General features: G+C 44.4%; 4 protein-coding genes across 8 annotated transcripts in view; 3 read left to right on the top strand and 1 right to left on the bottom strand.

The window, feature by feature from the left end:
• SNX8 (sorting nexin 8) overlaps window positions 1-5,184 on the bottom strand; it is a 26,968-nt gene extending 21,784 nt beyond the window's left edge. The window contains exon 1 of one of the 2 annotated variants that reach the window (XM_077274774.1): window positions 4,980-5,184. The gene's annotated coding sequence lies outside the window, so the exon portion shown is untranslated. The remainder of the gene's footprint in view (window positions 1-4,979) is intronic. The other variant, XM_077274775.1, reaches the window with a different exon arrangement.
• Window positions 5,185-12,407: 7,223 nt separating this feature from the next.
• Window positions 12,408-33,048, top strand: EIF3B (eukaryotic translation initiation factor 3 subunit B). The gene is made up of 19 exons (XM_077274772.1): window positions 12,408-12,899; window positions 19,869-20,061; window positions 20,469-20,588; window positions 20,667-20,724; window positions 20,913-21,041; window positions 21,778-21,935; window positions 22,339-22,470; window positions 23,380-23,446; window positions 25,212-25,258; window positions 25,394-25,604; window positions 25,682-25,754; window positions 28,162-28,284; window positions 28,382-28,460; window positions 28,844-28,982; window positions 29,320-29,445; window positions 29,540-29,617; window positions 30,532-30,640; window positions 31,176-31,287; window positions 32,565-33,048. Exons 1-18 carry the CDS (start codon window positions 12,776-12,778, stop codon window positions 31,271-31,273), a joined length of 2,064 nt encoding a protein of 687 aa, XP_077130887.1. The 5' UTR covers window positions 12,408-12,775; the 3' UTR covers window positions 31,274-31,287; window positions 32,565-33,048.
• A 6,196-nt stretch (window positions 33,049-39,244) lies between these two features.
• LOC143785693 (kinesin-like protein KIF19) lies at window positions 39,245-78,281 on the top strand. Of its 4 annotated transcripts, none has more exons than XM_077274766.1 (20): window positions 39,245-39,642; window positions 39,996-40,076; window positions 42,533-42,640; window positions 42,791-42,878; window positions 45,502-45,638; window positions 47,031-47,156; window positions 52,217-52,411; window positions 54,250-54,402; window positions 55,956-56,078; window positions 56,842-57,004; window positions 57,233-57,401; window positions 58,697-58,871; window positions 61,660-61,930; window positions 64,195-64,316; window positions 64,755-64,912; window positions 66,515-66,617; window positions 67,582-67,983; window positions 71,803-72,022; window positions 72,675-72,782; window positions 78,092-78,281. In XM_077274766.1, exons 1-20 carry the CDS (start codon window positions 39,601-39,603, stop codon window positions 78,199-78,201), a joined length of 3,054 nt encoding a protein of 1,017 aa, XP_077130881.1. In that variant the 5' UTR covers window positions 39,245-39,600; the 3' UTR covers window positions 78,202-78,281. The 4 variants fall into 4 exon arrangements, with proteins under 4 accessions (XP_077130881.1, XP_077130884.1, XP_077130883.1 ...); XM_077274768.1 differs by having other exon boundaries at window positions 39,247-39,412; XM_077274767.1 differs by having other exon boundaries at window positions 39,268-39,308.
• A 2,670-nt stretch (window positions 78,282-80,951) lies between these two features.
• On the top strand, window positions 80,952-88,554 carry CHST12 (carbohydrate sulfotransferase 12). Its single transcript, XM_077274764.1, has 2 exons — window positions 80,952-81,094; window positions 86,902-88,554. Exon 2 carries the CDS (start codon window positions 86,986-86,988, stop codon window positions 88,252-88,254), a length of 1,269 nt encoding a protein of 422 aa, XP_077130879.1. The 5' UTR covers window positions 80,952-81,094; window positions 86,902-86,985; the 3' UTR covers window positions 88,255-88,554.
• Window positions 88,555-144,179: the final 55,625 nt, after the last annotated feature.

Genomic DNA, 144,179 nt, shown 5'->3' with positions numbered 1-144,179 from the left:
TCGCTGATGGCAGATCGATCCATTGTTGGCGGATACAAACTGATCGGCTAATAATGGCTTCCTAGTCTCCCTGGTCTGAGCCATGAGCCCCCCGAATAGATCACAGTAGAGGGGGCGAGGGATGATGGTTCGGAAGCCAAATCTAATTTGATCAGCAGATCACAGCAGATTCAGCGGAACAGTACGAGCTTCTGGATTCTCCATCAGTCCAGAAAATAACGCCCCCCCCCACAGCCTCAATCACAGCGGGTGATGGGAGAGACGAGAGCTTCCTTCACCTGTCTTACTCCTCTCTGCCAGACCCCCCACCATGGGCGGAGGACCCCCGAGAACGCGGCTCTATATTTATACAGACTTTACGGCCGCACTCTAACAAGGCTTCTATTCATATAGGCGGGTCAGGGAGGGAGCGAGGAGCCGAGCGCATAAATCTCCACGGCAGACCAAGAAATCTAAAAGTACCGAAGGAACAAGCGAGACTCAATAGATCAATACTGGGGTGAGAAGAGGGATTATTTTCCCCAATCACGCTTTGGGTGTAATTAAAGGGGTTGTATAGTTTCGGAAAACTCCTGTACGCTGAAAAAAAGAAAAAAAAAAAAAAAAACAGACAAATTGCCATTACTCACCCTCCACCGCTGCTCCAAATGTCTGATTGTCTGCGGCGCTGATGTAACATAGATTCCAGTAATAACTGAGATCACCCGCTCTGTGCCAAAAACTTGGGCAGAGATGCTGAACTCACCGATTGGCTGCTGCACTGTCGACGGGACGTCAGCTATACAGACAATAAGGGTAGGTGCAGAAGATCAGTAAACGCTGCGGGTTGGACGCTGCGTACTTGTGCAGCGTCCAACCGGCATCGTCCAGATGTTACAGCAGAGTGGATGCCCACTATGCGTGCACAGACGCCCATGGATCACCAGCGGAGACAGACAGGTGGAGCGTCTTTCCAGACAGCAGCATGTCAATTTATCTTGCGGAGACATGAGGGTCCACAAAATAAATCTCACCCGTACAATGTATTGGACACAGTGATCCCGCACAGTACACGGAACACATGCGGAATCACCTGTATTCAAAAACCGGCAGCGGACATGTGCTGCCGGTTACTGAACGTGTGCACATACCCTAATAGACATCGGAGAAATAGCAGAGACTCAGCAATGGACCTGGGGAGGGGGAGTAAAGAAAAGTTTTTTTGTTTTATTTAGCAAATCGCAGGTAAGGGTTTTCCGAAGAGGTTAAGAAGATGCTGCTCACACTGCTGTCCACCATGTCTGTCTATCTGATCTACTACTGGAGATACCAGGGGTGCTGAGGTAAGAAGAGGCTGCTCACACTGCTGTCCACCATGTCGGTCTATCTGATCTAATATTAGAGATACCAGGATGCTGAGGTAAGAAGAGGCTGCTCACACTGCTGTCCTCCTTGTCTATCTGATCTAATACTGGAGATACCAGGGGTGCTGAGGTAAGAAGAGGTTGCTCACACTGCTGTCCACCATGTCTATCTGATCTAACACTGGAGATACCATGGATGCTGAGGTGAGAAGAGGCTGCTCACACTGCTGTCCACCATGTCTATCTGATCTAATACTGGAGATACCAGGGGTGCTGAGGTGAGAAGAGGCTGCTCACACTGCTGTCCACCATGTCTGTCTATCTGATCTACTACTGGAGATACCAGGGGTGCTGAAGTAAGAAGAGGCTGCTCACACTGCTGTCCACCCTGTCTGTCTATCTGATCTAATATTAGAGATACCAGGATACTGAGGTAAGAAGAGGCTGCTCACACTGCTGTCCACCATGTCTGTCTATCTGATCTAATATTAGAAATACCAGGATACTGAGGTAAGAAGAGGCTGCTCACACTGCTGCCCTCCTTGCCTATCTGATCTAATACTGGAGATACCAGGGGTGCTGAGGTAAGAAGAGGCTGCTCAAACTGCTGTTCACCATGTCTCTCTGATCTCACACTGGAGATACCATGGATGCTGAGGTGAGAAGAGGCTGCTCACACTGCTGTCCACCATGTCTATCTGATCTAATACTGGAGATACCAGGGGTGCTGAGGTGAGAAGAGGCTGCTCACACTGCTGTCCACCATGTCTGTCTATCTGATCTACTACTGGAGATACCAGGGGTGCTGAAGTAAGAAGAGGCTGCTCACACTGCTGTCCACCCTGTCTGTCTATCTGATCTAATATTAGAGATACCAGGATACTGAGGTAAGAAGAGGCTGCTCACACTGCTGTCCACCATGTCTGTCTATCTGATCTAATATTAGAAATACCAGGATACTGAGGTAAGAAGAGGCTGCTCACACTGCTGCCCTCCTTGCCTATCTGATCTAATACTGGAGATACCAGGGGTGCTGAGGTAAGAAGAGGCTGCTCAAACTGCTGTTCACCATGTCTCTCTGATCTCACACTGGAGATACCATGGATGCTGAGGTGAGAAGAGGCTGCTCACACTGCTGTCCACCCAGGGTGGATAAAAATCAATGTTTTTTTAAAAAAATCAAAAAAATCGGATTTTTTTGATTTAAATCGGATTTTTTTGATTTAAATCGGATTTTTTTCAATAAACTGCTTTTTGAGGAAAATATTTTACCATCCAAAGGTTCTTCCATCATGAGATAAAGCTGAGTTGTTTAACTCAGTAGAATAAAGGCTGTATATGTGTAACATTCACAATGCCATGCTCTTCCAGAGGTTTCTGTAGGATGCTGACTATCCAACAAGTTTGGGCATGTCAACTGAATGGAAAAAGAAACTAAACCAAAAGTGAAACCAAGCTAAAAGTGTGGAATTAAAGGGGCAGTATGAACAAAATGTGGAGGCTATTAATAGTTTATACAATTAAGACATGCTGCTTTTAAACACCTACCTAGCCATATAGTAAAACAAAAAAGATTTTTACTTACTTTGGGGTCCCCCCCTCACCCTGGCGTTAGATCGTTGCCCCTAGTTTCGTCCGTGTAACTATGGGCGCACATGCGCACTGCTCTCACTTCTCATTTTAATCGTGATTTATATTAAAAAAAACCTTTTGATTTAAATCAGTGATTTAAATCATGATTAAAATCATGATTTAAATCGATCCGATTTAAATAGAAAAAAATCTTTTGATTTAAATCGTGATTTAAATCATGATTTAAATCAGCGTGATTTAAATCAATCCACCCTGTGTCCACCATGTCTATCTGATCTAATACTGGAGATACCAGGGATGCTGAGGTAAGAAGAGGCTGCTCACACTGCTGTCCACCATTTCTATCTGATCTAATACTAGAGATACCAGGGGTGCTGAGGTAAGAAGAGGCTGCTCACACTGCTGTCCACCATGTCTGTCTATCTGATCCAATATTAGAGATACCAGGATGCTGAGGTAAGAAGAGGCTGCTCACACTGCTGTCCTCCTTGTCTATCTGATCTAATACTGGAGATACCAGGGGTGCTGAGGTAAGAAGAGGTTGCTCACACTGCTGTCCACCATGTCTATCTGATCTAACACTGGAGATACCATGGATGCTGAGGTGAGAAGAGGCTGCTCACACTGCTGTCCACCATGTCTATCTGATCTAATACTGGAGATACCAGGGGTGCTGAGGTGAGAAGAGGCTGCTCACACTGCTGTCCATCCTGTCTGTCTATCTGATCTACTACTGGAGATACCAGGGGTGCTGAGGTAAGAAGAGGCTGCTCACACTGCTGTCCACCATGTCTATCTGATCTAATACTGGAGATACCAGGGGTGCTGAGGTAAGAAGAGGCTGCTCACACTGCTGTCCACCATGTCTGTCTATCTGATCTAATATTAGAGATACCAGGATGCTGAGGTAAGAAGAGGCTGCTCACACTGCTGTCCACCATGTCTGTCTATCTGATCTAATATTAGAGATACCAGGATGCTGAGGTAAGAAGAGGCTGCTCACACTGCTGTCCACCATGTCTATCTGATCTAATACTGGAGATACCAGGGGTGCTGAGGTAAGAAGAGGCTGCTCACACTGCTGTCCACCATGTCTGTCTATCTGATTTAATACTAGAGATACCAGGATGCTGAGGTAAGAAGAGGCTGCTCACACTGCTGTCCTCCTTGTCTATCTGAGCTAATACTGGAGATGCCAGGGGTGCTGAGGTAAGAGGCTGCTCACACTGCTGTCCACCCTGTACACCTGATCTAATACTGGAGATACCAGGGGTGCGGAGGTAAGAGGCTGCTCAAACTCCCCCCCCCCCCCCCCCGTCTATCTTAAAGGTACAGGTTCCCTCCAGGTCAGAGCCTCGGAGCTCCCTACTGCACCCGACCTAACAGTCTAGGATGGTTTCTCAGTATAACAAGATAGTGGCCATTTAATGTATTATAATTACAGTGATCTTCTCCCTGAACAAGAAGAATACGATTTGCTACTTAAACAGATTTAGAAGTTTTTAATTCTATTTTTCTATTCCTGGATAGCCCCTTTAATGGCGCCATGGGGAGTGCGGCCCCTTGATCCCACGCCGGCCTCTGTATCCTTTGCTCCAGCAATGACATGCGGAGGTGACTGTAGCAGCCTGTGATTGGCTGCAGCGGTCATGGGCCACGCACAGGAGTGGCAGCACACTGGTGAGTAAAGGGAGATTTGGGGAACCCCGGCCCCATTTAATAAAAACATGCAAATGATTCAGAGTCCGCTGATCCTTAAAGGGACATACACAACTCAGTACCTACCGTGACCCGGAGGGCCGGATGATCGTCACAACATTGCACAGATTAATCACCGCCATTACTGCTCAAGAATATCTCAAGAAAGACCTCAATAACGATCACAACCGACCACTCCTCACAGACAGAACGCCCCCTTCACGATCAGATCGCCCCCTTCACGATCAGATCGCCGCTTACCCCCATTACTAAGCTATAGATCTCCTTCCTGCGATCACGTGACATATTACTAGAGAGAACCCGATCTAATCATCGCATACTTACCACCGGCAATGAAGAGGTTAATGCGCAGAGTGACGTCACGGTGGGCGCCTTCTACCTTCGGGGGGCTTCACCTGCAGTCAGTGTCTCCCCCGCAGCTCGCCCGTCTGTACTGGCATCGCGCTCCGGGCCCCGTCATGTGATGCGCTGTCGCCCCGCCCCCTCTGTACCACGTGACTTCCTTTCCTTAGTAACGGCCCAAACAGGCTCGCAGAACTGGCGGAAGAGGCTTTTTGCCAGGCGTTATCGGCGTCAGTGACGTCATGCCGTACGTTTACACATGCGCAGTGCAGTTGTGGACGTCGTCTTTGAGGGGTGTGTGGTTTTGGATGGATAAATGGAGTATATGTGTCACACTGAGCAAAGTCCTGTATATTTCTACCAATTTGGGTTCACAAAGAGTTTTTCAATGTAAATTTTTCAGGCTGGAAAATCCGCCTCTAAAAACACTTGTAAAAGACGCCTGGTGTTTGTGGTTTAGAAGCCGATTTTTATGATGATTTCGGAACTGATCGGCTTCAAAAACCTCTGATCCATCGTCTCCTGCTCCGTCACTTGGGGGGCACGCAGGGGGTGACACGATGTGCTGCCGGCAGTTTCTGGGGCTTAGTGTAGACACTGACGTATGAGGCGCGGCACGGATAAAGCGTGGAGTCCGTGGTGCGGCCGTTTCTCCAGTGTCCCAGCAGTCAGTGTGCACATGTACAATGGGGGGAGGCGCAGATCACAGCAGCCCCTTCACTGTTCTCATCAACAGGAGACGTGTAGCATCACGACAACCGACAACCTCACGCCGCGCGTTACTGTGAGCAGCCTGCGTGACCTACACGGGCTCCCAGTGCTGCAGCGTCCCCGGACTTCACATCTGGGACGTCACTGGTTGCCAATTACAAAGCAGCTGCCAGCAGCGGATCTTGATTATTTGCCCATTGTGACAGAACGTTCCTCAGACGACCATTAATAACCTCATTGATATCTGCCGAGGCTGGAGGTGCCGGGATTTCTGCACATGGCTCATACCCCATACCAAATAAATCCAGATGTTTTGATTGTTTTGTTTCCATTTTTCATCAGATCCTGAGATTTCTAGAATTTCACAACTTTTCTTTCTTTGTGTTGCCATTTTAATCTATCTGTTTATTATCTATCATCTATTATCTATTTATCTATCTATTATCTTTCTATCTATTATCTATCTATCTATCTATCTATCTATCCTCTATCTATCCAGCTATTATCTATCTATCTATCTATCTATCTATCTATCTATCTATCATCTATTATTTATCTTCTATCTATCATCTATCCATCTATCTATCTATTATCTATCTATCTATCTATCTATCTATCTATCTATTATCTATCTATCTATCTATCTATCTATCTATCATCTATCTATCTATCATCTATCCATCTATCTATCTATCTATCTATCTATCTATCTATCATCTATCTTCTATCTATCCATCTATTATCTATCTATCTATCTATCTATCTATCTATCTATCTATCTATCTATCTATATATCATCTATTATTTATCTTCTATCTATCTATCTATTATCTATCTATCTATTATCTATCTATCATCTATCTATCTATCTATCTATCTATCTATCTATCTATCTATCTATCTATCTATCTATCTATCTATCATTTATCTTCTATCTATCATCTATCTATCATCTATCTATCTATCTATCTATCTATCTATCTATCATCTATCTTCTATCTCTCATCTATCTATCTATCTATCTATCTATCTATCTATCTATCTATCTATCTATCTATCTATCTATTATTTATCTATCTATCTATCTATCTATCTATCCATCTATCTATCTATTATCTATCTATCTATCTATCATCTATCTTCTATCTATCATCTATCTATCCTCTATTTATCCATCTATCTATTATCTATCTATCTATCTATCTATCTATCTATCTATCTATCTATCTATCTATCTATCTATCTATCTATTATCACAGGGAGTGTTATACTGACATCTAGTGGTCAGTAAGATAAAGGCAACATTTCATTTTTATTTTTTTTCAACTTCACAGTCAACAAAAATATTCTGTCTGCTGCAAATTCAGTATAGAAAACTTCACCAGTTTCATGGCAAAAGGTGCAATCTATCCACAGCATACATTTATCTGCTTTGGATTTTATGTTCATAGCCCTGGTTAATTTATGGTGCAGATTTTTTTGCAGCCTGGGGATGAGATTTTATGAAGTCTTGTCCACCATACTGCCACTGTATTAAGCTACATATTGTCCACCTGGATATTCCCAGCATGTAGAAAAATCCAAGTTCTGTAACTTTGTGTTTCAATCTCTTCTTCCTTTCTGTGACTGTAAATCGCTATGTGTGACGGGGCCTTTACACTATGGATCAGCGCTCTCGGCCGGGGGTCCACACCTGGAGGGAGACCTGCTGTGATCGCTCACATATGATCACTGCCCTGAACTTGTACATTGTAGCCAACCCCGATTCATCATTGCTGGTTCTCCAGTTTTCTGGAGTCATTTTCTTTTTATTAGTGACTTTGTGACTTGCTTTTATTTGTTTACAAGTTCTCTTCCTCTTTTAAGTCATTTCTTTTGTTCTTGACAACTTTTCCTTATCCAAATATTTTAGACAGATTCATGAAATGTGACTTCTTCAAATGTTGCTTTTTTTGGCGCACCTCCCTTCCGTCTCTGCCCAGAGTAAAGTTTATGATCATTTTTTTTATTTCGGCGCAGTTAAAGACTAACGTGTGCCATTTTATTAGGCAACTTTATACTCTAAAAAGTTGCTAGAATGGTCAAAGACACACAAAAAAAAAATATTCTACAACAAATTGATGAATCGTGTGGGCTATTTCAAATAATTTGGGGCAAAAACGTCAGGGAATGGCAATAAAAAAAAAAAGAAAAGCGAGTTTAAAAAAAAAAAAAATCGTGAATGATGAATCACGACTTTAGTTATAGGAGCTGGGACAGGCAAAACAGGTTCAGGATATAAACCAAAGATGTTTCCATTCACTGGCAGGGTGCGGAGATATTAGAAATGGTGATGAACTACAAAAACTATATCAGTAATTAGCAGAACTATGACTTAGGTACCGTTGGACCCTTCCTAGGCTCCAGGGCCCTAGTGCAACTCCAGCACCTACTATTGTTATATCCTTGGCTTTTGCCATGTGTGATGTAAGAAACAAGCTGCCACACAGGGCCATTGGTGGAAGAGTCAAAGTATGAAAAATGGCGACACAAACACAATTTATATATATATATATATATATATATATATATATATATATATATAAAGTCCAAAAATATATATATATATATATACATATATACATATATATATATATATAAATATATATATATATATATATATATATATATATATATACAGTATAAGATATCATCTTAATTAGTACTGACGTCGTAAAAAAAAAAGGGTGAAGCTGATTTTTTTCCCCATCATTATACCACAGTCCCTGTTTTTCTGCACATTTTATGGTAAAGTGAATGGTGTCATTCAAAACTACAACTCGTCCTGCAAAAAAAAAACAAATGAAACTCACATATGGCTATGGAGAGGAAATAAAAAAAGTTATGGGTCTGGAAGAGGAGTAAAAAAAACAAAATGTAAAAACTAAACATGGCAATGAAGAGAAAGGAGTAGTGTTGAGCGAACGTGGTTGGACAAGGCGTTATCCGAGCATCAGGGCCGGACTGGCCATCTGATATTTCTGGCAAGTGCCAGGTGGGCCTATACTGGCAGTGGGCTGCTCATTCTCAGGGAAGCACTCCACAAGTCTCTGAAGTGATTTCTTATTTCGATCTCTGTGCTGCCGTTGCACAGAGATCGACTCAATCACTGTGTCTTACCTCCATCCGCTCTACCATTTGATCTCCTTTTCCTCTTACTCACATTTGTTGTGATGAAGGAGGAAGGAAGCATCGGCGACTTCACTGACACCGTCAGCCAGAATCACCAGAATCTATGAAGCCAGCCCAGCAAGAGCCGGCTGGAAATAGCAGTTCTAAGGACTGAGGAGCAGATTGTACTTATTGTCTTTGCTTCGGCCTGATAGAAATATAGAATACCAGTCCCTCCCACATATCAGAGGATGAACAACCCCTTTAAGTCTATTAACCCTGTGATGCAGAGTCCTGCTGACAAAAGGCCCCATATACAGCTCTGGCAAAAATTAAGAGACCACTGCAAAATGTTCAGTTTGTCTGATTTTTCTCTCTATAGGTATATTTTTGAGTAAAATGTAAATTGTTCATTTATTCTATAAACTTCTGACAACATGTCTCCAAAGTTCCAAGCAATACATTTTGTACTTATTTTCTGAAAATGAGAAATGGCCAAAATAACAAAAAAAATCAGTGCTTTCAGACCTCAAATAATGCAAAGAAAACAAGTTCATAATCATTTAGAAACAACAATGCTAATGTTTTAACTCAGGAAGAGTTCAGAAATCAATATTTTGTGGAATAACCATGATTTTTAATCACAGCTTCCATGCATCTTGGCAGCTTTCCACCAGTCTTTCACACTGCTTTTTGGTGATCTTATGCCACTGCTGGTACAATAATGTAAGCAGTTCTTCTTTGTTTGATGGCTTGTGAGTAACCATCATCTTCTTGATTACATTCCAGAGGTTTTCAGTGGGGTTCAGGTCTGGAGATTGGGCAGCCATGACCGGGATTTGATGTGATGGTCCTTCATCCACACCTTGATTGCCCTATCTGTGTGGCATGGCGCATTGTCCTGCTGGAAAGACCAGTCCCCAGAGTTGGGGAACATTGCCTGAGCAGAAGGAGTCAACTGTTTTTCCAGGAGAACCTTGTATGCGGCTTGATTCATACGTCCTTCGCAAAGAACAACCTGCCCAATTCCAGCCTTGCCAAATCATCCCCAGATCATCACCTGGTGGTCTAAGGCTATGTGCACACATTGCGGATTGGTGTGCGGATTTACCGCGGTTTTTGTGTGGATTCCTCCTGCGGTTTTACCCCTGCGGATTCCTATTGAGGAGCAGGAGTAAACCGCAGCGGAATCCGCACAAAGAATTGACAAGCTGCAGAAAAAACTACGCTGCGTTTTTTTCTGCAGCATGTGCACTGCGGATTTTTTTTCCATACGTTTGCATGGTACTTTACAACGCATGGAAAACAGCTGCAGATCCGCAGCAAAATCCGCAACGTGCACACATAGCCTAATGGTTAGATGGAGACCTGGAGAGGCGTACAAGCCACAGTGTCTTGCACCCACTGTGAAATTTGGTAGAGGATCGGTAATGATCTGGGGATGCTTCAGCAAGACTGGATCAATTAGGATAAGTTCCCACTAGGCGTTTTTTTTTTCTACAGCAAAACTTGATCTCTTGGCAGGAAAGAAGCTGCAGAAAAAAGCAGGTTTTTCTTCCGTTTTTTTGCTGCGGTTTTGGCATGCTAGATTTGTCTCTTGTGCGTGCTGATAAAGTTTAGTGTTGAAAAAAGTCTTACTTTATAGAATCAGGTTTTGGCACAAAAAATGCAACAAAACCTGATACTTGCGTTTTGGTGCATTTTTTCACCACCCAGTCATTTCAATGGGTGAAAAACGCTGAAAAAAAACATTGAAAAAAGTGAGATGCTCCATTTGTGCAAAAAAACATGCAAAGGACCAAACACTGATGACAAAAAAAAAACAAAGTGTGTGCATGAGATTTCTGAAATCTCATAGACTTTACTGGTACTGTAAAACGCAGATGAAAAGTTGCATTTAAAAAAGCGTAAAAAAAACGCTGCAAAAATGGCTAATGTGAACTTAGCCTCAGTCAGAGGCCAAAAGTGTGTCCTGCGGCCACTGTATCGCAGTATACATCAGTACATGTTAAACATATTCTTTTTTTTTAACAATGGAACCTATGGATGATGCCTGTCACTGTATCTTACAGGTATCTATTAATATACAGGGTGGGCCATTTATATGGATACACCTGGGTGGGCCATTTATAAAGTTGGATCCAAAATGGCCGACTTCAAAATGGCCGCCATGGTCACCACCTATCTTGAAAAGTTTTCCCCCTCCCATATACTAATGTGCCACAAACAGGAAGTGGATATCACCAACCATTCCCATTTTATTTAGGTGTATCCATATACATGGCCCATCCTGTATATTGTATTTCCTGGTGTATATATTAAACAGGAGCAATAGATGCACAGTGAACATAGTCTTACAAAGGTAATTAACCTATAAGGGCAGGCTCGGGCTGGTCCATAGGGGAACAGGGGAATCCCCCCGCTGGCCCCTGTGTAGATCTGGGCCCCCAACCCCACTGTATGGGCAGAACTTGGCATAATTCACTTGATTCACTCTGTACAGGAAAGAGCAGCATCTCATCATTCATTAACTGCACTGCCCAGTTTATTATTATATAGAGATATAGGTACATTTGTTAACGAGGGTAGTGTAATATTTGTATGCAAGTGAAAAGTGAGACCCCCAAAGTCAATGGTATTGGTGGGCCCTCGGCATTTGCTGCAGAAGTTTCATCACGATCAGTGGGCAAGTGGGCTCCCAAATGCCAGGGCTGAATTTCAGTCTCAGTCCGAGCATGCTCGGGTGCTAGCCGAGTGACTTCGGCGTGCTCGGATACTATGAGACCCCCGTGGCTGCATGTCTCGCGGCTGTTCGACAGCTGAAACATATGCAGGGATTCCCGAACAGACAGACAACCCCTGCATGTGTTGCGCCTGTCGAACAGCCGCGAGACATGCAGCCATGGGGGCTCAAACATGGTTTTCGAGCACGCCGAAGTCACTCAGTTAGCACCCGAGCATGCTCAGATAACACCTCATCCCAGCACAATTGCTCATCACTAGAAAGGAGTAATAACCAGAAGTGACTGCATCTATATACACGCGGTTAGAAAAGAGGCGTAAAAATGCCCCCCGTATTATGCCGCTGTCGCCTTGACAACCCTTTATGCAATGGGACGTCCAATAATCCAGTTTGGCCATTCCGTTTCCAGGTCTGCGCTCCCATAGCAAAATTACGTCCATTTGTCACGTCTCGTTTTCCGCCGCCATTGCCATACGGAGCTATTTGTTTGGTCATTTTGAATGACGCCATCCACTTTACCATATAATTAACAGTATTACATAATTCCTCTCAGGATAATGGGAGAGCTGGGTAACAGGCACTGAAGAGCTAGAAGCCGCCCAGCTTTCCCCAGAAACAGAACATGACACTTTTCGCTTCATTACGAGTTGTTTGACATCAGTTTTATTAACCGAGTGATTTTAATAGCATTTTATTAAACTTTAATCAGTCACGAACAAGACGCGACACCGCGGAACCGCCCGCGCACACTGCACTGAGGCGTCAGCAAGAACGCAACTTAACGGCCGCCATCTTGGGTCAATCCACTTCTTGTTCGTAGGGGGAGGCATTTCTTACAGTGGCGCTTACAATATTTTTAAATTAAGAGATAAGTGACTGGTTAGAACATTATCAGGAGTTTAAATCATATGACTATTTATTACATCCGTGATATCCATCAGTTTTACAGTTTGGGTGATTAAGGTGGGCCATGACTAGGGAGGTGTCCTCCCCTCTGCGCCGCGTTGGTTCGCTCCTTTTCCGCCCGGCGCCGGGTCCTGTGCACATGGCCTGGTAGTACCGCGAAGCCAGGAGCTTCTCTTCCAGGCGACGGCAAAGCACCGAAGGCGGTCACCGGTCACCTCGTCCAGCACCACGGAGACTCCGAGCAGCAGCAGAGCGGAGAGAGCGGGCAATGCACCGGGCGGATAACGCGCTAGACGGGCCCGAGCCAGACATGGAGGACGAGGAGGAGGCCACCGAGGAGGAGATGTCGTTCAGTGACCCGGAGGACTTCGTGGACGACATCACGGAGGAGGGTGAGGACGGCAGTGAGGCTGGGGGCCCCTCTGTGTGCCGGGGGGGCTCCTCTTTGTGCTAGGCCCTCCAACTACTGGGGAACTACAACTCCCAGCATGCACTTGCAGCCTACACACTTAGACCAATAGCAATCTGTCTTCTATTATTTAACCCCTTATGACTTTTATTTATTGCTCCCTCCCCCCAGCTGTAACACTTTTTTTTTTACATTTTTTTTTTGCCAGGCGAGTTGTAGTTGTGAACGGCGCCATTCATTTTACCATATGGAAAATACGGGAAAAATAAAAAAAAATTCTGAGAAATTGTAAAAAAAAAAAAATAATAATAATAATAAAAATGGCATTGTTTGTTTTTGTTTTTTTAGGGTTTTTACGGGGGTCGCTGTGATCTGGAAACATGTGTGTCCAGGTCTGTACGATTGCGGTGGTGTCACACGGCGTGTTTTTTTTGTTTTTTTTTTTCCCCCTCCTCCTCCTGTAAGGCTGTGTGCATACGAGGAGTCCTATAGATCCTGCAGAATGGATGGCATTTATAGAAATCTTGTAGTCACTTTTGTTTTTTTTAATGCAGCGTAAAGTGACCTGCGATGCGAGTTTCAAATCCGCAGCGTGTCCATTTCTCTTGCAAGTGTGCGGATTTTGACACTTATCAATAAAGTTTTTCCAAGGCCAAATACCAGGAAGTAGCAAAAACAAAGCAGCTACTACGTCCGGGGGCAGAATCCCCGCTTTGATGCGGGCTCCGGAGGTGAGCCTGCATCAAAGCCGGGACATGTCAGCTGTTTAAAACAGCTGACATGTGCCCGCAATAGGCGCGGGTGTAATCGCGATCCACCCGCACCTATTAACTAGTTTAATGCCGCTGTCAAACTCTGACAGCGGCATTTAACAAGCGCATGCGGCCGGAAATGTGCGCACTGGTGACCCCTGTCACGTGATCGGGGGTGATCGGTGCGTCGGCATAACAACCAGAGATGTCCTGCAGACTTCTATGGTTGTTGATGCCGGATTGCTGTGAGCACCACCCTGTGGTCGGCGCTCATAGCAAGGCTGTAATTCTACTACATAGGGGCGATCTGAGCAGCGCCTCTATGTAGCAGAGGCTATCGAGTTGTGCAAGCTTCTAGCCTCCCATGGAGACTATTGAAGCACGGCAAAAGTAAAAATGTTTTAAAAAATATAAGCTTAAATGACCCCCCTTTCGCCCCATTCAAAATAAAACAATAATAAAAAAATCAAATATACACATATTTGGTATCGCCGCGTTCAAAATCGCCTGATCTATCAATTAAAAAAAAAAAGGATTAACCTGATCGCTAAATGGTGTTGCGAGAAAAAAAGCATTAGAAACTGCAGAATTACCTTTTTTGGTCGTCGTGACATTGCATTAAAATGCAATAACGGGCGATCAAAAGAACTTATCTGCACCGAAATGCTATCATTAAAAACGTCAGCTCGGCACGCAAAAAAAAAGCCCTCACCCAACCCCTGTGTGGGATTGCACTTTTTTTGCAATTTCACCGCACTTGGATTTTTTTTCTCGTTTTCGACCACACGACATTGTAAAACCAATGTTGTCGTTCAAAAGTACAACTCGTCCTGCCAAAAACAAGCCCTCACATGGCCATATTGACGGTAACATAAAAAAAGTTATGGCTCTGGGAAGGAGGGGAGCGGAAAACGCAAAACTGGAAAAAAGCTCAGGTCATTAAGGGGTTAAAAAAAAACCATGGAAAGATGCAAGTAACCTAATTTACTTAATAGACACAGAAAATCTACAACACCAAGGGTAGGTGCAGACAATCCATAAACTGTGCGGGTTGGACGCTGCGTAATTGTGCCGCATCCAACTCGCAGCAGCCAGTGAAAAACCGCAACGTTCGAACATGGCGTAATAGTGAAGGAAAATATTGTCCCCATATATATTTCTAGATTGAATGAGCCAAGGGAAGGTTTGTTTTCTGAGATGCGTTGGTTCACGGATGGGTAGAAGAGGGTAGATTCTATCTATATACTTTTTTTCTCTCTCCAGTTTTTTTGTCCTCATCTTTGAACCTGTGATCACTTGTCGCATATCATTAGCCGACACCATGTACTGTACATGCACAGCGGATGTCGGGAAGGGTTTAAGCAATACAAAACGTCAGGTCTGCTGTTAACCTATGTGACTGCAGACTCGTGAATTCTCACAGCGCGTGCACTGCAGACTTGTCAGGATTCTCCTCTGTCCGTGCTAGGAGCAAAGGTCACGTGACCGCGGGTATCGATATGTATACGCTCGGCTAGATGGACACAGCCTCGCTCAATGCAAGTGTCTTGTGCAAAGCCGGAACCAGTCTAGTTGGATCATGGCTGGGAGTATGCATGTTGCATGTGTACGTTCATGTGACTGTCATTCCTAGTGCGGACACAGGAGAATCCTGACAGTGTGCAGGGCATGCGGTGCGAGAGTTCACAGATCTGCAGTCACACTGTCAAGCAGATGTGCAAAGATGTATCCTGATGGACCCAATATAAGATTCCCTTTGTCCTTCACTAAACTTCACTGTTGTAGGAGACTCTCCTGTGGATTATGGAGGGAGCGGAGTGCGTCTACCCCTTGTTTTTGGGGCTCTCTGCATACAGACTCCCATTGATAAGAATGTCTGACATGTCAATAGTTTTTCAATACGTGCAGTAGTAGCTGTAGATTAGAACAAACCCACATGTGTAGATCGGGCGGTTCTTCTGTGGGTTTGCCATGTGGTGGATACACCCTAAAGGACAGCCGAGAATACTGATAACCGCCTCTTGCGGAAGTCTAGTAACTACTACAAAGTTAATCATCCACCAGGGCTTGTAACGCGACCCTCTCCCTGCAATGCACTGAGGGATGATGGGCTTTGTAGTACCTCAGGACCTGCAGCTGCCGCCGGAGACCACAGGAGAGGGCTGTCTGTTGATGATAACCTTGGTTTGCCAGCGCGGCACATATGTGCGTGTTCCCGGAGGGTGCAGATTACAGCACAGAGGCGGTATAACATGCCTTCCGTATAAGTACAGCTCGTTCTCTACAGAGATCGTTACATCTGATGCCGTGAGACATTATAATTCCAGAGTTTGTGTATATGTCAGGCTGTACCGGGTCCCGTTCTGCTGGGCTCCACTGTCCTCTGCATGGCTGACATGTAATGTGATATATCCTATGTCTGGCTGTTTGCCGGCAGCGTGACTCAGTATTATCAGCTGATGGCACTGGGGGCTGCGTTCCCTCATGACCAGTTATTGTCTGATATTGCAATTCTGCTATGTTCATGTGAATGGGCTGCCAGGTTGGTAGTGCCACTGTGCTGGAGAAAGGCCACTGTGCTGGAGAAAGGTCAGAGAGGTCACTGCTGCTTACTTTGCAGTGTGACCACTCCGGTATAAGGCCGGCGTCACACATGCGAGTTTTACGGACGTAAGAGCGCAGAAACTACGTCCGTAAAACTCGCATAACATACGGCACAATTATTCTCAATGGGGCTGCTCCTATTAGCCGTATATTACGGTTCAGTATTATACGGCTTTCTACGGCCGTACAAAATCGCAGCATGCTGCGTTTGTCAGCGTATTGCGCAAAAAAAATCACCAATGAAAGTCTATGGGGGCGAGAAAAATACGGATTCCACACGGACCAGCAGTGTGACTTGCGAGAAATACGCAGCGGTGTTAGTGAAAAGTCGGTAATTCAATTGCCGGCTTTGCATTTCTCCTGCCTAAACCCGACAGGATATGAGACATGGTTTACATACAGTAAACCATCTCATATCCCCTTTTTTTTTGCATATTCCACACTACTAATGTTGGTGTGTATGTGCAAAATTTCAGCACTGTAGGTGCTGAAATAAAGGGTTAAATGGCGGAAAAAATTGGCGTGGGCTCCCGCGCAATTTTCTCCGCCAGAATGGTAAAGCCAGTGACTGAGGGCAGATATTAAAGGGAACCTATCACCCCGTTTTTTTCGGTATGAGATAAAAATACTGTTAAATAGGGCCTGAGCTGTGCATTACAATAGTGTAGTTTGTGGACCCCGATTCCCCACCTATGCTGCCGAAATACGTTACCAAAGTAGTCGTTTTCGCCTGTCAATCAGGCTGGTCAGGTCGGATGGGCGTGGTTTCTTCCCCCAGATATTGCGTAGTTTTCCGTTGGTGGCGTAGTGGTGTGCGCATGTCCAAGGTCCCGAATCCTGCACAGGGGTGTGAAAATAGCAGCGATGTCCGTTATTCCATTGGTGATCGGTGGGCGCGGCCATCTTGCTTTGGCCGCGCGTGCGCAGAAGCGGCGCTCTGCTGGCCGCGGCTTCAGGAAAATGGCCGCCGCGATATCCATCTGCGCACGCGCGGCATCCCGCGGCCATTTTCCTGAAGCCGCGGCCAGCAGAGCGCCGCTTCTGCGCACGCGCGGCCAAAGCAAGATGGCCGTGCCCACCGATCACCAATGGAATAACGGACATCGCTGCTATTTTCACACCCCTGTGCAGGATTCGGGACCTTGGACATGCGCACACCACTACGCCACCAACGGAAAACTACGCAATATCTGGGGGAAGAAACCACGCCCATCCGACCTGACCAGCCTGATTGACAGGCGAAAACGACTACTTTGGTAACGTATTTCGGCAGCATAGGTGGGGAATCGGGGTCCACAAAATACACTATTGTAATGCACAGCTCAGGCCCTATTTAACAGTATTTTTATCTCATACCGAAAAGAACGGGGTGATAGGTTCCCTTTAATAGCCAGGAGAGGGTCCATGGTTATTGCCCCCCCCGACCCCCCCATAGCTAAAAACATCTGCCCCCAGCCACCCCAGAAAAGGCACATCTGGAAGATGCGCCAATTCTGGCACTTGGCCACTCTCTTCCCACTCCCTGTAGCGGTGGGATATGGGGTAATGAAGGGTTAATGCCACCTTGCTATTGTAAGGTGACATTAAGCCAGATTAATAATGGAGAGGCGTCAATTATGACACCTATCCATTATTAATCCAATTGTTTGAAAGGGTTAAAAAACACACACACACACATGATTTAAAAGTATTTTAATGAAATAAACACAGCGGTTGTTGTAATAATTTATTGTTCTCTCAATCCATTAGGAAACCCTCGCTTGGCAAAATAATAAACGCACAAGATACATACCTTCTGATGTCCGATCACTTCCCACGATGTAATCCATCTGAAGGGGTTAATTATTTTACAGGCACGAGCCCTGCTAATGCACTCGCTCGTGCCTGTAATTCCCCAGCGAATGAATAAAATGTAGGTCATTGACCTACATTTCCTTCAGTCGCGGTGATGCGCCCCCTGGTGGATGTCCTCATATGACCTGGAGCGTGGGAAAAAGTTCCCAGGCTGCAGTTCATGAGAACATCCAGCAGGGGCACATCACCGCGACTCAATGTAAGTACAGATCACTCTGCTTTCCTTTCAGCACCCGGGGATTACAGGCACGAGCGAGTGGTTTATCGCAGCTCGTGCCTGTAATATTAGTTAACCCCTTCAGATGGATTACCTCATTGGACGTGATCGGACATCAGAAGGTATGTATATTGTGCGTTTATTATTTTGCCAAGCGAGGGCCTGGAAATGGATTGCGAGAGCAATAAATTATTACAACAACCGCTGTGTTTATTTCATTAAAATACTTTTAAATCATATGTGTGCGTTTTTTTAACCCTTTCAAACAATTGGATTAATAATGGATAGGTGTCATAATTGACACCTCTCCATTATTAATCTGGCTTAATGTCACCTTACAATAGCAAGGTGGCATTAACCCTTCATTACCCCATATCCCACCACTACAGGGAGTGGGAAGAGAGTGGCCAAGTGCCAGAATAGGCGCATCTTCCAGATGTGCCTTTTCTGGGGTGGCTGGGGGCAGATGTTTTTAGCCACGGGGGGGCCAATAACCATGGACCCTCTCCTGGCTATTAATATCTGCCCTCAGTCACTGGCTTTACCATTCTGGCGGAGAAAATTGCGCGGGAGCCCACGCCAATTTTTTCTGCCATTTAACCCTTTATTTCAGCAGCTACAGCGCTGAAATTTTGCACATACACACTACTAACATTAGTAGTGTGGAATATGCAAAAAAAAAAGGGGATATGAGATGGTTTACTGTATGTAAACCATGTCTCATATCCTGTCGGGTTTGTGCAGGAGAAATGAGAAGCCGGCAATTGAATTACCGGCTTTTCACAGATATCGCGCTGAATGAAATCTAAATACAGAATATATATATGTGTCTCAATGACATATACATATATATATATATATATATATATATATATATATATATATATATATATATATATATATATATATATATATATATATATATATATATATATATATATATATATATACACACACTCTGTATATATGTTTTCCCCAACATTTGAGCACATAAATCCATTAGATGTCGGTTTTGCAAGCCTGCGCGAAAATCTCGCAGTGCGGATGCCATACGGATTACATACGGAGGATGCCATGCGCAAAATACGCTGACACACCCTGACTACGGATCAATATTTTGGGAACATTTCTCAGTATTACGGCCGTAGTACGGACGTATAATACGTGGCGTATTGTCTTACGCCAAGTGTGACTCCAGCCTAACATTGTGATATTTCCTATTAATAATCCATGAACCTTTCCTGCCCCCGTTTATTTCACTGGCAGTGAGCACTTTCTGTGCCATGCATATGGGGGGGTAAATAAATGTAGTTGTTTTTCTATATAACCAAAGAAGCTGTAAGACCCTCCTCTGCATTATGTCAAGTGAGCAGGAATCGCTCGGACAGGCTGCGTTTTACCACCTCTGCCAGTGACAAGGCCCGTCCCTTTTTCTTCCGTTGCACATAGAGATGAGCGATGGATCCTTTTAGGTGATCACTCTGGCATATGGAAGTAATTTGTTTTTCAATCGTTATTTCCCTAGAATTACTCGATGATATCCTAAAAGATCGCCCTCAGGAAGCAGACGGTATCGACTCCGTGGTCGTAGTGGATAACGTACCGCAGGTTGGACCCGACCGCCTGGAGAAGCTGAAAAATGTCATCAATAAAATTTTCTCCAAGTTTGGGAAAATTACCAACGAGTATTATCCAGACGTGGATGGCACAACTAAAGGGTGCGTATCGGTGTAAAGAAAAAAAAAATAAAATGGCGATGCTGGAGGAATCCACATAAAGGGAGTCTGTTAGAACTAAACTACTGATCAAACCAAGCTCAGACACTCGGTGTACCCTTGAGGTGGCTGAACGGTTAAGTGCATCTTCCCACTCACCTTTTTTCTTGATTGACAGCTTTGGCCTTACAAGAGCGCAATAAGTGTGGAAATCAAGAAGATGGGAAGCTGCACTGAGCTGTTAGTGGTGCAACGAGCGCCTCTGCTTGGTTTGAACAGTCATTTTGTGCTGTCACTCCTTTTAACGGAGATGTTCTTTGCAGTCCGGTGCCTGAAGATAAGTTGTTGTGCTTGGTTTCCAGACATCAATAGCTTCCAGAAGTTCATCTTTTGTTTTTGCTGTACCCTAGGTACATTTTCCTGGAGTACGCACTACCAGCTCACGCTCAGGACGCCGTGAAGAACGCGGACGGATACAAGCTGGACAAACAGCACACTTTTCGAGTGAACATCTTTACAGATTTTGACAAGTGAGTTCGATCAGATGTGATACGACGCTTTCTTTGCAGTAAGAAAATAGAACTGACCACTTGTTTATGCTTTTACAGATATATGATCATTGGTGATGAATGGGAAGTCCCTGAAAAGCAGCCATTTAAAGACTTTGTAAGTGTATATCGTGTTTTCCTGGAGGGACAAGTACATGACTTTCTTTATGGGTGTAACGCTGCCTGTTATTACGAAAGAGTTTGACGTTGGCAGCGTGAATGATATGGGCTGAGTTTTGTGCGTGTGTACGCCATTATAATTGCATGTCTTGCCTAGCTTGTCTTTTTTTTTTTTTTCTCTTCTAGGGTAACCTCCGATCTTGGCTTGAAGATGCAGACTGCAGGGATCAGTTCAGTGTTATATTCGAGTCAGGTGATAGAACGACGATCTTCTGGAACGATGTGAAAGAGCCAGTTCCAGTGGAGGAGAGAGCTGTACGTGGTTCAGTGGCATCATGGGGAGCCGGGGAGCCGTAGGGCCCTGGCGGTGGAGCCGTAGGGCCCTGGCGGTGGAGCCGTAGCGCTCTGGCTCACTCACATCCTTTTAATTCTGCATGTAGCCCCCCGTTTTCTCTGCAGTATATTCAGATGTTGCAGACACTTGTGACTATTTTACTAATTTGGATGGGATTTGGAAAAAATCCATGCATTTGATACAGAAACAAACTCATTCACATAATTTTTAACCCGATTTTATTTGCTACAGATACGTTATTATTGGTCTTATCTACATCCTAATATGTATTAGTAAATCATCTCACCAGACAGACAACTTTTTAAAACCAGGCACGGACGGCTCTTGTTAGATTGAAAGGAGTCTGTCAGCACAAACTGACTGTTCAAACCAAGCACAGGCTTTCTGCACCTTTGGTATAGTCATATAGTTCAGTGTACCTCCCCACCTACTTGTTTCCTTAATTATCTCTGCCATCCTTTTGTTTAACAGCTCTGAGACTGAAAAGAACAGAGATAGATGAAGAACAAGTAGGTGGGAAGGTGTGCTGAACCGTTTGGCCACACCGAGGGTGCACCAAGCGCCTGTGCTTGGTTTGAAGTCATTTTGTGCTGACAGACCCCCTATAAATATGACAAGTGCAAATATTTAGTCTCCTGTTTTGCTATTCTTTTTAGATAAATATTAAGTTTGAGATCTTTTGTTCTTTGTTTTTAGCGATGGACTGAAACATATGTGCGTTGGTCTCCAAGAGGCACTTACCTGGCCACTTTCCATCAGAGAGGAATTGCCCTTTGGGGTGGGGAGAAATTCAAGCAGATCCAGAGGTTTAGCCATCAAGGAGTACAACTCATTGACTTTTCTCCATGTGAAAGGTAGGTATGTTTGGTATTAGTTTAATGAGGGAATCTGTCATTAAACTACGGCAGCATAAATGGGACATTGACTTTACGATTGCAATCAGGTCTGATTTTTCTAAAACATTGCGGTGCGTAAATTAATGTAAGCTGCAATTGCGCAGCCAGTGTCTTATCCTTGCTTCCCGTGGTTTGGGCAGCATCATCTAATGACAGGTTCGCTTTATAAAATGGTTCTTTATTGGGGGACACAGGAAACCAAATATTAGATGTTTGGCCTTCAGTCGATCTGTTTGGAAGGGCCACAACATTGCAGTCTCGTCGTTGTTTGTTTTGCGGCTCCACTAACTATTGAATTGTCCTGTTTATGTTTTTTTATTTTTATTTTTTATAGCTAAAATGTTCCTTTATTTTCTCTTAGGTATCTTGTTACATTTAGCCCTCTTATGGACACTAAGGACGACCCTCAAGCCATTATCATCTGGGACACATTGACTGGACAGAAGAAGAGAGGATTCCACTGTGAGAGCTCAGCGCACTGGCCAATCTTTAAGTATGTGAAGTAATCCTATATATGTTTTTTTTTTTTTTTATCTTACCATTGACTTGTTGCTAGTGTTGAGCATTCCGATGCTGCAAGTATCGGGTATCGGCCGATACTTGCTGTATCGGAATTTCCGATACCGAGATCCGATATTTTTGTGATATCGGGTATCGGTATCGAAACAACATTAATGTAAAAATGTGTAAAAGAAAGAATTAAAATAAAAAATATCGCTATACTCACCTCTCCGACGCAGCCTGGACCTCAGCGAAGGAACCGGCAGCGTTGTTTGTTTAAAATTTGCGCTTTTACTTGGTTACGTGAATTCCCGGCTTGTGATTGGTCAGGGCGGCCATGTTGCCGGGACGCGGACCAATCACAGCAAGCCGTGACGAAATTACGTCACGGCTTGCTGTGATTGGTCCGCGTCCCGGCAACATGGCCGCCATTAACCAATCACAGCAAGCCGTGACGTAATTTCGTCACGGCTTGCTGTGATTGGTCCGCGTCCCGGCAACATGGCCGCCCTGACCAATCACAAGCCGGGAATTCACGTAACCAAGTAAAAGCGCGAATTTTAAACAAACAACGCTGCCGGTTCCCTCGCTGAGGTCCCGGCTGCGTCGGAGAGGTGAGTATAGCGATATTTTTTATTTTAATTCTTTCTTTTACACATTTATATGGTTCCCAGGGCCTGAAGGAGAGTTTCCTCTCCTTCAGACCCTGGGAACCATCAGGAATACCGTCCGATACTTGAGTCCCATTGACTTGTATTGGTATCGGGTATCGGTATCGGATTGGATCCGATACTTTGCCGGTATCGGCCGATACTTTCCGATACCGATACTTTCAAGTATCGGACGGTATCGCTCAACACTACTTGTTGCACGTTCCTGAGCATCTTTCACCTTTCTGCAGGTGGAGTCACGATGGAAAGTTCTTCGCTAGAATGACTCCAGACACGCTCAGTATTTATGAAACTCCTGTAAGTATTCTGTGATTTTTCATTCTTTAATATATTTGTTAGAGCATAGAAGGCGATCTGTAGGGACTGTTAGGAAAATGCTTCTTCACTTAGGGTCAATTCACACTGTGTTGCAATATACTTTGGGAGGATTTCCCCCGAATATGCCTCTGTGTTGGCATGTGTTGCTGTTGACTCGTATGTTAAAGAAAGGGGAAATGTGTACTTCTTTTGCTGGATGCCTCCATACAGACTGCACTATTCCAAACATCTGTATATGTTTATGATGAAGTGCTTTTAACCCTTGTAGGTTAGATGTCTTTTGCAAATAAGAAAGTTGGATATAAAGAAAAACTATACAGTGTTTCTTCAAAAATAAGACTGGATCATATATAATTATTTTTTGCTCTGAAAGATGCGCTAGGGCTTATTGTCAGGGGATGGCTTGTATTTTACGAGCAACAATCCCCAAAAGAAATATATTAACAAAATTTAGTTGAAATACAATTTATTGAAAAATGCTCATTTAAAATCGAAATATATTAATTAGCCAGTAGATGGCGCCACATAACAAATAAATAGGGAAAAGTATGACCATATAAATGACTGTAGTAACAGAGTGGCGTAATCATTAGACATCAAATGAGACCTACAAATTCTAATAATAATTTTACCTAACATGAATATGACAAATAGATGTGGTATCAATTCCTTTTGGAAACTGTAGGTCTTTATTATTTATGTGGGTCCATCTACTTAAAATATAAATATATTAATTAGAATTTTTCCATAAATTGTAATTTAAGCAAAATTTTGTGTTAATCCTATGACTGATTCAGTTGTATATTTTCTTACGTTCTCGTGGTGCAAAACCACATATACCAGTCCCGTAGTGGTGGGTACATACCGTATTTATTATGGATTAAATTAGCTATTTAAGTCTACAATTATTACTCTCTATGTACTTGGACTGACTGCTAATATCGATTTACCCACAAAAGACTCTCACTCACTGGACTCCAAACATTTATGGTAGAGTTTTAAAGTGGCTGGGCTCTCGCGCACACATTAGTGTCACTGTCGGGTCCCCCTGATAGCTGGTGGCTCCCCCTAGTGACCGGATGCAGAAACAACGCGCGTTAGCAGAGTAGAGTGATACTGGTACCCGATCTGTGTATGGGAGCTGTAGTGCAATCAGCTGGAACGGCGAGGGACCTGACAGTGACGCAGATCTCTGTGCGAGAGTCCATCCACCATCGGCACTTGCAAACTCTAAATTGTTTGGGGTCTGGTGAGTGTGATTCTTTAGGGGCTGTCTGTTTTCTCTGAAGGATCCTCCTGTATTCTTTAACTTTTTTTAGCTACTTGGACATATTCTTATTGAATCACAACTAGGGCTTATTTTTGGAGTAGGGCTTACATTTTAAACATACTTCAAAAAGCCTGACGAATAATGCTAGATCTTATTTTCGGGGAAACACGATACTTTAATCAATCCCCTGTTTCTACAGAGATACAGTCTCTATTTCCTTCAATGATTGGCTGCAGCGGTACATCACGTGACCTCTGTAGGAAGTAAGCAGTGACTTGCATGGAGCAGCGGGAGGGGTTTGAATTAATGGAGGATAATAGGAGCTGATCTCCTGTATCCGGCAGCAGCAGTTCTGATACCGTCGGTGCTGCCAATGCTGATCTTTGGGGTGGTGGACCTGCACCAGTATGATAATGATGACCAATTTAATGGGTCTTTTATGCTTTGACATCTTTTTTTCTTTCTTCCTTTTAGTCTATGGGCCTTTTGGATAAGAAGAGTCTGAAGATTACAGGGATAAAGTGAGTGAAAAGCTGCCATTTCGGTCCGCTTTGTCTGCCTTACAAACTTTAAGGGGGTGGGGGTTTACAGAACGTATCGGCCTGAAAAAAAGGCGTTGTGTGCACATGCCCTTACAGTTCCTTTTATCTGTTCAGAGACTTCTCATGGTCCCCGGGCGGTAACATCCTAGCATTCTGGGTTCCTGAAGATAAAGACATCCCAGCCAGAGTGACGCTAATGCAGCTGCCATCCAGACAGGAGATCCGAGTCAGAAACTTGTTCAATGTGGTCGACTGCAAGTTGCATTGGCAGAAGAATGGCGACTATCTGTGTGTGAAGGTGGACCGGACGCCTAAGGGCACGCAGGTAGGCTCCTGTCTGGGCATGCTCTGCTAACGAGTCGCTTTGTGACACTGCTTAGAAGTCTCTTATCTCGCACATAGGGAGTTGTGACCAATTTTGAGATCTTCAGAATGAGAGAGAAGCAAGTTCCAGTCGACGTAGTTGAAATGAAAGGTAAGCCATCCCCTTGGAAATAACTTCTTGTGCTGCCTAATGGTGTCACGCGAGTTTTCATTGCTGGTATTGGCTCAGACCAGAGTCTTTAACCCCTTCATGACCGTGGGATTTTCCGTTTTTCCGTATTCGTTTTTCACTCCCCTCCTTCCCAGAGCCATAACTTTTTTATTTTTCCGTCAATTTGGCCATGTGAGGGCTTATTTTTTGCGGGACGAGTTGTACTTTTGAACGACATCATTGGTTTTACCATGTCGTGTACTAGAAAAAGGGAAAAAAATTCCAAGTGCGGTGAAATTGCAAAAAAAGTGCAATCCCACACTTGTTTTTTGTTTGGCTTTTTTGCTAGGTTCACTAAATGCTAAAACTGACCTGCCATTGTGATTCTCCAGGTCATTACGAGTTCATAGACACCTAACATGACTAGGTTGTTTTTTACCTAAGTGGTGAAAAAAAATTCCAAACTTTGCAAAAAAATAAATAAATAAAATTGCGCCATTTTCCGATACCCGTAGCGTCTCCATTTTTCGTGATCTGGGGTCGGGTGAGGGCTTATTTTTTGCGTGCCGAGCTGGCATTTTTAATGATAGCATTTTGGTGCAGATACGTTCTTTTGATCGCCCGTTATTGCATTTTAATGCAATGTCGTGGCGACCAAAAAAACGTAAATCTGGCGTTTCGATTTTTTTTTTCATTACGCCGTTTAGCGATCAGGTTAATGCTTTTTTTTTATTGATAGATCGGGCGATTCTGAACGCGGCGATACCAAATATGTGTAGGTTGGGTTTTTTTTTTATTGATTTATTTTGATTGGGGCGAAAGGGGGGTGATTTAAACTTTTATATTTTTTTTATTTTTTTCACATTTTTTTTTACTTTTTTTTTTAACTTTTACCATGCTTCTATAGCCTCCATGGTAGGCTAGAAGCAGGCACAGCCCGATCGGCTCTGCTACATAACAGCGATCATCAGATCGCTGTTATGTAGCTAAAATGCAGGTGTGCTGTGAGCGCCGACCACAGGGGGGCGCTCACAGCCACCGGCAATCAGTAACCATAGAGGTCTCCAGGACCTCTATGGTTACCTTCCTGACGCATCGCCGACCCCCGATCATGTGACGGGGGTCGGCGATGCGCTCATATCCGGCCGCACGGCCGGATGCGGTAGTTAAATGCCGCTGTCTGAGTTTGACAGCGGCATTTAACTAGTTAATAGCGGCGGGTGATCGCGATTTCACCCGCCGCTATTGCGCGCACATGTCAGCTGTAAAAAACAGCTGACATGTCGCGACTTTGATGTGCGCTCACCGCCGGAGCGCACATCAAAGCGGGGGTCCCGACATGTGATGTACTATCCCGTCACATGTCGGGAAGGGGTTAAAGGGCTATTCCCATCCTAGACATTTGTCATGTCTTGGCCACTTCAATGATGAAAAGGCTTCTAATATGTTGCTTCCTCCAGCTCCACTCACTTCCTTGGGAAGTTATGTGTTGGGGCACAGAGGTCAATACAGTTCCTCTTTTTGGGCATAATTAGGAAAATTATAAACTTGCATAGCAGGACTTTTTTGCAATGGTAATATATGGGTGATTTATTCCACTATATGCCCATACAGTGGTATATGGTGCAGCCATCCACCGAAGGAATAAGATATACCTCCGACGTAGGCGATGAACAGAGCCCAATTCTGGACATCTGCAAAGTAATACTGAAAAGCTGCAAACACGGCGTCCATGGGGGATTCTCATTTTTATAGCATTTCCCATTGAACTGCATGTAGAAATGGCATGTTCCTCCTTCTTTACATTGATGACGGTGCTAGGCAGGACCCCTTTTGCCAATTTTAGATGCAGGTCCCCTTGGTGCGGCCCTCAGGTATCGCTTGTGTGGATGTGCAATACATGATCGAGATGAACACTCCTTCATACCTGGATGGATTTGTAGCTCTTTATAATGTAGATGTAGTAGTTTTCCAAAGCTGGCGATAGTAGAGCCCCCCCCCTCCATAAACATTGGCCAAATGACTGATCAGTGGCCCGCTGTCTCCCCCATACGCAGCAATGCTTGGCTCAGACTATGTTTTCTATGAGAAAGCTGCAGCCAGACTCCTCCGATAGCGGCTTATGTGTTGGAGAACAAAAGGATCAGCTCTTGGAAATCAGCAATGCCGAATCCTTCTCTCACCGTCATCTGGGGAGAATCGGGAGGTCCCAGTACACGTTAGACGGTTACTCTGTATTTGCAGGTTCGGCCGAGTTTGGTCTGTGTTAAGGCAATAGTCATAGTACAAAATCATTGCAACGTGCGTTTTCCCAATGTGAGGGTAGTGCTGAAAATGAGCATTGTGGCTTTGTTCATCGGTAGCTGTGATCTCGTGCATATAAATGTACACATCTTCTTATCTGCAGATGGAATCATCGCCTTTGCTTGGGAGCCCAATGGGAGCAAGTTTGCTGTGCTTCATGGAGAAGTTCCTCGGATATCGGTCTCATTCTACCATGTCAAGAACAATGGAAAAATTGAATTGATAAGTGAGTTCACATCATTAGTTGCAGTGTTTATTGATAAAATACAACACATTTTTATCTGATTTTTTTTTACTACATGATTTTTTTAAAATCTTTTCAGAGATGTATGACAAGCAGCAAGCTAATACAATCTTCTGGAGTCCACAGGGTCAGTTCTTGGTCCTTGCGGGTTTACGAAGGTGAGAATAATGTGTGTAAGTCTTTGTGTGTGTTTTGTTTTTTGTCCAAGGATTTAAATGTTTCCGTCTCTTGAAAAAACCTGTGCGAATATGACCGCCTTTGTCATGACAAAATTGTATAATCTGCCCAAGCTGATTATAAAAGCACTAGTTTATTCCCTTGATGGCGACCATCTCTGAGTTCATCTTCTTTGCAAGATCCATATTTTTTGTGCAATGTGAGAAAGTGTAATATTTTGGAGAAAGCTAAACTTTTCCTCTGGAGGACAGATCACCTTTCTCCCTCTTTTGACACAAAATGGAGTAGTGTGAATGGCGCCTTATGTGATGAGGTTTTGCACAGTTCCCAACTGCTGTTTTACTCATTGACTTTGTGCTTGTAGCATGAATGGAGCCCTTGCCTTTGTGGACACTTCAGATTGCACCATAATGAACATTGCCGAGCATTATACAGCGTCCGACGTGGAATGGGATCCGACGGGCCGTTACGTCGTCACTTCAGTGTCCTGGTGGAGCCACAAAGTAAGAGGCTTATCGCGTTTTAGTGTCGTTTGTGCAGTGCACGTGCTAGGCTTTGTGCCCTGACAGTGTTAAAAACTATTAAATCCCATAAAGGAGTATTCCATTTATTGGATATGGTACAAATGTCAGACACAAGCAGACACGTCTTTGCCCCTGCAGCATTACAGGGGGTCTTGGAATAGTCAGATCCAGTCATTTTCAGAGCAGCGCTTGCAAGCTCTGTAGAAAAACGCATTGCTAGTCCCTATTCCCGGACGAAAACTTTTTTTCTTGTTTTTCTCAATGTTTTAGATATTTTCATATTATATATTTATTTGTTTTTTATTATTATTCCTAGGTGGACAATGCATACTGGCTGTGGACTTTTCAAGGCCGACTTCTCCAAAAGAACAACAAGGACAGATTTTGCCAGCTGCTGTGGAGGCCAAGACCGCCAACGTTGTTAAGTCAAGATGAAATAAAGGTCCGTGGAGAACGTATTTTTGGGATTTTTTTTTTTTTTTTGTCTTTATATGAGGAACAGCTGTAAAACCGTTTGTTTTGTTTCTTCATTATAGCAAATCAGGAAAGATCTGAAGAAGTACTCCAAAATATTTGAGCAGAAAGATCGTTTAAGCCAATCCAAGGCTTCAAAGGTAAAAATGTACACGATCAGCGGTGTTTGTTATAATGCAAATATTTAGTATTAATAATTATATACATATTTATATATTGGTATTATATAGATATTTATATGTTAGTATTTAGATTAATATTTATATCTTAGTATTATATAAATATAGATTAGTATTTATATATTACATATTAGTGGATTATTCTCATTTGTGTATTTGTCATGACTTTTCCTCTTTTTTTTTTTTTTTTTTTTTTCTGCCTTCCAATAATTGTCTGGCATATGCGTCGTAACTAAAGCAATGTGTATCACTGTATAGGTAAATGTCATGGATTATGAGTTCCATTGTAAACTAATTACTGCTGGACCACCAATAAGTTTTGTCCATCCCGGCGGTCCGGCTCCTACTAACATGAGACCCAGACTACTCTGCTATGCAACCAGGAAGCTTCATTTCCCCTGTAACTTGAGCTAATCTACCAACCCCAGTTACATGGAAAATAAGATGAAGATAATATTTAAAAATTTGAGTAAGACGCTGTGAATAAAGCCTTTTCTGAGTAAAGCCAGTTTCACAGTGTGTGGATGGTCCGCAATTTCTAGACCAGCTGAGGGTCGCCTGACCCAAACTCGCCTACAAGGAAGCTGTGGCTTTGGGTCATCAGCTTCTAACTTTTTCCAACTCTCGCTACACTTATTGACAAAGTGGGGGCAGAGTGTAGTAGAAGGGTCTCGGGATTCCCAGTTCCTGACGCATTTACTAAAAGTTTATCTCAGAAAATGACGTAGACTGTATTGTGTCTTTGCCAGCCAGAAGATGTTGGTTTTCTAGAGCAAATTCACCTGATTTATTGAAAGGGAACACGCTTCTTAATACATATAACATTTTGGATGTCTTAAATGTGGTTGTTTTTTTGTTTTTTTTCATATTTAAAGGAACTGGTTGAGCGCAGAAGAACCATGATGGAAGAATACAAAAAATACAGAGAGATGGCGCAGAAACTGTATTTGGACCAGAAAAATGCTCGCTTGGAGCTTAGAGGTGGTAAGTCACGTAACCTGCGGCATTAAAGGGGGTTGTCCACTTCTGCATAACCTTATTAGTAGCGTGAAGCACTCTGATCATCTTTAGAGTTGAGCAAATTTTTCAAACTTCTGTTCCGATTACGATCGCCGGCGAATATATTTGTTGAACGTCATTGGAATCAATGGGAGTAGAAATGACCAAATATGTTCGGAATTGATCGTCAAGCATGAATCTGCAGGAATAGGGTACCAATATGGCAAATTCAGATTTAACAACCGATTCCGAACATATTCCCTCCACTCTAACTCTAATCATCTTATTTTGAAGGGTCTCTTCTGGTAAGAAGGGGTTGGTTAATAGTTATGACCCCCTTTTAGCCCGGTTACTGAGCCTCCTGTTCAGGAGCCACATGTAGTTCTAGGCCTGTTACATGGGACTTCCCAGATGTTAGTTTTATAGGACCTTAACAGTGACTAGAAACATAACAGATGTATTTCCATTTAGTGTTCACTCCTTAAATTTCAACTTATTTTTTGGCTTATTTTTGTACCAGGAGTCGATACAGATGAGCTCGACAGCAACGTGGACGACTGGGAAGAGGAGACAATTGAATTCTTTGTCACTGAAGAAATTATCCCACTGGAGGAGTAGTCCGCTAGCATTGTGTGAGTTGGATTTTCGTTAAAAATATGGTCAGTCTGATTCTGATTCCTTGCACTTCCACAGATCAGATGAATAAAGACCGCTTCTCTTCTGTAAGGGCTCTGTTCCTTGCTTGCTTTGTACATCGGGCAACGCTCGTAGTCGAATGAATGGGATTGATGGGGCAGCTGTGTTCGATTCTTGGTTCACCAAAGTACATTTTTTCGATTTCTTTAGGGTCCAGTCCTTCTCCTTAAGTAAATATGCATGCGAGACTGCACTCTGACTTGGGATGCATCAGTCTTTGCAATGCTAACCTGTCTCTTTTGTGATGATGGCTTTTAAATACTTGTCAAAACAAGGTCGAAATTTATGATTTTATTTTTTTTTTATTTGTAAATTAATCCGAATTTTCCAAGTTCCATGAAGTCTTAGTAAAAAATATAAACTCCATACCCAGTTTGCTGCATTTTGGAGAAAGACCAACACTGTGTAGACTATTCATCAATATGCTGTAGTGTTGGTATTGTGAGTTATGAACCCCTAAAGTATGTGAAAAATATTACAAAAGCTTGTACTGAATTCCTCTTTACTCAGTATAGTCCGACTGTTAGAAATGAAACTTTGCCTAAAGGCTCCTCCGTACGACCGTTTAAGGGGCATAGTTTATGGCAACAAATCTTCTTCGACCTGGGATCTCGTGGCTCAAGCTAAATGCATCTTCTATGCCTACGATGCCGTTAGTATGGTTCACGAGACCTGTGGTCTGGTGTATTGGGCTTCCGAAATTAAGGCCACAAAGCGATTATATGAATTAGCCATCTTAATGGGAAGGTGGATGTTACGTGTTACCTGTGTTCTTGGTTTGGTGTAGGCTAAGTTCACATTAATACTGCACTCTCTGCAGAGCACTACATCAAAGAATCTGCAAGAAACCGTGTACAACAGAGCCAGCCCCCTGAATGAAGCCCATAATTATAGAGGACACTGTCCGGTACCGGCCCAGGCTCTATTAATCTTTTATGGACTTGGCACACCATAAATACAGTCCTGACGTAGGCCAGACCGTGTCCACAGGTTCGGTCTGCTTCCTGTTGTAATGTAAACTTTCTGGGATTCAGACAGAAGACCAGACGTAATGTGAACTTGGCTCTACATCAATCTAGGATTTCCTACTTTTTAGATAATGTTTGGGATGGCAAAAGTTGACCACCGTTTAGTAATTGCAAAGGTAAATCTTCACTGTGAAATGTGCCGGGGTTCAGTCCGCTGACCGAGGTTTTGTTCTTTCTCTGTACAGCGTTATCCTATCCAGCATCAACACTTCTCCTCTACCAATATCCGAAACTCCAAAAGTTCTGTCTTAATCCTCCTCCTGCGACCGTGAATGGACATTACATCATTCTTGTCTGAAGTTGTGCCTTTAGCCTTCACCGGAGGATCTTTTAAAGAGCGCTACTTTTTAATCTCTTAATTTCCCGTACCACCAATTCCATCCTTATCCAAGCAAAGGGAACTCCTGCTCCGCTGCTTGTACGACAAGAGCCTCTCTGCCTCGCCATGACTTTGCCTCCTCGATGCACGTGGGTTCAGCTCGTGAAGGGCCTTTTCTACTTCCATACTGAATGGACAGTCAGCAGTTCCTACTGGCGGATGATTAGTAAAGATACTCTTGTGCTCGGTCCAGATTTTAGTGTGCTGAACCAGCACTACAGTGGACTGTATCCTCCTCCATTCAGATTGCAACGCTGTGGGATTAAAGATGGAATTTAACCTTAATACAAGTTGTCTTTGGTTTTATTATTTTTAGTTTAGTCTGTACAGTGGTTTTATATTTGACAAATCTGGTATACAGACCGTCACAGTACCCCATTTTCAAATGTGCACATTGTAGATTAAGCAGAAGGCAACAAAACATTAAGGGTACAAATGTATTAAACCTAGGATTCCTCAAAGTACCCACTCTTACTTTACACACACGCAAGCATCATCATCAGGTTGTCACCTTTAATGGCTTCCGATGCACAGGTAGGCCTCGTCAAGAACTCATTTTTGGAATGACCGGCCTTCAGAAAGGGTTTGCCACCATTAAGTGTGTTTTGCAAAGGCAGTGTTGGTACACTGCTCCATACAGTGCTCAGCCCGATTCTACAATGTCCTAAGACAGAATATGGCAAGAACGGCTCAACTGAGTAAATGGAAACCTCAGTTCATCATCACCTTAAGATCAGTCATTTCAGAAATTGCTAGAATCTTGAAGGTATCTTCAAGTGCAGTCATAAAAACCATCAGTCCCTATGATGAAACTGGATCTCATGAGGATGGCTGCAGAAACTGAAGATCAAGAGTGACCCCTGCTGCAGAGGATAAGTTCATCACAGTTACTAACCTCAGAAACAGTAAATTAAGTGATAAAAGGTGTAACATATTCTGGTTTGTTTCACATGTGTTCCCTTGTGCATTTTGCTGCCTTTAGTCTGAATCTACGGTGTTTGGACTGGAGATATATACTGTGTGTGTGTGTATACAGGTGCTTCTCACAAAATTAGAATATCATCAAAAAGTTAATTTATTTACACATTATAGAGGGGATTTGTACAAACAATAGACATTACAGCATAACAATAATCACTGTTCAAAACAGATACCAGTAGGAATGAGGGCCCTGCTCGCAAGCTTACAAACTCTGAGGAAAAAGGGGAGACACGAGAGATGGATGGTAACAATTGCTTTCTTTGTTCGGACCAGCCATAGTGTAAGGCTTGGGTGTTCATGTAAAGCTGCATGAACCGGTTATAAGCCTAAATATGTAACAGTACAGACACAGAGGGCTATTAACTGCATAAAGTGTATGAGAACATGATGCGAGGATTATGATTATGGTTTAAGTTTTGTGAATGGGCCACACAGGGATAGTTAGGTTAATGCGTTGAGGCGGTAGGCCAGTCTGAACAAATGCGTTTTTAGGGCACACTTAAAACTGGGGATTAGTCGTATTAACCTGGGTAGTGCATTCCAAAGAATCGGCGCCGCACGTGTAAAGTCTTGGAGACGGGAGTGGGAGGTTCTGATTATTGAGGATGCTAACCTGAGGTCATTAGCGGAGCGGAGGGCACGGGTAGTGTGGTAGACTGAGACCAGAGAGGAGATGTAGGGTGGTGCTGAGCCATGGAGTGCTTTGTGGATGAGGGTAGTAGTTTTGTACTGGATTCTGGAGTGGATGGGTAGCCAGTGTAATGACTGGCACAAGGTAGAGGCATCGGTGTAACGGTTGGTGAGGAATATGATCCTGGCAGCAGCATTCAGGACAGATTGGAGCAGGGAGAGTTTGGTAAGAGGGAGGCCGATTAGTAGAGAGTTACAATAGTCCAGACGAGAATAAATGAGTGAAACAGAGTTTTTGCAGAGTCGAAAGTAAGAAAAGGGTGAATTCTAGAAATGTTTTTGAGATGCAGATAAGAAGAGCGAGCCAGTGATCAGATGTGGGGGGTGAATGAAAGCTCGGAATCAAGGATGACCCCAAGGCAGCGGGCATGTTGCTTGGGAGTAATGATGGAACCGCACACGGAGATGGCAATGTCAGGCAAAGGTAGGTTAGTAGAGGGAGAGAACACGAGGAGTTCAGTTTTTGACAGGTTCAGTTTCAGATAGAGGGAGGACATGATGTTAGAGACGGCGGTAAGACAATCACTGGTGTTTTCTAAGAAGGCAGGAGTGAGATCAGAAGAGGTGTATAATTGGGTGTCATCGACATAGAGATGGTACTGGAAACCAAATCTACTGATTGTCCAATAGGGGCAGTATACAAAGAGAGGAGGAGGGGGCCTAGGACTGATCCTAGACGAACCCCAACAGGAAGGGGAGAGGAGGAGGAACCAGCAAAACATACAGTGAAGGATTAGTCAGACACCAGGAGAGAACGGTGACCTTAACCCCTTACTGACATCGGACGGGACAGTACGTCCGAGGTCAGCTCCCCTGCTTTGATGCAGGGCTCCGCGGTGAGCCCGCATCAAAGCCGGGACATGTCAGCTGTTTTGAACAGCTGACATGTGCCCGCAATAGCGGCGGGTGAAATCGCGATTCACCCGCCGCTATTAACTAGTTAAATGCCGCTGTCAAACGCAGACAGCGGCATTTAACTACCGCATCCGGCCGGGTGGCCGGAAATGACGGCATCGCCGACCCCCGTCACATGATCGGAGGTCGGCGATGCTTCTGAATGGTAACCACAGAGAGGTCCTTGAGACCTCTATGGTTACTGATCGCCGGTAGCTGTGAGCGCCACCCTGTGGTCGGCGCTCACAGCACACCTGATTTTCTGCTGCATAGCAGTGAACAGCAGATCGCTGCTATGTAGCAGAGGTGATTGTGCTGTGCCTGCTTCTAGCCTCCCATGGAGGCTATTGAAGCATGGCAAAAGTTAAAAAAAAAAAAAAGTTAAAAAAAATATTTGAAAAAAATATAAAAGTTTAAATCACCCCCCTTTCGCCCCAAACAAAATAAATCAATAAAAAAAAAATCAAATCTACACATATTTGGTATCGCCATGTTCAGAATCGCCCGATCTATCAAAAAAAAAAGCATTAACCTGGTCGCTAAACGGCGTAACGAGAAAAAAAAATCGAAACGCCAGAATTACTTTTTTTGGTCGCCGCGACATTGCATTAAAATGCAATAACGGGCGCTCAAAAGAACGTATCTGCACCGAATTGGAATCATTAAAAACGCCAGCTCGGCACGCAAAAAATAAGCCCTCAACCGACCCCAGATCATGAAAAATGGAGACGCTACGAGTATCAGAAAATGGCGCAATTTTTTTTTTTTTGCAAAGTTTGGAATTTTTTTTCACCACTTAGGTAAAAAATAACCTAGTCATGTTAGGTGTCTATGAACTCGTAATGACCTGGAGAATCATAATGGCAGGTCAGTTTTAGCATTTAGTGAACCTAGCAAAAAAGCCAAGCAAAAAACAAGTGTGGGATTGCACTTTTTTTTGCAATTTCACGGCACTTGGAATTTTTTTCCCGTTTTCTAGTACATGACTTGGTAAAACCAATGATGTCGTTCAAAAGTACAACTCGTCCCGCAAAAAATAAGCCCTCACATGGCCAAATTGACGGAAAAATTAAAAAGTTATGGCTCTGGGAAGGAGGGGAGTGAAAAACGAACACGGAAAAATGAAAAATCCCACGGTCATGAAGGGGTTAAGGCAGATGGAGAGCAGAGCATAGTGAGGAGGAGCTGATGATCCACAGTGTTGAATGCTGCGGAGAGATCCAAGAGAATTAGCATGGAGTAGTGACCATTAGATTTAGCTGTTAGTAGGTCATTAGAGACTTTAGTGAGGGCAGTTTCAGTAGAGTATAAGGAGCGGAAACCAGATTGAAGAGGATCAAGAAGAGAGTTATCTGAGAGATAGCGGGTAAGATGGGAGTAGACCAGGAGTTTAGAGATGAAGGAAAGATAAGAGACAGGTCTATAGTTAGCACACTTTTGGTCGAGGGAGGGTTTTTAAAGTAATGGATGTATGATGGCATGCTTAAATGAAGAGGGAAAGATACTGGAAGAGAGAAAAAGGTTGAACTTTTTTGTTAGGTGAGAGGTGACAGCCGGGGAAAGGGACTGGAGGAGATGTGACGGAATGGGGTCACTGGTGCAAGTGGTCGGGTGAGAAGATGCAAGGAGCCTGATTACTTCTTCTTCTGTAACTGGTTCAAAGTCAGAGAATGAACTAGATGCAAAGTGGGAGGGAGGACAGTGCATGGTATGAGGGAATTGGGAGATAATTTCCTGTCGAATGTGGTCAATTTTTTCTTTGAAGTAATAGGCCAGATCGTCAGCGCCGAGATCCGTGGTTGGGGCCTGCACTCTTTGGTTGAGTAGGGAATGAAAAGTGTGAAAGAGACGTTTAGGGTTATTGGACAGTGAGGTGATGAGGGTGTTAAAACAGGTTTGTTTGGAGAGGTGAAGGACAGAGTTGTGTGTGTAGTTCCTCTCCAGGTGGTGTGCTCTCCCGGATCACAGTGGGTGAGATACGATGATATATTCCAAAACCAAGTTTTATTAGTACAGCATACAACACGTTTCAACTCTCATGAGTCTTCTTCAGGTATTATGTCAGTAGTTATGTATATATGTAGTTCTTCAATACCCAAAGTGAAACTCATATATAGAGTCATTACAAACAGAGTGATCTATTTCAAGTGTTTATTTCTGTTAATGTTGATGATTATGGTTTACAGCCAATGAAAACCCAAAAGTCATTATCTCAGTCAATTAGAATAATTAACAAAAACACCTACATAGGCTTCCTAAGGGTACTGTCACACTCTGCAACTTTCCAACGATCACGACCAGCGATACGACCTGGCCGTGATCGTTGGAAAGTCGTTGTGTGGTCGCTGGGGAGCTGTCACACAGACAGCTCTCCAGCGACCAACGATGCCGAAGGCCCCGGGTAACCAGGGTAAACATCGGGTTACTAAGCGCGGCCCTGCGCTTAGTAACCCGATGTTTACCCTGGTTACAAGCGAACGCATCGCTGGATTGCTGTCACACACAACGATCCAGCGATGACAGCGGGAGATCCAGCGATGAAATAAAGTTCCAAACGATCTGCTACGACGTACGATTCTCAGCGGGGTCCCTGATCGCTGCTGCGTGTCAGACACAGCGATATCGTATGGATATCGCTGGAACGTCACAGATCGTACCGTCGTAGCGACAAAAGTGCCACTGTGAGACGGTACCTTAAGCATTTAAAAAGGTCCCTTAGTCTGTTTCACAATCACGGGGAAGACTGCTGTCTTGTCAGATGTCCAGACTGCAGTCATTGACACACTCCACAAGGAGGGTAAGCCACAAGGAGAGGACTGCAGCTGGAGTCATTGCTTCAAGAGCCACCACACAGACGTATCCAGGACATGGGCTACAAGTGTCACATTCCTTGTGTCAGGCCGCTCATGACCAATAGACAACGCCAGAAGAGTCTTACCTGGGCCAAGGAGAAAAAGAACTGGACTGTTGCTCAGTGGTCCAAGGTGTTGTTTTCAGATGAAGGTAAATTTTGCATTTCATTTGGAAATCAAGGTCCCAGAGTCTGGAGGAAGAGTGGAGAGGCCACAATCCAAGCTGCTTGAGGTCTAGTGTGAAGTCTCCACAATCAGTGATGGTTTGGGGAGCCATGTCATCTGCTGGTGTAGGTCCCCTGTGTTTTATCAAGACCAAAGTCAGCGCAGCCGTCTACCTGGAAATTGTAGAGAACTTCATGATTCCCTCTGCCGACAAGCTTTTTAGAGATGGAAATTACATTGTCCAGCAGGACTTGGCCCCTGTCCACACTGCCAAAAGTACCAATACCTGGTTTACAAACAACATTATCACTGTGCTTGATTGGCAGCAAACTCGCCTGAGAACCTATGGATATTGTCAAGAGGAAGATGAGAGACACCAGACCCAACAATGCAGATGAGCTGAAGACTGCTATCAAAGCAACCTGGGCTTCCATAACCCCTCAGCAGTACCACAGGCTGATCGCCTCCATAGGTTCTGTCTTAATTCATGTAAAATATATGCTTCTGCCACTATTGATTAGTGATTAAACTATTGCAATTGGATGTCGCCTGTATGAAATGTGTGCCGCTCCATACAGTGATGGTGCATATCTACTGTATATTTATGGTGCATCATCAAGGGGTTAAATTTGTGATATTTTGTCCACCACTAGGGGGAGCAAAGCTACTTACTGCTGGCACAATAGAAGTTCATGAGCTCCACCTAGTGGTGGCTGCAGGGAGGCAGCGGTTTTTCATGTCATTTTAGGTTTATCCTGAGAGATTTGGAACCCCCAAAAATCTCGACATCTGTTATTATAATAAAAAATGCAGAATTTTGGACTTTAGTGCGACATGATGATGGCAGGAGGCTGGACAGATCACCACGTCCTGCTGTATTTTTCTGCCTGTAGTGGCAGTTGCTCTGCCAACTGTCGTGGTGGCAGACGGCAGGTGCCGCGTGTCGGCCTCCCTGTTTCTGGGCGATGGTATAATCATTTCTTCATTCACCTTCTCAAATCCTGCTGTTACTGGCACCAGATAGAGGAATAAGAAACCCTAAGAAATGCTGCACAGGATTAACCCATAACTGGTGTGTGGTCGCGCTGTCACGTGCCTGCGCTCCCTGTGTCCCCGAGCACTAAGGTGTTGATGTCATGCCGCCATGGGACCTTCTGCTTTCATCTGCGTCTCTACCTGACTGTGCCGTGTAGGAGGATCCGCAGCTGATCCCCGCTCCGAGCGCAGATTACTGCACCTCTCACTGCACAGTTTGGGACCATGAAGAACGCAAAAGATGAGTGTCAGCACCGTCCGATCACAGTAAGTGCATTCCCATAGGATCTGCGCTCTAGGTGCAAGCTGCTGTTCCCTGTTATCAGCCACGCTGACTTAAATGAAGCATTCTTTAAAACGATGACTCATCGAAAGTCCAGAAAAATCCTTACCCCTGTAGTCACTCTCTCTAGTTATGAGATCCCCCATCTACGAGTGTCGGCTGTCATCTACCGATCTGCAACTGAGACCCACTTGTTATAATGGGCCCCATTAAGATTTCCAATATGAAGCATAAAATTAAGGGGTTAAATAGTACTATCGTCATTTTTTTAAATTCCTTTTTTGGGCTCAGTGCATTTTTCAGAGTATGATGTTAGTGTTTTGCTGTACGTTTACAGGTCGCTGTGCGTATTCGACCGCTGAATCAGGCGGAAATGGAGGAGGGGATGCAAAGTATAACATACAAGCTTGGAGAACAAGTAAGGAAAGTCTGACTATTAGTGATGTGCGAGCGCGCTTGGATAAGGTGTTATCTGAGCATGCTCATGTGCTAACCGAATGTCTTCGGCGTGCTCGAAAAATATGTTTGAGTCCTCGCGGCTGCATGTTTGACAGCTGCAACACATGCAGGGATTGACTAACAAAAAGGCAAGTCACTCGGTTAGTACACGAGCATGCTCAGATAACACCTTCTTCTTCTACTGTATAGCTATCTAATCTACCGAAATAAAAAAAAAACCTGACCTGCAGGTGTGCAAAGGTGCAAGCTGCTCTGGCTGCATAATATTCAATCAAAAGCATGGGGCTGCACTCACTTCTCTGCAGCATCTATTACTCTGCCGCCCTCTGATGACAATTCGCTTGAGGGCTCATGATGGAAACTGTGGGGAGACGCTGCTATCACTCACCCTGCTTCTATCTCCGCGCCCGGATCTCCTCCCTTGTGTTCTTTCTAGTATTTCTATGAGATTTTATATTTGGGGAAGATGCAGAAAATCCTACTGCCTGAAGGATAAGGCGAATCGAACTCTTGTGTGATTGTTCACTTATTTTTAGGTTTAGTTTTCCTTTAGACATAAACGTTGCTATTTTTTAATGCATTTTATAATGAGCGGGTACCATTTCATTACAGCAGACGATTTCTTATGTCATTGCTTTCCGTACCTTGTGTTCATGACAGCGGGACGCTCGCATACTCAGGCATGGTGTACTGATGAAAGTCCCCTTGGGCTCGTTTGTTCCTAGTGATAATATAAGACGTGTCTTTCTCCAGCCAATGACTGCCGGCAATTTCTGAAAAGTGTCTATTCCCTGGAGAGAACGTTCGTGCTGTACTGCTCGCTGCCTCCCTATGGAGCGGATTAGTCCTCACATTAGTTTTGTCACTTTCCTTATCTGAAAGTAACATATTACATCCCACATAAGACACAAGGTCAATTACATGGTGGGGAATTGGATCACTTTGCCGTCTGCAAAATCCTATCCCAATATGTAGTAGGTGTAATAATAATAATATTACCAAATACCTCCAATTAGAAATTTAGTATAGTTCTTCAGATAAACTATGTAGCTTACCCCATGTGCAGGGCATTGCAGTAGCTTAGATATATATGATAGTGACAGTTCTCCATGAGAACAGAGCAGTAATGCAAATGAGTGACCCAATCTCTTTTACGTCCATGGGAGCGATGGTCGTACATGTGCATTACCACTACTGTAGCCCGAAAGTAGATGGAGGGGTTGGATTTGTGCACTACCTCTCCTGTAGCCCCATAGAAGTAAATGGAGGGGTTGGATTTGTGCACTACCACTCCTGCAGCCCCATAGAAGTAAATGGAGGGGTCGGATTTGTGCACTACGACTCCTGCAGCCCCATAGAAGTAAATGGAGGGGTCGGATTTGTGTACTACCTCTCCTGCAGCCCCATAGAAGTAAATGGAGGGGTTGGATTTGTGCACTACCGCTCCTGCAGCCCCATAGAAGTAAATGGAGGGGTTGGATTTGTGCACTACTGCTTCCCATAGGCCCATAGAAGTGAATAAAGCAATGGTTACTCATGTGGGTTATCTCTCCATTTACTTGGTTAATGTGGGACCCTCTTTTCAGGTTATCTGCGGGAGTCCTAGAGATCAGACCCCAATCAATTTTATATGTATCATGTATCCTTTGGAAAAGTGATACATTTTATGGGTGGGATAAATCCTTTAAAGGGGTTATATGGGACGGGATAACCTCTCTTAGGCTGGCCAAACACATTATCTGGTTTTCGGCCAAACGATGCTTTGACTGATCGTTCGACCAACAGCCATCTCAGCTGGCTCTTCCCTACACAGGAGCGATCGCCCAACTGGTGGCTTACATCAAGGAGAACAATGCGATCGGCAGTCTGAAATCAGACCTGTCTGATCGACACCTCTCCTCAACCATCTGTTGGCCGAACCCATGGATATCAGCTGGTTTAGCTAATATTAGCCCAATGTGTATGGAGACATTATGGCTATGTGCACATGTTGAGTGCTTGCAGAAGATTTTTGTGACTATTGGCTGTTGGAGAACTAACCACAGCAACTAAAGAAATCAGAAAACATACTGTATGTAACAAAGCATTTTGAGTAAACCAACATAGTAGATCTAAGAGACCTGGCTGCACAGGGTTTTTGTTCCCTGAGTGGGTCCTTGAAGCCTTTCGGCCCTGCCGTAGTTGCTTTGACTTTGGTTGTGTCCGTGCCCCGCTTACATTTTGCATTGGTTCTCCCTATTCTCTAATTTCTTTTCTATGTGTTCAGCTTGACCTGAAACTAAAGTGACCCCTAATATGTCATAATATTACTAATTAGTGACAAATCGCTGTGATTGGGTGAGTATATCATACTACTGGGGATAGATGGGAATAATGTATAAATGGCCGGATGTCACCTGAGTCTTTCTATTTCAGATGTTATTGCTGAAGGATCCGAATGAAGACACAGATGACTGGAGAGCGAGTCGTGCCAGGCAGAGGACCTTCATATTTGATGAGGTGTTGGACCAGTGCACGTCCCAGGTAACTCTCCTGTCCGTCATCTTTAGAAGAGACCTGCACTATGTAACGATCCAACCACCACATCCCCAATGTTCATGTCGCTGCTGCTTTCATAAAAAACTGTGCAATGTAATTAGTGCTATGGAGCTAATGAACCGGTCTCCTTTACAGGACTGTGTGTATGAGTCCACTACAAAAAGCCTGGTGGAAGGAATTGTTTCTGGGTACAATGCCACTGTGTTTGCTTATGGTCCTACAGGTAATCTTCTGTGTATCTCACTTTTATCTATTTGATCAATCTAAATCTTCCAAGATAAGCAGCACTCCAGACAAAATTGAACTATTATCCACTATATCCTTCCCCCCCCTTTCCCTTCCTCTCTTCCCCCTTTTCCCTTCCTTTATTCCACCCTTCCTTCCTTCATTTCACCCTTCCTTCCATCCATTCTTTTATCTTTCCTTTCTTCCATGCACCCTTCCTTCCATCCTTTTATCCTCCCCTCCTTCCATAAATGTTTTATCCTTCCTTCCTTTTTTCCATCCACTCAACCGTGCACCCTTTCTTCCTTCCATTCTTTTATCCTTCCTTCCTTTCTTACTTGCTTTCTCCCTCCCTCCCATCCATCCATCCATCCATCCATCCTTCCATCCATTCTTTTATCCATCCCTCCCTTCCCTCCCTCGCTTCCTTACTTCCTTCCTTCCCTTCAGTCCCTCCCTTCCTTCTATCCCTCCCTTCCTTCTCTCCCTCCTTTCCTTCCTTCCCTCCTTCTCTCCCTCCTTTCCCTCCTTTCCCTTCCTTCCTTCCTTCCTTCCTTCCTTCCTTCCTTCCTTCCTTCTTCCCCTTCCCTTTCATCCCTTCCTTCTCTCCCTCCCTTCCTTCCTCCCCTTTCATCCCTTCCTTCTCTCCCTCCCTTCCTTCCTTCCCTTCCCTTTCATCCCTTCCTTCTCTCCCTCCTTTCCTTCCTTCCCTCCTTCTCTTCTTTCCTTCCTTCCTCCCCTTCCCTTTCATCCCATCCTTCTCTCCCTCCCTCCCTTCCTTCCTCCCTTTCTTCCTCCCCTTCTTCCTCCCCTTCCCTTTAATCCCTTCCTTCTCTCCCTCCCTTCCTTCTCTCCCTCCCTTCCTTCCTCCCCTTCTCTTTAATCCCTTGCTTCCTACCCTCCTTCGCACCCACTGTGCATACCAGGAGATAGGCAATCATTGAATATATGAAATATAAACTGCATTAATTCTATATAAAAGACCAAAAAGAAAAAAGGAAGCAGCATGGAGTCCAGATAAATATGTAAACAAACTTTATTGACAATTATTACAGGCTAAAAAATGAACAGAGGGAAATGATCCCCGTCCTGTACTCAGCACGCATCTACAAACACAGGGGGTATGTGCCTGTAGTACACAAAAATCCACATTATAACCGATAGTAACAAACTAAAGTGACTGTGCATACGGTTCAACAGAACCTGTATTAGACACATAGGTCCGTCAAAGATAGCTACCAAGTACACTTCATATTCAGTATATAGTCATATACATACCAGACTATGTGGAGAAAGAGTCACGGCGTGGATTGGCACTTCCCCCTGTATCCCCCCTGGGGGATACAGGGGGAAGTGCCAATCCACGCCGTGACTCTTTCTCCACATAGTCTGGTATGTATATGACTATATACTGAATATGAAGTGTACTTGGTAGCTATCTTTGACAGACCTATGTGTCTAATACAGGTTCTGTTGAACCGTATGCACAGTCACTTTAGTTTGTTACTATCGGTTATAATGTGGATTTTTGTGTACTACAGGCACATACCCCCTGTGTTTGTAGATGCGTGCTGAGTACAGGACGGGGATCATTTCCCTCTGTTCATTTTTTAGCCTGTAATAATTGTCAATAAAGTTTGTTTACATATTTATCTGGACTCCATGCTGCTTCCTTTTTTCTTTTTGGTCTTTGATTAATTTAAGGCAGTGGTCCTATATGTTCCTTTTTGGGTCCCAGTCTCTTTTTGCACTAAATATACCCTACTTGGGTCTTGAATACTATGTTGGTGACCTTTCATTGTTCCACCCTAGTGTTTTACATTAATTCTATATAGGATATGCTTATAAAATGGAGGTACTTAGCTCATATATTGGCCAATTCGCATGTGCCCACCAGTCACGACAAGACGTACCTTTATTTGAAAGGTGTTATATAAAAAAAATGTTCAGCTCACCCTGTTATGTCCAGGTTCCTTGGCTGGTCATCGGCGCACGGAGCTGCCCTGGTCCCGGCGGTATGGAAATCCAATGCGCAAGAAAAGTTGTCTCCAGCGACCACAGGAGATATGATTCTTAAAACTTGACGTAAAGTTATCATCATGTTAAAAAGCACAGATATGCAGATATGAGCAATCCCAGTGCAAGGAATGAATCCTACATATTTCAACCTACACGGTCTTACGTATGCAAAGAAAGGGACGCCTTGTCACGGCCGGTGGCCTCTCGTAAATTATCCAACTTAAGTTCCTTAATTGTTATAGTATATTCTATATAGCAGTAATTCCGTCCAAATTTCATATATTCATTGCTGGCATATCACAGCTTTCACCGAGGCGGCTGTGTTCTATTATTTGTTCCTATCTGTCTGAGTGAACAGGAGGCCAAAAAGCTGGACTTTTTCTTGGCCTATGAGAACAGTCTTTTGGCCGCTGTCTGACACGTGCTTTATGGACACGACTAGCGGGTATGCCGGTTGTTCTCTACTCTCTAACCGTAGGGCAAAAATGTGATGTGAACAGTTTTTTTTTCTTGTTTGCTCCATTGTTCAAGAGCGGTCACAGTAACCTTCTTGGACGTTCCTTCCTCTTCTACGCGTGTAATACCTGTTATGTATACATCAGGCACAGGTAAGACATACACAATGCTGGGAATGGACGGCGAGCCGGGAATATTTATCCGGACTCTGAATGATCTGTTCAGGACCATCGAGGAGATCAGCGACAGCACGGACTATTCTGTATCATTGTCCTACCTCGAGGTAATATACCACATTATCTGATATATACGCCAATTTGAGGCTTCATCACCAGCGATTTTTTATTTTTGCTCTTTCTTTGTTTCCTCCTTTTCTTCCAGGAACCATAACTTTTAAAATGTTCAGTCGACATAGCCGTATAAGTGGTTTTTCTTTTTCTTTGCCAGATGATTTCTAGTTTTGAAGTACACCATTCTTTTTGTCACATAATATACTGGAAACTGGGGAAAAAATCCAAGTGGGATGAAATCCCAAAATAAAAATGGAATGTCCTGGTGTAACAATCTAATAGCACAATAATATATTTTATTTATATAGCACCAACATATTCCATAGCACTTTACAATACAGGAAGGACACGTATAGACAATATTAGACATTACAAAGTGACATATAATTCATCACAAGAGGAGTGAGGGCCCTGATCACAAGAGCTTACAATCTAGGAGGATATAGGGGTGACGGAAAAGGTAAAAAGTGTTTGTTTTCTAGGGTCCATTCCATTTTTATAATAAAAGTATTTATGTAAATCTGCATGAACTTGGTCACCAGCCAGTATCTGTATGTGTCCAGATATAAGGGGCTACTGGGTGCATGGAGGGTGCGGGATCAGATGAAACAAGAGATCAAAAGGGAGATCTGATGAAAATTAAATTAGTTAAGTGATTTTATAGGTCTTCCTAAAAATGTGTTTTTAGGGCATGTAAACTGTAGACCCTCGGAATTAACCAGCTTGTCAGGGGTAGCGCATTCCAGAGAACTGAGGCAGCACAAGAAAAGCCTTGGAGATGGGAGAGGGTCTTGGGATTATTGAGGATGTTAGCCTTAGATCATTAGCAGAGCAGAGAGCATGGGTAAGGTGGTAGACAGAGATGCGGAGGAGATTTAGCACTGTGGAGATATTTGTTGGTGAGTTTGGTCTCTTATTTTGTACTCTGTAGACAGACAAGCAACCAGTGCAATGACTGGCACAGGGAGGAGGCATCTGTGTAACGGCTGGACAGAAATATGACTCTGACTGCTGCATTCAGGATAGATTAGACAGAGGAGAGTTTAGTAAGTGGGAGACCGATTAGTAGTGAGCTGCAGAAGTCAATTTGAGAATGAATCAAAGCGGCAGTAGAGTTTTTGCAGTTTTGAAGGCGAGAAAATGGCAGATTCTGGATATTTTATAGTAGAACCACACATGAAAATGGCAATATCGGGTATAGGTAGGTTAGTAGAGGGAAGAAATAGAAAAATGTCAGTTTTGGAAAGATTCCGTTTCAGATAGAGGGAGGACATATGGACAGACAATCACGGGTATTTTCTAGTATAGTAAGGGTGTTACCTGGAGAAGAGATGTATAACGCATGTAGATGGTACTAGACTGATGCAGCGTCTTCTAATTTTCAGATCTACAATGAATTAATCCGTGACCTGTTAAATCCTTCTTCTGGGTTTTTGGAACTTAGAGAAGACGCGAAAGGAAATGTACAAATTGCCGGCATTACTGAATTCTACACTTACAGTGCGGCGGATGTGAGTATCATTAGAAACGCAACTTTACTGTAAAAGCATTTAATGTTCATGTTTATCCAGCAGTTGGCGCTGTGTGCAAAGAAAACGTGAGGAGTACTGAATGTGAAGCTGTGGTCTATTACCTGTGTATCTCCAGCTGCTGCCCAAAGCACAACTCCCATCATTCTGAAAGTTGTAGTCCATCATTGATCTAAAACATGTAATTTATATACAACTGCATAAGAATTATTCACTCACTCCTCACCCTTCAATTGCAAATTCGGTATATTCACAAAACTTACAAACTTTCTGATATTTGCAATGAACCAATCAAACAAGAACAATTTAATCCTTACGGACCCAGACACTTTTTGTTTTTGCAGTTTGATTCTTTTTTCTCCCTTTGTTCCAAGAGTCATAACTTTTTTTGGTATTTTCTCATCAACATAGCCATACATATTAGGGCCTTTTTTCAGAGGACAAATTGCAGTTTTGAACAGCACACTTCATGCTTCATGTTATCTTGCAATGTACTGAAAAATGGGAAAAATATCAAAATTAATAAAATTCACAATTCCTCCATTATTTTTTTTTATACAGCATTCATTGTGCGATAAAATGACAAAATGATTTTTCAGGTCAGCACTATTACTGCGATACCAAACTCATAGGATTTTTTTTTTATAGTGGTTATATATTTTTTGAGAGATGTTAATTTTTTATTTTTCCATGGTGCTGGGTGAGGGCTTGGCTTTTTTGGGTGCTAAGCTTTAGTTTTTATCAACACCATTTTGGGGTACATAAAATATTTGTGCAATGACTACAAAAAGGCAACACCGTTATTTTTCTTTTTTTAATTTCCTTTTCAGTGTTTATCGTATGTTTTAAATGTTATATTTTGTTAGATTGGACTTTTTCTGACACAATGATAGGGGGATGAAGAAAAGAGTAGCCATTTAAACCTTGGTACATTTTTTCAATTTTATTCAATTTTTTTTATTTGTTAGTTCCGCTTGGGAACTTGAACCTATGATCGTTTGATCACTTATACTATATGTAGCGTAATAATTGTCAGAGCTTCACAGTAGGACTAAGATGGCAACCATGGGGGCCTTCAGCAGGACATCACCTGCCATAGTAACACGGAGACTCCCTGCAATCAGTAATGGGGCTGAAGGGAGCAAGTGCAACTCACTGTCACCTGTTCTGTTTAAATTCTGCCGTCAGTTATTGTTAGTTAAAATTTCACCATCCGTTGTTAACAATTTAAATTTTGCTGTCAGTTTAAATTCCGCCGTCAGTTATTGTCAGTTTAAATTCCGTTTTCCGTTATTGACAATTTAAATTCCACCATCATTAATTGTCAGTTTAAATTTTTCCATCAGTTTAAATTATGCTGTCAGTTGTTGTTAGTTTAAATTCCACCGTCAGTTATTGTCATTTTAAATTCCGCCTTCAGTTATTGTCAGTTTAAATTCCGGCGTCAGTTATTGTCAGTTTAAATTCTGGCGTCAGTTATTGTCAGTTTAAATTCCGCCATCAGTTATTATCAGTTTAAATTCCACCGTCAGTTATTGTCAGTTTAAATTCCAGCGTCAGTTATTGTCAGTTTAAATTCCGCCATCAGTTATTATCAGTTTAAATTCCGGCGTCAGTTATTGTCAGTTTAAATTCTGCCATCAATTATTGTCAGTTTAAATTCCGCCTTCAGTTATTGTCAGTTTAAATTCCGGCGTCAGTTATTGTCAGTTTAAATTCTGCCATCAATTATTGTCAGTTTAAATTCTGCCTTCAGTTATTGTCAGTTTAAATTCCGGCTTCAGTTATTATCAGTTTAAATTCCGCCATCAGTTATTATCAGTTTTAATTCCACCGTCAGTTATTGTCAGTTTAAATTCCGGCGTCAGTTATTATCAGTTTAAATTCCGCCATCAGCTATTATCAGTTTAAATTCTGCTGTCAGTTATGTGGGTTTAAATTCTGCCGTCAGTTATTGTCAGTTTAAATTCCACCATCAGTTATTATCAGTTTCAATTCTGCTGTCAGTTATTGTGAGTTTAAATTCTGCCATCAGCTTAAATTCTGCTGTCAGTTGTTTTCAGTTAAAATTCCGCTGTCAGTTATTAACAATTTAAATTCCACCATCAGTTATTGTCAGTTTAAAGTCCTCCATTGGTTATTGTCAGTTTAAATTCCGGCTTCAGTTATTATCAGTTTAAATTCCGCCATCAGTTATAATCAGTTTAAATTCTGCTGTCAGTTAAAGTTTAAATTCCGCCTTCAGTTATTGTCTGTTTAAATTCCGGCGTCAGTTATTATCAGTTTAAATTCCGCCATCAGTTATTATCAGTTTAAATTCTGCTGTCAGTTATGTGGGTTTAAATTCTGCCGTCAGTTATTGTCAGTTTAAATTCCACCATCAGTTATTATCAGTTTCAATTCTGCTGTCAGTTATTGTGAGTTTAAATTCTGCCATCAGCTTAAATTCTGCTGTCAGTTGTTTTCAGTTAAAATTCCGCTGTCAGTTATTAACAATTTAAATTCCACCATCAGTTATTGTCAGTTTAAAGTCCTCCATTGGTTATTGTCAGTTTAAATTCCGGCTTCAGTTATTATCAGTTTAAATTCCGCCATCAGTTATAATCAGTTTAAATTCTGCTGTCAGTTAAAGTTTAAATTCCGCCTTCAGTTATTGTCTGTTTAAATTCCGGCGTCAGTTATTATCAGTTTAAATTCCGCCATCAGTTATTATCAGTTTAAATTCTGCTGTCAGTTATGTGGGTTTAAATTCTGCCGTCAGTTATTGTCAGTTTAAATTCCACCATCAGTTATTATCAGTTTCAATTCTGCTGTCAGTTATTGTGAGTTTAAATTCTGCCATCAGCTTAAATTCTGCTGTCAGTTGTTTTCAGTTAAAATTCCGCTGTCAGTTATTAACAATTTAAATTCCACCATCAGTTATTGTCAGTTTAAAGTCCTCCATTGGTTATTGTCAGTTTAAATTCCGGCTTCAGTTATTATCAGTTTAAATTCCGCCATCAGTTATAATCAGTTTAAATTCTGCTGTCAGTTAAAGTTTAAATTCCGCCTTCAGTTATTGTCTGTTTAAATTCCGGCATCTGTTATTATCAGTTTAAATTCTGCCATCAGTTATTATCAGTTTAAATTCTGCTGTCAGTTAAAGTTTAAATTCGACCGTCAGTTATTGTCAGTTTAAATTCCGGCGTCAGTTATTATCAGATTAAATTCTGCCGTCAGTTATTGTGAGTTTAAATTCCACCATCAGTTATTATCAGTTTAAATTCAGCTGTCAGTTATTGTGAGTTTAAATTCTGCCGTCAGCTTAAATTCTGCTGTCAGTTGTTTTCAGTTAAAATTCCGCTGTCAGTTATTAACAATTTAAATTCCACCATCAGTTATTGTCAGTTTAAAGTCCTCCATTGGTTATTGTCAGTTTAAATTCCCTCGTCAGTTATTGTCAGTTTAAATTGCGCTGTCAGTTATTGTCAGTTTAAATTCCACTGTCAGTTATTTTATTACAGCAGTAATCGGATCTCACTCCGGCGTCTTGTGTTACAGACAGATGTAATACACACACTCTGCAGTGACCTGTGATGAAAATGTATGTTACAAGCTACTAAGTCATTTCTTCCCATTCATCACAAATAACACTGATGGCTACTGCAGTCTCAGAATGATCCAGCTCTCTATCCAAAAAGTTAAGCGATCACTGCCTTGCACAAACAAAGGAAAGGACAATAAAATATACAAAGGCATTGAATGTTCATAGAGATTCGAATGGAAGAGATCTCAAGTTTAAAGTTATGAGAACACCCGTAGCTACCTGGATGTGACAGGAAGAGGAAGCTGTCATCGACTGCCACCAGATTCCTGAGGAAGCAGATGGTCAAAAAACTCTCAACTGACTGAAAAACACTTGCAGAAAGATTTGGTGGCAGCAAGAGAAATAAGGTTTCAGTTTGCATAGTAAAGAGCATATTGAAGGTCTCCATGCATGAGCTCCCAGATGTCACAAAAAAAGCACAAGAAAAGTTGGCTCCAATATCCTCAAGACCATTGAACGTTTGTGCCCATCGAGCTTTTTGTGCCAATAGATCAGTGGTATATTTGTAGGAGTTAAAATGAAGCATATGCTAAAAAAGAATACCCTGCCTACAGTAAAGCATGGTGGTAGTTCAGTGATGCCTACAGTGATGTAGGGTGGTATGTCCATGATGCTGCGGTGATGCCTATGGTGAAGCATGGCAGTGGCTCTGTGATGTCTTTGGTGAAGCATGGCACTGACTTGTTGATGTCTTTGGTGAAGCATAATGGTGAGGCTGTCACAGTTAACTGACTGGAGCCCCATAAAAATTATATAAACATTGGTGACTTGTGCATGGGGGCCACAAATCTGAGGTTGTACAAGTGTGATCATACGCTTCTAAATGTTTAACACAATGTTAGGATAATTTCAGGATTAATGATTAGCTACACAGATCATAGAATCATAGAGTGTTAGAGTTGGAAGGGACCTCCAGGGTCATAGTGTCCAACCCCCTGCTCAATGCATGATTCACTAAGCCATCTCAGATAGATGTCTGTCCAGCCTCTGTTTGAAGACTTCCATTGGAGGAGAACTCACCACACCTCTTGTGGCAGCCTGCTCCACTCATTGATCACCCTCACTGTCTCATTGTCTGGAATGTGATAATAAAATCCTTGGTTGTAAAAAGTACCAACTGTTCATGATACACCACTGGGCTGCAATGGGATCATCCTCACTTATCTATTATATACGTGCCATTATTGGGAGCCAAACTGTCAGACTGGTGATACCATCAATGACGGACATACCATTCTCATTGGATTAGTAATTAAATTAGGTTTATTAGCAAAATGTATCAGTAATACAAGAAGTTACTTCTCAGAATTCATCCTAAAATGATGCAGTCTCAGATTTTTTTAACCATTGTGTGTTTTTGGTGAGATCCTGGCCCTATCGACCTCCAGCTTTGTTACCGAGTGTTGTCTTTCATTGTGATCATGCACTTACCGTGATATGACTTTTTCTTTCCTAGGCCATAGTCTTGTTAAAAAAGGGAAATAGACATCGGACACAAGAACCTACTGCCGCCAACAAGACGTCCTCCCGATCCCACGCAGTGTTGCAAGTCATTGTGAAGCACAGGAGTAAATCACAAAAGGTCCATGATGAACTGAGAACTGGAAAGCTGTTTATGATAGATCTCGCCGGGTCGGAGAGAGCAGCCCAGGTATGTGCACATTGTATTCCAATAAGACTCCAATGGACTGTATCATGGCTACGTTCACACAGACATTATTTTTGGTCCAAGTGCTGTCATCACATGGACATGCCATTGGTGCAACTATGGGATCCAGTGGTAAGGGGTTGACTTCCACCCCAAAGAGTTCATGTACTGTTCTTGCACAGGAAACCTTTTTTGTAAAAAATCCTATAATTTTTTTAGGGGGGTGTCCTGAACAGAAATGGATGACTTTTACCAAAAGAAATGGGTGGCTTAGGTGGGGACAGGCTAAATCGTTCCTATATGTCAACACTAATGTAGTTAATTGTGGCTATGCCATCACTGTATTTTTATTATTTATTATTATAGCACCATATATTCCATGGTGCTTTACATGTGAGGAGGGGTATACATAATAAAAACAGGTACAATAATCTTGAACAATACAAGTCATAACTGGTACAGGAGGAGAGAGGACCCTGCACGCGAAGGCTCACAATCTACAAGGGATGGGTGAGGATACAGTAGGTAAGGGCAGAGCTGGCCGTGCAGTGGTTGGTTGATCGGTGGTTACTGCAGGTTGTAGGCTTGTCGGAAGAGGTGGGTCTTCAGGTTCTTTTTGAAGGTTTCGATGGTAGGCGAGAGTCTGATGTGTTGTGGTAGAGGGTTCCAGAGTATGGGTGATACGCAAGAGAAATCTAGTATGCGATTGTGGGAAGAGGAGATAAGAGGGGAGTAGAGAAGGAGATCTTGTGAGGATCGGAGGTTGCGTGCAGGAAAGTACCGGGAGATGAGGTCACAGATGTAAGGAGGAGACAGGTTGTGGATGGCTTTGTACGTCATGGTTAGGGTTTTGTACTGGAGTCTCTGGGTAATGGGGAGCCAGTGCAGGGATTGACAGAGGGGAGAGGCCGGGGAATAGCGGGGGGACAGGTGGATTAGTCGGGCAGCAGAGTTTAGAATAGATTGGAGGGGTGCGAGAGTGTTAGAGGGGAGGCCACAGAGCAGGAGGTTGCAGTAGTCGAGGCGGGAGATGATGAGAGCATGGACTAGAATTTTTGCAGATTCTTGGTTTAGGAATGTACGGATCCATGAAATATGTTTGAGTTGAAGGCGGCAGGAAGTGGAAAGGGCTTGGATATGCGATTTGAAGGAGAGATCGGTGTCAAGGATAACAGACGAGACAGCGAGCTTGTGGGACTGGGGAGAGTGGGCAGCCATTTACTGTAATGGATAGGTTCGTTGGGGGGGTCGCGTGAGATGGGGGAAAGACAATGAATTCTGATTTGTCCATGTTAAGTTTTAGAAATCTAGCGGAGAAGAAGGATGAAATAGCGGATAGACATTGAGGGATTCTGGTTAGTTATTATCTGTGAGGACCCCCTCTGATCATGAATGAAGGGACTGAAGAATTAATTCAGTGTTGAGGTCTCTTTTCTTTTCCCTGCACCGCTCCCCAGAAGCACTAGCAGCCCTGAATTAATGCTCAGGGTTCGTTGGCATCCCAGAAAAGGGCCCCCACTTCAATAATAACTTTAAGGGATTAGAAAACCCCTTTAAGATACCTGGGACGTCATTGGTTACAAGGGGAGGTGGGGGACACCGACACAATTGATTGTGGCAATAATGGCGGTAGGTCCCCTTTTAAATTACAATAACCCCACACAATTAAACAGTGCCATCTACTGGTCATATACAGTAATTGTAAAAAACCCAGAATGATTACTTATCATCACCCTAAATCATTGTAATGGCCATAATATATTGTAACTATTATTTTCTATTAGTTCTTTTCCAGATTTTTACTTTCTTACTTATTTTTGTTTTCTGTACTATCGACCCAGACTCAAAACCAAGGCCAGAGGATGAAAGAAGGGGCGCACATTAACCGCTCCCTGCTAGCACTTGGAAATTGTATAACGGCCCTGAGCGAGCGAGGCGGAAGTCATACTCATCACATCAACTACCGAGACAGCAAACTGACTCGACTCTTAAAGGTAAAATTCTCTGGTGTCAGAGGGTCTACAAAAAACGAGTCTACCCGACATATTTGTCAACTTATGTAGCCAACATTATATTTCCCACATTGATTGACAACTAGCTTTCCCGAAGTCCTGATTCCACCATTAGTTATTTAGGGGGTCTAGGAAATGAAAGTGACAACTTACATGAGAACTTAGCATGGGACATTCATGCCAGTAATGGATGATGAATGCTTTTGACAAGAATACCCCTTTAAGTTTCTAAACATATCTCTTTCCGGATAATAAGCATGCCAACCAGTATTGCTGGTCTTACCACTAAAATTGGCATACTTAATAAAACTCACTCAGGGGAATGGTTTATGCAAATTTTTGTACCAAAGGGGCTGGTTTGAGGGTTTCAGAGATGATGGTGGAGGAGCTTGTGCAGCTGCAAGTTCAGAGCTCAGTGAGCCTCTCCCACTATCAGCCAAATGCTAAATTTGTGGGAGTCCTCCAGATCCCCAGGCCTCCAGATCAAGGCTAGGGAGACTTTGAATGGTGCACTGATAGAACATTTGCCCAAGTCTCTGCCACTTACGGAAATAGGCATACTGGATAACAATCACCCGGGGAATGGTTTATGCAAATTTTTGAACCAAAGGGGCTGGTTTGGGGGTTTCAGAGATGATGGTGGAGGAGCTTGTGCAGCTGCAAGTTCAGAGCTCAGTGAGCCTCTCCCACCATCGGCCAAATGCTAAATTTGTGTGTGTCCTCCAGATCCCCAGGCCTCCAGATCAAGGCTAGGGAGACTTTGAGTGGTGCAGTGATAGAACATTTGCCCTTCTAAGTCTCTGTCACTTACGGAAATAGGCATACTGGATAACAATCACCCAGGGGAATGGTTTATGCAAATTTTTGTACCAAAGGGGCTGGTTCCGGGTTTCAGAGATGATAGTGGAGGAGCTTGTGCAGCTGCAAGTTCAGAGCTCAGTGAGCCTCTCCCACCATCGGCCAAATGCTAAATTTGTGGGAGTCCTCCAGATCTCCAGGCCTCCAGATCATGGCTAGGGAGACTTTGAATGGTGCACTGATTGAACATTTGCCCTTCTAAGTCTCTGCCACTTATGGAAATAGGCAAGCACATTCTCCTAGCTATGGTCTTGCATCAAGGAGGAAAGAGAACCAGTGTTCCCCGGTGGAGTCCCAGTGATCAGACCCCCGCTGATCTAGCATTTATGTTCTGACTGCGATAAGAGGACTTTTTTTCCGTTAGATACTTTATTACTTTATGCCTTGTGGCTATTAGGGCCTGCTGGGAGTTGTAGTTTCACAACCATTGATGGCCCACAAGCTGCAGATGCACATGAATGCATTTCTACAAGTTCCTATAACACACGGTTGGCTCATTACAGATCATTGATGCTATTAAGACCGTAAAACAAATCTTTATTAATAATCCATGAAAATCTCCCAGCCGGGACCAATTTATAACAATTATGGATTTTTAATTAAATGGAAGATACAATGTAGATCTGTAAAATTCTCATTACAAATGCTAATGGCAGAGAATGCTTTCTCTATCACAGGATGCGCTAGGTGGGAACAGCAGGACAGTCATGATCGTGCACATCAGCCCCGCAGCTGCCGCCTTTGAGGAATCCCGCACCACACTGATCTATGCCAGCAGGGCTAAGAACATCAAGACAAGGGTAAGCCATACCGACCAATGAAGGGATAGAGGATCTTATATTAAAGGGTATGTGCTCCTTTTTCATGGGGAAAAAAAATATTTTACTGCTTTCTTTGACATAGCTGCTTGTGGAGCTGCAAGTTCAGGACTCAGTTGGTTTTCTCCTTTTTCACTTCTCTGAATGCTAAAACCTATAAACTCATATATTCTCTTCTTTTTCCCTTTTTGCACTGACATGGCTATGTAAAGTATGATTTTTGTGAAAAAAAGAATATGCAATAAGCCATATGTTAAAAACTCTAATGTGGTGGGATCTCAAGAACCTCTACAATACATAGGAGGAAATTTGCAAGAAGCAAGGGAGTCACACGATTGTATGATCAGTATACATACAGGGATTATTTGTAGCCAGGGAATCGAGCTATCGTTGCATCAACGTGGTGGACGTAGTTTTGCATAGGAGCTGTGTACACCAAATAGATTTTTAATGGAGGCGTGAAAAAAATTGTTGGAAATTTGCACATAGCTTGTAAGCATAAAAAGGATAACTTTACTGTGATATGACCAAAGTTCAATATTTTTTATGGGATATTGGATATTACTAGTCGGCCACTAGTTATCACTTGCCTGTTGGAGACTGCAATAAGACAAAAATCCGGTTTCTCGGGGTAAGATCACATTGTTATGACCTTATATGTATTCCGTAGGCTTACACATCATTATACCGTGTTCTTTTTATGCCTTCCTATACATAAATCTTTGCTGAAACCTCCATCCTCCAGGTGAAGAGAAACTACGAGAGCGTCACACAGCACATTACTCACTACGGTGGATTAATCTCCAACCTTCACCGAGAGATTCATCAGATGCAGAGCAGCATCAGACAACACGAGCGAGAGCTGAGACAGCTCAAAGACATAGGACTAAAGATCCAAGATAGGCAAGGTATTCTCACCAGTAAAACTCCGTTTTATTGGGTATACGGGTTGTATTTTATACACCGTGCGCCATTTGACAATGTGTTGTTTACATGCTCTTATGTGTCATCTTCGTATTACCTTGAATGAGTTCCCCAGGAATGATAAAAAAAATAACGGGAAAAAGCTTTAGAGCCATAAATATACAGATTTTATGGAATAATTGCAGATACATGTGATTTACTATGTTTCACAGAGCATAGGCATCAGAATGACTTCTCGGATCAAGATCATATCAGTTTAGAAGACCATCTCATCAATGCCTTTCAGGAGCACATCGACGTGAGACGCAGCCTCCTGCAGCTGAACAATGCTGATATGGAGATGCGCATGGATGCTGTCAGACATCTGGCTACAATTGCTGAGTGAGTAGTTTTCTGTTTTAGTGGATATTATACAGTTCACATATAGTTACATATGGGGGCCTGGTAATAGAGGTGCAATAAAGTAGAGGCGCTATAAAGTAGAGGCGCTATAAAGTAGAAGTGCAATAAAGTAGAGGTTCAATAAAGTAGAGGTGCAATAAAGTAGAAGTGCAATAAAGTAGAGGTGCCATAAAGTAGAGGCGCTATAAAGTAGAAGTGCAATAAAGTAGAGGCGCTATATAGTAAAGGTGCAAAAAAGTAGACATGCAATAAAGTAGAGGTGCAAAAAAGTAGAGGTGCAAAAAAGTAGAGGTGCAATAAAGTAGAAGTGCAATAAAGTAGAAGTGCAATAAAGTAGAGGTGCAATAAAGGAAGAGGTGCAATAAAGTAGAGGTGCAATAAATGAGAGGCGCTATAAAGTAAAGGTGCAATAAAGTAGAGGTGCAATAAAGTAGAGGTGCTATAAAGTAGAGGCGCTATTTAGTATAGGTGCAATAAAGTAGAGGTGCAAAAAAGTAGACGTGCAATAAAGTAGAAGTGCAATAAAGTAGAGGTACAATAAAGGAAGAGGTGCAATAAAGTAGAGGTGCAATAAATAAGAGGTGCTATAAAGTATAGGTGCAAAAAAGTAGAGGTGCAATAAAGTAGACATGCAATAAAGTAGAGGTGCAATAAACTAGAGAAGAAAACTGCAGCAGCATCTCCCTCCTTCCTTTCGTCTATTTTCCCTTCTACTGTATACTTCCTAGAGAGAGGAAGTGTTTTTTGCTCCTTTTTTTTAACTACAGGACGCCATCTACACATAATCTTATGTCTCTATACTCTTTGATGAGCACCCTACCTTTCATATTTTTTAAGATTATTTGCCCAATTCACTATGATTATGGAATTTAGATTATCAAGATAGGTGATAATAGATAATTGTCTGCAGCACTCAGACCCGGTGCCCACATCGTTGGGAGAGAGGAGGAGCCGGAGGTGAGTATCTGTTATTTTTACTATTTTACTGGGGAACGTAGCACTTAAGAAGGGTTGTCCGAGTATTTGGACAACCCCTTTATTTATTAATTGTATAATTGCCAATACGTTGCATCTCTGGTGAGTAAATTCTCTGTTCTTCACCTTTATCCACCGGAATGCTGCCTCAGTTTTTGCTTTTTTTTTACTCTTGTACTCGATATATATATATATATATATATATATATATATATATATATATATATATATATATATATATATACATACATATACCTTATTAGACATCTTGTCCCTTTTTTTGTACCTGTATGATACAGCTGGGAAAAGGAGAAAGTTTTGGAATCTACAAGGCGGAAAAGGGACATAGTGATAGGTTCAGAGGATGAAGAGTATGATAGCGAGGCAGACGTAGCTGAGCCTCCCGAAATCATTCTGGCCAGAGAAGAAATTAATACACTTCTTGCTGAGCAGAAGAAAACTTCATCTATGATGGTATGAAACAGTGATCTTCAACTTTTTTAAGCCAAGTACCCCCTAATGTTGTGACATTCCAATCAAGCACCCCTCCCATTGGCTATAAATGTTAACAAAATATAGGCAATGCTCAGATCAGAGGTTGTTTGACTCCTCCGTCAGCAGGGAGCTGTGATCCGAGTGCAGCATGCAGTATTATTCTTCCCATCAAAATTATGGACACCATATTGGCCCCTCAATAAGCCCCATTATAAATATGGGGGCGCCATTGGCACCTGTTGTGTCTCGGTTTTGCTGAGAAAAGGGGAGCTTGTAGCACGCCACAGAAAATCTTTTTGTAAATTCTGACCATTTATTTAGGACTTGACGCTACATGACAGTATCACACACAGTACAGGTAGACCCCAGAATGGATAGAGACCTCTCAGTTGACCGCATAAATAAATATGAGCTCCAGGCCAGATTCCGCTTTATACTGATACCACCATGGCCATCCGACCCCCACCGCACAGGCCCTGACTGCAGTAACTGTAACCACCACCTTCCCCAATTCTCCACCAAGAAAACGGACCCTCGCAGTATAACCACTGCCCATTGTTTCACCCCAAGCAGTGCAAGGCCCTTCTCACATGAACGATATTGAGCAGCCCTACATGGGTTTACAATATCCGCAACTCCAAATTGCTCCTCTCCCCAGGACAGAATTTCTCACCAAAGTGACTGCAACTACCAGTCTCGACTCAAATGCCCATCTCACCTCCATCTCACCAAAGTGGCTGTATCTACCAGCCTTGAATTCCCCTCTCCCCTCCATCTCACCTAAGTGGCTGTATCTACCAGCCTCGAATGCCCCTCTCACCTCCATCTCACCCAACGGGCTGTATCTACCAGCCTTGAATGCCCCTCTCACCTCCATCTCACCCAAGTGGCTGTATCTACCAGCCTCGAATGCCCCTCTCACCTCCATCTCACCCAACGGACTGTATCTACCAGCCTCGAATGCCCCTCTCACCACCATCTCACCCAAGTGGCTGTATCTACCAGCCTCGAATGCCCCTCTCACCACCATCTCACCCAACGGACTGTATCTACCAGCCTCGAATGCCCCTCTCACCTCCATCTCACCCAAGTGGCTGTATCTACCAGCCTCGAATGCCCCTCTCACCTCCATCTCACCCAACGGGCTGTATCTACCAGCCTCGAATGCCCCTCTCACCTCCATCTCACCCAAGTGGCTGTATCTACCAGCCTCAAATGCCCCTCTCACCTCCATCTCACCCAACATGCTGTATCTACCAGCCTCAAATGCCCCTCTCACCTCCATCTCACCCAACGGGCTGTATCTACCAGCCTCGAATGCCCCTCTCACCACCATCTCACCCAACGAGCTGTATCTACCAGCCTCGAATGCCCCTCTCACCTCCATCTCACCCAAGTGGCTGTATCTACCAGCCTCGAATGCCCCTCTCACCTCCATCTCCCCCAACGGTCTGTATCTACCAGCCTCGAATGCCCCTCTCACCTCCATCTCACCCAACGGACTGTATCTACTAGCCTTGAATTCCCCTCTCACCTCCATCTCACCTAAGTGGCTGTATCTACCAGCCTCGAATTCCCCTCTCACCTCCATCTCACCTAAGTGGCTGTATCTACCAGCCTTGAATGCCCCTCTCACCTCCATCTCACCCAAGTGGCTGTATCTACCAGCCTCGAATGCTCCTCTCACCTCCATCTCACCCAACGAGCTGTATCTACCAGCCTCGAATGCCCCTCTCACCACCATCTCACCCAACGGGCTGTATCTACCAGCCTCGAATTCCCCTCTCACCTCCATCTCACCTAAGTGGCTGTATCTACCAACCTTGAATGCCCCTCTCACCTCCATCTCACCCAAGTGGCTGTATCTACCAGCCTCGAATGCCCCTCTCACCACCATCTCACCCAACGGGCTGTATCTACCAGCCTCGAATGCCCCTCTCACCTCCATCTCACCCTAGTGGCTGTATCCACCAGCCTTGAATGCCCATCTCACCCCAGCACACATGCCCTCTCAGTGTAGTCAGTGCCCCAAAATGCAGAGGTACGGTGCCAGAGGAGGATTGGCTTTTGGAGCTGCATCGGCGGCGGTGCTTTGTCTGTCTTCAATACTCTTACCTTGCTGGTTCCCAGGGAGAGAAAGGAGATTTAGGGTTTTTTTTTTCAGTTCCTGCACGTACCCCTTAAAGCTGTGGCATGTTATTCCCTGTGGTATGTGTGTTGGGAGAACCACTGGTTTAGAAGATATGGATGATATAAAATTGGGGTTAAACTGGTGCACTCCACATAGCACCAAGAACTGGTCAAGTAATGACCATGAATGATGGCATTTTAGACCTCTTGCGTCTACATAGAGAGGACTATCTGGTTCCCAATGTCATAGCCATATGTGTGCCATGCCGTGAGGTAATAGACCTGGCAAACCTGCCCAAAGGGCCACCTTATAGGAGTGATGGCCTCATCACGATAGGACCCTCTTCCCACCTCCATCCCTTGTCAGGAGATCAAAGCACTGGCTCATCCTCCCTTCCGACTTGACCTTCATGTTGGTTTCTGCCTTCCATCTGGAGCCTTGTGGTTCACACCACTCATGAAGAACAGATTTTGAGAAATGTAGCTTGGCCCTTTCTGCTACCAATGTTGTTAGGTGCAATTTACACTAGTGTGAGAGAGCATCTTTTTTTTTAAGCCAAAAATGGAGACCAATAAAATAATTTTCCATTGAGATCTCTGTGATATTGCCATTATGTAGACTATTCTCTATCCCTAGGAAAAACTGGAAGAACATTGGGCAAGAGCTAAGCTGAGAACGTCTCAGTTAGAGCAGATGATCCCGGATCAGCTTACTACTGAGCAGCGCGAGGTCTTTAGGCTGCTGCACAAACTTCATGAGTTGCAGGTCTCGAATACAGAACTTCGGGCCCAGAGTGACTGCAAGGACTATAGCGTCCTGTACCAGAAGGACTTTGTGATCCTGAGCTATGAGCAGTACAGGTCCTTATGTGAGAAAATCATCCATCTGCAAAAGGCGCTGATAGAAGGTGATAACTAATGATCCGGAACTTGAACCCGCATACAATGGTAGGAGAAGACCGGCTAATGCTGGCCACACGCCACTGGTATGATGGGGAGATCAGGCCACATAACAGAAAATTACAGGGCTTCTCTCATATCGCCAGGATATACCATCACTTTACAATCAGAGGGAAAGTGACCTGTGTGAGCTCCGCAGATCCCGAGAATATAGGACACACTGTAATGGTCAACTGGAAGGGGGAAGATAGGTGATACACAGGATAGGTGATACACAGGATAGCTGATGCCACGGGATAGGTGATGCCACGGGATAGGTGATGCCACGGGATAGGTGATGCCACAGGATAGGTGATACACAGGATAGCTGATGCCACAGGATAGGTGATGCCACAGGATAGGTGATGCCATGGGATAGGTGATACCACGGGATAGGTGATGCCATGGGATAGGTGATACCACAGGATAGGTGATACCACAGAATAGGTGATACCACAGGATATGTGATGCCATGGGATAGGTGATGCCACGGGATAGGTGATGCCACAGGATAGGTAATGCCACAGGGTAGGTGATACCACAGGATAGGTGATGCCATAGGATAGGTGATGCCACAGGATAGGTGATACCATAGGGTAGGTGATACCACAGGATAGGTGATGCCACGGGATAGGTGATGCCACAGGATAGCTGATACCACAAGGTAGGTGATACTACAGGATAGGTAATGCCACGGGATAGGTGATACCACAGGATAGGTGATGCCATGGGATAGGTGATGCCACAGGATAGGTGATACCACAGGATAGGTGATACCACAGGATAGGTGATGCCATGGGATAGCTGATGCCATGGGATAGGTGATGCCACAGGATAGGTGATACCACAGGGTAGGTGATACCACAGGATAGGTGATGCCACAGGATAGGTGATGCCACAGGATAGGTGATACCACAGGGTAGGTGATGCCACGGGATAGCTGATGCCACAGGATAGCTGATACCACAGGGTAGGTGATACCACAGGATAGGTGATGCCATAAGATAGGTGATGCCACGGGATAGGTGATGCCACGGGATAGGTGATGCCACAGGATAGCTGATACCACAGGCTAGGTGATACCACAGGATAGGTGATGCCACGGGATAGCTGATGCCACAGGATAGCTGATACCACAGGCTAGGTGATACCACAGGATAGGTGATGCCATGGGATAGGTGGTGCCATGGGATAGGTGATGCCACAGGATAGGTGATACCACAGGGTAGGTGATGCCATGGGATAGCTGATGCCACGGGATAGGTGATGCCACATGATAGGTGATGCCACAGGATAGGTGATGCCACAGGATAGGTGATGCCACAGGATAGCTGATACCACAGGGTAGGTGATGCCACGGGATAGCTGATGCCACAGGCTAGGTGATACCACAGGATAGCTGATACCACAGGATAGCTGATGCCACAGGATAGGTGATACCACAGGATAGCTGATACCACAGGATAGCTGATACCACAGTATAGCTGATACCACAGGGTAGGTGATGCCACGGGATAGCTGATGCCACAGACTAGGTGATACCACAGGATAGCTGATGCCACGGGATAGGTAATGCCATGGGATAGCTGATACCACAGGATAGCTGATACCACAGGATAGCTGATACCACAGGATAGCTGATACCACAGGATAACTGATGCCACAGGATAGGTGATGCCACAGGATAGGTGATGCCACAGGATAGGTGATACCACAGGATAGCTGATGCCACAGGATAGGTGATACCACAGGATAGGTGATGGAATAGGGATATCTTACTGATCGGTGGGAGTCCCAGACCTGCACCTTTCGGCAGAACGGTGCACTTTAATCCTTATTAGAATGAAGCAGCAGAGTACATGCGAGACCGCCACTCCACTCATTGTCTATGGGTCTGCTGACTGCAGTGCTCGGCTTTTTGCGGCAGGCCTATAGGTAATGAATGTCACAGTGGTTAGATATCTGATCTGTCCCTCTATTTTGTAAGAGAGGTAAAATGTTCCCGATCTGCCAATTGGTGCAAGTCCCACCTGTCGGCCCCCACTGATCAAGAAGTTCTTGCTTACCTGCAGGATAGGTGATAACTTGTTTTCTCTGGACATGGACAAGCCCATTGAGGGAACCCCATCAAACAACTCCAAATATCTCATCTTCTTTGACCCATTGTATGGATTTTTTTCTGTAACATGAAAAAAAAATTTCAGTTTTTTTTTTTCCTTTTTCATACCTATAGATGATAGGGTTCATGGGCCGGAGCTGCTGGAGAAGCTTCATCACTTACACTCCAAGGAGATGGAGCACGGGACGATGAGCCGGCTGGAGCAGCTGCACTCTCTGTTATCAGGCAGACTGGAGGTACGTCATTATCGCCCCGGACACTGTGTCTTGTATATCAGGTTCTTTATTATTCATTATTCCTACCCATTTTAGGGTGTCTGATCAATCAGTCACCCAGTTTCGGGCCACCTCTCGCTGATTGTGGCCCCTGACATCATACACTCAGCTTGACAAGTTTACGTAGATGTCCATGTAGTGGAGTAGCTTGAAGCTTCTGAGCTGCAAGAACAAATCACCAACAGGTCCTCCAAACCATCTTAGGTCATTAATAATATTGGTCTTCTCTTATGGGCATTAGGGTCCCCCAAGGCGCTGAATCCTGAGTACGACCACAATCCCTATACCCACTAGAGTTACGCCCAACAAGCCCCATGGGCCATGTCTTCTGCCACCTGATGCCAACTCTAGTCCCTGGCTATTGATTACATGTCCTATAACTGTGTTTTTATTTTACAGGATGATTCTGTGCAAAATGGGGTTGACCCAGAGATTTATGGGGGGTCACTACTGCACCTGGATATAGAACAGCCGGGAAGATCAGTCCGTGACCGGAAGAAGAGTGGCAATAACCGCACAAGATACAACCTGTCTCCTTATACCATGGACTCAGAAAGGTATGACACTTATCATTCTCCTTGTCTAGGATTTTGCCATGTGCACCACCTGTTATAGCTTCATTTTATCTCATTTTATCTCACCGGTCGAGGTGGATCTGTGAATCCACTGGTCCCAATGAGTAGTCGTTAAGCAGCTTATGTCATCCGTAAGGTTTAATAGGTTATTTGTGAATTTTCTGAGAAGACCCTAGTAGCATTTGATTGTCTCCAAAAATTGCAAAAATTGGGACATCTGTGGACCCTTTGTGGCTTAGTATTGTGTCAGCTCCTGGGCCCACCAGAGGACCAGTCCAACCAATACTTGCCAACTGCTTTGAAATGTCAAGATGGCTACCGGAAAAAGGGGATGTCTCGCAGTCTCCCAGAAGAGATGACAAATCTCACTGGCACCTGTAAATATTCCACTATCACTTGTGAGTGGTACTATTTAGAGGTGGAAGCCAGCCTTACATCACCAAGCACAATGCCAAGCATCGACTGCAGTGATGTAAGGCCGGCTCCACTGGAAAAATGTGTTCTATGGAGTGACAGATCAAGCTTCTCTGTCTGCATCTGATGGAGGAGTCTGGGTTTGGTGATTCCAGGAGAACGTTACCTGTCTGACTGCATTGTGCCCATTGTACAGTTTGGTGGAGGAGGGATTATGCTTTGGGTTATTCTTCAGGGGTTGGCCTTGGCATCTTAGTTCCAGCGAAAGAAAATTTTAATACAAGACATTATGGACAACTGTAGTTTCCGACTTTGTGGGAACAGTTTGCAGAAGGCCCTTTACTACTCCCCATGGTCCTTAAAGACATGGTTGGGACAGTGGTGGAAGAACAAGACCGGCTCTACAGAGCCCGGACCCCATCCAACACCCTTGGGTTGAACTAGAGAGGAGATTGTGAGCGCGACCTCTCCTCCACTATCAGGGTCTGGATGAATGGGCAATAATATCTACAGACACCTCCAAAATCTTATAGAAATCCTTCCAGAAGAGCGAAAGCTGTTATAACTGCGAATGGGCCGACTCCATATTAATGTCTATGGAAGAATGGGAGGTCAGGTGTAATGTGGTCGGTCCCAATACTTATGATCATATACTGAATTGTACCTTATTTCGGAAAGGACTTACTCTATGAGCACATTCAATTTAATAATTTATCAAGTCATAGTTTTTTCATACTGTGTCTTCAGTGTCCATTTACTGTACAATCCATGTCCCCCATTTAGCAGATGTTGGATATCTAGTTGTATATGGATGCTTTCTTTTAAGGAAAAAAGCAGCATATGTGTCCAGTCCTGATCAGTGCAATGATTTTGAAGTGTAATACCACATCCAACCTGTGTGTGAGAGTGGTGCTGTTTTTGGACTAATGCAGAAATGTGTTTCCAGTCCATTATAATCCCTTTAACTATTAGAAACATCATCTTGATCTTTTTGAAGGTCTGTAGTGCCATAATATAACCAGGAGATTATTGCCCCTATATCACATATTTATCCCTCATCATCTTTAAAGATGACTACAACTACAGTGTTTTTAGGTGATGACCAAGTGCAGAAATCCCTTCAACTGTAAATCAACATGAAAAGTTACCATGTCTATATTTTTACTCCAGTGACTGTAGGACGTCAAAATCGACACCTGGATTAAAGCCCACGAGACAGAATTCTTCCTTGAGCCTGACACCTTTTCACCATTTGAGGACCCCGATACATCCGGTCAGTTATAGGGCGGTTTGTCTTGGATAAGAACGTTGACATAAGTATTTGTTGGGATCCATATTGGTGTATATAGTGCCTAGGAGCTAGGTGAGAGTATCCGAGGTCATAGATGACATGCAGGTTACTCCTGTAACCATTGCTGTGTTATAGCCTGTGAAAATGAGCAATTACTTAGGGGTATTATGACCAACTTATTTGTCCCTGAGATTGTGAGTGAAGACTAGCCGCCATGTCAGCACACCCAGACATGAGGGATTCCTTCTCTCCAGTTTCTATGTAGCACATGTTCAGTTATAGCAACATGGAGGTCACGTTTTGCCAGTACTGAGCAATGTAACTGTGAATCCAGCACTGGAGTGAGCAATACAGACTTTTTGTCTCTGAGCTTGAAGGTAAAAACTAGCTGCCATGTCAGCACACCCAGACATGAGGGATTCCTGCTCTCCTCTCTCTATGTAGTACAAGTTCAGATGCAGCTGCATAGAGATCACTTTTTGCCTGTACTGAGCAATGTAACTGTGAATTCAGCACTGGCGTCAGCTAAACAGCTTATTTGTCTCTTGAGTTTGTGGATGAAAACCATCTGCCATGTTAGTTAGAGATTCCTGCTTCACTGTCTTTATGTAATAAATGTTGAGAAGCAGCAGCATGGAGATCACTTTTTGTCTATACTGAGCAATGTAACTGTGAATGCAGCACTGGTATGGCATTGCAGCAATGCAACATAAGCAAATGGGGTAAGAGAAGAACTGATGCAGGAACAGTTGGACAGGTATCCCCCTATCCACTGATGAACTGGCTGAGCTGGTACAAACCAGCACCAGGGTGGGGAACATTTTTTTTAATTTGTTTTGGGGGTCCCAGGAACAGCATATATTAATTCTGCCTTATTGCACAATTTTGCAGATGACAAAATACTGGTCTATTATTTTTCCTATTTTTTTTCCTGTTCTTCCATTAGTCAGTTAGCCATCCTTTTAAAGAAAGCCCAGTGACCATGGCGTTCCCAAATCCCTTTGAAACTGACCAGAGACGCTCGCTGTCAGTCCTGCCCCTCAGCCCTGACGCCCTCGAAGAAATTGCAGCCGGAACTAAAAGTATTTCTCTGGTTGCGGTGAAAAGACGATCAAAAGTTGCCAGCACCGAGTCTTCATTCATCCTAAAGAAAGAGAACGGCCGCCCCTCGCTGAATGTGCTTCAGACCCCAAGGATTGTGCTTCGCCCACCGGTCAGGAAGGCTGCGAGCACCGAGAGCCTAGATGAGGACTCCAAGCTTCTCTCATTAACCAGCCCCAAGAGACTCCATATCAAAAAAAGGTTTTGGGGAAAAAGGTCACGTTCCTTGGAAGCTGCCTCTTCACAGGTAAGTACACTAAAGTGTACAGCAACTGTGAGCTTAAAGGGGTTGTCCAGAAAATTCAGACGACTAGGCCATCAATATCAAATTCCTAGACAACCCCTTTAATAATGGGGTCACCTTGGAAAAAACCTCCTGGTAGCAGTTTAGGAACATTGGAGCCGAAGTGCCCTATTCATTACTTACCCCGCACTAAGAGGTCGCAGATACTGTCAAGGAAACATTAGAAAATGTATTTATTCCTCTTAGATAAGCGGCACCAGCGTGGAGCAAAGGTGTAAAGATCTCCATGTATAAGCGATTTCTCATTGGGATAACAAGCCAAACCAGAAACTCCCATTTTCAAACTCCTGTTTTGGGGCCTATGTCCCTCATCAGTGCAAAGCTGGAGGTCTGAGGCTGGGGGAGAAGCCTGTGACAGAGGATCTAAGGGGTGAAGCTTCTTCTTGTAGAGAGTGCCAAGTCACCAGTTTTCTTCCTCTCTAAAGAGGATATTTGCATATTAAAAATTGCCAGAGCAGGATGCATGGCCTATAAGTCTCTCTACACTGATGTGCACTTTCCACAAGGAGAAAAGTGGCCACAAAGCTTTCCATAAATTATCCATCCATCAGGGAGGAAGGTTCTTCTTTTTATAAGAGTTGTTTTTTTTGTAGGGGATTTTATTATCTGTATTTTTATTGTTCAGTCTTTACTCTCTATGTATCTTGTATCTATCTATCTATCTATCTATCTATCTATTATCTATCTATCTATCTATCTATCTATCTATCTATCTATCTATCTATTATCTATCTATCTATTATCTATTATCTATCTATTATCTATCTATTATCTATTTATTTAGCTATCTATCTATCTATCTATCTATTATCTATATATCTATCTATCTATCTATTATCTATCTATCTATTATCTATCATCTATCTATCTATTATCTATCTATCATCTATCTATTATCTATTTATTTAGCTATCTATCTATCTATCTATCTATCTATCTATCTATCTATCTATCTATTATCTATATATCTATCTATTACCTATCTATCTATTATCTATCTATCTCTCTTTCTATCTATCTATCTATCTATCTATCTATCTATCTATCTATCTATTTGGCTATCTATTATCTATCTATTATCTATCTATCATCTATCTATCTATCTATTATCTATCTATCTATCTATCTATCTATCTATTATCTATGTATCTATCTTTAATCTATCTATTTATTATCTATCTATCTATCTATCTATCTATCTATCTATCTATCTATTATCTATCTATCTATCTATCTATCTATCTATCTATTATCTACATATCTACCTATCTATCTATTACACTGGTCAACAAAATGTTTCTGGCAAAAGGTTTTAAAACATATTTTAAGTCAATTTTGGCTGCTGATTACGAATATGAACTCCGTTTTTGGCTATCACATCAAGATTTTGAGATATTTTCAATTTTTGATGAAAATTACTCCTATCTAATGTTTTATGATAAAAACACATGATTTTCGCTACTACATTTTAGTAGTACATTTTAATCAAGGAATAACAAAGATTACAAAGTCTATGTGCAGCAAATCAAATATAGTTACAGAATTATACTACAAAATATAAAAGCACATATATATGGCACACAGATGAATGACAAATGGCAGATATTTGAACTTTCTTTTCTTGGCTGATCTGTGATGTACAGCTTCTGGGTTGTCTCTCATCAAGCTCCAGCCATAGTCAGCCATCATATGTGAGTCCCACCGGCCTTGATACCGTTCTTCCATTGTTTTAATGTCCGGATGAAAACGCTCCCCTTGTTCCTCGCTCACATCCCCAAGGTTCTCTGGAAAAAAGTCCAAATGGCTCTGTAAGTAGTGAATCTTGATCCTCATTCTACAGCCAAGATTTCGCAGACTCATTAGTAGCTCTTCCACAATCTCTTCATAGTTGTCGGCTTTCTTAAGGCCCCGTCTCACTTAGCGATTTACCAACGATCACGACCAGCGATATGACCTGGCCGTGATCGTTGGTAAGTCGCTGTGTGGTCGCTGGGGAGCTGTCACACAGACCGCTCTCCCCAGCGACCAACGATCAGGGGAACGACTTCGGCATCGTTGAAACTGTCTTCAACGATGCCGAAGTCCCCCTGCAGCACCCGGGTAACCAGGGTAAACATCGGGTTACTAAGCGCAGGGCCGCGCTTAGTAACCCGATGTTTACCCTGGTTACCAAAAAAAACAAACAGTACATACTCGCCTTTCGGTGTCCAGGTCCCTTGCCGTCTGCTTCCTGCTCTGACTGACTGAGCCGCCGTACAGTGAGAGCAGAGCGCAGCGGTGACGTCACTGCTGTGCTCTCACTTCTCACTGTACGGCTGGATCTCAGTCAGAGCAGGAAGCAGACGGCAAGGGACCTGACGGACATCAGAAGGCGAGTATGTATTGTTTGTTTTTTTTTACATTTACGCTGGTAACCAGGGTAAACATCGGGTTACTAAGCGCGGCCCTGCGCTTAGTAACCCGATGTTTACCCTGGTTACCAGTGAAGACATCGCTGGATCGGTGTCACACACACCGATTCAGCAATGTCAGCGGGGCCTCAACGACCAAAAAAAGGTCCAGGCCATTCCGACACGACCAGCGATCTCGCAGCAGGGGCCTGATCGCTGGTACGTGTCACACATAGCGAGATCGCTACTGAGGTCGCTGTTGCGTCACAAAACTTGTGACTCAGCAGCGATCTCGCTAGCGATCTCGCTATGTGAGACGGGGCCTTTATTCCCTAGAAAATTCTGCACCACATTACAAAATGCATTCCAAGCTCTTTCTTCTGTCTCATTCATTGATGTGATAACATTTGGGTCTCTCATAAGTGTTCTTACTTGAGGTCCATCAAATATTCCAGCCTTTTTCTTCTCCTCACTAAGACCAGGAAAAGTTGAACATATATAGTTACAGCATTCTCCACTGTGATTGAGAGCTTTGGCGAACTGCTTCATCAATCCAAGTTTTATGTGTAAGGGAGGAAAGACAATGTCCTTCCTATCCACTAGAGGATCATAGATGACATTCTTATCGCCAGATGCCAAACTCTGTCGCTGAGGCCATTCAGTTTTCACCCAATGCTCTGCTGTAGCTCTACTGTCCCAGTAGCACAGAAAACAAGGGTGTTATCATAACAAATGTGAATTATGCATGTTCAAAGATATTCTCACATTTATTGGGAGACTAAATGAAAACTAAATTTACCTTACTGAACCGTATAAACCGGCACTTTTCATACACTACTTATATTTATCATGGAATTCTTGAAAATGGGCTACATACCTGTAGCGCAAAAACGTGATGTGATAGAGAAATTATAAGATCAGATTTGAATTCAGCACCCTCAAATTAGTCTAAAACTGTTCTTAAAGTCCATGCCAGAAATTTTTTTTTTTGTAGACCAGTGTTATCTAAGATCTATCTAGTATCTATATATTTATCTATTATCTATTATTTATCTATCTAAGATCTATCTATCTACCTATTAATCTATCATCTATCTATTATCTATCATCTATCTATTATCTATCATCTATCTATTATCTATCTATTAATCTATCTATCTATCTATCTATCTATCTATCTATCTATCTATCTATCTTCTACCGTATATACTTGAACAGGACTTTGTGCTGTTGATCTTACAGGTTTCAGAGGTGGGCTTTTCCCTAAGAACTTTCTAGAGATGACCCATATATAATGCCTGATGGCTTCTCGTCACCACCTCTCTGTGGGTTTTGATCTTGCAGAATACATAGTTCTGAAACTTTCTTTCAGATGACGCACGTACAGCCGCACAGTATACGCAGAGTACACCCTGATAGAAGTCACTGGACATCGCCTTCCTCTGGTTTTCCAACCAAACCAACAAGGACTACCTCTAAAGACAAGGCCGTGCTAAATACTAAGACCTATGTGAGGCCCAAGGTGAAGAAGAGTGTTCCAGACATGGTGCCACCAGCTACCCGGATGCAGGAGAACAGAGATCATCAGTCCGGTCTGTAATCAGGCACATGATAGACTGTATATGAAGAGCGTAGCTATAGGGGGGCTGTGTGAGCCAGGGGTCTTTACTTCATCCTGCGATGCCTTTGTTACATAGACCTGGCCATACATAGTGTGGTGCGGCGAATGGTATAGGATATAGGTCCGGGCCCCACAGCAGAATGTGGAATAGGGCCCCAATGTATCACCGCATTAGAGACACCTCTATTGCTTTCGGTGCTTGGCTGCTACTTAAGTGCATCCTACTACTACCTCTAAATCAGCTCTACGGACCTTTTTATTTTTATCCCCAGATACTTGCATTTAAGTAAAAAAAAATCTACATATGTGTCATTCCCCACCTTTCCTCTCAGCTCCTCATATCCCGAGATGATCAGCTTTAAAAAAAATAAATAAAATAAATAACAAAAATACATAATTTTGCAGTAGCTGTTGGGAGATGTTTGTGCTATATGTGTCTATCTGTGGCCACCCAGTGTTCATGGTGTGAATTGCAGCCTGTCGAGGGTTTTTCTAGCACGTCGCGATAATGTATGGTTTGGATGAGCCACTAGCTCCTAGAAATGCCGTGGATGTAATTTCATCAGATTTCTACAAGAAACTGTGAACAAATACATAAATATATAATTTATTTATCTTCTCAGAGGAAGGCCCTATTCAAGTTCTTCAGGTCAGCCGGACACCTCCCAGTATGATCCAGCAGATCAATGCCGGACCAGAGAAAGGGCAAGTGCTACACAAGAGAGTGAAAGGTCAGAGAGCCGTTATCCTTCACTACATGTTCTGATTGACCATATTTGCTTCTATTAAATTAGCTCATTTGGTCGGCAGCTATCTTTACCAAACCATACAAACACATGGACGCTCAGATTGCCCGAGCATGCAGGTGATCTGAAGACATAAGAAAAACAAAAATCACCTGTTATATAATTTGTAGATCTTCTTATTGTAAAAAGGACCCATCACTAGCATTTTTTTCTCATTTAAACTGGGTACCACTGATTTCTTTTTTTTTCTATGCCCCTCCGTTCCAAAGTTATGCCATCTGGTAATAAGAAAAAGTAACCATAAATCCACTATGCGTATACCAGAGGAACTCCTCTATGACGCTGGCCAATTAAAACACAGCCTCATCATAGAGGGGAAAAAGTAAACGCCTATGGAGAAAGCCGCAGCCATGTTTAGCATGTGTGCCCATGATGAAAAATCTGTAGTTGCCGCGTCCCATCCTGCTACTGGAGTGCTGGAGCACAGGAAAGCAGCAGCAGTTGAAAGCCGGAACGCAGGAGAGTAACAGCATTGGAGAGCTGGAGCACAGGAGAGGAGCAGTACTGAAGAGCCGGAGCATAGGAGAGCAATAGCGCTGGAGAGTCTGAACAAGGGAGGGGAGCAGTGCTAGAGAGCCAGAGCAAAGGAGAGAAGTAGTGGTGGAGAGCCGGTGCACAGGCGAGGAGCAGTGCAGGAGATCCAGAGTACAGAAGAGGAGTAGTGCTGGAGAGCTATAGAGCACAGGAGAGCAGCAGCGCTGCCGAGTCTGAGGACAGGAGAGTAACAGTGCACAGAAAAGCAGAAACGCTGGAGTGCCAGAGTAATGAGAACAGCAGTGCTGGTAAGACAATGCACAGGAGAGGAGCAGCACTGGAGACGCTGAGCACAAGAAATCAACAGCGCTGAAGAGTCTGAGCACAGGGGAGAGACAAAGCACAGGAGAGCAGCAGCGCTGGAGACACTGAGCAAAGGAGAGCAGCAGCGCTGGAGAGACAAAGCATAGGAGAGCAGCAGCGCTGGAGACACTGAGCACAGGAGAGCAGCAGCACTGGAGAGACAAAGTACAAGAGAGCAGCAGCGCTGGAGAGACAAAGCTGAGGAGAGCAGCAGTGCCGGAGAGACAAAGTACAAGAGAGTAGCAGCGCAGGAGAGACAAAGCTGAGGAGAGCAGCAGCGCTGGAGAGACAAAGTACAAGAGAGCAGCAGCGCTGGAGAGACAAAGCTGAGGAGAGTAGCAGCGCTGGAGAGACAAAGCTGAGGAGAGCAGCAGCTTAGTTTACAGTAATGTGCAGAAAAACACACATCCTGTACAAAAGACATTGTGCAACATTTTTTGGGAAACCCAATATCAAAATTGACTTTTGGCTTCAAATACGTGCTGTGGGGACACGGGGGGGGGGGGGGGGGGGGGCTTGGTGGTGTCGGCGGGTGCCCAAGTCCGCTAGCCAGAACCGCATCGACCAGGGATCATCCTGCCTAACTCCCGCTCTCCCGCTAACGTGGTTATAACGCTACTCAGACAACGCAGGGTGAGGGTAAAACTGTGGCAATGCTTTATTGAAGAACAAAACAGGCAGATAATACATACAACAATCCCAGCAAAATACCCCAAAGATGGTGCACATTACAGAGCCTCACCCTTCCGTTGATCCTCCGGGATAATGGCAGATGTTACATCAGAGCTCCCATGGGTCGGTTACCTCACCTGTGGTACGCACACAGAGAGGAGGTAATGACAAGCATAGGAAGATGACAGTCCACAGAGTCCATACAAGGGCCAAAGCCAGTTGACACGAGAGTCACCACCTGGCTTATCTGAACATCTCCATGGAGCCAGGCAACCAGCAGGTCCCAATCCTGGCTTTCTCCAAATGTATCCATGGTTCAGCGATGGTCAATGGAGCAGATCTGTGTCCTTCCAACTGGAACCGAAAACCCCTAGGTTGTTTCCTATAGAAGGATAGATCCGTCTCCCTCATGATGGTGTCATGATGGATTGGCTGCAGTCCTGTCTCTCGTCCGTTGGGTGTTTTGCAGAATGTCCGGCTGTGTTGCTCTCTCTTAGTCTCTCTGTCTCTGAGTCTCTTTATACAGAGGCATGTCACCTGTCTCTAGATTTACCCAGAGTCCGTCAGTCCACACCACAGACAAGGGGAAGAATGGTGATGACCAAGTTGCCTTGTTTGACTATGTACTCTATTTGCACAGATCTTCCTCCTTCATCCCAACAATAAACAACTATCTGGGTTAGACAACTGTAGTGCTGCGGTAGCACCGTATGCAGTGAAGAGGCAGTGACCCACAAAGTTCCAATACAAAGTCTCTTTAATCTGTTTCCTCACAGTATTAAAATCCAATTCACAGAACTACTTAGTGCACGGCTTCAAATCACAGTCACTAAACTGGCCAGACTTCCCTTTGTCCAGTTTCCCTGGGCGACCGCATACCGTGACCAAGTCTCTTACACACAGCTTTACATGTTGCAGACAGTACACACGCCAATCCTCCCCTGACTAGGTCCCGTGGATGTCCTGCACCTCTGTATCACAGCCTCTTTACTCACACCCCTACACAGTCCAGGATATCCTATGGATTGCAGCCGGGCACCATATTCACCTGGATTGCAGTCGTTACACACGCCAGTCCTACTTCGGCACAGGACATCCACCTCCGGGCACAGGACAGCCACCTCCGGTTCACTTCCGTGCACAGGACATCCACCTCCGCGACCAGTTACCATGGACGACTGGCATTGCTGTGTACGCTGCGGGTGCCAGTCCTGTTGGCTCCTCTCGCAGGCCGTGCTCCGCAACACCAACTGCTCTGCACAGTAACAAGCACCAACTCACTCTGGCCCTGACACATACAAACCCTCTACTGCAGGGCTTTTAACAAACAAACCTGTGGCTTCCTGCCACATGGAAAACCCAGACTAGACATGAAACGAACTACACCACTAACATACTGCAGTCTGTTTCAAAATACAAAAGCCAGAGCCGGTTTTCCCTACATCTGTCTTGAACAATAGCATGTCCAAGACTACATTAATTTCTATTATTTCTTGTCTGCATTGCAGTCACCGCTACGCCCGTGACTGCCATACACACCTATGGACTTCATACGCCTCCATGCACATCCTGGGGAGAACACACAGCGACCCCTACCTGTGACATTGGTCACTGCTTCATTATTACAATCATAGCTACGTCTGTGACTGCAATACCCCCTCATGGCCTCACTACTCCTCCGTGCGCATCCTGGGGAGAACAAACAGCGACCCCTACCTATGACAGGGGTCACTGCTTCACACAATGCTTAATTAGCGTATCAGTGACCTCACTATTCTTCAAGGATAAGAGCACAGTATGTTATATCAAATATCAGCTTTCAAGTCAATATTCCAGGCTTACACAAACAATGGTCTGTTTTTTTGACCAACCAGAAAAGTACAGTTAAATCCAAAAGCCAACATACAGATAAAAAGTTAATTCTTCTTCGTTTGCTAAACATAGTCGTCTGGGTAATTAAGATATAATCTGGTATCTTCACGCGTCCATTTCAGTAAGAAAAAAAAATGATTGGAAGATTATCCCTAAAGCTGGACAACTCATTTAAAGTGTGACTAGTTTTAAGAAAACTTGCAGAAGAATGTCTGTGTTCCTCTAGCTCCTCCGTTCTTCATAAAATCTTATAATCAACTGTCATCTCCTATCTCAATAATGGGAAAATCTAGTTTCACTGAATACACGTTACCCATGAATTGAGAATGGATGATCAGTCCAGCAGGAGAAAGAAGTGGATTTCTCTGATAAGTTATATTATATAATTTATATTCTTAATTTGTGTTTAAAAATATAAAACGACGGATACTCTTTAAATATTGATTAGGATCATGGCACAATGGGTACCGGACGTGTAAATCCGCCTCGGCACAGAACACATAAGCTTTCTCTTTACTGTTAATCTCCTAATAGATCTGTGACGTCAATCAATATAAAAACCCCAGAAAAGAACAACTGGGGCTGTGAATATTTTATAACACAGGTAGAGCCGTCCCCGGAGTTATTATGAAGCTCGCAGATGTTTCCAGCGTTAAGCGGCTTAAAAGTCTTTCTCATGACTATTATCATTATGCAATGCATACAGTAAACTGACATGGGCAAAAAGTCCTAGGAAACCATCAAGAAACCATTCATTTTTATTCCACCATATAAACTGTATACGTTATAACCCTTTAACGACAAGACGTCCTCCCTCCCCCACCTTCAATCTTTAGTTTTTTCCTTCCCATAAACATATGCGGACCTGTGTTTTGAAGATTTTAATGACTCCGTACCATACAATTTACTGAAAAATTGGGAAAAAAATCCAAATGGGTTGAAAAAATATATATATATATATAAAAAGATTTTTTTACGATAAACATTTTTTTTTTACGCTAAACTATTTTAATGTTCATGGATCAGTAAAGCCGAGTATGCTTAATTTTTTTTTCCATTATTATTATCATTTTTAACTGGGGAAAAAAGGCGAATGATTACGATTTTTTATCAAATCTTTTTTTTTTTTTACTTTTTTTTATATTTTTAGTCCTCACAGGCGGCTTGAACTTGCAATTGTTTGACCACTTGGCTTAAATACTACAACTTTAGTATTGTATTAATATAGTCCTAATCACAGGAGAACCAAGATGGTGTCCATGGGGGGTCTTTCATCTGCCACCATGGCAGGAAGGTGATGAGTGCCCGGATCTCTGGGTTAGAATCGCATTGCTTAAATGCTGCTGTCAGTGATTGATCGCGCGGCTTAAATGCTGCTGTCAGTGATTGACAGCTCCACTCTAAGGGGTTAACGGCAGAAATCAGATGCGAGTCTGATCGCTGCTGTTGTTGACTGTATATCACAACCACTATCACCTCCTGAGACCGCGCTGTACCCCCCGAACTATTCTATAAAGGATATCCGTCATGGAGCTAAAGGTGTTAAATTGATCTCTTAGTCCTCATGAGGCCGGTGTACTTACTTCCTCATGTGAACCAGCCCTGGTGGACCGATCCTCTGCATTATTCCACATCTAGCGCTGCCTTTATTTAGTGCTGCACTAATATATCAGTGCTGAACATTATATACGGGGGTCTCTCGCATTCATCAGACATTTATACCATGAGGCGGGAATAAGCCTGTAATGAACACAAGACCCTCGGACCTAAGGGTTCTGATTGTCAGATAACCCCCCCTTGCCTGTAATATTTCTTGCATTATACTTATATAGTCTTTTTTCGTCATTTCGTAGGTCCAGGAGAAATCACACCTGGCAAAACTAGAACAGCATTTCCTGGAAATCGCCAGCACTTAAGCACCGCCGGTAAAAACCCATCAAGACCCGAGAAATGGAGAAAATGACCGGACTGTAACAAAACCGCCAAGAATCTGTGAACGATGTAAAACTGAAATGTCTTATAAAATAAAACCTAAAAACATGAGATGTACGGAGTCTATTTTACCATTCGATATGATGTGGGAAATTTCCTAAACACTGTGCTCCAATTTTTTGTCAACATTTTCAAGCTCTCCGCTCGCTGTCAATGAAGAGAAACATTCTGGTTTGTGCTTTCCCTTAACTTTTCCCAGGAGTCATAATTTTATTATTATTATTATTATTATTATTATTATTATTTTCCATTGATATTGTTGTATGACATTTTTTTTTTTTTTTATTATTATTATTTATGAGGCCATTTTTTTTTTGCAGGACAAGCTGCAGTTTTAGGTGACTCCATTCATTTTATCATATAATGTACTGAAAAACGGGAAAATAAAAACCCAAGTCAGATTAAAAAGTAAAAAAAAAAAACTCCACAATTCTGCAATTATTTTTATGGGTTTTTGTTTTTGACATTCATTGTCCAGTGAAAATGACCTACCAATATGACTTTGCAGGTCAGTATGATTGATTAAATAAGGCTTTTTTTTAGTGTCTACATTTTTTTTTTTACTTTTTAAAACCAAAAATAAATGATTAGTGTTGCCATTTTCACAGACTTGTGACTTTTTTTTAATTTTTCTATGAGTGGAGTTGTGTGACGACTTGCTTTTCTTGTGTTGTGAGCTGTGGTTTTTATTGATACCACTTTGGGGTAGATAAGATGTTTTGAACCTGTATCTTGGGAGTAGTCCCGGAGTGACGTTCCCCGGAGTGACGATCCCCTGAGTGATGTTCCCCAGAGTAAATATAGGAAAACTGACTGAACAGCAATCTAGTCTGAACTGGTGCATAACCAAAAAAGACTTACATAGCAAATAGATCAATGGCTGCACTCAACTGTACTAAAGCAAGGAAATGTGCGATACATGAAATGTGAATAGCTTAGGCTTGTGAAATCTATGAAAAAACACATGAGATGCTTAGCACAAGATTTGGCCAAAAATTGTGAGCCCATCCACCAAGGTCAGGTACCCATCCGATCTGAGATTACCTTGACGTTTGGTGGATGGGCTCACAATTTTTGGCCAAATCTTGTGCTAAGCATCTCATGTGTTTTTTCATAGATTTCACAAGCCATTATGCTATTCACATTTCATGTATCGCACATTTCCTTGCTTTAATACAGTAAAATTGAGTGCAGCCATTGATCTATTTGGTATGCGTTCCCCGGAGTGACGATCCCCGATGTGACGTTCCCCGGTGTGACATTCCCCTGAGTTACGTTCCCCGATGTGGCGTTCCCCTGGGTGACGATTCCAGTTGTGACGTTCCCCGGAGTGACGTTCCCCAGAGTGACGTTCCCCTGAGTGACGTTCCCCAATGTGGCGTTCCCCTGAGTGACGTTCCCCAATGTGGCGTTCCCCTGAGTGACGTTCCCCAATGTGGCGTTCCCCTGAGCGACATTCCCCGGAGTGACGATCCCCGGAGTGACATTCCCCAGAGTGACGTTCCCCTGAGTGACGTTCCCCAATGTGGCGTTCCCCTGAGTGACGTTCCCCAATGTGGCGTTCCCCTGAGTGACGTTCCCCAATGTGGCGTTCCCCTGAGTGACGTTCCCCTGAGTGACGTTCCCCGGAGTGACGATCCCCGGTGTGACTTTCCCCGTTGTGACGATTGACGTTCCCCGGAGTGACGTTCCCCAATGTGGCGTTCCCCTGAGTGACGATCCCCGGTGTGGCTTTCCCCTAAGTGACTTTCCCCAGAGTGGTGATCCCCTGAATGACGTTTCCCGGAGTGACGTTCCCCAGAGTGACATTCCCTGAGTGACATTCCCCGGAGTGACGATCACTGGTGTGACGTTCCCTGGAGTGACGTTCCCCAGTAAAGGCCCCTTCATTGACCTCACGCTATCACTCTCAAAAGCGATCATGGTGCAGAGGAAGGCTGCAATGGAGGTCTGTCCTCTTCAGCGATGAGTCCGACTTTTGTCTCGGACTCAATGGTAGCCAGAGATAGGTCTGGAGACCACGTGGGGAACACCATTAATAAGGGAACGTCACACCAGTCCCATTCCCAGGATTATGGTGGGGGTGTTACAATGTACGGTGAACAGACCCCTCTAGCCTTCTCACCAGTTACACTGGCAGATCGGCTTGTTGTTGATTTGGTGGTGGGACCAGTGGTATGGCTATTTCTCCAAAGTCTCCCTGTAGCCTTTTTTTAACATACCCTCAGGGCAGGCCGTGTATTGCTCGTACTACTGTGAGCCGCCTGCATGACCTATGCGTGCTCCCATGGCTCTGTGTCTCCAGACTTGTCTCCCATTTAGCACAGCTGTGACGTCACAGGTCAGCAATTACAAAGCAGCTGCCAGCAGTGGATCTTGATGATTTTATAAAATGCGTTCAGCGCCATGGAACAGTCCTCAGATAACCATAAAAGACCCCATTGATAGTCGCCAAGGCTGTAAATAACGGGATTTCTGCATGTTGCGCTCATACTCCATACTAAATAAACTGAGATGTTTTGAACCTGTTGCTTCCATTTGTTCATCATTCATATATCAGTACACGCTGTAACGCGGCTTTTCCATCTTGGTGCCGTCTTTTCACTGTTGAGCAGTGTGAGATTTGCCCTCAGTGACCACAAGAATCATGGCGGCCCCTGTCGCGTCACGTGAGCCCTCTTCTCCTGCTCTGGGCGGGGCCTCCTCAGCAGATGGGAGGCTGTGAGCAGAGGGCCGGGACTCCGGGCTGAGCTGGCCGTCCAGCTGGATGTGTCCTTTTGTGGCCTCCTGTCGGCAGTGAAGTGTGGCAGGAAGATAACATGGAGCGTGTGTCGCGACAGAAGGACATCCTACTGGGCGCTTAGGTGCGGTATAACGGGACTGATGCCGGCTGTTATATCAATCTTATTCCAGGGGCCTGGGCACGGGGAGGCTGGCTCATTGCTAGCGGTACCGTGCACACAGCCGCCGCTGCAGAAGGGAGGTGGAAAGAGAGAATCCGGCTCTATCCAGCGCTGAAGGCGTTAATGTGACTGTGTGGTGGGCACTGTGTATACTAGCGTGTGACTGTATGGGGGGCACTGTGTATACTAGTGTGTGACTGTATGGGGGGCACTGTGTATACTAGTGTGTGACTGTATGGGGGGCACTGTATACTAGCGTGTGACTATGGGGGGCACTGTGTGTACTAGTGTGTGACTGTATGGGGGGCACTGTGTATACTAGTGTGTGACTGTATGGGGGGCACTGTGTATACTAGTGTGTGACTGTATGGGGGGCACTGTGTACTAGTGTGTGACTGGGGGGCACTGTGTATTCTAGTGTGTGACTGTATGGGGGGCACTGTGTATACTAGTGTGTGACTGTATGGGGGGCACTGTGTATACTAGCGTGTGACTGGGGGGCACTGTGTATACTAGTGTGTGACGGTATGGGGGGCACTGTGTATACTAGTGTGTGACTGTATGGGGGGCACTGTGTATACTAGTGTGTGACTGTATGGGGGCACTGTGTATACTAGTGTGTGACTGTATGGGGGGCACTGTGTATACTAGCGTGTGACTGGGGGGCACTGTGTATACTAGTGTGTGACGGTATGGGGGGCACTGTGTATACTAGCGTGTGACTGTATGGGGGGCACTGTGTATACTAGTGTGTGACTGGGGGGCACTGTGTATACTAGTGTGTGACGGTATGGGGGGCACTGTGTGTACTAGTGTGTGACTGTATGGGGGGCACTGTGTATACTAGTGTGTGACTGTATGGGGGGCAGTGTGTATACTAGCGTGTGACTGTATGGGGGGCACTGTGTGTACTAGTGTGTGACTGTATGGGGGGCACTGTGTGTACTAGTGTGTGACTGTATGGGGGGCACTGTGTATACTAGTGTGTGACTGTATGGGGGGCACTGTGTATACTAGTGTGTGACTGTATGGGGGGCACTGTGTATACTAGCGTGTGACTGTATGGGGGGCACTGTGTGTACTAGTGTGTGACTGTATGGGGGGCACTGTGTATACTAGTGTGTGACTGTATGGGGGGCACTGTGTATACTAGTGTGTGACTGTATGGGGGGCACTGTGTACTAGCGTGTGACTGTGGGGGGCAGTGTGTGTACTAGTGTGTGACTGTATGGGGGGCACTGTGTATACTAGCGTGTGACTGTATGGGGGGCACTGTGTGTACTAGTGTGTGACTGTATGGGGGGCACTGTGTGTACTAGTGTGTGACTGTATGGGGGGCACTGTGTATACTAGTGTGTGACTGTATGGGGGGCACTGTGTATACTAGTGTGTGACTGGGGGGCACTGTGTATACTAGTGTGTGACTGTATGGGGGGCACTGTGTATACTAGCGTGTGACTGTATGGGGGGCACTGTGTGTACTAGTGTGTGACTGTATGGGGGGCACTGTGTATACTAGTGTGTGACTGTATGGGGGCACTGTGTATACTAGTGTGTGACTGTATGGGGGGCACTGTGTACTAGCGTGTGACTGTGGGGGGCAGTGTGTGTACTAGTGTGTGACTGTATGGGGGGCACTGTGTATACTAGCGTGTGACTGTATGGGGGGCACTGTGTGTACTAGTGTGTGACTGTATGGGGGGCACTGTGTATACTAGTGTGTGACTGTATGGGGGGCACTGTGTATACTAGTGTGTGACTGTATGGGGGGCACTGTGTATACTAGTGTGTGACTGTATGGGGGGCACTGTGTATACTAGCGTGTGACTATGGGGGGCACTGTGTATACTAGTGTGTGACGGTATGGGGGGCACTGTGTGTACTAGCGTGTGACTGTGGGGGGCAGTGTGTTTACTGGCGTGTGACTATGGGGGGCACTGTGTTTACTGGCGTGTGACTGTGGGGGGCACTGTATACTAGTGTGTGACTGTATGGGGGGCACTGTGTATACTAGTGTGTGACTGTATGGGGGGCACTGTGTATACTAGTGTGTGACTGTATGGGGGGCACTGTGTATACTAGTGTGACACTGTATGGGGGGCACTGTGCCAGTATACACAGTGCCCCCCATACAGTCACACACTAGGATACACAGTGCCCCCCATACAGTCACACACTAGGATACACAGTGCCCCCCATACAGTCACACACTAGGATACACAGTGCCCCCCATACAGTCACACACTAGGATACACAGTGCCCCCCATACAGTCACACACTAGGATACACAGTGTCGCCCATACAGTCACACACCAGTATACATAGTGCCCCCAATACAGACACACCAGTATACACAGTGCCCCCCATACAGTCACACACCAGTATACACAGTGCCCCCCATACAGTCACACACTAGTATACACAGTGCCCTCCATACAGTCACACGCTAGTATACACAGTGCCCCCCATACAGTCACACGCTAGTATACAGTGCCCCCCATACAGTCACACGCTAGTATACAGTGCCCCCCATACAGTCACACGCTAGTATACACACTGCCCCCATACAGTCACACACTAGTATACACAGTGCCCCCATACAGTGTGTATAGTAGCGTGTGACTGTATGGGGGGCACTATGTATACAAGCGTGTGACTGTATGGGGGGGCACTGTGTATACTAGCGTGTGACTGTATGGGGGCCACTGTGTATACTAGTTTGTGACTATGGGGGACACTGTGTATACTAGCGTGTGACTGTATGGGGGCCACTGTGTATACTAGTGTGTGACTATGGGGGGCACTGTGAATACTGGCGTGTGACTGTATGGGGGGCACTGTGTATGCTGGTGTGTGACTGTATGGGGGCAGTGTGTATACTAGTGTGTGACTGTATGGGGGCAGTGTGTATACTAGCGTGTGACTGTATGGAGGGCACTGTGAATACTGGCGTGTGACTGTATGGGGGGCACTGTGTATACTGGCGTGTGACTAATGGGGGGTGCAATGCGTATCCTAGGGACTGTATATGGGGGCACTATAGAGAGATAGTGTTGAATCATGTCTGTGACCTCTTGAATTCCTCATTGTCACCAGTGGCTGATGAGATTACTGGTTGTAAAGGCTTTATCTTGTTGTACACACAGGATATATATATATAGTGTATGGAATGTCTGTTGATCATTAACCCTCTGTTTGTTGGCCTATCTGTGAGTGTATGTATGAAGCTGTGATTGGCAGAGATAAGGCCTTGTAGTTGGTGGATAAGTGACTGAGTGAAGGACATGGTCTTAGTGTTATCTGCAGCGGCTGCTCGTCTGTCTGAGGTAGATCAGTGTCTGCCACAAATCTGATAGCGGTTATCTCTAGCGCTCTAAACATCCCCCCATAATGGGAGTCTAGAGTAGGGATGACCCCGCACCACTGTGACATGTTCTCGTGGCACGCTGAGAGTTAAGCCCCCCTACATATTAGACTAATGTCAGCACTTATCCACAGGTTTGGCCAACACGTGGGGAAGAGGCTTGGACCACAGGTTTGGCCTACATGTGGGGAAGAGGCCTGGGCCACGGTGCGACTCCTCGGGGGATGGACATGGTGGTAGTTTCTGGTGTGAAGGTGGTGCTGTGACTACTGGGGGTGTAGGAGTTGGGAGTTGCTGTTTCTGCTAGAAAATTAGAGGTCTGCGACGCGCTGGGGCTGCGTTCTTCTGACGGGGGAATTGGCAGGAGGGCGCAGGACACAGGTTTTGCTACTTTGGATGAAAAGGGGGAGTCATTGCGTCATTTATTAAGGAGAGATCTGTTTTGACTAATGGGGAGACTGACCTCCAGTTCCGTGGTCCTGGGCCTTGTTGCTGGCTAGGAATATGGTCGGGTGGCTCACAGATCTTTGGAGGTCCCCGACTTCTCCTGTACCTGTGAAATGCTGTCGCTCTATAACATGTGGCTCCCGTTTATCTGTGAACCTACTAATAACTGCAGAAGCCACAAGCCGTGGACATGTGTTTCTGTTTTAAGTCCGAGCCCCCGGCCTCTCGGCGTTCTCCTTCCCTGTTCCTCTGACGTCAGTCTTCCTTATTTCAGATGTTAAGTGGAAACACGAGCAGATCACAGCGTCTGTATCTTCTTGTTCTGGGGGGCCTTTTTTTAGGGAGGGATCTGCTATTGTTGTCACCCTTCTATACCCAACTCAAAAATACCCAAGTACATAATGGGGGATTAGCTTTGGCGCTCTGGGTGCCCGAGGGCTCTATTCTGAAAGTTTCACAAGTTTGGCACCAGTTGCAAACTCTTAGAAGTGGTGATTTGGCCATCAGCCTTTCCTCCCGCGAACTACCCCTCTACATGGGGAGAAGGGAGTGGGGCGCAGCCAAGCGCCTCTGGCAGCGCCTAATCGTGGAACCAAAAGTTTGGCCATTGTACGTCTTTCCATCCCGCCTCCACGGACATGATTGCTCTCCCTGGTTCAGATCCGCACGAGACCCCCAGAAATATAATGCAATTTCCCTTTCACCGGATAGAGACCCCTCTACTTCATGGGGGTCTTTATCTGGAAAGTTTACTTGAGAATTTTAATTTCTTTTCCCTCTTCTCAAACCGTTTAATTATCCAAGGAATCTTACAAGACGCTTCACTAGAATTGTCACTTGGGAAAGCTTCACAGGGGTTATAGGAAATAAGAAACGGGTGGCTGCTTTCTCCCAGAAATGGCGCCACTCTCATCCTTGGACGGTGCCTGGTATTGTAGCTAGGACCAATTTTACATGAATGAGTGTGGATACCCGGGGGTGCACATGAGGGGCTGTGCTTCTAATTCCTCAACTTCTTGAACACTTTTTTTTTCTTTCTTTTTTTCAAAGGAAAGCTTACAACTTACTTTCTGGAGGTCTTAACATTATATCCTAAGGATATAACCCCTTATGTTGGTGGTTTATCTTAATCTCATGAACACTTTGAAGAATTGTATGATCAGTTTTTAACCTAATCGTTGGTTCCGCTTCACCCTCTCCACAGTTCCTTTTTATTGCTCTGTTTCCGCCTTTTCATGCAGTACATTAAGTAATGTTTTGTATGTGGACGTCTTTCTAGTGAATCCCCATGAAAAAGTATTCGGAAACATTTTATTAGAACTTTGTTTTTTTTCTCCCTTTCTCTGTTGTTCTTCCTGGAAATGTATGTGAGGGGCAGCCCCATTCCCCTTTGTTAATACTGTGCCCCCTTCCTCAGTCCGGCACTGTTTGCACTAATTGAACGTTATCTGTTGCGTTAGAACTCACCTCATTAACAGGCTGATGATTTACTTAAATGTACAGTTTTCTTTCTCCTCCTGTACTGATCCTGCACTTTTAAAATCGTTTGTAAAATTTATCTTGAGCGAATACAGATCTTCCCATTACTGAGATAGGAGATGACTGTTGGTGCGTATAAGATTCTATGGAGAGGGGAGGGACCGGAGGCCGACACAGATCTTCTGCTGCATGTTCCGTTGAATCCACATTTAGTTGTCCATAGAACTTTGTGGTTTTAGGGGATGCCTGTATGCGCCTCGAGCCCCCCCCCCCCCCCTCCATAGACTTTTAAAAGCACCAAGTGATTTATGGGAAAAAAAATAAAGTGATAGTTATTCTTTAAGAACACCTCCTCCCAACCATGGCTTCCTGTTGTAGGAAGTGAGTCTTGTTATTTCACCTCCATTTACAGTATAGAAAACACTTTGATGAAACCCAACCTAAGTTCCTCAATTGTTTTTTTTTTGCTTTGTTTTAGGATTGTCCAAGCTGAGTCAGCATGGCGTTGGGGGAGCCAAAGTATAAGGTGTCTTTGAGAGGCTTTTAGATAATTCGGAGAAGAATGACCAAGTCACGGCTCTTCTGCTTGCTGTTGGTCCTCGGCTCAGCTTTTATGGTCCTTTACATCATCGTTTATTGGGACAATGTTGGTCCAACACATTTTAATCACCACACATCCTTCTCCAAGTCTTCTCCAACTCATCTTTTAGATGCCGAGCGCCCTTCTTCCTTCTCAACTCCAGAAAACGATGATGTTTCAGACGTGGACAGGTTTTTAGATAGTTTTCTTAACGTCGATACCACAAAGAATGAGGTGCCGAGCACAAAGGGGGGAAAACTGGCCCAACGAGGAGGAACTAATAGTTTTGAAGAAAACGTACGAGGCTACGACTGGTCCTCCAGGACCAAATTGGAGGAAGGCCTTTTAGATCAGGAATTAATCCAGGAGGAAAGAAGGTTGAATTTACGTAAATTCTGTGCCAACTCCAGTTTTAATTTTCCCACCAAGGACTTGGATTTCGATGACATTCCAAACAAGGAGCTGGATCATCTCATAGTGGACGACCGGCACGGAATCATTTACTGCTACGTCCCGAAAGTGGCTTGCACCAATTGGAAACGAGTCATGATCGTGTTGAGCGAGAGCCTTTTGGATAAAAAAGGTGTCCCGTATCAGGACCCTCTCGAGATCCCCCGTGAGGACGTCCACAATACGAGCAGTCATCTCACATTTAACAAGTTCTGGAGAAGGTACGGAAAGTTCTCCAGGCACATGATGAAAATTAAGTTAAAAAAGTACACCAAATTCATCTTCGTCCGCGATCCTTTCGTCCGTCTCATCTCTGCCTTCCGGAGTAAGTTTGAGCTGGAAAATGAAGACTTTTATAAGACTTTCGCTATACCCATATTGACCCGTTATTCCAACTGGACAAACGTTCCCCCATCTGCAGGAGAAGCCTTCTCGTCTGGGGCAAAGCCATCATTTTCTCAATTTATACAGTACCTTCTAGATGCCCGGACCGAAGAACAGAAACCTTTCAACGAGCACTGGCGTCAAGTGTATCGTCTCTGCCACCCGTGTCAGATCGATTACGACTTTGTAGGGAAGTTGGAGACCCTGGACGAGGACACCTCTGAGCTTCTAAGACAATTAAATCTAGATTCACTCTTCCAGTTTCCTCCCAGTTACAGGAACAGGACTGCGAGTAGCTGGGAGGAGGACTGGTTTTCCAAGATCCCTCTAGAATGGAGGCAAAAACTCTACAAATTATACGAGCCCGATTTTGTTCTATTTGGGTACCCCAAACCCGAAAACATTCTAAATGTTTGAAAAAAAAACAAAAAAAAAACACTAACTTACAATACCAAAAAATTATCCCTGTTTTGCTGCCTTTCCCGGAATGGTACATATTTTCTACTCCTTTCTGTATTCCATTTCTTGTTGGATGTGTTCTATTGAGAGGGATAATTTTTTTTTTTTTATTCCATTTTTAAAGAGTAAATTAAAAAAAAAAAGAAAAAAGTCTTTCCAATTCTACTTTCTCAGGAGGAGTTCCCAGAAATGCTTTTTACTGTTATTTTATAAGTTAATATATTATTTAAGTATTTAATAAAGTGTCTGAAAACTTGACCTAGTGAAGGCTGGGCTTCGAAAGTGTTCTTGTGTTTTTTAGCTTTTATAATAATATGGCTAGTTTGGGCAATCCCCCGAGTTAATGGGGGTGCCCTTGTTATAAATGAGTCATTGCAGGGTAACCATAAGCTAATTTAACCTTTTTTATACGCCAAAAAATTCAGTGTCTGACGTTTTGATCGAATAGTACCTCCATTTACTAAAATGAAGGTGGTAGACGTTCTGTGAATCTGAACACTACTCCTTCGACTCTGAGAAGAATGGACCTGAAACACTGAATTATTTTTATTCCCTCCTCCTTACCTGTCGATCAACACTTCAGACATATTATCCCATTCAAAAGCTTTTATGTGTGTTTTTAATGAGCCTTTAACTGATAAATTCCTGGAGCTACCACTAGAGGGAGCGTGCTCTGTACTGATTTATTACAGCTTTTAATGTGTAAACCGTATAGTCCCTAGTGGGGACTACCGAAATCTAGGAGTTTAACATTTTAAAGTCACTGTTTTTTTTAATATTTATTTCATGAAAATAAGAAATTTTGTCACCTATATTGGAGGAACTTTCTCCTCCTAGATTAGTCTTTTACTCTCAATTCATGGGTAACATCTGTTCAGTGAAGACAGATCGCTCCCATTGTTGTGATAGGAGATCACAGTTGGTGCTTATAAGGTTCTATGGAGAGAGGAAGAGCTAGAGGCGGACATACGGCTGCAACTTCTCTTTGCACAGTCAAAGTTCTCTAGATGACAGTTGGTGCTTATAAAGTTCGATGGAGAACTGTTACTGCTGTGCAAGGAGACATTTTTGCAGAATCTCTCTGCGTCTAGCACCTCATCTCTCCATTGAATCTTAAAAGCACCAACTGTGTCTCATATATCAGTAATGTAACAATCTACTGATCACAGATTTTTCCCGTAATTTGGGGATTTTATGAGCTAATGATCAGTGCAGCTCACTAATTTTCACATTCACTAATGAGTCATGAAAGCAGCGTAAGGGCTGGTCTGAAAACCAAGTTAATCCTAAATGTCTATTTAATATAGTCAAACAGCTTTTCTAATATAGTTTAATTAAAAATTCACTATCTTCTTACTGGTTTTTTTTTTCTGTTTTGATGATGTTTTGTTTGCAAATTCCCAGTTTAGGGGTACTCAAATGAATGTCATCAGGGGACAGTGGGTGCCATCCCTGTTTCATGGTGATTACATCAGTTGTGGCAAAGCGTCATTAGTGATGTTTGTTTTGTGGTGAGGCTGGTCCCTCCTTTCAATGCACAGTGACAGTGCACTCTCTCATCACTTCTCATTAGAGTCGAAGAGGGAGGGCACTGTCACTGCATTCAAAGGAATTATAGCACTGTAAGCACGTAGCTCATACTGAGCATGTGTCAGAATTGAAAACTGACACATGCTCAGTAGAGCAGGAAGTAAGGGAGCCTTCGAACTGGAGTCACTGATAATGCATCAGCAAGTAATCTCCTATCGGGTGGATAGGGGTTAACCCTTTAAATGCCACAGTATATTCTTGCAATGTTGTGTGTAGATGAAGCTGCGCTGCAGCTCATTGCACTAAGTGTTATCTGATGTTTTCCAGAGAAGATTACCTAAGGAGCGACCACAGAAGCCGTTAAGTTTCAGCATAGCCTCTGTAACATCTGCAGATCTTATGTTTTGTCACAACTGTGTAATTTTTTCTTTAAATGTATCTCCGTTGAAAAACAAGTTATCTTTGCGATGTAGTTTTCAGTATCTGCTGCTTTTAAAGGGCCGTTGTCCAAACCCCAAACTGGCCAAATCCAAGAATCCTCATAACAGATGAACCTCACCCTTTCATTCCCCTGTCGCTCCGAGGACACTGTATCATCACTGTCCACAGGACCCACCTGAAGTCATTGCGTCCTGTTCTTATAGGACCTCTCCCATTTTTGATGGCCATTATTTTTTTTCTTGGTATGTAAGTGCATGCATTTTTTTTGCATAAAAAAAAAAAACATCTTTGCAAGTGGTTTAATTAAACATTTTGCACCTTTTTCTATAGCGTCTGGCTGCAGAATGAGTGAACTGAGAAGCCAATAGTGAGCCCAATATGATAATCCAATGGAAGAGTCTCCTTACTCTTTTATGCCTCCCCCCCCCCCCCCTCTTAAAAACTCCTCTTAGCCAATTTATGACCACAGACCGCATCATATAGTATGAATATTCATCTTTGAAGAGGATGAAATAGGTCTGGTTACCTGATGAAAAGTGGGCAGTTTATGCTTTTCTTTTATTCCCACTGCTTCCCTGAGTAATCTTTCTTTTGAAAATCCGCCATACGATTCCAGAGATATGGCCACTTTTGATTTAATGCTAATTTTAAGTCTTTACAATAGGGTGTGGCTCACAGGATCCTCATGGGCGTGTCTTTAGGCTGCATTGTATTATGCTATAAACCACACCCCATTGGTGAAAACAATAAAAAGGCCCAATAGTCCAGAACTGTATGGCAGATTTAAAAAAAAAAAAAATGGAATACTCGGGGGATCTGCGGGAATAAAATAATCGTGAAAAACGGTCGCTTTTGATCTGGTACAGGTCGTGTTTGTTAGAAGCAAGCCTAATGTTCTGGGGCAGCGTAACACATCTGGCGGTTTGTCTCCACCGTCTTCAGTAAATCCTCTTATCCCTGTTTTCATAAGCCTCTACTTCCATGTTTCCGCTCAGCAATCCTCAATGAGGTGCAGAGAGCTGCGCGGTTGTGCCTGAAGCTATGGTGGCTGATGGCGCGCTCTCTACAGAGCCCGGCTTCCAGATGTCTCTCTTGTCCTGCTGACAAGTCTTTTATTCTCTATACAATAATGCACATTTTTTTTCTTTCCAATTGTTGGTATAATTTTTAGACCCTTTTTTTCCCATTATACATGGTGGGTGGGTGCTGATTATTCTTTGGGGCGTACACACTTACAGCTATAAAAGTGGCTCCCTATAGGTCTTGCCTTTAATTATATTGATGTCTTGTTAAGTATGGAAAATGAGCATGTTACATTCAAGCTTTTCAGTAGTAAGGAAATTATATTGAAATATTTAGTTATTAAATCACTTGTGCCCAAAAATTATCATTTTTGCATCTTTGTTTTTTCCTCCTGATTTTCCTAGAGCCAAATAATTTTTTTTTTCTCTTAACAACTACCTAGCCTTAGGAAGAGTTTTCCTATAGCACAAGTTGTAATTTTGAGTGGTACGGTCCACTTGATCATATGATAATTTTTTGGGGGACAAAATTCCAAGTGGCTTGCGAATAAAACAATTTTACGGGTTTTTTTGGTTTTTTTTTTTTAGTTTTGTTTTTTTACGATATGCAGTGTGTTGACAAATTGTAACATGTCGCTCTGTCCAGATCAATTTTTTTTTGTGTTTCCAATTTCTGAGAATCAAAACTTTTTTTTTTTTCAATCATCACACCTGTCCACAGGTACGAGGGTTTACTTTTTGTGTGCTGAGCTATAGTTTTTATTGGTACTTTTTGGGGTACATACATTTTGATCATACATTTTTTTTTTTTTTTTTGTAGGGGAAATACTGCAATTAAATACCCCCCAACATTATTCAGGGATATATATTTATAAAATGTTTTATAATAAATATATATATAAATATATATATATATATATATATATATATATATATATATATATATATATATATATATTTTTTTTTTTTTTTTCCCTTCTGGGGACTTGTTTATGCGATTATTTGATCACGTGTTCCTTACACAAATTAGCTGCTGTTCCAAATCTACTCATGGGTAATCAGGAATAATACTTTTATAGGAGATATATAGGGTTAAAAAAAATGGCTCAACACCTGTTCATTGTTGTCTTTTATTGCAGCTCCATTCCATAGGGGGCTGACCTGCAATAGCACATGCAACCTGCAGAAAAGAGTGGCGCTGTTTTTGAAAAAAAAAAAAAAAAATCGCAGTCATTGTTTTCTAATCCTGGAGAACATATTGAAACCATTCGTTTCCCATAAATGTCCCGGTGTGGGACAGACCGACATTGGTTTATAGTTCTCTGGTAACAATGTGGCCAGCAGATGGGACTCTTTATAGTTTTTTCGGTATTATGAAGTCTTCCGTATGAGCTCTTTGTAATGTTTCAGGTTTTATCTATAGCTGATTTATCTTCTTATTTTCTGCAATTCTCATGCAAATCAATTATTTTTGATCTTCGCCCATCTTGCAAAAAAAAAAAAAAAAAAAATAGGACATTGTCTAGGACTGTGATGGAAGGTGTCCTACTACTTTATTTGCAGCTGGACCTACAAGACATAAATTACGGCATAAAATGGTCAACAAACTTTACATAAATGCAAGCACTTGCTTGTAACAAAATCATGAATATATATGGGAGAAATCTACATCTTTCTCCACTTATGAGCCACTTCTCCCCCTTCTGATATACCTGGCCTGTTCAAAGAAGAGACCAGTGATCCGTCACTGAGGAGTCAGGTTACAGCTGCCTATAGAAGGGTAGAGAGGGAGAAAGGCAGAGACGCACACAGCGCTGTTGCTTTTGCGTCTGTGCATACTTTGCTATTTTTTCGCCTTTTTTTTTCTGCTCAATGATTCCTGAAGTTTTTTCCTTGCAGATTTAAATCTGCAGCATGTCAATTCTTTTAACGTTTTTTTTTTTTTTTTTCCAGATTTCACCTATAATAATGAGTGGGAAAAACTTAAAACTTAAAAAAACATGTATTTTGTGCTGTGTATTTTTCCTGCCAACATCAGTACTTGCAGATTTTTCTGCTGCAAATACTGAACGTGTGAATACACCCTAAGGCTATGTTTACATGTTGTGTTTTTGCTTATTTTTTTATGCAAATTAAAAGCTGCTTTTTTAAAGGACCAGAAAAACTGAGATTCTCAGAAATCTCATGTACATTTTTTTTTTTACTGACTGAATTGGAAAATTGTATTTTTTTTTTTTAAACGTTCGGCTTGTCGATTCTTTCGTTGTTTTCACCATAGAAAGCAGTGAGAGCACAAAAAACACAACCCTGTGTTTTTTGCTGCTTTTTTGTTAAATTAAAATAACTTTATTACTGTTGACAAATGACACAATCTGCATCAAACCTGCGTTTTGCAAGCCGCTTCTTTACTGCTAACAGAGCAGGTTTTGCCTGCAGAAAAAAAAATGCAGCGAAAATGTAACGCATGAACTTAGTGTTTTTTTTCCCTCGTTCCATTGCTAGATTCACAGCTACACTGCTCAGTGCTGATGTATAATGTCCACCATGCAGTTGCTGCTTCTGAGCATAGACACAGCAGAGTAGGAATCCCTCAAAGTCTGTGTGTGCAGGGTATGGGAGAAAATCACAGTTGCTCGTCTCCACCAACTAGCTCAGAGGCAGCTGGAAATTAGAGAAGGAGCCACCAACTAGCTCAGAGGCAGCTGAAAATTAGAGATGGAGCCCGAAAGAAAAATGGGGGTGGAAAACTGCTGAAAAGGGCAAGATGCAAATCATATAGTGTCCAGAAAGTGTTTTTTCCTCCCATAGAGATGTTTTAATTTTTAAAAAGGGATATAATTAAAGTTCCCCCCCACCCTAATAAAAATGGGGGGCTCAAAATTGACTAAAGAAGACAATACTTTTTGGGATTGTTTTTGTGTAGGAGAGATGAAATTGTAGCCCTTACACGTAGAAAGGCTAAAAAAAAAAAAGTAATAAGAGCCAGAATCTGCAATGACCGGAGCCAAAAATCTGTATTTCATGCATCTGTAAAGCATCAGGAATCTCATACATGGGACGGCTGCTCTGAAATTGCGGCCAAAAGATGACTTAAATCCGCTCCTAATAAATCATAGGAAAAAAAAAAAAAAAGTTAAGGTATTTAAAGGAACAATGAACTCTGAATCCTTAGCTAGAAGTTCATGTGATTAACCCTGGGAAAGGGGAATGTGGCTGATAACAGATAACAATAGTTTGCCTTGCTTTTGATTAAATCTATGATTGTCGTTTCCCTCTGCACAAACAGGGAACGCTATTTCATCGTTTGCTCCCGTAAATCATAAAATGTTGTAATAATGACAAACTTTGGGCGGAGAACATGGGTTTGTGGTCTTCGTTAAATTTAGTTAGTCAGAAATCCAAGCTGTTACTAGAAAGTGACAATGGTAAAAAGAGGAAAGAATGAGGAACTGGAAAGTACTGTGTAAATGGTTTGTGAAATGTAAAGGGACACTGTGGCCCCGATTCATCATCGTTAGGACCATTTTTACTCCAGAAAATTGTTTAAATCAGTGATTTTTTTTCTTCTTAATTTGCGTTTTTTAATTCATTATTAAATATGCGCCTTTTTTTGTTAACTTTACTTTGGTTTTTGTCTTTTCCTTATCCAGATTTTTTTTAATCCCAATTTGTGACTTTTCGCAATGTCACAAAGGTGGATTACAAAATCTCAGATAATGTTTGCTACGTTGTGATATTTTATAGGATTATGTGACTTTTTTGCTCCAGAAAAGTGCAAAACAAAAAAAGGTAAAAAGACAAAACAAAAGAGCATTTCTAATTTTGAGCAAAATTCTGCAATCAAGAATTTAACTAAAAAAAAAACAGCGACTACCATAAAAGAAAAAGAAGTAAAAAACTAAAAACGAAAACCTCTTCAAATGATGAAGTGGGGTCAAAGTATCTTCTTACTTGATCTTCTTGACCAGGAAAACCTGGCATTTTTTTTCCGTCTACCTGCAACAACACCACAGGAAAAAAAAAATCAAGCGTCCCACATAATTAGAATGGATAAACGTGTTGGTGTAATTCAGACCCGCTACGCCCTGTGTAACCGTTCTCGCCTAAGAGATGACGATCATAACCTTCCATTATCCATCGCCCTTTAGCTGGCATAGTAGTGGGGTGAGGTTCTTGCTGGAGGAACCTGATCTTTTCTGAGGAATTTGAGAAGGAGTTGCTGACAAATGTGATCATTTTAGCACATGTATCGGCTCCCTAAATCAAGCCGTCACTCGAAGCAAGGATCACCAAGCTACGACTTGTCTACTTTGGACCCATACGAAGAGAGCGATCACTAGAGAAGGCCATCATGGTCGGAAGACTAGAAGAAACGAAGCGACGTGGAAGACCAGCAACCTGATGGCTTGATACAGTCAAGATAATGGTGGAGAAGATCCTGGTGGACCTATCTAGGCTTGCACAAAATCGATCTTCCTACAGAGAGTTCATCCATCAAGTCACCTTGGCTCGAGCCAAAAGTGGTTGGAAAAAAAAATTGAATTTATGCTTCACCATTCCAGGACCTCAGGGGTGTAAGTACAGGGGGCTGCACCTAAACCTGGTTCTTAAAGGTGGGTTCATACTATTGGTAGCCGAAACTTCACATGTTGGCTGAAACTTGTTACTGATTTTGCATGATGACCCAAAAACTTTGTTACACCCCCATATAGTGACAATGCTATAACTGTTTCCTAATGTCCATTTTTTGGTTTCACAAAGGACTCCTTCAAAGTTGGTAAATGATTATAAACATTGGCTCACACTTGCCGACTTTTGAAGCTAGAGCGCCGTGAGAAACATGTTGGTGACATTTGTATTGTAGCCTCTCATGCTCAATTTTTGCTTTATACTTTTATATTTCTTTTTTTTTTTGCCCCTCTATGGCTTTATTCCCGACTCCTGATTGGAAGAAAACTTTCTGGAAGTGTTGATATTTTAGCAGCCACCAGGAGAATCCAGAAGGTCGAGCTGCCCGGACATTCTGTGCGCACACATCGGCCGACTAGGCGATGGCGGTGTGTGGAGTAACATGGCCATGCGGAATAGTCTAACACAGCCCTGTTCTCACACTCCGCTGACATTTATGTGACCGCTCATGTTTCTTCTTGTGTGTGATTTCTACTAAAACCAGTCCTGTACAGCTGCAGGGAGAAATGTCATGTTTGTGCAGAACGCATTGATCCGTAAATCAATGAGTTTGCTCTGATTGCTTTCTGCCCGGGACTCGGGCGCATTGCACTTTATATGCTGTTATTCCATGAGTAGATTTTTACCAGTCCCAAATGACATATTGATAATCTGAGAAAATCCAAAAATGAACATGTCTTAGCTCCCAGGAGTGTAATTTGCAGTTCCAGGGTCTTAGTGCAGGGTCCCTCTGGCACATGGCGTTAATAATGGTGTCTTCTTATGTCTCCCCAGGCATTTGGTTCAGTTTGCATCCCCTATACCTGCATCCCTGTGTGCTCCTATTCACATCCTTCACAACTGATCTGAAAGAGATCAAATGTTTTGTGGTAGCTTTAGGCAAGGATTGTGAAGATTCCTTAACCTGGTGTTTATTCTCTACATGCAAACCATGCAAGTCAACAATTATTAAAAAGGGTTGCTTCATAATCAATAATGGCTGAAATTGCAAAGTGCATGTGAAATCAACCAACTTTGCAATTTTAATCTTATTAAAACACCTCTCTGTTTACAATAACAGATGGACTTTTAATTCTATTGTTTAAAGCTGGTTGCTTAGGTTACCGGCCACCTCGGCAGTCTTTTGGCTTGGCCGAGCATTCTCAGTGCACACGAGCTCTTTTCAATAGACCACTGCAAGCATCGATCCAAAGCTGCCGCTGAACAAGACTGTCAATCTTCAGGAAAAGACCTCTTCAAAATTGTCCAAACAATTTATTCCCACTAATAAATTCAGTCGAAGCAGTTTAATTTTTCAGTTTTTACCATAATACCCGATTCTAGCTACTTATATTTTTTATCTCATTAGATCTCAAGTCTGGGCCATTTGTTAAAAATTTTAACCTTCAATCTAGAACACTCCTCTCAGACACTCTATACAGCTGTATCCTGTAGGAAATCACTAAACTCAGCCTTTATATGTACAGCACTACTCTCAGCCCCTGTATTTACAGCCCTATCCTGCAGTATTTCACTCCTCTCAGCCCCTGTATTTACAGCCCTGTCCAGCAGTATATCACTCCTTTCAGTCCCCTATATGCATTCCAATCCTGCAGAATATCACTTGTCTCAACACCTTTAGGCCGGCGTCACACTCGGCGTAAGACAATACGGTCCGTTTTTTACGGCCGTAATACGGAGAAATGTTCCCAAAATAGTGATCCGTATGTCCTCCGTAGGCAGGGTGTGTCAGCGTATTTTGCGCATGGCATCCTCAGTATGTAATCCGTATGGCATCGGTACGGCGATATTTTCTCGCAGGCTTGCAAAACCGACATCTAATGGATTTATGTGCTCAAATGTTCGGTAAAACATATATATATATATATATATATATATATATATATATATATATATATATATATAGATATATAGATATATAGATATATAGATATATAGATATATAGATATATAGATATATAGATATATAGATATATAGATATAGATCTATACACTGTATATATATATATGTCATTGAGACACATATATATATATATTCTGTATTTAGATTTAATTCAGTGCGATATATGTGAAAAGCCGGTAATTCAATTGCCGGCTTCTCATTTCTCCTTACCAACCCGACAGGATATGAGACATGGTTTACATACAGTAAACCATCTCATATCCCCCTTTTTTTGCATATTCCACACTACTAATGTTAGTAGTGTGTATGTGCAAAATTTGGGCGCTGTAGCTGCTAAAATAAAGGGTTAAATGGCGGAAAAAATTGGCGTGGGCTCCCGCGCAATTTTCTCCGCCAGAGTGGTAAAGCCAGTGACTGAGGGCAGATATTAATAGCCAGGAGAGGGTCCATGGTTATTGGCCCCCCCGTGGCTAAAAACATCTGCCCCCAGCCACCCCAGAAAAGGCACATCTGGAAGATGCGCCTATTCTGGCTCTTGGCCACTCTCTTCCCACTCCCGTGTAGTGGTGGGATATGGGGTAATGAAGGGTTAATGTCACCTTGCTATTGTAAGGTGACATTAAGCCAGATTAATAATGGAGAGGCGTCAATTATGACACCTATCCATTATTAATCCAATTGTCTGAAAGGGTTAAAAAACACACACACACGTTATTAAAAAGTATTTTAATTAAATAAACACACAGGTTGTTTTAGTATTTTATTGCTCTCTCAATCCATCCGGAACACCCTTGCTTGGCAACATAATAAACGCACAAGATACATACCCTCAGATGAACTCTCAGGTCCCACGAGGTAATCCATCTGAAGGGGTTAATTATTTTACAGGCAGGAGCTGCGCTAAAGCACTCGCTCGTGTCTGTAATCCCCCGGGTGCTGAAAGGAAAGCTGCGTGATCTGTACTTACATGGAGTTGCGGTGATGCGCCCTCTGGTGGATGAACTCATATGAACTCGAGCGTGGGAACTTTTCCAAGGCTCCAGTTCATGAGAACATCCACCAGAGGGCGCCTCACCGCAACTCCATGTAAGTACAGATCACCCAGCTTTCCTTTCCAGTGCTTTAGCGCAGCTCCTGCCTGTAAAATAATTAACCCCTTCAGATGGATTACCTCGTGGGACCTGAGAATTCATCTGAGGGTATGTATCTTGTGCGTTTATTATGTTGCCAAGCGAGGGTGTTCCGGATGGATTGAGAGAGCAATAAAATACTAAAACAACTTGTGTGTTTATTTCATTAAAATACTTTTTAATAACGTGTGTTTTTTAACCCTTTCAGACAATTGGATTAATAATGGATAGGTGTCATAATTGACGCCTCTCCATTATTAATCTGGCTTAATGTCACCTTACAATAGCAAGGTGACATTAACCCTTCATTACCCCATATCCCACCGCTACAGGGGAGTGGGAAGAGAGTGGCCAAGTGCCAGAATAGGCGCATCTTCCAGATGTGCCTTTTCTGGGGTGGCTGGGGGCAGATGTTTGTAGCCAGGGGGGCCAATAACCATGGACCCTCTCCTGGCTATTAATATCTGCCCTCAGTCACTGGCTTTACCACTCTGGCGGAGAAAATTGTGCGGGAGCCCACGCCAATTTTTTCCGCCATTTAACCCTTTATTTTAGCAGCTACAGCGCCCAAATTTTGCACATACACACTACTAACATTAGTAGTGTGGAATATGCAAAAAAAATGGGGATATGAGATGGTTTACTGTATGTAAACCATGTCTCATCATGTCGGGTTTAGGCAGGAGAAATGAAAAGCCGGCAATTGAATTACCGGCTTTTCAATAACACCGCTGCGTATTTCTCGCAAGTCACACTGCTGGTCCGTGTGGAATCCGTATTTTTCTCGCCCCCATAGACTTTCATTGGCGTATTATTTGCGCAATACGCTGAAAAACGCAGCATGCTGCGATTTTGTACGGCCGTAGAGTACCGTATAATACGGATCAGTAAAATACGGCTGATAGGAGCTGGGCCATAGGGAATCATTGTGCCGTGTGTTATGCGTATTTTACGGATGTATTTTCTGCGCTCATACGTCTGTAAAACTCGCCAGTGTGACGCCGGCCTTATACACAGCCCCTTCCTGCATTATATCACTCTTTATAGCCTCTGTACAGAGCCCCATCCTGCAGTATATCACTCCTCTCAGCCCCTGTATTTACAGCCCCATCCTGCAGTATATCACTCACTTGTCTTAGCACCTTTATCCATAGCTCCATCCTGCAATTATATCACTCTTTACAGCCTCTGTACACAGCCCCATCCTGCAGTACATCGCTCCTCTTGGTTACCGGCATACCTCTGCTTCCTGGTATGAGCTTTATCCACTGTAATGAAATAGGTTTTGCCCTTTTCTGCGATTTCATTCCTCACAGAAACAACTATTTGAAATCCAGAGCAGAGCTATTCTGGCAGGAAGCCGGCAGAAAGAAACTGAGCTGCACGTGATAGACAATGGGCACTGGAACTACAGCAGGATGGTTCCAATGGTAAATAGTGCATGGGCGGGCATTATTTTAGGGGGTGATATGTGCAAAACGTGGGAAAATTTAAAATTAAGTTACATTGGCGCAAATGAATAAACGTGTACCTTATTAGAAGACCGCATTGGGGTTTGAGGAATAATCTTTACTACTGTAATTAATTGATAAAATGAAAGGGGTTGTCTGGGATCAAGAAATCACCCATTTTCATATTGGCTTATGGTTTTAAGATAATTAAATATTACTTGCCTATTAATCCCTTAGCTCCAGTGCTTCCTGCCGGTCTTTTATTACTTGAACACATGCTATTGTTGCAGGTAATCATTGATCATCAGACAAAAAAAAATTAATCTACACAATCATATTTGCATTAACTTGATCTTGAAAATAGAAAAAAGAATAGATGCTAATGGACAAAATAGCCTTTTTGACCTTGATTAGTCAGGCCTGATCGTGGAATATCAAGGCCTAGTTGACGATAATGGATCCTTTGGTTGCAAATGAGCGCTGGCATGTAAATGAGGCTTGAAGACTAGTTGACAAATGTGTTTATCTTACTGACAGGCGAAGTATTCACGAGACCGGCTCTTATTAAGAAGCAATTAATCCTAATTGCTGTGTTGCTACTAATTCCCTCTTAAAGGTGAACCACATGTGAACCAAGATTGGAGGCCTCGAGTGGTTCCCCTTTAAGCCACTTAATGAATAGAGGCCTCTGATGACCACTAGGCCGTGAAGCGCTGTGTTTTTAAGTCTCCGGCAAGGAATAAGTTATTTCCACGTCTTAAACTGACATGTCTTGTGCGGGCCGTGCCTCACAATGAAAGCCTTTGGATATTCACGAAGGATGTCTCTCTTCGTTACAACTTGTGAGAAAATCCCCCGTGAAAGGCGTCTAGTGTTTGTAATGCTGCAGACTGCTCTGGCTTTGACACTGAACTCAGGAATTCATGGAAAACTACAGTCAGGTTCTCGGAGTAATATGCATCAACACGCTGCGGGTTTAACTCTTTTCTTCCAGTTTTTGCCTTAAAATTTTTTTAAAAAGCTCGATGAGATGGAAAAGTTTCCTGCGTTGCCTAGACATTTCTCTCTGCTTACCGGTTACCTAGATTATGCTTAACATACAAAGCCAGGCTTGTACTGACACCCAAATACTTCGACAGATGCCATGTCTTCTTTTTCTGGAGGGCTTGCCGAGAAAAAAACTGGGGGCTTATTTAAAAGAGTAGGATAACCTCTGCTGAACCCGTACCCATATGTGAAGCACTGGTATGAAAGGCACTGGGGTCCTGGGTGAAACTGATACCTCTGTACTCCCTACTGTATAAAGGACACACATGGGAGAGAGTAGCAACAAGGCTGGTGTAACATAGCAATTTTGGCCAAATTAATGGGGTTGTACTGTGACCCGCAAAGTACTTAGACAGGTCACAAAAATCAGAACCATTTGAATTTTTTACTACTTGGTTGTTGAGGTACCTTACGGGTCCCAACGTGACCCCATTCTCTTGCATTATGCTGCAAAATAGCCGTAGATTACAACCAGGGCCGGACTGGGACTAAAATTCCGCCCTGGCATTTGAAGTTACACAGGCCCACTTGTCACATGGTGACTGTATAATATCTTTGTACACTTGTAGGTTACAAGAAGTGAGGGGAGTGTAACACGACTATATAACATATAATCACAGCTGTATCCAGCATTACAGCTCAGTCCTATTTATTGCTTTTAGTTGCAGTACCAATAAAAAACGCTACTTTACCTACATAACTGGATTTCGTAGATAATGAAGGGATTGAGACGACCAAATGCTATGGAACCTCATTCTGATGCTCCATAAACTGAAGGTAAAAGGGCCAACAAGTGCTAAGCATCTCTGGGAACTCCTTCAAGATTGTTGGAAGACCATTTCCGGTGACTACCTCTTGAAGCTCATCAAGACAATCCCAAGAGTGTGCAAAGCAGTGATCAAAGCAAAAGGTGGCTACTTTGAAGAACCTAGAACAGTGATGGGCAACCTTTTGAGCTCGGTGTGTCAAAATTCGCCAAAAAACCGAGCATAACTTGGGTGGTGTGTCACCTTGATAAAAAAACATAATTTTGCGACATGTATAGTTTAAATAACAAATATGTATAATTAGAATTAACTTACCTGCTTAGTGACTTCTTTGTTCATCTGTCAGTTGGTTTCTTTTGTTGGTCTTGCTATTATTTAACTTGTGTGGGGTGCCGTGAACTAAGATAAGTGAGGGGGAGGGGGAATTCTTCCAGTGATGGCGAACCTGTGGCATTCCAGCTGTTGCAAAACTACAATTCCCATCATGTCTTCACAGCCAAAGCCTTTGCTTTGAATGGCCAGCCATGATGGGAATTGTAGTTTTGCAACAGCTGGACTGCCACAGGTTCGCCATCACTGATGCCTCCCTCTCACTTATCTCAGTAATGGCCAATGACACCCCACAGTTCACTGGATGATGGTTGCTGTAGTAGTCACAGGGCCTCCAGACAGCAATCACAGGGCCTCCAGACAGCAATCACAGGGCCTCCAGACAGCAATCACAGGGCCTCCAGACAGCAATCACAGGGCCTCCAGACAGCAATCACAGGGCCTCCAGACAGCAATCACAGGGCCTCCAGACAGCTATCACAGGGCCTCCAGACAGCTATCACAGGGCCTCCAGACAGCTATCACAGGGCCTCCAGACAGCAATCACAGGGCCTCCAGACAGCTATCACTGGGCCTCCAGACAGCTATCACTGGGCCTCCAGACAGCTATCACTGGGCCTCCAGACAGCAATCACAGGGCCTCCAGACAGCAATCACAGGGCCTCCAGACAGCAATCACAGGGCCTCCAGACAGCAATCACAGGGCCTCCAGACAGCAATCACAGGGCCTCCAGACAGCAATCACAGGGCCTCCAGACAGCAATCACAGGGCCTCCAGACAGCTATCACAGGGCCTCCAGACAGCTATCACAGGGCCTCCAGACAGCTATCACAGGGCCTCCAGACAGCAATCACAGGGCCTCCAGACAGCAATCACAGGGCCTCCAGACAGCTATCACAGGGCCTCCAGACAGCTATCACAGGGCCTCCAGACAGCTATCACAGGGCCTCCAGACAGCTATCTCCTCAGGCCTCAGAAGTGCAGCCTGGGACTTCTGGTCGGCGCAGCAGGGAGCAGCGCAATGTCGCCCAAACAACACAGATCCGACGCAGAGGCCTGGGACTTCCGGGAGCTGCGCCTGGCCTACCGGAAGTCCCAGGCCTAGACGCTCTGCACCGGAGCTCTGTTGTTTGGACCCACAGACCTCCTGCATGGCATCCGATCCGATAAAAAATCGGATCGGATGCCATTGTTTAGCATTCCGATACCGCAAGTATCAGGTATCGGCCGATATTTGCTGTATCGGAATTCCGATACCGAGATCCGATACTTTTGTGGTATCGGGCATCGGTATCGAAACAACATTAATGTGTAAAATAAAGAATTAAAATAAAAAATATAGCTATACTCACCTCTCCGACGCAGCCTGGACCTCACCGAGGGAACCGGCAGCGTTGTTTGCTTAAAAATCGCGCTTTTCCTTCCTTACGTGAAGTCCCGGCTTGTGATTGGTCGCTTGCCGCCCATGTGGCCGCGACGCGACCAATCACAGCAAGCCGTGATGTAATTTTAGGTCCTTCAGGATTTTAAAATCACGTTCTGGCTTCTGATTGGTCGCGTCGCGGTCACATGGTCACATTTTAAAATGCGCGCTTGTCCTGCCTCCCGTGACGTCCCGGCTTGTGATTGGTCGCGTCGCCCATGTGACCGCGACGCGACCAATCACAAGCCAGAACGTGATTTTAAAATCCTGAAGGACCTAAAATTACGTCACGGCTTGCTGTGATTGGTCGCGTCGCGGCCACATGGGCGGCAAGCGACCAATCACAAGCCGGGACTTCACGTAAGGAAGGAAAAGCGCGATTTTTAAGCAAACAACGCTGCCGGTTCCCTCGGTGAGGTCCAGGCTGCGTCGGAGAGGTGAGTATAGCTATATTTTTTATTTTAATTCTTTATTTTACACATTAATATGGTTCCCAGGGCCTGAAGGAGAGTTTCCTCTCCTTCAGTCCCTGGGAAAGAAGCAATTTCTATGGGGCCGCGGCCGGCGGCCGGCGTGTCACTGAAAATGACTACGCGTGTCAGCACTGACACGCGTGTCATAGGTTCGCCATCACTGACCTAGAATATAAGACATAATTTCAGTTGTTTCACACTTTTTTGTTAAGTATATAATTCCACATGTGTTAACGCACAGTTTTGATGCCTTCAGTGTGAATTTACAATTTTCATAGTCATGAAAATACAGACAAATCTTTAAATGAGAAGATGTGTCCAAACTTTTGGTCTGTACTGTAGTATAATACACTCCTCAGTCCTCCATATAGTATAATACACTCATCAGTCCTCCATATAGTATTATACTCTCCACATAGTCCTCCATATAGTATAATACACTCCACATAGTCCTCCATATAGTATAATACACTCCTCATAGACCTCCATATATTAAAATACACTGCAATCCCTCCATATAGTATAATACACTCCTCAGTCCTCCAAATAGTATAATACATTCCTCAGTCCTCCAAATAGTATAATACATTCCTCATAGTGCTCCATATACTGTAGTATAATGCCCCGCCATTGTCATCCATGTAGTACAATTCACTTCCCATAGTATAATGCACCCCATAGTTCTTCATATAGTATAATGTATTCCCCATAATCCTCGATACAGTAGAATGCAGCCCACATATAGTACTGTATAATGCTGCCACCCCACAGAATATATTGTAGCCCCCTGAATATAATGTAACCCCCCAGAGAATATAATGCAGGCCCCTCATATAGTATAATGCAGCCCCTGCATATATAATATATGGTAGCCCCCTCATAGAGCATAATGCAGCCCCCCATAGAATATAATGTAGCCCCTCCATAGAATATAATACAGCACCCCATAGAATGTAATACAGCCCTCCCCCATAGAATGTAATGCAGCCAGACCCCATAGAATGTAATGCAGCCAGCCCCCCATAGAATGTAATGCAGCCAGCCACCCATAAAATGTAATGCAGCCAGCCCCCATAGAATGTAATGCAGCCAGCCCCCATAGAATGTAATGCAGCCAGCCCCCATAGAATGTAATGCAGCCAGCCCCCATAGAATGTAATACAGCACAGCCCCCATAGAATGTAATACAGCACAGCCCCCATAGAATGTAATGCAGCACAGCCCCCATAGAATGTAATACAGCCAGCCCCCATAGAATGTAATACAGAACAGCCCCCATAGAATGTAATGCAGCACAGCCCCCATAGAATGTAATACAGCCAGCCCCCATAGAATGTAATACAGAACAGCCCCCATAGAATGTAATGCAGCCCCCCATAGAATGTAATACAGCCAGCCCCCATAGAAAGTAATACAGAACAGCCCCCATAGAATGTAATGCAGCACAGCCCCCATAGAATGTAATATAGCCAGCCCCCATAGAATGTAATGCAGCCCCCCCATAGAATGTAATACAGCCAGTCCCCATAGAATGTAATACAGAACAGCCCCCATAGAATGTAATGCAGCCCCCCAATAGCCCCACAATCCAGTTATCACTCAGTGATATATTTTAAATAAACCCACTCTCCTCACCTCTCCTCGTGCCCCGCGCTGCCCCTGGCTCTGGTCTGAGCAGCTGCAGTATGCCTGGTCAGACAGCAGGTGCGCGATGATATGACATCATCGCGCACCCGCAGTGTCAGCGCCAGGCAAAGAGGGGAATGTTGGGAGCGGGAGCAGACGCTCTCTCCTCCATCATTGCATTCAACTGTACCGGCGTCATAGACGCCGGTATATTTGAATGCAGCGGCACTGGCGGGGGGGTGAGTTGGGGGGTAATCGGCGCTGGCAAGCGGCCCACGACTGCCACCAGCCCTTCTGGCGTTTGCCAGAACTGCCCGATGGCCAGTCCGGCCCTGATTACAACGACCCAGCCAAAAGATAGTGGTTACCGGATTAGAATTTACTACACGTTACTCTATTCTTAAAGGTTTATCCACTACTAGGACAACCCCTTCTCAATCTGAATCTTTGCAAATGTCCAAATAAAAACATCTATACTAACCTCCCGCACCGGCGCAGGACCAGCGGTGTCTGCACTTGCTTTCCGTTTGCTCACATGATGTTGTTACGTCATGTGAGCTTTATGCCCAATCAGTGCTGGTTTCACTGTCCGCGCCCTGTAGCCCGCGGACCAGGCGCAGCAGCCCGCGGACCAGACCCCAGTGGAGACGGAACAGAATACTGGCACTGGCGAGACAGGTATGCTAAATGCCCCGATAGCTGAAGACACCTTAGTGGGACCATTAGCACCCCCGCCAACCTTAGTGATTAGACAAATAACTACTGCCATAACTTGGGATCGCATGACTGATGCATGTGACACACTTACTGAGCCAGTGACCCCTGTGCCATCGCCCCTGAAGGCATGCAGGCCCAAAGAGACTGTTCAATGGAAGCATCCCCAGACAGACCTTATGGGATTCCCAATAGAGGCCTTAGCAGCAGCTAATGGAGTGCAATTGATTGATAAAGAGGACTATTGCAAGCAACAAATATTAAAATTGGCAGCGGAAGAGAAAACCCGCAAAACTAGGTGGGAAGAGAACTGTTTGTCAACCGCAAGGATGTGGAATCGCACCTCTTAAGGGGACACCCTGACCGTGACTTGTACCCTGGTGACAAAGTGACCTATACCCGGCACCATGGAGAAAGGAGATATTATGCCCTACATGTAAAAAGGTGCCCAATTCAACATGCTTGTGACCATGCAGCCATTGTGAGTGAACAGCCAACCCGGGCTACACAAACTTTGGAATATGAACACTTTCTTAAGGAGTCGCCTGCTGTGTTAATGAACTTCCCCAGTCAGGAAGCTGTACACGCCAGGACCTGCCCTGGAAGAAGCAGAAGTAAAAGATATTCACCTGCGTGAAAGAACTACTGTAAATTTGTTATATTGATATTTTTCTTTGCAGTATATATGGACAGATGTTCCCTGGAAACTGTTTTCTAAATAGTTTGGCACCTGTTCCGGTGCCCTTTCTCTTTGATATACTGTAGCCACACGCTGGTAGCGTGAGCAGGACTGCTGGAGGTTATACACTGGGAGCGAGTTGCTGGAGGTTATACACTGGGGATGAGGTGTCAGGTTTATATACTGGGAGCGAGGTGCCGGAGTTTATACACTGAGGATGTGGTGTTGGGTTTATATACTGGGAGCGAGGTGCTGGAGGTTATATACTGGGAGCACAGGGCTGGAGGTTATATACTGGGAGCGAGGTGCTGGAGGTTATATACTGGGAGTGAGGTGCTGGAGGTTATATACTGGGAGCGAGGTGCTGGAGGTTATATACTGGGAGCGAGGTGCTGGAGGTTATATACTGGGAGCACAGGGCTGGAGGTTATATACTGGGAGCGAGGTGCTGGAGGTTATATACTGGGAGCGAGGTGCTGGAGGTTATATACTGGGAGCGAGGTGCTGGAGGTTATATACTGGGAGCACAGGGCTGGAGGTTATATACTGGGAGCGAGGTGCTGGAGGTTATATACTGGGAGCGAGGTGCTGGAGGTTATATACTGGGAGCGAGGTGCTGGAGGTTATATGCTGGGAGCGAGGTGCTGGAGGTTATATGCTGGGAGCGAGGTGCTGGAGGTTATATACTGGGAGCACAGGGCTGGAGGTTATATACTGGGAGCGAGGTGCTGGAGGTTATATACTGGGAGCGAGGTGCTGGAGGTTATATACTGGGAGCACAGTGCTGGAGGTTATACACTGGGAGCGAGTTGCCGGAGGTTATACACTGGGAGCGAGTTGCTGGAGGTTATACACCGTGGGCAATGGGACTGAATGAATTCAGTGATTAAGAGTTTTATCAGTATAGCGTTCATACTTATGTATGTGCAGGAACACGTGATGGTATATGCGGAGTAGCAGACTATGTTTCAGTGTCCACCTGAAATGATTGACACATTCAGAAAAAGCACAAACTGAGTTTATTGGAACTCGGCCAGTGTCACCGGAGCCGATGGCCTTCTCGGGGGTGCGTCCGATTCCCGTTCTTGATAGTACTCCAGCAGAAACACAGTGTGAACAAGGCCTTGGACGTAGGTCACAAACGTCACAATACTTGGCTCGTACTTGGTTCTGGGTGCTGTTATTTGGGCACAGTGTCACAAGCACTGTACGGTGTGCGTGCACCTTATGGCAGTAGTCTATATTGGGGAAGCTATTTTATAGGGATACGCTTTGCTGTGGTTGGTCGTCCTGTCCGGTGTTCCATGGCAGCCTGTCCTCTGTCGGAGCCCGGAATGCAGGGACTAGAAGTGAGGACGGGCTGCCACGTTGGACTAGTCCACGGCAACATGAATTATATTCCTCATTCCCTCTCGTAGAAAACTTTCTAAATCCAAATGTAATTTATTATTTTGATCGGCATCTGATAAAATCACCGCTATCTATAATATTAGCTGTGGGAATGTGGTACGCGGTGTTGAGAGTTGAAACCCGCGACGATATGACGACGTGTCACGGCGACCGCTGCACAGTCTCGGCCCGCGCCTCCCGGAGGCATTGTGCTATGTGGAGGGATCGGCATCCCATCATTTCCTGAGTTCTGAAAGCCAAAGTCTCTTCTATTCTTTGCAGTGTGTAAATCATCCAAAACATGTGTTCCTGCTCCGCGCCAGAGACGTTAATGAACTCCGGGATCAACTCGTCAGCGGCACATTTTTTTAAAAAAAATATATTTATATAAACTCTGTTGTCTTTGGATTCGCACAGCACATGTTGCTTCTATTTTCTTGCAGGATTTCTGGGTGTGGGTGCATCTGTTTTAATATATATATTTTTTCCTCCATTCTTAAAGGGATAGTGCATTTTGCTTATAAGGTACTGGGATAAATAAACCCCACGGCGCAGTGCAAGCTCCTTAAGACGAATTTCTCCGAGTGCTCTTAAATAGTCCAGTATTATCCTCTTGTATGTGAGATCCTCGGTGTAGGCGACGTGCAGCCCCTGGAGGTCAGGTATAAAACTGGAATTACTGTCTTAAAATATGCGTCTCACGCCTACACCCGCTGGGGTTCTGTGCAGGCAAACCTGAAATGCCGTCATCTGCCATACTTTTTTTGTGTATACTTTTGCAATCATTATTATGACTTTTTTTTTTTGCTCCAATGCATTGAATAAAACATCTTTGCAGTTTATATTGATTATATTTATAATCTGCAGCTTTGTTCCTAGGATCTTGTAACCACCATAGGTCTGCATGGGAGCTGTAAACATAAAACGGCAGATTTTTTATTAAAGTCCTTAAGCAAAGTTGGTTTATTTGGAGGTATCAGAGCAATGGAAAACATTGGTTGCAAAAGTATGCATACTACAGATGATCCAAAAGATTCATAGGACCCTCGACCAGCGGCCACGTTAGTAGTCCAAGGCCACCAACCGCCGCTCCATTGAAGTCTATGACACTGAAGATAGCCAAGCACCGCGCAGCCTTCCGCACCATTCAACTTCTCCTGGCCAGCGCAGGAGACACAAGTCCCCCCGTGAAGGCAATTGTTGGGGGTCCCTGCATTGGGAACTGGAAAGGAATGGATAGGCGATACATTTTTTTTCTTCCTTCTTAAAGGGTGCAACGGTAAGCAGTGCCATCCAGCTCCTTCTGGGCACTGTCTTGAAGAGTCCCATGTTCTAGTGATTGGTGAGACCATCACGGATCTAACAGTTATATCATATTCAGTGGAAAAGTGATAATATGTATTTCATGTATAATATCCCTTTACGATAGTAATTCCTTTTTAATATCTGATCTTCCATGCACCTCTACAAAAGGGGCGCAAGTTAAAGTCTATTGGGGACTGGTATTGTACGCATTAGGTCTTTAGTCCAGTATGTAAACTGTTTACACCACCTACAATCTATATCTGTGCACATCCTTTAAATCTACATTTTTATAATCATTATGGCTCGGCCTTGATCTCTTGAATTTCTGTCATTTTTTCACCAAGGGCAGTCATGATCATTATGGCTCAGCCTTGATCTCTTCTATTTATATTATTGGCCACCAGGGGCAGTCACGATCATTATGGCCCAGGCCTTGATCTCTTGCATTTCTGTTATTTGCCACCAGGGGCAGTCAATCATTATTGTCCAAGCCTTGATCGCTTGCATTTCTGTTATTTGCCACCAGGGGCAGTCACGATCATTATGGCCCAGGCCTTGATCTCTTGCATTTCTGTGATTTGCCACCAGGGGCAGTCACGATCATTATTGCCAGACCTTGATCTCGTGCATTTCTGTTATTTGCCACCAGGGACAGTCATGATCATTATTGCCAATCCTTGATCTCTTGCATTGCTATTATTTGCCACCAGGGGCAGTCACGATCATTATGGCCCGGGCCTTGATCTCTTGCATTTCTATTATTTGCCACCAGGGGCAGTCACAATCATTGTGGCTCGGCCTTGATCTCTTGCATTTCTGTCATTGGCCACCAGGGACAGTCACGATCATTATGGCCCGAGCCGTGATCTTTTGCATTTCTGTTATTGGCCACCAGGGACAGTCACGATCATTATGGCCCGGGCATTGATCTCTTGCATTTCTGTTATTGGCCACCAGGGGCAGTCACGATCATTATGGCCCGGGCATTGATCTCTTGCATTTCTGTTATTGGCCACCAGGGGCAGTCACGATCATTATGGCCCGAGCCGTGATCTTTTGCATTTCTGTTATTGGCCACCAGGGACAGTCACGATCATTATGGCCCGGGCCTTGATCTCTTGCATTTCTGTTATTGGCCACTAGGGGCAGTCACGATCATTATGGCCCGGGCATTGATCTCTTGCATTTCTGTTATTGGCCACCAGGAGCAGTCACGATCATTATGGCCCGGGCATTGATCTCTTGCATTTCTGTTATTGGCCACCAGGGGCAGTCACGATCATTATGGCCCGGGCCTTGATCTCTTGCATTTCTGTTATTTGCCACCAGGGGCAGTCACGATCATTATTGCCCGGTACTTGATCTCTTACATTTCTGTTATTGGCCTCCAGGGGCAGTCACGATCATTATGGCCCGGGCCTTGATCTCTTGCATTTCTATTATTTGCCAACAGGGGCAGTCACAATCATTATGGCTCGGCCTTGATCTCTTCCATTTCTATTATTTGCCACCAGGGGCAGTCACGATCATTATGGCCCGGGTCTTGATCTCTTGCATTTCTGTTATTTGCCACCAGGGGCAGTCACGATCATTATTGCCCGGTACTTGATCTCTTGCATTTCTGTTATTGGCCACCAGGGACAGTCACGAACATTATTGCCAAGCCTTGATCTCTTGCATTTCTATTATTTGCCACCAGGGGCAGTCACAATCATTGTGGCTCGCCCTTGATCTCTTACATTTCTGTTATTGGCCACCAGGGGCAGTCACAATCATTGTGGCTTGGCTTTGATCTCTTGCATTTCTATTATTTGCCACCAGGGGCAGTCACGATCATTATGGTCAGGCCTTGATCTCTTGCATTTCTATTATTTGCCACCAGGGGTAGTCACGATCATTATGGTCAGGCCTTGATCTCTTGCATTTCTGTTATTTGCCACCAGGGGCAGTCACGATCATTATGGCTCGGCCTTGATCTCTTGCATTTCTGTTATTGGCCTCCAGGGGCAGTCACGATCATTATGGCCCGGGCCTTGATCTCTTGCATTTCTATTATTTGCCACCAGGGGCAGTCACGATCATTATGGCTCGGCCTTGATCTTTTGCATTTCTGTTATTGGCCACCAGGGACAGTCACGATCATTATGGCCGGGGCCTTGATCTCTTGCATTTCTATTATTTGCCAACAGGGGCAGTCACGATCATTATGGTCAGGCCTTGATCTCTTGCATTTCTATTATTTGCCACCAGGGGCAGTCACGATCATTATGGCCCGGGCCTTGATCTCTTGCATTTCTATTATTTGCCACCGGGGGCAGTCACAATCATTGTGGCTCGGCCTTGATCTCTTGCATTTCTGTCATTGGCCACCAGGGACAGTCACGATCATTATGGCCCGGGCCGTGATCTTTTGCATTTCTATTATTGGCCACCAGGGACAGTCACGAGTTGAGGCAGATTAGATTTCTGAGATGAGGTTGTGACTTTAAGAGAAGCCATTATTATGTGGGTGGGTGACCGGATAGAACACAGAATATGTCACTGATGGAAACTTCAGCTGTAAATATCTTAATGATGAGATATTGCAGAAGACGCTCGCCTTGGCAAGAAAGTCAAATAAATTGTGATTATCTTCTAGCCCTATATCACATGATTCCCGTTAGGGGAAACTGGAGATGTCAGGCTAAAATAATACAGGGTTCACTTACTAATGTGTCCCCTGTGCTCCCGGAGACCCCCCATAAATTGTCACTTTGCAACACTGATGTATATGACACTTTAATATATGTGCGCCTATTTGGCATGGAATATGTGCAGCAATTATCATTTTTTTATGATACTGTTAGTTCTTTTATTCTGTCATTACGTGTAAATAAAATACATGCAGCAATGTTGTGATTACATTCAGCAGATAATATGAGTCAGCAGAGCTGCAGTGTAAAGCATGGGGGTGGGACAATGATCTTTAATCTGTAATACTGGTGCTGGCTTCATTTTATTATTGTCATTTGTGTATGTGCGGATTTTAAGATTATACACATCAGATAATGAAAGCAAGCAAAGCTGCAGTGTAAAGCATGGGGGATGGTATAATAAGCTTTATTATGTAATAATGGTGTCTGCTTAATTTTATCTACGCGGGATGAAAATCTTTTCTATGCATTTATCTCTTCTTTATACACTACATTAATGTGCGTAAGTAGAGCTGCAGTGTAAAGCATGGAGGAGGGCCAATTATCTGTAGGGCTCGCTCACACACGACTCTAAATTGGACGAGTGCAAAGCAAGAAAACATCGCAATGCACTGTGACCAATGTTAGTAAATGAGTCGGTGCTCATCCGTGAGGTTTTCCTCAGCTCTGATCAGAATCGGGAAACAATCGCAGCTTTCATTGGCTGTGAACTCCCAGGACCGCGAGCAGGGGAACGTTCTCACGCTCACAAGGCCCTCAGACAGGGAACAGCAGTTCTCAGTGTCTACTGGATGTCAGGCTGTATGGTCGCATTGTGCAACCATGCAGCCTGCCCATCTAGATGTAGCAGAGCTAGACTCGTCCTGGGACAAATGGATTATCATCATCTCTGCGGAAAGGTGAGGAATATTTTTGTTTGTTTTTAACTCTTGCAGTAGACAATGGTGTAGGTGGAATCGGGGAGGTCTTAAGTATGGTTTCATTAATCAAAGGACTTTTTTCTGGGTGTCTGTGTTTTCATACAATGGGGTTAGTAATGGGGGCATCTTATTGACACTTCTCCATTATTAACCTCTGGGCGTGATGTCAACTGACAATACAAAGGTGACATCAACCCCCCAACCATTACCCTATTTGCCACCGCTACAGGACAAGTGGAAAGAGCGGGCTAAGCGCCTGAATTGGCGCATCTTAAAGATGCACCTTTTCTGGGGTGGCTGAGAGCTGATATTTTTAGCTGGGGGAGCAGTATCCATGGCCCCTTCCTAGGCTATTAATGTCAGCCCACAGCTGTCCGCATAGCCTTTGCTGGTTAATTATAGGAGGACCCTACGTCATTTTTTTTAGTGTCCTCCATTTTAATAGCCAGTAAAGGCTAAGTATACAATTGTGAGCTGATATTACTAGCCTGGGAAGCTCCATGGGTGTTACCCCCTTCCCAGGCTATAAACATCGGCCCCCAGCCATTGACGTTCCCTCTACTGGTTTAGAAAATTATGTCATTTTTTTCAAACAAATTACCTTTTACTAATTAAATACATGTACTGTAAGCTGCACACACTGCACTAATTGTATTTGTCACAGACATCTATATATCTACCTATTCTATATGTATTTACTGTATGTAATCCATCTCTTCTATCCTGTCGGCTCCTGCAGTGATTTGATTTTACAGAGAACGGCAGATGAATTACCGGCTTTTCTTCTATTTATCTATGTAATATAAATACATACAGTATATATGTGTGTGTCACTGACATGTGTGTATATATATATATATATATATATATATATATATATATATATATATATATATATGTATTCTATGTGTATATATGTATTCTATCTATTCTATTCTAACCTGTCAGTGTGATGTTACTGTATGCGGCACATGAATTGCCGGCTTCTCATAGGACACCAGTGCCTAAAAATCAGACAGCACTCGGTATTTCAGAGTAGATTTTACAACGGGAAGTCATGTTCATTTGTTACTCCCCTTACATATAGGAACAGCCTTAAAGGGGTTGTCACTTTGCTGTTGCAAGGCTTCTTCACAGGCATATTCTTGAATGTACGGATTACTACTCTCATCTGTATGTGAATGTTTATCATCTGCATTATAGACTAGTAGTCCCTATGTAATAACAGAATTTTCTGCCTTATTATAGCGTGATCTAAAAGCTGCCACAAGGGGGCAGTGCTTCACTAGGAAAATGGCTACTTTATAATAATGGCTGATTTTCTCATTCAGTTCTTTATATTTCTCGAAGAATAGCGACTGTCGGTGACTTGTCAGCTTTACTAATCATATTCATATAGCAAATCTATCAGTGTGAAATGGAAATTCCCTGACCATTAGCTGCTTTGACTAGTGACGGTTTTATTTCCCCCAGCATATAAGGAGCCCAGAAGCCAATCTCCAGCTGCCAGAGGGTGAAGGGCAGAAGTTTTGTAAAATAAGGGACAACACTGTAAATATTGAGTGTTTACATAAACTTCACGTATTTGTCAATAAAAGTTTCAAAACTTATGAAACCCTGATTATTGTACATCAGTAACACAGAAACATCCGATCTACAAGCGCAGAGGCAGCAAAGTGTGGGAAAGCCCAAATTTGTGTCCGTCTCAAAATGTTTGGCCACGACACTGTATGGCAGGATTATTTTAATGTTGAATTGCAGTTTTATGTGAGCGTTAAATATTACTAATGTGGGAAATGTCTAGCAGTGCTGTGTTGGCATTATTATGTTTGTGTCTTATTTGGGTACTTAATAGCAGTGTTTTGTCGGATTATACCAAGATATTATTTGGCACTGTATGGCGGCATTGTGTGAGCATTAATATGTGACACAATATGGCGATAAGCATGTATAACAAAATTGTGTATGTATTGTATGGAGATATTACTTGGCATTTGTGGCAGTTCTGTGTGACCATTGAACAGGTATATTAGTTGCCATTGTTTGACAATATTTTATGAGCATTATACAAAGATATCACTTAATAATAATAATAATAATAATAATAATAATTTTATTTATTATTGCCATATTATGACAGTATTGTGTGGCCACTGTATTTATATATTATTTAGCATTGTGTAGTCATTGTATACATATAGTATTTGTACAATATAGTATTGTGTGGGCATTATATATACAATTTTGTGTTGTATGGCAGTATTGTGTTGGGACTGTATAAGGATATTATTTGGTTCTATATGGCAGCATTTAATAATAAACATTCAATTAAACAGTGCATGGATATATATATGGTACTTTTTATTAAAAGGAGTTCTACAGCAAAGAAAAGATATCACCCAAGTCCAACTGCTGGGATTGGCGTTATAAAGATGTACTATTTGGCATTGTATTGATTTATTATTTGAGCACTGTATGGCAGTATTGTGTGGGCATTATACGGATATATTATTTGGGCACTGTATGGCAGTATTGTGAGAGCATTGTATGGATATATTATTTGGGCACTGTATGGGAGTATTGTGTGTGCATTGTATGGATATATTATTTGGCACTGTATGGCAGTATTGTTTGGGCATTATATGGATATATTATTTGGGCACTGTATGGCAGTATTGTGTGGGCATTACAGTATATGGATATATTATTTGGGCACTGTAGGGTAGTACTGTTTGGACATTGTATGGCAGTATTGTGTGGGCATTATACGGATATATTATTTGGGCACTGTATGGCAGTATTGTGTGGGCATTGCATGGATATATTATTTGGACACTGTATGGCAGTATTGTGTGGGCATTGCATGGATATATTATTTGGGCACTGTATGGCAGTATTGTGTGGGCATTGCATGGATATATTATTTGGACACTGTATGGCAGTATTGTGTGGGCATTATATGGATATATTATTTGGGCACTGTAGGGTAGTACTGTTTGGGCACTGTATGGCAGTATTGTGTGGACATTATATGGATATATTATTTGGGCACTGTATGGCAGTATTGTGTGTGTGCATTATATGGATATATTATTTGGGCACTGTATGGCAGTATTGTGTGGGCATTGCATGGATATATTATTTGGGCACTGTATAAGGATTTTATTTTCTTATTATATGGCAGTATTTACCGTAATTATAAATAGTGACGAGTGAATATACTCGTTACTCGAGATTTCTCGAGCATGCTCGGGGGTCCTCTGAGTATTTTTTAGTGCTCGGAGATTTAGTTTTTCTTGCCGCAGCTGAATGATTTACAGCTATTAGCCAGCATAAGTACATGTGGGGATTCCCTAGCAACCAGGCAACCCCCACATGTACTTATGCTGGCTAACAGATGTAAATCATTCAGCTGCGGCAAGAAAAACTAAATCTCCAAGCACTAAAAAATACTCAGAGAACACCCGAGCATGCTCGAGAAATCTCGAGTAACGAGTAAATTCGCTCATCACTAATTATAAACATTCAGTTAAAATGTGTATGTGTATACTGAGATTTTTATACATCTGATTCCCTTTAATCAGATAAAATAATGTTTTCTAGTGAATACAAGTTATCACCCAAGTCCAGCTTCCGGGACCCTCAGTGATCGGTAGAACAGAGAATTTTTATCCCTAGAATGCAAAGGAAGTGCGGGCGCCTGACCCCAGAGGTCGGACCCTCATGATTAATAAGTCATCACATATCCTTTGGTGGCCCCGGGCATGAAACAAAAAATTAATGTCAAAATATATTTATTTCCCTTTACGACACTTTTCAAAGCCTTTTCATTGCTTCTTTCTTCACCGTGAAAATATCCACCAGGAGATATTTTTTATTATTTTTTTTTGTCTCGGTCACTCTTGTATGGCCGGCAGCTCTTCTTCCTCCGGAGAGCACACATCTCTGATGTTCCCTCCTGTGTCCACATCTATAAGGACAGATCCATTGCAGATATTTCAGCCATAAATTATTCCTTCACTTTCCTCTAATTTAAAGGGCCACTAACCCCACAGTGCAAACCTCACACAGCACAGCTGGTAGTAAGCGCTGCGGTCTGCCACACATATGCAGCCAGAGGGTCTCAGCACTGGAGGAATAAGGCAGCGGTCATGGAAGCAGAGATTACCAATGTTTTTATTTTCCTAGTCGCTGTACATTTGATCCACCTTTACCAAAATGGAAATGGCTGATAACAGAGAATTAACCAGCATGATGAAGGGAAACAGGCTCTTTGGCAGTGGCAAGCGCATTGGGCTTATGATTGATGTTGCCGGCCTCTACTCCTGGACTGTTTGCTGTCATTTAAAGGGTTATTCCCATAATTGTAAATGATTCCCTATTCATAGGAAGGGGGATAACTTACTGGGGGTCTGACTAATGGGAGTCACTGCAGTGCCAAGATTGGGGCTCTAGACCCTGTGCTGTGCTGAGCACCATCTTGAATGGAGCAAATGTTCGTATGCTCAACTTCCGCTCTATTCATTGTCTATGGGACTGCTGCAGCTTTCTCCGGCAGTCCCATAGACAATGAATGGAGCATAGGTGAACGATGCAAACCCTCACACCATTCAAGCAGCTCCAAGTTCCAGAGCTTTGAACTCACTGGGGTCTCAGCAGCCGGACCCCATCAATCAGTAAGCTACACTCTGTCCAATGGATATCTTAATATTTTGGGAATGAACCTTTAAGCTCTAGGCACCTGGGGCGCTGTGGCCTGCTTGGTTTAGGATGAACTATAGTGGTGGTCTACCTGGGAGTTGACTGGCCCAGATGTCTTTATTTTTTTTACTGCCTCCTCCATACGGAAAGGAATATGTCCAAAGGGCAGCAGACAGATGAACACCAGTCCGCCTATGCTGGACTTAAAAAATAAAAGTAGTGATGAAGAAATATTGCTCGTTTAGGCTTTTAAAAATGAAAATTCACCAAGGTATCATCATTGAATTCTGCCAAGTTACACAATGTTCTGATAGACTTTGAAGTTTCAACTCCTCAATGTTTTTTAGAGATCTACTTGCTGTCAGTGCATGGAGACCTAAAGGCTGTGTTCATAAACATCCCTGAAAACGCTCCAGTCATGTACTATAATATTCCCATAGGTCCACATTCGACAGATAGAGGCCAAAAGGATGTTCTTTTGGACTTCTGGTTGGTAGTCATCTGCATAATGACCAGCAGATTGTACAAGTCTTCTTCATCCACTTTTCTGGTAATGTAATGTTCTACGGATTTTCCTTCTAAAAAAATTCATACAGAAAATCATCAGTATATGATACGGTCTTCAGGTTGCTCCATTTTAAGCTGTTGTCAAAGGGAAAATGGTCCTCTAAAGAGCTTTCTAATTGTGTGCCTATTTTACACCTGCAGGCTGCTATATCTGAAATGGAAATCAGTGCCCAATGGTCTGATGGGCTGGCTCAGAATGTCATCTGCATCTCCTGTGATCACTGACCATCCACTGCACATTGTGTGACTGCAGACCATCCTCTGAACCTCCTGTGAGTCCGGACCATCCTCTGCACCTCCTGAAAGTCTAGACCATCCTCTGCACCTCTTGTGAGTCCAGACCATCCTCTGCACCTCCTGAAAGTCTACACCATCCTCTGCACCTCGTGTGAGTTCAGACCATCCTCTGCACCTCCTGTGACTCCAGACCATCCTCTGCACCTCCTGTGAGTCCGGACCATCCTCTGCACCTCCTGTGAGTCCGGACCATCCTCTGCACCTCCTGAAAGTCTAGACCATCCACTGCACCTCATGTGAGTCCAGACCATCCTCTGCACCTCCTGTGAGTCCGGACCATCCTCTGCACCTCCTGAAAGTCTAGACCATCCTCTGCCCCTCGTGTGAGTCCAGACCATCCTCTGCACCTCCTGTGAGTCCAGACCATCCTCTGCACCTCCTGAAAGTCTAGACCATCCTCTGCACCTCCTGTGAGTCCGGACCATCCTCTGCACCTCCTGTGAGTCCAGACCATCCTCTGCACCTCCTGTGAGTCCAGACCATCCTCTGCACATACTGTAAGTGTAGGGTGGAGAGCCAAGCTAACTCTCTTTCCTGCGTATCTGGGCCAGAACCAACGGGGCTGTCACGAGTGTTTCAGGGGAAGAGATTGTGGACCGGAGTAGTTCAGGGCACCTGACTGATGGGGGCGGGTCCGACATAAATAGCACTTTGAGCGGGAAGACGAGACACTTTATAAGCAGGTTGCAGGATGCATTGACGGACTGGAGGCAGACCAAGGGTTAGTGCAGCGCCCCAGAGTCCTGGTCGTTGCAGTGCTGTGGCTTCGCCGCTAAGGGGAGCCATGGTACGTTCGATGGCACTGAAGGAGTTCCTCCAATCAGGTATCACAGACACCAATATGTTTCACAGCAGGGCCTCCGGGGGGAGCTAAGGGTGCTATTCATTAGGCCACTCCCCACCATAGTGGGTAAACTGGGGGTCAGGCAGGAAGTTAGAGAGAACGCTGACGGGATTGAACGGAGCAACACCCTGTGGCAGGGGGTGTTGTGAAGGGAGAGACTGTAGGGTCTCTGCCAGGGGTGGGATCCTGGCAGAGGCTTGGCATTGAAAGAACGTAACGGGTCCGCGCAGGCTCCTGGAAGCGGCGGGACTCAAGGAAAGGACTAGAAGCGAGACAGATTGTGCTGAGTGAGAAACGAGATCAAGCAGAAGGAGAATACCAGCAGGGGTTGTGCTGAAAGAGGCAGCACCTTGCTGAGGCGCAATACCGGTGGCCGGAACGCCGAGGGAGTGGATTAGAATACAGCTTTAAGCCATACTCCAAACAGCGGCAGGACAGTCGGTCTCAGGCGGGCTGTCTACCACATATCACCTATGAAGTCTTGGGGGGCAATTGCGGGAGAGGGGCGTCTCTAGGGTCCCGGAAGAACTCCAGGCCTACCTGACAAACGGGTGCCATTCCAACCTGAATACAGGGAAGGGGTGGATTACAGAGGAACATCAAATCGAGTTGTGAGGGAACTTAAGAAACAGACACAACCGTTGTGGGGTCACTTTCCGTGAGCACAGCAGGGAAGGACTACAACACATAGCGCTAAGAAGGAAGGCACAGATTTCCACCTGAGAGGAGAACTCTGGAGGTGCCATTGGACCGGCCGGACTTGCGTAGCCTGGTGAACCGTATTCTGGACTGAGGACTCAGAGATCTCCAGTAAAGAGGTAAAGAGACTGCAACCTGGTGTCCTCGTTATTTACCGCGACTTACACCCCACAACCGCACCGCTACATCGCTACCATTACTACCACCTATTACACCGGACGTCCCCCACTGACGGACAGGGCCACGGACCGGGTCTAGCCACCGTGACAACCCCGAGACTGAGACCCAGAGGCCCGGCTCCGGGTACCCCTCGGCCCTGCGGCGGTGTGGGGGCGCTCCATTAACAAGAGGTTTAATAAACAGTAGTTACTCCTCGCAGGGAGATATGTACACAAGGAGCAAGGTTATACCTAATACAGAGAGATCTAATAGGGGGGAAGGCTTTTTAACGAACAGGGGAGAATAAAACAAATAATACTCTTAACACTTTGGGCATCAGCCATGGGTGTGCTCCTGCCCGTGACTGAGGACGTTTAGATTACGTGACAAAAAAAAGGATCTGTCACAGTTCTGTGAAAACAATGGGGGGAACTTCCCTGGCATTAACGGTGTTCTTCTGTGGTCCTGATGATGGCGGTGTCCTCTGGTGGTCCCGGCGGTGGCCATGTCCTCTGGTGAACCTGGCGATGGCGGTGATAGTCTGTGCTATTAACATGGACACTGGCCCCAATGGATGAAGGGAGGAAGGAGGAATAGTCTCTTCCCTCAGCGGTGAGAGTTCCTACACTGCCGGACCCTGTGACACTGTCCCGACACACTCTATAATGGCCAGCTCGGTCCGCTGTGCCGCACCGATGAGCGCCTGTATCCTGTACACAGACCTTGCCTCTCACAGTCAGTACTCCTGGCCGAGGTGGTCTTGTTAGCGTCGTCGGCTTAGTCAGCAGTCTCTTAAAGGTCCACGATGTAAGCTGGGACAGCGGTGTTAGCGAGGACAGCGTTATCTGTGGTGTCTCAGCGGGACCCCGTTGGTTGTGTCCTGTCAGGCTACGTTCACATTAGCGTTAAGCTAATGTGCATCGGGTTTGCGTCGGCGACGCAGCGGCGACGCATGCGTCATGCGCCCCTATACTTAACATGGGGGACGCATGCGTTTTTTTTGTTGCGTTGTGCGACACATGCGTCTTTTTTGCCGCAAGCGTCGGACCAAGAAAACGCAACAAGTTGCATTTTTCTTGCGTCCGATTTTCGGCAAAAACCGACGCATGCGTCGCAAAACGCAGCGTTTTTGCGTGCGTTTTGACGCGTTTTTGCGTGCGTTGTGCGTTGCGTCGCCGACGCAGCGGCGCACAACGCTAGTGTGAACGTAGCCTCAGTGCGTCCTCTCGTCCCCGGCTCCACTCAGCACCACCCCGTAGCCTCACAGCTGATCTTTTGTGACAGGACTCTCGCACGCACTGTTCCCGCCTGAACTGTTTGAATTTCTGCATGCGCCCCCTTCTCTCGAGCACAGGGACACCCCAAGCTCTCCCCCCTGTATCTTAGGTGACAGACCCGACGGTTCTGGACCCACTATGGATGAGGCAAATTTGGTTAGTTTCTCCCCCTTACTTGGCGGGGAACGAGCTTGTGAGTAGTGAGACAGTTAACTCCCTCTCCACGGACCCACGCCCGCTAGCTGTGCCTATACCCCCAGCTAGCCAGACTGCCGACACATCCTACCCTCAGCCCAGAGAGACTTCCGCACCGGGTAGTGACCAGGATAGAGTACGAACCTTGGCTCTGCTCACCACAGTGGAGGCACCGCTTAGTCCCATCCTTGCGGTGTCTGCTAAGGACCGGCCCGTGCCTGTGTCCGCTGGACTGTGTGTTTCTACTGCGGCCTTGCCTACTGAACTTTCTGCTTCTTCTTCTGTGCCGCCGACCATCACCTCTACTCCACCGTGTGCAGGGATCAGAAGATGGCGTGACGAAAAATCCGGAGGATTCGTCATCGCAAGGAGAAAATGCATTGCTCATCTGCGGGACCGGATCGGAGACATCCCGCGCCATCTGCGCCGCCGCCGAGGGATCTTCCAGCATTCTTCCTCCAGCACACAGAGATTGATAAGTTAATAAATTATATTCTATTGCATTTGACTTTCCCCCTATCCTCCAATCACATCCTTCACCCCCCTGCTTGTACCATTACTGTTCCTATATATAAAGAACCTGTTAACCCTTGCTCTGCCTCCTATGTGTCACTGAATTCTACGCAGCTGCTAGCATCCTACATACTAGTCCAGATCATCCTCTGCTCTTCCTGTGAGTCCAGACCGTCTTGTGCACCTCCTGAAAGTCTAGGCCATCCTCTGCACCTCCTGTGAGCTCAAACCATCCTCTGCACCTCCTGAAAGTCTAGACCATCCTCTGCGCCTCCTGTGAGCTCAAACCATCCTCTGCACCTCCTGAAAGTCTAGACCATCCTCCTCTGCGCCTTCTGTGAGCTCAAACCATCCTCTGCACCCCTTAAGAATCCAGATCATCCTCAGCACTTCCTGTAAGTCCAGATCATCCTCTGCACCTAGAGTGAACTCAAACCATCCTCTGCACTTCCAGAAAGTCCAGACCATCCTCTGCGGCGTCTCCTGTGAGCTCAAACCATCTTCTGCACCTCTTAAGAGTCCAGACCATCCTCTGCGTCTCCTGTAAGTCCAGATCATCCTCTGCACCTCGTGTAAGTTCAGATCATCCTCTGCACCTCATGTGAGCTCAAACCATCCTCTGCAACTGCTGAAAGTCTAGATCATCCTCTGCACCTTGTGTGAGCTCAAACCATCATCTGCACTTCTAGAAAGTCCAGACCACCCTCTGCGCCTCCTGTGAGCTCAAACCATCCTCTTCACCTCTTATGAGTCCAGACCATCCTCTACACCTCGTGTAAGTTCAGATCATCCTCTGCACCTCATGTAAGCTCAAACCATCCTCTGCACATCTTGTAAGTCCAGATCATCTTCTGTGCCTCCTGTGAGTCTGGACCATCCTCTGCGCCTCCTATGAGTCCAGTCCATCCTCTGCACCTCCTGTGATTCTAGACCATCCTCTGTACCTCCTGTGATTCCAGACTATCCTCTGCACCTCATGTGAGCTCAAACCATGCTATGCATCTCCAGAAAGTCCAGACCATCCTCTCCATCTCCTGTGAGCCAAGACCATCTTCTGTACCCCCTATGCTTCTGACTGATGTGGATGTAATAAGTTGTCCTATCGTTGTTGAGCAGAAGCCCTGCACATGCCCACAACGAAAAGTGTCCTAGCCACATGCGCTGGACTTCAGCTTGAAGAAAATTGCAGCACGATGGCGATAGTTCAGGAGAAAACTTTCTGGCAGGTTTCCTTAACTTTGGGTAAAGATTCCCTTTTCTGCCTCAGTGCTATGTGTGCCTTCCCCTGACAAATAGCCTTTTCTTAGCCATACGTCTCTTTACTATTCGATAACATTGTTTATTAATTTCTCACATATCACTATTATGGAAGACTAATAAAATCGCAGTTAATTCATAACAATAAATTGCATTCCTGAATTAGCCGCTGCTTTTCTTAATTGGTCATTATAATTCATACAACGGTAGATGCGGCTCTGTGATTCTCCGATGTGTAGCAATCCCTAATTGTTCTGACACGGACGGTTTAGTAAAAGGAGGAAAATATTTCCTTGCTCATTGGGAGCCGCTGATGGGAGGGGTGCGGTAATGAGCATAATTATCAAGAATAAGCTGCTGGATAGGATCCTCTGTGTATTACCGCCTGCAGCGTGCGAGATTTCATCCTAGAACGGCCGCGGTACTGACGTTCTGCCATGAATCACTGTCTCTCTTTTTTTTGGCAGCACTGAGACACATATCAAACAAAGTAATTATCTGAAAGGTTGTGAACACATTCACACAGAATTTATTTTTATTGTTCATTTGCTTCTCAAATACAAAATTAGACAACTTTCTAAATAGTCTTCATTAAAAATGTTCTACTATTTTCCTTTACGTAATGATCTGCAAAACTGGTACAAATCCGGCAGAGCTCAGATCCTGGTTCTGACGGCTCCTAGTTCCCCCCTTATCCTCTCAGTGTAAGGCCACGTTCACACTAGCAGTATTTGGTCAGTATTTTACATCAGTATTTGTAAGCCAAAACCAGGAGTGGGTGATAAATACAGAAGTGGTGCATATGTTTCTATTATACTTTTCCTCTGATTGTTCCACTCCTGGTTTTGGTTTATAGATACTGATGTAAAAAAACAAATACTGAATGTGTGAACGTGGCCTTGGGCCTCCTTCACATGATCATATAAAACACGTATGTGAAAAACCAGCACCGGTGTCTTCAGTGTTTTCCATCAGTGCGGCACCAGTGTGTCATCCGTGTGACCGTTTTTATCATTAGTGATATCGGTGTTTTTCTGATGGCATGGGGATGGCACATGGATGCAAACTGATGGCACGCGGACAGTGTTGGACTGGGGTGACAAGGGAACACCAAAAACATTGACTTTGGGGGTCTCTCTTTTCACCTGCATGCAAATATTATACTACCTTTGTTCACAAATTTACCTATATCACTATATAATAATAAACTGGGTACCGTGGTTAATGAATGAGGAGATGCTGCTTTTTTCTGTACAGAGTGAATCAAGTGAATTATGCCAAGTACTGCCCATACAGTGGGGCTGGGGGCCCAGATCTGCCCAGAGGCCCACCGGGGGATTCCCCTGTTACCCTATGGGCCAGCCCGAGCCTGCACGCGGATGACATGAGGATGGCACACTGACAGCACACAGACGGCACAAGGACGGCACACGGATAGCACGCAGGTGACACACAGACGGCACAAGGATGGAACACGGATAGCACATGGACTGCATGCGGATGGCACACGGATAGCCCACAGATGGCATGTGGATAGCACACGGATGGATCACAGATGGCACCACAGATTGCACATGGAGAGCATGCAGGTGACACACAGACGGCACAAGGATGGAACACGGATAGCACGTGGATTGCATGCGGATGGCACACGAACGGCACACGGATAGCCCACAGACGGCATGTGGATGGCACACGGATGGATCACAGATGGCACCACAGATGGCACACAGATGACATGCAGATGGCACAAGGATGGAACACGGACAGCACACAGATGGCATGTGGATAGCACACGGATGGCACAAGGATGGAACACGGATGGCACATGGATGGCATATGGGTGGCACATGGATGGCACAAGTACAGCACACAGATGGCACGCGGATGGCACACGGATAGCACATGGATGGCACGTGGATGGTACACAGACGGCACACGGATAGCCTACAGACGGCATGTGGATGGCACACGGATGGGTCACAGTTGGCACCACAGATGGCACACGGATGATATGCAGGTGGCACAAGGATGGAACACAGATAGCACGTGGATAGCATGCGGATGGCACATGGATGGCACACGGACAGCACACAGACGGCATGTGGATAGCACACACGGACGGCACAAGGATGGAACACGGATGGCACACGGATGGGTCACAGATGGCACCACAGATGGCACACAGATGACATGCAGATGGCACAAGGATGGAACACGGACAGCACACAGATGGCATGTGGATAGCACACGGATGGCACACGGATGGCACAAGTACAGCACACAGACAGCACGCGGATAGTACACAGATAGCACATGGATGGCACGTGGATGGTACACAGATGGCACACGGACGGCATGCGGAGGGCACACGGATGCTATTCATTTTTTTATGTGTTTGTCAAGGAGCCCTAGACTTTTAGCCGACCTTGTCATCCATGCTGCCAGAAAAAAATGGACATATCTCTGTATGTTTTTCATGGGCATACAGTCAATGAAAAAGACGGACATGTGAAAAGCATCGTACATTATAATAGGTCCGTGTGGCATCTGTGAAGAAAACGCATGCCGCACGCACTGGAAACGCAGACATGTGAAGGAAGCCTAAGACTTCATTCAGGCGTCCATTTTTCTCACAAGAAAAGCGGACAGAATAATTTGATCAGACTTTGGCCAGAGTTTGGTTTCAGTTTTTTCGTAGGTGGAGAAAAAAAAAGTTTCTCTACCTTCTCCTTTCTGACAGTCTGTGAAAATCGGTCCACAGTTTGATGTCATCCAAGTCCTGTCCGATTTTTCTATTTTTTTCATGGACCCATAGACTTGCATTGCTGATTTTGATCCGACGCTCAGATCACGTCTCTAATATTTAGCATGAAGCTCTCGATCCGAGGAAAAAAATTGGACATGTGCACATCGCCATAGAATATTTTAGGTACGAGTGTTAGGGTATGGCTCCACGGTCCGGAGGGGCGGCGGTACCGCCGCAGCGGCGAAGCCGCTCGGCGCTAAGCCCCACCCCCTTTCTGGGACGCGATCATGCCGGATGTGTACAGTACACATCCGGGATCATCGCACCCCTCGCCATAGGGCCCTGTGATATGCCTTGCGGGGACGCTGCGTCCCCGCAAGGTGTACGGACATGCTGCGATCTGAAAAGACGCGCAGCATGTCCGGAGTCGCAGGGCCGCCGCGTGCGGGTTTCCACGCATAGTGGACATGGGATTTCATAAAATCCCCTCCACTATGCTGGAACATCTGGACGCTGCTTGTTTGACGCTGCAGCGTCAAACAAGCAGCGTTTACTTACCGTGGAAACATACCCTAATATGTAAAAAAAAACAGATAGCGTTCGTGCGAGAGAATCAGACGTGTGAATGAGGCCTGAAGGTGCACTACACTTGCCGATGCAACGTTTGCCAGATATCGGTTATTTAACCCCTTCGCTATGCTGCAAATTTTCATTTTTGCATTTTCATTTTCTTCTCCTCCATTTTTTTCTAATAGACATGACTTTTTTTTAATTTTCGCACTGACGCAGACACGTGAGGGCTTTTTTTTTTTTGCACTACAGGTTCTAGTTTTGAACATAAGTTCAAAAATAAATACAATTTTGGGGCAGATACTAGGTTTCAATCTCTTATTGCATTTTTTAGCGTTATTCTGAAGACAAAAAAAACGGTAAAGGTTGTGTTTTGATTATTTCCTCTTTAAAGCTTACTGTGCTAAGCAAATTGTTGTATTAAAGCGGTTGTCCACTACACTGACAACAACTTCTGAAACTGTATGTTCCCCTCTTATAAAATAACAATACTTATACTCATCTCCAGTGCCGGCGCCATTACAGCGATGTTCTCTGCCGGCGATCACATAGCAGTACGACATCACACGAACCCTGTGGCCAATCAGTGGCCTCTTCACTCTCCCCTCCGTCAGCAGAGGTGAGGGCTCCCGCTATCCTTCTTCCTCTGGATGTATGTGATATGTCGAAGACACGGAGATTGAAGATGCTACTGACTGGCTGAAGGTTTCGTGTGATGTCGTATTGTTACACGATCCCTGGAAGAGACAGTGTGGAAACTACTGGAATGGCGCCGGCACCGAAAGTGAGTATAAGGGTTGTTATTTTAAAAAGGGGAAATACGGATTGAGAAAGGATCGTCAGAGTAGTGGACAACCCCATTAATTGGTAGAGTTTCCTAATACTGTACTGTATGACCTCTCTGTCCTGTTATCTTCAGCATCACTACATGGACAATTACAGCTCTCCCCTGTAATTGTCCATGTAGTGATGCTGAAGATCACGGTTCCTGTAAGTCCCAAATAACACAGTCTGTTCTCCTACGTTGTCTGTGTGCCGAATCATTCTGCTGAAAGCTGAAATCTGCAACAGTGAAGACATAAGGAACAAAATTCTTAAAGTCTCGCTTTTCTTTCCACGAGCATGCTGAAATTGCCAAGTATGAATTTTGCCCTGGGGTCTCTATAAACTGGCTGTCTACCAGTCCAGCCCTTGGCTAAGTTGGGTGATAACTATGGTATGTTCCAGGTACGGACTGGGGCTGAAATTCAGCCCTGGCATTTGAAATCACACAGGCCCATGATGTGCCCATCCCCATGAACCAGATGGGATATATTTTTATTACCATGGATGGAGGAAAGGAAGATTTTCTACAAGACCAATACTTCTAATGATACCTGTGACCTGCTGGGGTAAGTGATGGAGTCAGCAACTTTGTGACCTTCACAACTCTTAACAGTATGGGTGTCTTGAGAACACCGATTCTGTTAGCAACGTAGCAGACAAGGCGGCCCATGACCAGAAAGGCCCTTCTGCCATTTGCCAGAATTGCCATATGGCCAGTCCGGCCCTGGTATGTTCGGATTCAGTCACTGAATCTGAATTTGCCATATTCGGGCCATTTTGGTGCCAAATTTATGTTTGACAATCGATTCCGAACATATTTGGTCATTTCTACCCCCATTGACTCCAATGATGTCCGGCTGTGTTCAGCGGATATTGCAAAACCAATATTCGCCGACGATCGTAATCGGAACCAAATTTTGAAAAATTCGCTCAATTCTAGTGATAACCCGGGCGGGAGCTTTGATTGTGCCCAAATCAGTGTTATGTGACTCAGGGCAGATGCAAAAGTTATTTTTCAACGTCAAATACATTTAGTTTGAGCAAAATTCGCGTTGTAAACTGGAGCCGCCAGAGTTTCTGTTTTTAATTATGAATCTGTCAGATGAAATGATTCCGATAATGGAAGAGGAGACCGGGTGACACCTCCTGCCCTCCTCACTTCTTTCTAATCATTGTTTACTTCCCATTTCTACAATTATAATGGCAGGTATTAAATGGCAGCTAAATCTCGAGGACAGGGGGTTAAGTGCTTCCGAAATGTCTCCGCATCTCCATGTTCAGACATTTCTCAGCTTTCTTCTATGCAACTCGCTTTATGGCAGCAGTAAAATAAGAGAGCAAAGAGGTTAATCCTATAAAGTGATCATGACGGTTGTAATAAGGAAAAATTAGCTCAATTTCTGGATTCCGTCGTATAAATGCTCCTAATCTTTATTTCATGGAGGTGGAAAATGACTAGTCTGCAAGCATATAATTTGCCTGATTTTGGCTATTTAGCCCCACGGGAGATTAGCAGGCAGAAGACAACTCACAATCATCAGCGCTATTCAAATAGGGGAATTGCTATGCATATACATATATATACATACGTATAGTGATTAGGTGTACATATGCGTTTAATGAGGCCAGTATATGGATTACTCGACCATGTTGTATGCCTTGATGACATGATTATAGACCCAGCATGGTGCTCAGTAGGGTTTGGTCACGCATGCAATCAATCTTGCTCTTGCTTGCTCTTCAGATTTGTGACAATTTAGGCCCCCGATCCACCATTTTTTTTTAACTTAATTTTCTTTTTTTATCTTACGTAAATAGTCACTGTTTTTTGTGCCAAAATGGAACATGCGCTTCATAAGCTTTGTGCAAAGTAAAAAATGCTCTTTATTTTTGTCTGTTTTGCAACTTTTCAACACCAAAAGTTCCACGTTTCTCAAATTGTACCCAAAAAAATACTATGCATTAAATCATTCCAGGGTGGGGGGAATAGAGTATTGTGACAAATTTTGTGACTTTTCGAAAAGTTGGAAAAATGAATCAGGCGGTAACATTTGGAAAACCCTAAACTTTGAGCACAGGGGTAAACAAAAAACAAAGCAAGATGAAATGGGAATATGAATATGGGGCAAATAACAAAAAAGGCGCAAAACACCAAAAACTAGTAAAAAAAAGGAACAAATGCAATCATGAACAGGGCCTTTAGTTTTTAGTTTTAAGCCACTTTTTTCATGGAGGCTGTATAATACCATAACCAAAAAAAGCGCCCCACCATTTAGTGACCTCCATCGCCCGGTGATCCCAGTACCAATGTACAAAAAAGGGTTCTACGCAGATATCTGTATGTCGAGCATAAAGAGGTTCACCACTTTATTAAAATGTTTCCTTAAAGGCTCTTGGAGCGCCTGCCAGGGCTGATGGTGATGGAGCTTAGATGGTTTTGCTCCCCACAGGTGGAGCAGAGGCCCCAGAGCTACCAGTACAGTCTATGAGGGGTTGTGGATGTTGGGGTGCAGGAATAATCGGAAGACACAGGGACTGTAGTTTCTTTACCTTTAATTGTAGGTGCTGTCCGGGGCACTGGTGACAGGTGGTGTTGGAGGTCCGGGCAGCCTGGAAGCAATTCAGAATCCCCCTAGCCAGGTGGATTTGGAGGCCTTCCTTACTGCGCTGTTTTCAAGGTTCTTGATGCTTTATGCTCTATTCAAGTCCCTCTCTCTCGCTCTCTCTCTGTCCTTTAAGTGGAACACTACCCGCATGGCAGGCAGCTCGAGCCTTTTCCAGGTGTCACTCTCTCTCGTGGTGACTCCGGGCTCTAGTTTGCTGCTGAGCCTTCAGGTCTCCGTTGTGGCCAGGAGACCTGCAATCTCCTGTCCTCCGGATTCAGTTGCGGGGCCTGCAGTCCCCATACAACCACGGACTCCGGTGTCCGGCCTTTTGAAGTCAGTCCTGGAGTGAGCTCAATCGCAGCTCCACTCCCAGGCTTTCCCCTCAGGCTTCCTCTTCCTTCACTGTCTGCATCCTCACTCTCCATCCCTCGGACTCAGACTAACTAACCCCGCCTCCAGACCAGAACTTATAGGGCAGCTCCCCTGAAACTTGGTTTAGAGCTCCCCCTTCTGGTCTGGAGTCAGGAAAGTGTTGAATGCCAGTGTTAACTGCTAAGGGGATTCCTTCTTGCTTCCAGGCAAGGCATCACCCCCTGTGAGGGAGGCAATGCCATTGTGGCAACCGGACTCCTGGGGTGCCACACTCTAATATGTCTGACCATATTTCGCCTTAACTGCGAAGTAGAAGACTCCTGGTTGCCCATCGGTAAACTTTGGACGGACAATGTAGCCTCGTCATTAAGAAGCAAGGCAGTGGCGGTCCAGCTGCATCCTCTTCTGCTCAGATACTAAGCAGGAGCAGGACTCACCCAGCGCATACGCAAATATAGAGCTGAGCTTTTGCATCATTAAAGGAGTTTGGGGGTTTCATCGTTCCTTTCGCTCACTATGTCGTGATTGAGAGGCGCCGATGGGGTGCCATGAAAGCTGGGGCATGCCATAATGATATTGGTTGCTGCTTGGTAAAGAATATGGAGAATGGCAAGTCAGTTCCTTAACTTAGTTACTGCTCGGTAAAGACTATGGTGAATGCTCAGTGAGTGCCTTTGTTGCTGTTTGGTAAAGATTATGGTGAATGTCAAATGAGTGTCTTCACTTGGCTACTGCTTGGTAAAGACTATGATGAATGCTGAGTGAGTTCCCTCGCTTTGTTACTGCTTGGTAAAGGCTATGGATGGTGAATGCTCAGTGAGTAGCTTCATTTGATTGCTGTTTGGTAAAGACTATGATGAAATATGAGTGAGTGCCTTCACTTGGCTACTGCTTGGTAAAGACTATTGAGAATGTCGAGTGAGTGCCTTCACTTGGTAAAGACTATGGTGAATGTCAAGTGAGTGTCTTCGCTTGGTTGCTGCTTGGTAGAGACTATAGTGAATGCTTAGTGAGTGACTTCATTTGATTGCTGTTTGGTAAAGATTATGGAGAATGTGGAGTGAGTGCCTTCACTTGGTTGCTGCTTGGTAAAGACTATGGTGAATGTTAAGTGAGTTCCTTCACTTGAATACTGCTTGGTAAAGACTATGGTGAATGCTTAGTGGGTGCCTTCGCTTTGTTGCTGTTTGTAAAGATTATGGTGAATGTCGAGTGAGTGTCTTCACTTGGTTACTGCTTGGTAAAGACTATGGTGAATGCTTAGTGGGTGCCTTCGCTTTGTTGCTGTTTGTAAAGATTATGGTGAATGTCGAGTGAGTGTCTTCACTTGGTTACTGCTTGGTAAAGACTATGGCGAAAGCCGAATTACTGCCTTCACTTGGTTACTGCCTGGTAAAGACTATGGTGAATGAATCAGTCAGTAGTACCTTCACTTTGTTGCTGTTTGGTAGACTCTGGTGAATGCTGAGTGAGTGCCTTCGCTTTGTTGCTGTTTGGTAAAGACTACTGTGAATGCTGAATAAGTGCCTTCACTGGTTACTGCTTGGTAAAGACTATGGTGAATGTTGAGTGAGTGCCTTCGCTTTGTTGCTGTTTGGTAAAGACTATGGTGAATGCTGAATAAGTGCCTTCGCTGGTTGCTGCTTAGTAAAGACTATGGTGAATGTTGAGTGAGTGAATAAAGAATTCTGCTTTAATAATGCTTTGCACTCTTGCAAAAAACAAAACAAAAAAGGATGTAGGTATGGTTTGACTATACAAGCATTTAGACAGTTTCCCAGGGCCGAAAAATGCAAAACTTTAAAAACAAAAAACAAAGAGCAAATTTTCCTTACAATAGTTGGTAAGGGGCCAATGACCTTTATTGCCCACAGACCCAGACAGCTCTTTTTTTGCATCGGTCTCAGAAGATAGGTAAATATGAATGTCCACTTTAAACCCTAAGTGAATGTGTGGGCGATCATTCCGCACCGTAAATCATCCCACAGTAAAAGAAATTGTATAGCAATGAGAAATTCGTTTATGCTGATGCAATAATGTGACCATAGAGGACCTTAAATCATTTGTCACACGAGTCCTCACGATGACAAATACATGAAAGGACCTATGCAACAAATCCCAGTTACAGTAATACCGCTAATAAATTCTAATATCTGACCTTGAACAGATTTTATGTGCGAGATTAATGACGGAGCCGCCATCTCCCGGCCGTAGAAGCGAGACGGAAAGTACTAGACATTACGATTAAAGATAAATGAAGCCGTATAATATATGGATCACAAGGTTCAAGCCTCTCGGGCGTGGATGACAAGGACAGCTTCCAAACTTAGACGTCTTCCATGGTTTTCTGTGACTTATCTGTGTTTTTTTAATGGCTCTCGTCAGAAGCATTGGGGTCACCAAACCAAGTTCAATCAAGTGGATATTTCATCACAAGAAAATCAACTTTAATTAGATGAGACTAAATTTGTGCACCAAAGGTGGGCCAATTCACAGCTAATATGCCGACCTTCCATATTGTTTCCCGCCAGCCTCATGTGCTTGATTGACATTTCGACTGTGCTACCCAATCACTTGGATTACTTGTGAAATCTCACACATGTGATACCTGGTCAGGTGAACTCCTTAAGTGCCTTCGGACATACCATCACTCCCCTTAGTGGCGGAGCAACAGTACTGCAACGACTAGGACTCTGGGGCGCTGCACTCCCCCCCGGTTAAATCCAGTACTCCCGGACTGGGAAGAAAACAACAATACATGTCAGCAAAAGACATACAAAGTTTGAAAATGCTATGAACAAATAATTATAACAGTGCTTCCCTTTATGGGAGGTGAGGACTCTTGAACGTTACAAACAAAACATGGTTAAATACTTTAAATAACATACTATAAATAACTTCTATTACCCAGCCGGGTATTCTGAACAATAATTTAACTTTTCCTTTAAGGGCGTATAAGCTGAACCCACTAAAGGCTTACTATAATACTTCTAAAATATAAATTAACTTTTTCTTTATTTTTCTCTTCTAAGTACAGTACTCTTCTTTTTACTCTCTGATTGTTCATATGCAGGACCACCCGTCTATCTTCCCAGGCCTACTGCCTCTTTTCTTAGTACAGGATCACTGAGCCATCTCTCTATGGCTCCCAGGAGGACTCACTCACTAACCCCTACGGGTTTACTTCCTGTCCTCAATCTCTAGCAACATTATCAAACATTCTCTATAACTAACTAACTACATATTACTTCTATGTAAAACATTATTACTGTCTACTTTCTTTTTAAGGCAACATTATACTTTTAAGTACAACTAGTGAACGTTCCCTTTAAGAGGGAACCAAGTCTCTTTGAAGTAATGCAGACTCTCTCTATCTGCAAGTCCAGTTAAGATAAGAGCTTCCATGCTGATCTCAGGAACAGTCTCTTCACAAAGCTCTCCTTCTTGTAAAACCAGTAAGGGGCACCTTTAAGAAGGTGCGAACTATTTACATTACAGTTTGTGAACCATTCACCGTCCATGATTCGGTAGTCTTTATAACATGGGTGAACAAGGAGCAAAAAGGAAAATAAAAGCAAAAATAAAAGCAATAGGGATCCCGGGTAAACAAAGGGATCCCTTTAAGAACAACCCTGGTCGGGTATTAGCAGCAAAAAGCAGGGAAAACTAACAGTTAACTATTTACAGTTGCAGCATGTTTAGGATTTACTCAAGGTCTGGCGGCCGTGACTCTGCAGGCAGCAGTGGGCGGGACCATCCGCCGGGGTACCTGCGGCCACCAGGTGTTGTACCAGAAGCCCCCTTGCACCAGTCAGGGGTCTGGGTACCCACAGTCTTAGATCCTGTAACGACCTGGGTACTGGTCATCACTGCGGCCAAGCTTCCGGCTACCACGGTGGTAGCAACAGTGCAGGTTGGAGTAACCACCGTGGTCTTTGTGGTGATGGTGGACCGGTCACAAGAGGGCGCCTTCACCACAGGAGACAGCTTCTCCGGCACTGCGGTTTTGGGTGTCACGGGACCTCGCCTCTTGTGGACATTCAGGGCGAACCACCCCTTTTCCCCAAAGTGCCGGGTGTAGGTGACTTCATCCCCTGGGTAGAGATCCCGATCCAGGTGGCCCTCTCTTAGGTGGGACTCGACATCGCTTCGATCGCTTCGGTTTACGAATACTTCGGCATACAGGCCCGGCTCCTTGATAAAGCCCCAGCCCCCGCGGAGTTTAAAGGCGATGACAATGCCCTGCCGGCGCGGGGCCTGGGGAGTGGTGCGGTCCTTGCGGGCCCAGTCCTTCACCGCTCGGTCCCGCTGGTGATAGGCATCCCACCTGGCCTGGTATTCTTTCTCCTTTTTCTCCCACTGTTGGTCCAGCTGGACCTGATACTCTTCCCAGCTGAGAGCCTCCACCACCTCCCCTTCCTGTGTCTTCACCCCGGGGAACCCCATGAAATTGGATCCCGGGTTCACCCAGCGGCACACCGTGCGCTCTGCATATACTGCGCTCGGCAAGGTGGTGGGCGAGATCGGGGCCTTTAGGAGGTGTTCCATGCCCGTGGCCTGGTCCCAGGGAAGGAGGTGCTGGAGTTGATAGGTCCAGTTGCGGCGCCACCTCCCCCTGGGACCTATCAGCAGGTCCTCCGCTAGCAGGGCAGGGTCGGCGGGCTTACCGGCCGGTGCGGCGTTCTCCCTTGCGGCTGGCTCCGCCGGTGGTGACGTCGGTGGAGGTGTCGGCAGCAACTTGAGCAGCAGTACAGGAACCGACGTCGGGGAATCCTCCGCTGGTGTCTCCTGGGGTGCGACCCTAGTTTCCACCCGCAGTTGGAGGAGTTGTTCGATTAAGTCCTCCATCTCGAGTTGCAGGAGACCCACATCGGCTGTGGAGACGGGGCTGCTACGCTCCTCTGGGTAGCTGGGGGAGTTTTCCACTTCAACCTCACACTCTGGGTTTCAGCGGTCAGCCATGGCGTCCTCCACGTGGGTCACTTCCTGGCCTTTTTCCCGCTCTCTCCTTCTTGGGCGGTTTCTTTTTCTTTGTCTCCGCCCTCCATTGAGGATTAGGAGGCGGATCTCGGCTGCTGACGGACACGTCCTCAAGGTGCAGAAATATTTAGACTGGGCGGCCATTGTCTTTCGCGCTCTTCAGCTTGTCTACGCCCACTTCCACGCCCTTCTTCTTCTCCTGCGCTCCTCTTAGCGCTGTAATGGCGGCGGTTTTGGCGGGAAGTGGCGATGCACAGTCCTTGCAATAAATCACAGTTCAAGCACAATTCAGACACAGTTCCAAGGCACACATGACCTGATTCTTCAGGCTTAAGTAGATCCTGTTCGTGACGCCAAGTTTGGAGCGCCCCCAGACGCAGGGCCGCGGGGTACTCGGTACCGGGCCTCTCTGTCTCGGTCTTGGGGTTGTCACGGTGGCTAGACCCGGTCCGTGACCCTGCTAAGGGGCGTCCAATGAAAGATGTGATGATGGTGCGTGGTGCAGGTCGCGATGAATAACGAGCACACAGGGTTGCAGTCTCTTTACCTCTTTACTGAAGGCTTCAGGATCCTCAATCCAGAGTACTGCTAACAGGGTTGGCTGAGACCGGCCGGTCCGAAGGCACATCCAGAGTTTCCTTTGCAGGTGGAAATCAGTGCCTACCTTCTAGCGCCTGTGTGTTGTAGTACCTCCCTGCTGAGCACCACGGGATAGTCCTCACAACTGTTGTGTCTGTTTCTGATGTTCTTCTTTCTCACAACTCATATCTATTCTGATGTTCTTCTCCGTCCCCCAGATGATATGGCTAGGACGCACCCGTATGACGGGTAGGCCTGGAGTTCTTCCGGGACCCTAGTGTCGCCCCTCTCCCACAGTTGCCCCCTATGTCTGCTTAGGTGATTTGGGTGAGACAGCCAACCTATAATTAACCGTCCTGCCGTTGGTTTGAAGTAATGCTTGGAGCCCAATACTTCCTCGGCGTTCCGGCCACCAGCTACGCGCCTCAGTAGGATGTTGCCTTGATCTTACGGCACGACTCCTACTGGTATTGTAGCGCCCCCACTGTCGCAGGGCCGAGGGGTACCCGGTACCGGGCCTCTGAGTCTCTGTTCTGGGGTTGTCACGGTGGCTAGACCCGGTCCGTGACCCTGCTGAGGGGCGTACAATGATAGGTGTGCGTGATGATGATGATGTTGTAGTGCGGTGCAGTAAATAACGAGGACACCAGGTTGCAGTCTCTTTACCTCTTTACTGAAGGTTTTAGAGTCCTCAGTCCAGAGAGCTGTCAACAGGGCTGTCAGAGACCGGCCGGTCCAAAGGCACATCAGGAGTTCTCTTTACAGGTGGGAATCAGTGTCTACCTTCTAGCGCTGGGTGTTGTAGTTCTTCCCTGCTAAGCTCCCGGGATAGTCCTCACAACTGTTTCTGTTTGTCTCTGATGTTCGTTCTCTCCGTCCCCCAGATGATATGGTAGGACGCACCCGTATGACGGGGTAGGCCTGGAGTTCTTCCGGGACCCTAGAGTCGCCCCTCTCCCACAGCTGCCTCCGTTGTCTGCTTAGGTGTTAAGTGAGACAGCCAACCTATAATTGGCTGCCCTGCCGTGGTTTGCAGTAATACTTAAAGTCTCTTACTTGCTCGGCGTTCCGGCCACCGACTGCGCCTCAGAAGGATGTTGCCTCGGTCTAACAGCACGACTCCTTCTGGTCCCAATTCCTCTTTACTGTATTCCCGTTGTGCACTGGTTAGTTCTGCTCTGAGGAGTCTGCCAGGATCCCATCCCTGACAGGTCCTCTCACTAGCTCTTCCCAGCTACTTCTCTCTGTCTTCCTGTCCAACCCCCAGTTTTACCAGAGTGTGAGGAGTGGCCTACTAGATAGGACCACCCCCCCTGGTGGCCGGAGTGTGAAGTGTAGTGAGGTGTTACCTGGTCAGAGAAACTCCTGTAGTGCAATCAGACGTACCATAGCTCCCCATAGTGGCGGAGCCACAGTACTGCAACGACCAGGATTCTGGGGCGCTGCAGTATTATCTCCTTTTTGCTGTGATCTCGTTTCTCACGTCTCCACAATAAACCTCGCTTCTTGTCCTTTCTTGAGATACCGCCGCGATGTAGTGCAGGCGCGGTTCCTTAACGTTCTATCTTGTTCGCTAGGCCTCTGTCAGGATCCCACCCCTGACAGGGACCCCCCTGAATCTTTCCCCGCAACACCCTCTGCCACAGGATGTTGCCTGGTTCCAACCCAGTCAGCTTCTGACTAACTTCCTATCTAACCCCCAGTTTTACCAGATTGTGAGGAGTGGCCTAATACATAGTACCCTTTGCTCCCCCTGGAGGCCAGACTGTGAAGTGTATTGGTGTCTGTGATACCTGGTCAGGTGAACTCCTTAAGTGCCATTGGACATACCATCACTCCCCTTAGTGGCGGAGCTACAGTACTGCAACGACCAGGACTCTGGGGCGCTGCACATGCACTGTGGGTTCCTGACTTGGGGCATTGCAACACCCTCTCTCCTATCACCTTTGCCAGCAGAAAGTAGTGTACTGCGCAGGCAACAACACTAATAGCGCATGCGCATGATCTCATGGGCCATACCAGTGATGTAACTCTGCAGAAGAGACATCAATCAAGCACTTAGGAGAGGCATTTGTCATGGAATAATGCAGAAGATAGATGCTCTAGCCAGGAACCAGACCACCCTTGGTGCTCTTACACCCTCAGTTACTGTTTTTCTCAGTGATGGAAAATCCATTTGTGGCCATGAAGTTATGTTAGAACTTGGCTTTTTGTTACGAGACGTTCAAGCAGCTCACCGGGTGAGTTGGATCCTCTAAACCCAAGATCCAGATGGACACATGGACCACTGGTGTCGGTGCAGCAGGTTGGTAAGTAGAGGGTCTGGAAACTGTAGATAGACAGGTGGACATCAGGAAACCGCAGGCGAGCAGATGGAATGCAGGAAACCGTAGGTAGCAGAAAACACTCCAGAGTAACGGGAAAGTCAGCAACCAAGGAGTCTGTACACAGCCAGGAAGATGTCCTGGAAACTGCAGGCAGACACAGAGAAGAGGTCCAGGAGAGCCAGGGACAGGTAGCAGACAGATTTTCGGAGTCACAAGATGCAGGTAGAAGTAGGTAGAGTAACGAGAAGCTGCTGGTCTACAGATGACGTCCTGCAGCTCGCAGCCAGGCTACTATGCACATACAAACTGCAAGCCAGACTCAGATTCAATACCAAAGCCCCGGTGTGTATGTTAGAAGCCTCGAAATAGGCCCAGGCAGTCCATCACATGGAAGCACACAAGGTCGCCTGAAAAACCAAACGTGGAGCGCAAGAGAGTTCAATGGATCAGGGAAGATGGAGCAGAGCCCAGGCTAGGGATAGGTGTGTAACACTTTTAATACCTCACTAAGTAATATAATTACCGTAGTTTCATGACCTAAAAGATCCTGACATATTCTTTTTAAAACAAGATACATATACAATGCAGCTCTTTATAGTATTTAAAGGGATTGTTCATCAGTATCATGAAAGTGTGATTGGAGGAGTGCTAGCTGTAGTAGCACCTCACTGATTCTGAGAATTAAAAGTTTTATTCCCCATTTTTTTTAGTAAGGAGATGGCAACGAATATGTAGCCCCTTACTAATCCGGAGAATCAAGATGCTAATCGATAAGTGAACATTTTCCATTGAAATCAGTTGGGATTAGCGAAAGTTCACTACAAATGAACCGTGGCTTTCTCAGGTTTTAGCTCAGCCTCTCATTGAAAAAAACAGATCATCCTCATTTGTAAGGTTAGGGTGGGTATATATAGTGTTAAATAAAGTCCAATGAGAGGAAATGATTTTGAGGGTCCACAACAATTTTTTTTCCCGAATATTAATTTTGCAGCTCAAATTGAATCTGAAATTGTTCAAAATCACTGGGACATGCGAATTTCATAAAATTCAACACAAATTTCATTCTTTATAGATCAATTTTCTAATCTCTAGTCAGTATCGGACTCTGAGGGGCTGTCCTCCACCAATACAGAGCATGAGCAAATCTTCTTTAGGTGCGTCTTTTAAGGTTATTGTTTCTCTGTTGCGTATTTGAGCCCATTATTCTGTCTGAGCATGGGCCCACCAGAAGAAACCCTGCTACACCGGTGGGCCTGTCCGACAGTTGATGTCTACATTTCTAATGCAATCTGCTTGATAGACAACATTTCTGACTTCAGTGATGAGCAATATTGTCCATCATCTTCTGCAAAATCCTGGAGGTGGCATTGTAAAAGGAGGACCAGCAAAATTTTCACCATCCCTACTGTAATGTATTAATGGTGGGGGCTTATCCTTCCTTTATCTTTTTTCTGCTCATCTCGCAGTCTACAATACACATTATGGAGAATGTGGGCAGACATGAGGTCCTTTCTTTGTGTTGTCTTGTCTTGGTCACAAAAAGAATAATAAAGTACTTGATACCTATATTCAGAGTATTAATTACTAATGTATTATCAGGGGTCATAGCTACAGGCAAGTTGTCAGTGCACCTCCGCTCCACATCTCATACAATGGGCACTTACAAGGTACAGAGTAACCCAAATGTTCTTATATGGAATCAAATATAAACTTCATTGTTCCGCTGCACAACCTTGGATATCTCAGAAATATTGATAGAGAAGAGAGAATCAAATAAACTCAGTGAAGTATCTGCCTCATAAAAGGGAAGAGATTACTGTAGCCGTAGTCTGGGCATCCAATCCAAGGTGCCTTACATAACGAACATAAAGTTCAATAAGTGTTGAACAAGAAATACTTGCCTTACTTTTGCACAATCAAATTATTTTCCTTCCTCTAGAGCAGGGATGAGAATTTCATTTTCCAGAGTGGCTCAATATAAATATTATTATTAACTTATTATTATTTTATATTAATATTAATTTTATCACTTAATATTGAGCAGAATTCAGTATTTTTACCTGTAGCAGCAAATCAAAATCATATTATTTATTGCTTTTTAGAGAGTTTATAAATTATACTGGTTCTGCTATTTAAATTAAATTTAATAGTACAGATGGACCTTGGCAAATTATATAACACGCAATATGATGGCACCTACAGCCCCCACACAGTATGACGTTACCACAGCTTCCCACACAGCAAGATATCCCTACAGCCCCAACACAGTATGATGTTTCCACAGCTCCCCACACAGTATGATTCCTCACAGCCCCTTACACACAATATGATGCTCCCACAGCCCCCCAGACACAGAAAAATGCCTCCACACAGTATGATTCCCCACAGCCCCCACATACTCAATATGACAATATGATGCCTCTGTAGCGGACTAAAGGAAACAAGAGTGGACCCTCTGGACCGTGGGGGACCTACCCCTGAGCGAGCGGCCTAGGTGAGAACGACCCCTATACAGGGACCGCAAGGAGCAAGCCCAGAGGTCACTTACCCACGGTGAGATACCAAGAGGGACGGCTCCAGGAAGAGAGACTAAAGAAGACTGGATACTGGAGAGGAAAACGGGAAGCTGAGGCAAAACCTGGATAACAGGGAGGCCGGGAACGGAGCAAGCACTGAGGGAGAAAACAGAACAAAAACCATAGATAAACAACAGGAACAGGTAAGTAACAACCAAGGAGGTAGGGGAACTGAAGGGAACGTAGCACGGACAAGAACGGAGTGCGAACACTGGGCAGGGAAACTACAGAGGACCAGACGCAATAGCAGCGGTGCTAAAACAATCAGGCACCGGGAAGCAGGAGAGACTTCCTTTTAAAGTAGGGGCAGGAACGGGATTGGATGAGAAAGGACGAGCTCAGGGAGGAGTAATGGAGACGCTGAGCCTGCGACCTTGAGGGAAGCTAGAGCGCCTACGCGAGGAAGGAATACCTGCAGAGGACCTGGCCACCGGAAGTGCTGGGGAAACAGAGGAGCGATCAAACCCGGAAATGGCTTGCCGGGGACGAGAGGACGCAGGCGCCGGAGCTGAGCGGTGACGGCGGTGGGACCCGGGCAGTACAGCGGAGGAGCGAGGACGCAGGAGGGCAGCGCTGGAGACAGAGCGGTGAGAGTGGCGCCGCAGGAGAGCGGCGTCTGTAACAGTACCCCCCTTCTTACGCCCCCCTTTACGAAGAGTAGCAAAAAATTTATTAAGAATACGAGGAGCATCAATGTTCTCCAAGGGTTCCCAGGACCTCTCCTCTGGACCAAAACCCTTCCAGTCCACCAGAAAAAACTCCTTTCCCCAAACTTTTTTAACAGCCAAAATGTCCTTAACCTCAAAAATATTGTCGGAGCTGATAGGTAGAGAAGAGGAACAAGAGGGAGAATGAAAATGGTTAAAGACGGCTGGTTTGAGAAGAGAGACATGAAACATATTGGGTATACGAAGTGAGGCAGGCAATTTCAGCTTGTAGGCGACATCGTTGACTCGACGTAGAATCTCAAAAGGACCGATGAAACGAGGACCAAGCTTGTAGGAAGGAATCTTGAGTCTGATGAATCTTGAAGAAAGCCAAACCTTATCACCAGGAGAAAAAGGAGGAGAATCTAAACGCCTCTTGTCTGCTTGTCTCTTCATTCTAGACGAAGCTTGGTTTAACGTCTTTTTGACCTCGTCCCAGATGGAAGAAAACTCGAGAGCCATAGAATCGGCTGCAGGAACACCGGAGGCAGGAGAGACCGGTAGGGGAACACCTGGATGCTGTCCAAAAACAATAAAAAACGGAGATTTTGCAGAGGATTCGCTGGAATGGTTGTTATAGGCAAACTCCGCCCAAGGAAGCAGTTTGACCCAGTCATCATGGTGAGCATTGGAAAAATGCCGAAGATAAACTGCCAAAGTCTGGTTGGTACGTTCTGCCTGGCCGTTCGTTTGAGGGTGATACGAGGAAGAGAAGTCCAAATTCACCTTTAAAAGCTTGCACAAAGCTCTCCAAAATCGGGAAGTAAATTGAACGCCCCTATCAGACACGATGTGCTGAGGTAGACCATGAAATTTGAAGACGTTAAGAATAAAAATGTTTGCCAACTCAGGAGCTGAAGGTAAACCGGACAAAGGGATGAAGTGAGCCATTTTAGAGAATCTGTCCACAACGACGAGGATGACCGTACAGGCGGAAGAGCAGGGAAGATCGGTGATGAAATCCATTGCGATGTGTTGCCATGGTGCGGACGGAACTGGGAGAGGATGCAGATTTCCAAGCGGTAGTCGTCTAGGTACCTTGTTTCTGGCACAAGAAGGGCAAGAGGCTACGAAGTCCTTTACGTCTTGACGTAAAGTAGGCCACCAATAGTACCGTGAAATGAGAAGAAAAGTCTTTCTCGTACCAGCATGACCAGCTAGTTTGGAGGAATGACCCCAAGATAAGACCCTCCTAGTGTCATCATCCAAGACAAGAGTCTTACCCGGTGGAGGATGGAGCATCTGTAAAGGAGCAACGGTTACCATCTTAATAGGGTCAATGATGTAGGCTGGCTCCTCTACGGCATCAGAAGACTGGAAGGACCGAGACAAGGCGTCCGCTCTTACGTTTTTGTTGCCGGGCCGGAAACGAAGTTCGAATTCAAAGCGAGCAAAAAACAAAGACCATCTAGCTTGACGTGGATTCAATCTTTGCGCAGTCTGCAGGTAAGTAAGATTCTTGTGATCGGAGAAGATAACAAAAGGGTGCACCGAGCCTTCCAGTAGATATCTCCACTCCTCTAGAGCCAATTTGATGGCCAACAATTCTC

Source organism: Ranitomeya variabilis, chromosome 7, assembly GCF_051348905.1.
Source record: "Ranitomeya variabilis isolate aRanVar5 chromosome 7, aRanVar5.hap1, whole genome shotgun sequence".
Lineage (NCBI taxonomy): Eukaryota > Metazoa > Chordata > Amphibia > Anura > Dendrobatidae > Ranitomeya > Ranitomeya variabilis.
This window is presented reverse-complemented; position numbering and strand designations above follow the sequence as displayed.

Bases quoted from the DNA above. Each gene is read 5' to 3' on its own strand.
- EIF3B (XM_077274772.1), top strand. From the start codon at position 12,776: ATGCACCGGGCGGATAACGCGCTAGACGGGCCCGAGCCAGACATGGAG. The intron at 21,042-21,777 runs GTACGTGGTTCA...CTTTGTTTTTAG, and splicing joins TTCCAGTGGAGGAGAGAGCT to CGATGGACTGAAACATATGT. The intron at 25,259-25,393 runs GTGAGTGAAAAG...TTATCTGTTCAG, and splicing joins CTGAAGATTACAGGGATAAA to AGACTTCTCATGGTCCCCGG.
- LOC143785693 (XM_077274766.1), top strand. From the start codon at position 39,601: ATGAAGAACGCAAAAGATGAGTGTCAGCACCGTCCGATCACA. The intron at 54,403-55,955 runs GTAAAATTCTCT...TCTCTATCACAG, and splicing joins AACTGACTCGACTCTTAAAG to GATGCGCTAGGTGGGAACAG. The intron at 64,317-64,754 runs GTACGTCATTAT...TTTATTTTACAG, and splicing joins TGTTATCAGGCAGACTGGAG to GATGATTCTGTGCAAAATGG.
- CHST12 (XM_077274764.1), top strand. From the start codon at position 86,986: ATGACCAAGTCACGGCTCTTCTGCTTGCTGTTGGTCCTCGGCTCAGCT.